The sequence below is a fragment of the Natrix helvetica genome (genome assembly GCF_964273705.1).
Source record: "Natrix helvetica genome assembly, chromosome: 2".
NCBI classification, from domain to species: Eukaryota; Metazoa; Chordata; class Lepidosauria; order Squamata; family Natricidae; genus Natrix; species Natrix helvetica.
In genome coordinates this window covers 60,511,940-60,656,118 of record NC_138552.1, presented here as the reverse complement: position 1 = coordinate 60,656,118, position 144,179 = coordinate 60,511,940, and the positions used below count along the sequence as shown (strand labels likewise).

The 144,179-nt window shown below is 39.5% G+C and overlaps 1 protein-coding gene and 1 long non-coding RNA gene across 2 annotated transcripts; one reads left to right on the top strand and one right to left on the bottom strand.

Moving 5' to 3' along the window:
* The first annotated feature begins 29,414 nt into the window (after positions 1-29,414).
* LOC309387091 lies at positions 29,415-70,521 on the top strand. The gene is made up of 4 exons (XR_014174541.1): positions 29,415-29,521; positions 64,019-64,203; positions 66,784-66,840; positions 69,240-70,521. It is a non-coding gene; the product is annotated as an uncharacterized lncRNA (long non-coding RNA).
* CHSY3 (chondroitin sulfate synthase 3) lies at positions 59,421-142,239 on the bottom strand (the record flags this gene model as incomplete). The annotated part of the gene is made up of 3 exons (XM_081943267.1): positions 59,421-64,379; positions 136,970-137,253; positions 141,450-142,239. 3 exons carry the CDS (start codon positions 142,237-142,239, stop codon positions 62,817-62,819), a joined length of 2,637 nt encoding a protein of 878 aa, XP_081799393.1. The 3' UTR covers positions 59,421-62,816.
* Positions 142,240-144,179: the final 1,940 nt, after the last annotated feature.

Genomic DNA, 144,179 nt, shown 5'->3' with positions numbered 1-144,179 from the left:
CTCGGATTCGTCAAGGTGTCGTGGAAACTGCTGTGCCACCACATTCTCACCAACCTTCGCTAGAAACGGAAGGTTGGAGACTGGACGATAGTTAGCTAGCTCCATTGGGTCGAGTGAAGGCCTCTTAAGTAAGGGCCTCACCACCGCCTCCTTCAAGGCAGTTGGTAAGGATCCCTCACCCAATGAGGCATTCACCAGGCCCAGAAGCCAGCCTCGGGTCACCTCCCAAGATGCCAGTACCAACCAGGAGGGACACGGGTCCATTAAACATGTGGTGGGTCGCAGCCGTCCACGCAACCTATCCAAATCCTCGGGGGCAACAGAATCAAACTCCTCCCAGGATGGTCTCACAAGACTCGCTGTTGGCGGCCCGTCCGGTCCACTGAGGGGGGCCCATCCGCTCCGGATCTGAGCGACTTTATCCTGCAGATATTCCCCAAACTCCTCTGCTCTGCCCTGCAAGGGTGCCCCCTGCGACCTCTGTGACAAGAGGGAGCGGGTCACCCTAAACAGGGCGGCAGGGCGGTTATCCGCGGACGCAATAAGAGCAGCACAATATCTACGTTTGGCCGCCCTTAATGCCACAAGGTAGGTCCGTAAGTAGGCTCTTACCTGTGTTCGATCAGATTCGGAGCGTGAGGACCTCCACCTGCTCTCTAGACATCTCCTATGGCGCTTCATCACCCTCAGCTCCTCGGTATACCAAGGAGCCCGGGTGGGTCGCTGCCACAGGAGAGGTCGCAAAGGCGCAACCCGGTCCAAGGCCCCAGCCGCCGCCCTATTCCAGGCGGCCGCTAGGTCCTCTGACCGAGCGCAGGTCAGGGCTACAGGTAATGGCCCAAGCTCCGTCTGGAACCTATCCGGCTCCATCAGGTGCTTGGGGCGGTACCAGCTTGGACCATCTGGTCCCGCCTCCTCGCGGTGGGGGGTAGCGCCAGGGAAGTCCAGCCGGAGACATGAGTGATCTGACCATGACAGGGGTGTAACAACAAAGTCCCCTATACCCAGATCACTCGTCCACTGCTCAGATACAAAAACAAGGTCCAATGTGTGGCCACCTTCGTGTGTGGGGCCCTGAATTAACTGGGTCAGGCCCATGGCTGTCATGGAAGCCATGAACTCCTGAGCCACCTCAGACGCTGCTCCCGTCGACGGCAGGTTGAAATCCCCCATAACCACAAGCCTGGGGATCTCAACCGCCGTCTCCGAGATCAGCTCGAGGAGCTCGGGCAGGGCCGCTGATGTATAGCGAGGAGCCAAGTATACAATCAGCAAACCCAACTGCCTCCCTGGGCCCCATTTCACACCAAGGGACTCACACCCGGATATCTGAGGAACAGTGAACTCCCTCGGCTCTAGACCTTCCCGTATGACTACCGCCACCCCACCACCCTTACCCAGGGCCCGAGGCTGATGGAATGCGCGGAAACCCGGTGGGCACATTTCCACGAGGGGTAAACCACCCTCGTGGCCCAACCAGGTCTCCGTTATCCCTGCAAGGTCCAGCTCCCCCTCAGAGATCAACTCATTAATGAGGGGGGCCTTGTTGGTTACGGAACTTGCATTGCAAAGCATCAGCCGTAGGCCCGGGCTCTGTAGTTCCTGGCCACCTAGGTTGCAGGGGTTGGTACAAACGACCGGGCGTAGCCAACAGCCACGGTCTCCCAACCGACCATGACAGGCTGATTAACACTGAGCCAAGGGTAGGCCTACCATTAAGCAAAGCATAGCAGTGAGACGGGGAAAACACAGAGTAACAGAGTTGGAAGGGACGTTGGATGGTCTAGTTCAACCGACACTCACGCAGGAAATCCCATACCATTTCAGACTAATAGTTATCCAATCTCCTCCTCCTCCTCCTCCTCCTCCTCCTCCTCCTCCTCCTCCTCCTCCTCCTCCTCCTCCTCCTCCTCCTCCTCCTCCTCCTCCTCCTCTTCTTCTTCTTCTTCTTCTTCTTCTTCTTCTTCTTCTTCTTCTTCTTCTTCTTCTTCTTCTTCTTCTTCTTCTTAACTTCCAGTGTTGGAACATTCACAACTTCTGGAGGCAAGTTGTTCCACTGACTAATCATTCTGTCAAGAAAGTTCTCCTTAGTTCTAGGTTGCTTCTCTTCTTGATTAGTTTTCATCCATTGCTTCTTGTCCTACCTTCAGGTGCTTTGGAGAATAGCTTGACTGCCTCTTCTTTGTGGCAACCCGTGAGATATTGGAATACTGCCTACTATTATGTCACCCCTAGTCAGTGGTGGGTTTCAAATTTTTTTAGAACCTCTTCTGTAGGTGTGGCCTGCTTTGTGGGAGTGGCTTTCTGGCCATGAGACCAGGTGGGAGTGGCTTGCCAGCAGTGGTGGGTTTCAAATTTTTTTAGAACCTCTTCTGTAGGTGTGGCCTGCTTTGTGGGAGTGGCTTTCTGGCCATGAGACCAGGTGGGAGTGGCTTGCTAGCCATGTGATTGGGTGGGAGTGGCTTGCCAGCCATGTGACCGAGTGGGAGTGGCTTGGCAGTCATGCGACTGGGTGGGGTGGCCAACTTGTAAAATGTGGTGAAACTCACTTAACAACGCTCTTGCTTAGCAACCAAAATGTTGGCTCAGAAACTCTGACATTGAAGCATGCAAGTCTTAAAGCTGTCAAGTTACAAGAACCTTGCACCCCTAATCCTTTAGAAAAAAAACCCAGGGGTGTTCAAACTTGGCAACTCTAAGACTTGTGGACTTCAACTCCCAGAATTCCTCCTCCAGTCATGTTGGCTCAGGAACTCTGCCATTGAAGCACACAAGTCTTAAAGCTGTCAAGTTACAAGACCCTTGCATCCCTAACCCTTTAGAAAAAAAAAACCAGGGGTGTTCAAATGTGACAGTTTTAAGACTTGTGGACTTCAACTCCCAGAATTCCTCCTCTCGCTCTTCATCTTGATGATGTGCAAACAGGCAAGGGGAGGGAGCTGGAACCGGTTCTAAACAGAACTGTAGATTTTTAGAACTGTCAGTTAGAACCCACCCCTGCCGCTAGTCCTGCTATTCATTAAACTAGATATACCAAATTCCAGCAATCGTTCTTTATATGTTTTAGCCTCCAATCCCCTAATCATCTTTGTTGCTCTTCTCTGCACTTTTTCTAGAGTCTCAACATATTTTTAACACCGTGGCGATCAAAACTGGATGTTGTATTCCAAATGTGGTCTTACCAAGGCATTATAAAGTGGTATTATGTAGACTATTGTATGCAATCTGATCTACCTTTAATATATCCTGCTGCCTTCAGAAGTAGATGGATAATGTCTTGCCTCTGGTTTCATGCCATTCATGCTGAAATCCAGTTTCAACTGCTAGTCCACCTGGTGTATCTGCACAATGCTGGCAATGGAGAGGTTATGTGGCTTTTACACTTCATTTCAAACAGCAAAGTGCTTCTGAATTTCCCAGAATGAAACTGTTGCTCAAAAGGAATTTTAATTTAAAATTGAGTAGTTACATTGACAATGACTGACACTACTAACTCTCTAGGTTTCAAGCAAAACTCTTTCCCTGCTCAATCTGGAGATCTGGATATTAACATTTTTTTAAAAAAACCTGATGGGCAGAAATTGATCTGTATACTCAGCAGCCTCCAGTCAATTGCTGAAGTAGTTTAGTTTATTAAATTTATAAACCGCCCCCTCTCCCCGAAGGGACTCGCTGAAGTAGAAACAGTCACACCAATTAAATATATATAAAGAGAGAATTTTGTAATTAAGTCTTTATGTATAGGATTGCAACAGTAACGGTTCTATCTAAAATACAGGTAGTTGTAGATTTACAACCTCCTTCATGGATTACTGTCTTGTCATGGCGAAGGGGCTTGCATAGCTCAATGAAGCTGTGAGCTTTGCCGTGCAGGGCCACCCAAGACGGACAGATCATAGCAGAGAGCTCTGAAAAAACGTGATCCACTGGAGAAGGAAATGGCAATCCACTCCAGTAACTTTGCCATGAAAACCCCATGGTCCATGGGGCTGCGATGGGTCGGACACGACTTTGTGACTAACAACCCAATATTTACAACAGTTCATTTAGTGGCCGTTCAAAGTTACAATGGCACTGAAACAAGTAACATGACTGTTTTTCACACTTATGATCTTTGTAGCAGCCCATGATCATGTTATCAAAATTCAGATGCTTGGCAACTGGTTCATACTTATGACTGTTGCTGTGTCCCAAGGTCATGGGATCAATTTGTGCAAACCTTTGACAATCAAAATCAATGGGGAAGCCAGATTCACTTAATAACTATGTTACTAACTTATCCAGTCCAGTGATTCACTTAACAATGTGGTAAGAAAGGGTGTAAAATGGGGCAAAAGTCACTTGGCAAATGTTTCACTCAACAGCAGAAAATTTGGGCTGAATTGTGGACGTAAGTCGAGGACTACCTATAATACCAGTTGTTTGCAGGTGTGGCCTTAACACCTGAGAGTTATGGAATGGACATCAAGAACCATTTCCAATGAGAACACATTCCACCTCTTTTGTCCTTCGACTTTCCAAAGGTATCTAAATCCATTGTAAGGGACTAAGTTGAAGCCAGAGAAGCAAAGGGACCTAAATGGAAGTAAACATAAAGTCTTTATATTGGATAAAGAGACTGCATGAGGAAAATAATTGATGTAGAGCTGGGAGGGATGAGAAAATAGCTTAGAGAAGAAAAATGCCAGATAACAATAACTAGTGACTTAAACTAGTAGACAAAGCAAGAAACCAGATTGAGACTAGGTAGCAGAACTATATTGCTATTGTGAAATGCTCTGATGTGCCAAAATTGTTCCATATATGTTCCATGATATGTTTACAGTGATTGTAAGTTTGAAATGTCACCACAGCATGAAAAGGCACTGAATCGTTATACTGAAATAGGCAAACGGCATGAAAATGAACGAAGAGATAGAACAGCAGGTAATATTTTGTGCCAAAAATAACATTCTTTTGTGGCCTCATTTTCACTCTGAAACACGTGTAGCTTCTAACTGGGTAATAAATTTAAATGTGGCTTTCATAATATTCAGTTGTTCTATCAGATTCTAATGCTTTTGACTAGGGGCACATCATATACATCTGGGGAACCAAATACTTGGTGAGAGGCCACCAAAAATTAAAAAAAACCAAACTGGTATTGGTTGCCCCAACCACCAAATCTCCATCAGCTGTTTAGTTTTGGTAGAAACCAGACCATGTCAATCAAATATTTCCAAATATGGAATGTGGGACACTACAAGGTGAAATGTTATTTCTGGCAAATAAAAATAGCTTCTGGGTGATGTAAAAAAAATATATGAGAATTCTTGAGTTGAATGAATTGCTTTTGTGCATTATTGGCATCTTTATAGGACAATATTTACATAGATTTATGGGGAAATCTCATAATGTTAAAATAAATGTTATATTGAATTATATTTCCCCTCCCCTGCCATATGTGGGATTTTGATATTTGGCTATAGGGAGGATGAGTAATTGTTGAGATAATTAGTTGGAAAAGTTGGAAAAAAAGAATTACTATTCAATATATTAAGGACTGGATTAAGGAGATGTGTAATTTATATAGTTTATAAAGGCAATGATTTCTACCAATCAAAAAATAATACAGTATGTTTCTCTTGATTTAAATTTCCTTATATGTTATGACAATGCAATCTCATCCTTTTTTAAATTAGATGTTTTAAATATAATGTTTAACGTTTGTCTTAAAGACATTTCCAGGTAGTGAGTGTGATTTTTAGTTAATGCTGCTTTTCTCATACAAAGATTTGAAAATAACTTCTCAAGTCACCATGTCCTGTGCTAGAATTGAATGGGGGCTTCTGGTTAGGACCTTTGTGGTTCCCAGTGTTTTCTTTTCTGTGGGAAATGGGTCCAGATCAGTGGTGGGTTTCTGCCGGTCCGCACCGGTTCAGGTGAACCGGTTCATGAAATTCAGCAAGCCAGTGAGGACTGGTGGACCCAGAAGTAACTTCTGGGAACGCCGGCACCAACCCTGTCGCTCGATCGCCCTTGCCGTCCCATCGCAGCTCACTCACTCCCCTGCCCGTCCGCACTAAACTAGGCTAGCCCAGCCCGCCGCTCACTGATTGGCTGGAGTCCAGCCAATCAGTGAGCGGGCTGGAGGCGACCCGCTTAAAAGCGTGGCGCCAACGGCCAACATTCCTCTTTTGAAAAGAGTCTTTCTCTTTTGGAGACTTCTCTTTTCAAAAGAGTCTTTCGTTCCCCAGCAGTCACGCATTGCGCTTGCTGACCGGGTCCTCCTTTTCAAAACTCCCTTCCCTTAGCCTTCCAGGAGCTTTCTGCTTCCCTCAGGTAAGCAACTAAGCATGAGGGGGGGCGGCGGGACTCGGGAGGCAAGCTTACGCCAGCTTACGAAAGCCACAGGCTGGCGTAGGCCATGTGGCCAAAGGCAGGGGGCGGCGGTGATGGCGGCGGTGGCGGTCTATGCCACGCGACCAAAGGTGGGTGGGCGGCGGTGGCAGCGGTGGTGGCAGCCTAGCTTTCGCAAAGGGAAGGCTTCAGGCCTTCCCTAGCGAAAGCTGCGGGCTGGCGTACACCACACGGCTGAGTGCTCGCAGGCGGCGGCCTATTCCACACAGCCGAAGATGGCCAGGCAGCGGCAGCAGCCTATGCCACGCAGCCAAAGGCAGACGGGCGGGTGGTGGCGGAGGCAGCGGCAGCGGCCTAGCTTTCGTGAGGGAAGGCCTTCAGGCCTTCCCTTGCGAAAGCCGTGGGCTCATGTATGCCACGCGGCCGAAGGCGGGTGGGTACGGCGGCGGTCTATGCCACATGGCCAAAGGCAGGTGGGCGAGTGGGCGGTGGTGGCGGCCTAGCTTTTGCGAAAGCCGCGGGCTCTCATATGCCACGTGGCCGAAGGTGGGTGGGTGGCAGTAGTGGCGGCCTAGCTTTCGCGAGGGAAGGCCTTCAGGCCTTCCCATGGGAAAGCCGCGCCAGCCTGTACGCCATGCGGCCAAAAGCCTCCTGCCCCCCCTCCAGCCTCGCTGGTCCAGATGGCTCTTTGAGTGTTTAAAGCTGCTGACCCCTGCTCTATGCCATTCATCTCACTGAGGTGACTCTAAGTGACTTACGGTGATTTTATAATATTAAACTTCTTATTACAGTATTTTATTCTGACGTATTTTAGTGTCTGTGTTCTCCATTATTTTTAGACATTATTATGCTTATTATTTTTCTGTAATAGATGTATGCATGTATATGGAGATGTGTGTCTGTGTGTATGTGTGTGTATAACACATCTTTTAGCCAATATCTTGTTTGTATCTGGCCTCAGGGCTGTATTTGAATTTGATATGCTTTCATTATTTATAACCTTTGTTTTTTATTGTTTGGTTTGTTATTTTTAGTTGCAGGTATATTTGGGATATTTTTATTACTATTTATTGCTATTTTTATTACGATTATTATTTATAAAGTAGCAGTTTAGAGAAGACCGGCTTAGTATGAAAAGCAGTTGAGCTTCTTGAAGGAAGAACTCAAAGTAGCTATAACGAAAGGTGGAATTTATAATGAAAGCTGGAATTCTTAGATATCTCAATGCTATGCTCCATCATTAATAGGAAGAAGAAGGATTTGTTTCTTATCCCATGAGACAAACAGGATAGTAGCTCCTAAACCCTTGTAAGAATTCAGTCTGATCCTTTCTATATTATACTGTTCTAAAAGAATTGCTTAATTCAACTTACAGTGGATGACCTAGTACTAAGAACAAGTTACTTATATTATTTTCCCCCTTCCAAGCTATATTAATTCATTTTGATGAAAGTGACGAAGGGCAGATTTTTTTTAGTAATTCTTTCAAAGGAGAAGATGATTTTGAGAACCTCTCATAGATAATGACTTTTTGCAATGATTTCATTAAGAAATTCCTAGGATTTTGTGTTAAAGTTCTGTTTTATCACATGCACTTCTTGTCTGCAGTGTTGCTCTTTTTTTCTTCTTTTCCTCTCTCTCTCTCTCTCTCTCTTTCTCTCTCTCTCAGATTTCTTGATTAAAACTGAGATATGATAGGAGCATTTCTTATTCCGTTGAAAAAAAAAAAAAGAGAAATCATCCAGTCACTTTTGTGTCTGCCAATTTAGTTCATGTACTGCTCGCTTACTGACTGCCTCATTAAGTGGCCATTCAAAGTTATAATGGTGTAAAAACGACCTTTGCAACCAACGGTTGCATTTTCAATCATCACAGCATCCCACAGATCACCAATCACATGCTTCTCAACTGGCTTGCAACAAGCAGAGTTAATAGAAAAGCAGAAGTAAAATCATTAGTCACTCCCCCATGATGTTTTGCTTAACAACTGAAGAGGAAGTGAGGTCGTAAGGCCACTGCAGCCATGTTATCCTTCCATTTAACAACCAACAGAATTGGAGGTCAATTGTGGTTGATTACAGGGGTGGGCTTCAAAATTTTTAGCAACGGGTTCTCTTCCCAGTTGCTGGGTGGGCATGGCCATGGCGGGAGGGGCCTAGTCATCCTCCTACACCATGGGGGGGTGCGTTTTCACCCTCCCCAGGCTCCAGAGGTTTTCTTCGAGCCTCCAGGAAGGCGAAAACGGCCTGTCCAGGGCTCCAGATGTTATTTGGAAGCCACAAACAGGCCCGGTTCCAGCCTTCTGGAGCCTCCAAGAGGCCCATTTTCCCCCCTCCCCAAGCCTCTGTGTGGGCCCTGCACTTACCTGGCATCCAAAATGGGCCGCATGGAGACTCCTGGGAAGGGCAGAGTTGCTTGGGTGGCGTGGGCAGGGCCAGCCAGGAGTGGGATTTGGGGCTTCACTCAACCACACAGAATCTTTGCTAGAGGATCACCTGAACCTGGGTGAACCCGTAGCTGCCCACCTGGTTGATAACAAAGGACTACCTGTACAGAAGTCTGAAGGACAATCTGCGCTCAGCTCCAGAATAAAGTCACATTTTGCTTCTTCTGCCTTAAAAGAAGTAGCGTAATGATGCCAGGTGTCTATATAGATATGGCTGTTTTTTATAGAGCAATAAGAAGCATTTCTCCTGCTATGCAAGCTGTTCTAGGGGCTACATTTTGAGAAAGCAGTCTTTTTGAATTGAAAAAAGCAGGTTTTTTTTTCTTTTGAGAAAGCGGTCTTCTCTGCTTATGTAAACAGATCTGCTACTATACAGTACTTTGTAACATGTTTGCTAGTGAATTTGTTTTTTTCCTCCATTAACCTGATGATAATAATGTTTTTGTTTTTAACATGTGTAATCATGATTGCTTTTTAACAGCAGTAGCTCTAATTGAACCAATTAGTAATGTCAGGTTTTTACCCCCTCTTTAAATGCGTCAAGCTGCGACTCTGGATGGGTATTAGAAGCAAAGGAAGATGAGAAGATGGAGGGCTTCCAATGAGTGGCAAGCAGTAGGAGGTGTCCCATATGTCACACATTAGAAGGTTCTAAACAAAGCCAAAGGAAAGGAAATCTTAGCAGGACTTCAGACATTTGGATCGGTAGTAGGTTCCTCTAAGTGGTGGACCACAGATCCAGACCTTGGAAATAAATCTGAGTCATGTGAACTAGGTTTCTCTGCTTTCTAGTGATGACATTCTCTTCATCTACAATGCCTAGACCATGGGTGTCCAACCTTGGCAACTTTATGACGTGTGGACTTCAATTCCTAGAATTTGCCAGCCAGCCATGCTGGCTGGGGAATTCTAAGAATTGAAGTCCACAAGTTTTAAAGTTGCCAAGGTTGGACATCCCTCGTCTGGATATTTTTTGTTTGTGACTTTTGTATATGTGGACAAGAAGCCTAAGCATGAAAGAGAGTTTACACAAAGGCAACCCAGCCTGAAGATGCAACCAAATTTAATTCAACATCATGCGAATGAATTTGTTTCCAAGAAAAATTCTATACGAAGCATCCTTTTCTCATTATTGTTCTTTGGTTTTCTCAAATATATAGATATTTTCAGAAAGTATATCTCATCTGCAAATTTTAGAGCAACACCAGCCTCAGATCAAAAACTCTACGGGCATAATTGTGATTATTTAGGCCAAAAAATATATGCTCAGCTAAGATAAATATTTGCAAGACAGGTTTGCTTAAGCTCTTTCTGTTGTGAAATAAGACTAACTGCTATCTACCAGCTCCCCATTTATCTCAAAGTGGTCACGTTTACTTTTCTCCATTATCTTTGATACATTGCATGAGATGCTGCAGGTAGGCTGCTGGGGGTTCACAGCGGTTCGGGAGAATCTCTAGCTAAGATTCTGTGCAGTTCAGAGATTCTCAAAATCCCACTCCTGGCCCACGCCTCCCCTCCCCTCCCAGGAGTCCCCATGCAGCCCGTTTTGGATGCAGGTAAGTGCAGGGCATGCATGGAGGCTTGGGGAGGGTGAAAAACAGATCTACCGGAAGTTCAGGAAGGCTGGAATTTCTGGTCTCCAGAGAGCCTCCAAATCCTGGGGCTCAGGGAAACCCTCTAAAGCCAGGGGAGGGCAAAAACACACTCCCTGCCGTGGTACAGGAGGGCAACTAGGCCATGGCCACCATGGCCACACCCAGCCAGCAACCAGGCAGATAACTACTTGCTAAAATTTTTGATTCCAGGTGATTCAGAAGTGAGTCAGGCCAAACACTGATAGAAATTTAGATTCACTTCTAAAACTGTTCCTCCCATAAGCGATAACTCAATCAAAACCAGAGCATGAGGGACCAGCTAGCACATTTTTCCAGTGAAGGTCCTCTTGGAGAACAGCTGCCTGATTTTAATCATGGAAATCCCAGGCCTTCCTCCTGCCCAAGGATTTGTTGTTGTTTTTTCTCCAGAAGTTGTACTTTTGCGATTGATAGGTCAGAGAACATCTTGCTTAACTACAGTCATTCTTTGGGCATCTGTTTCCATTTTTAATTCCCTGTGATTTCCAGATGGCACTTTGAGGTCGAGCTTTACCTCAAACAATACATGCAGACTCATTACCATCATCAGAAGGAGAAAGATAATTAAGTCAATGTATGTCAGAATTATGTCTCAAATGCTACTGTTCCAGAAATGAAACAGGCTGTTATCATCTTCCTGACTGCCTCATCAACAATTGGCAAAAACAAAATTTAGACTGCATTTTCACTAGATTCTTATATAAGTGAAACTTTCTTCTTCTTGCTGTTGTTATTGTGAGTGTGAAATTAATTTTATAGAATCTCAGTTCTTGTACCTCACATCTGTATTTATTCTCTTCTAAAATACGTAAAGAAGGTCCTAAAATAACATAACATTCAAAGTCTGACAATCAGAAATTGTAGATTATAGCATTGATTTTTTTACCCCATTACCTTTTGTGTATTTGGGGTTTTTTGGTTGTATTTTTATGAACTTGTGTAACAATTAGTGCTGCATAATAAACAAATTTAAAGAAAGTAGTTTGATGCAATCAAACTGGAGCAAAGAGAATGATTTTGCATTTCCTCAGGCCAAGTATTTTAAAGAATACTACAGCATGTCTCTAGGTCTGTCATGCTGATCTTTGTACAACTCTAAAAACTATAGGTGGAACACCTCACCAATGTGATCCATATAATAGATTAATAAATAATGGTTTGATTGACTCCATCTTTAGATCATCCAACAACTTCATTTTTGAGATAGCTTATCATCAGTAACAAATATTTTATTAACAATACAATATTAAAACTCAACAGAGAATTATAAAAATAGATTGGGGGGGAGTGGAAGGAGCAGGAAAAGAAATGAGTTCTTGAAACCCGAAAGAGTTGTCTGAACAAAAATCTCAATATTTTTGGAAAAGCGAACAGAACCAAAAACATAAAGTTTGTATTTGATCTACAGTATATCTGAATATGTTTCACTTTTCCCTTCTTCTACATATTTATATACTTTTCTTATTTCCAAAATACACTTCTGTTCAGCTGCTTTGCTTGGTCATTTGTTAAGTTGGGAGGAGGGAGGAGGGAAGAGGGAAGGAAAGAGGAGATGGGAGGAGAGGAGAGGAGGAAAGAGAAAAGAAGGAGTGGTGCTTCTAATGAGACCAGGTCATGGACACAGGAAAGCAAATGTTCTGGAATCTTCTATTATTTCTCCATTCATTCTGATATAAACATGGAATCTGCAGAGAAAATTAGTGCCTAGGCCAGGGGTGTCCAAACTTGGCAACTTTAAGACTTGTGAACTTCAACTCCCAGAATTGGCTGGGGAATTCTGGGAGTTGAAGTCCACAAGTCTTAAAGTTGCCAAGTTTGGACACCCCTGGCCTAGGCAGTATATTTTCTTGGTTCATATGCTAACTTCTCCTCACAGAATTAATTATGTACAATTGGATACATTTCTGCAGCTCTATAGGAATTTACAGCTATTGTCACTTGATATTCCAGACCCTAAAAGCTAACATTTATAATAATTTAAACTTGGATATGCAGATAAAATTCTAGTTCCCACATTACATATGGTTATATCAAACTAGTCTCGAGTGGGCAACTTTGGAGCCATCTCCATATTTGGAATTTTGAGAAATGGGAGTTTTTCCAACATGACCACCGAAGCAGACTTATTTATTCACAAAAAGTCTGCCATGGTGAGGCACGGCCAGCCACAAATTATTGAGCAAAAACATACCTTCTAGTATGTTTTGTACCATCCCAGTTGATTTTGAGAGAACCAAAATTATTCCTGTTAAACGAAAGAGATTTAAAAAGGGAGGTTAAACGTTGGTTTTCACTTAGCAATAGGCTAGCTTTCTATGTATTCCTTTAATTTAAACATTTATGTTGGATAGGGAGGTCAGGAGGCATTAAGGCAGTTTCACATTGCCTAGAGCAGTGTTTCTCAACCTTGGCGACTAAGGCTGGGGAATCTGGGAGTTGAAGTTGCCAAAGTTAAACACTGCCCTAGACTAATACTAATCAAATGTATAAAGTCATTTTTGGGCCTATAATACTTGCATTTTGGATGCAAACGAATCTAACTTTTCTATAAACTTAATTACAACTTTCCCAAAGGTGCATTTCTCAGTTAATTTAAGTATAATCCAAGGTTCACTTTGTCCTGTTCAACTTAAGTAAGAAATAAATGTTCTGGAACCCCTGCATAGTCCTTTCACAATGGGGAATGCTTTGTTTCCAGGACTGCTGTAACTCCAGGTTCTTGGAACTTTCTGGAAATGTTAGACAGGTGTCAGATGTTCACCTGCAACAGTGAAGGCTGCATTCTTTCTTTGCACAACATGAGCTGCACAGGCAAACCATCTAATATGACTTATTACAAACCCCTTATTTCATAAGACAATATAATAAGGGAAGTAAATGACATCTGGAATGATCAAGAGTTAGGTGGGTCACTATCTCAAAACACCCTATAAGCTGCCTTGAATTCTGTGAAAACAAAGCAAATCTATAAAAATATAATAAAAATATCAGAACTGAGATTTTTTTAAAAAAATTTGTAGAATGAGAAATAAGAAAAAGGTTTTGGACTTCAATTACTTTTAGGTTACAAATTACCATGCACATACTTTTTGATTAAGGAATAAAAGATCCTTGATGCATTTAAATCTTACCCTGTACTTGAGTATAAGCAATAGCACTAGACATTCAGATTTGGAATAAGGAACAAAACAAGCTATGGAAAATTCATTCAGAATTATTTTATGAAAAAGTATAAAATTAGTTTTGATATGACTCAAATTATCAAATAGTTTCCTTAAAAATGTTTGTTTATGATGAGAATAGAATAGAATAGAATAGAATAGAAATGGGTGATAGGAACAATGAGAAGACTAATAGTACTAGTAGTGCCACCTTAGTGAATAGTTTGACCATGGTGAGGGAATTATTTATTTAGCAGAGTGATAGCGTTCGGGGAAAAACTATTTTTATGTCTAGTTGTCTTGGTGTGCAGTGCTCTATAGCGTTGTTTTGAGGGTAGGAGTTGAAATAATTTATGTCCAGGATGTGAAGGTAAGTAACTTTTACTTATTTCCATTCCCATTTACGTAATAAAAGCAGCATTAAAAAAATTATATAAAGCACTATGTACTCAGCTTAATTCCAGGCTCAGAATTAATTCCTGGCCTTAAGTCTTCTATAATTATGTGTTCTATTTTGGTTCCTGGACTTCAGGTGGTGAATCTCAGCATTTGGTTAAAATTTGGTCTCAGTGGAAATAGAGAAATGTTTTGTTTTTATCTTGTCCTGTAGCATTTCTAAAGATGTCAGTTCAGGTTTAATCCTCTGTGAGACAAATCATCCAGAATTATGTGGCAGAGAAAAGAAGAGGCCCTTCACCTTTGTCAAAAACAAAGTATTTTTGTTGCTCTGAAAAATGCCACAGTACAATAACCTAAACAATATTGTATGTTGACGCATAAGTCTTTAAAAAAAGAATAATAACCTATTTTGATAATATCTATGGTCAAGATGTGGCTTCATTCAAAAAAAACTAAAATTATTTTCTACATTCATCTTCAATTATCCAATGGAAAATATTTTGCAATCCAATTTTCCAAGCAGATTAATACAAATTTAATTGTGCTAAACTTAGAATGAGAAATGCTATGGGAAACAGAGAAATCTACCAAATTTCCCAGCTGTTTTTTATTCAAACAAAATCCCATACCCCAAAACAAAACAAAAAAGGAATTTGCATTCAAATAACAGCAAAAAGAGAAGAGAATTTCAGAGAATAATCTCTGAAAATGGTGTAGAGTTTCCTGCTTGAGCAGGTGGTTGGACTAGAAGGCCTCCAAGTTCCTTCCATTTCTGTCATTTGGTTATTTGGTTATTATCATTGTCATCTTGTGTGAGTTAAGACCCACTCATATCTATCATCAACTTGCCTCTTCCAAGTCTTATAGATTTTGAAGACTAAGATGACAGGATGGTCTGATGTTTGCTTGCTCTTTTCGTTTGTCCATTGGAAACATAGGAAAATTTTTATACAATTCATGTTTTAAAAGCAGAACTTAGAAGGGGAAAAAAAGCCACACACCATGCACAAGATAATGAATACAGACTGCAATGATAATTATGTGACTGGAGGATGCTATGAAAGTCATAAATGAAATTAATTTTTATAACACTGACGTAACTTTAAACAGTCGCTGAATGAGACATGAGGTAAGCAAGGACTACCTGTACATGTTTTACTATTTAAGAGTCCTGCTAATTTATCAAACTATTGTTTTGTGTTTATAAGACTCCTCTAAGAATATTTAAATGAGGTTGGGTATCTTTTTGCTACTATTATTGTAAGAAATTTGAGGTTCATTAATTCACACGATTTTGTCTTGTTTCTTTTTGTTTAAATTACACAGTCCTGTGGAAAATTATAGTTAGTAAAGATAAAAATGTGGCTGAATTACTCTCCTAAAATATGGGATTTGATATTTTATTAAGAGATTTGACTTTATTGAGATCATAGCTCAGCAGAAAGAGTACTTTTATATAAATGTTAAAAAGTTGTTTTCCCGATGTTAAGTGTCTGTACATAGTCAATTTTTGAAATGGTTTTATGTTCTAGAAGTGAGAAGATGGAACAATGTTTCTATACTATCTAGTTTTAATGATGAGTAAGCACTGAATAAATCTCATGTTGAATGCTATGTGGTTCTTACTTTTAATTTTTTTAAAATTTTCAGTTCTTTTATGTTTAATTTATTTTAATCACTGTAATTATGTAGCTTTTTAAAAAATTAGCAGCGGCTGCTGTATCTTTGCTGTTGTTTCTTATATTTTGCCAATATTTTGTGTTTTTTTAAAAAAATTAGCGCTACATTGCAAGCAGGTATGTTTCTCGCCATCTTAGGAACTATACCAGTGGTGGGTTCCGGATTCCGTTCCAACTGGTACGGTTAAAATGGCCCCGGAGTTACCCACATGCATGCACGCAGCACGTGTGCATGTGTTCTAGCGTCAAATGACGCTTCCGCAAGCCTCCGCAATGCTCCAGATGCTCTGCGGAGTGTCGTGCAGGCGCCGCATGTGCCATGTATGTGCACAGACGCGCCAACAGCATAAAGCACCAGTAAAGAGCATGGGTGGGCCAATGGGCCCTACGGATCACCGTACCGGAATGGTATCCAATGCTCCGGCAGGATCCGAGACGCCCGTCCCGGGGCGTACCGCCTGCAACCCACCACTTAACCATACCTACTGTTACTGAACTTCACTTTGAACATGGTTTCATAAATGGTGCGAGGGGGTGTGTGAGGCGGTGGATGGATGGACCTAAACCTATGGCAAAGCAATGCCAACTTTCCTCCTGAGAATTACTTTCCACCAAAGGGTTAGTTATTGTGTGGTTTTTTAAAAGTTCCATATTCTTTATTCTTTATACGCCATCTGAAATTGTAACATATTTGCAAAACGGCACTTGACAAGCAAACGGCAAACAATGTACATTGCTATATGATTAGAAATATACCTGATTCGACAATGTGAGCAGTCACAATTGCCCATTGCTCTTGAAAGCATTTTTAGATCTCAGTCCCCTCAGGGATCCTATTATTATCATGCCCTGCTGCTTTTAGTTCAAGCATTGCTCTCAGCATTCAATTCTGAAAGGCAAGCCTTTGACAGCTTGCATTCAACAAGGCCAAGCTCTGGCTAATATGCTTGCGGATGATTATCCATCTGCAAAATCTATTTTTCCCTACCCTCTGACGTTCAAATTATTCAGAAGACATGTTTCCGTACAAAAGCATATGATGAATGGATGGCATCTCTGCCATCGAACCCAAATGAATGGGCTAGATTAGAGTGTGCTGAGCAAATTATGTCATTTAATCTTGCCTGTAGTTAAAATGGATTTTTCTCTCTTTTTTTTGTAAGGCCTTTCTATAGCAGAATTCGAGAGTGCTACCTAGCCTTCTGGGTACAAAAAGCCTTCTGTGCAATGTTTGTGCTTCTTAACCAATGCTATTTATATCACTCCAGTTTTAAGCAAAAAAGGCACTGGTATAGAAGTGAAGATTAGCTTGGAGTGAATAAGGATAACATGTCATTCATTTTGGAGACTCTGTAGTTAATTCTTCTGAGTCCTTCTTGCCATCAAGTAGTTAATGACTGCTAGGCTGTTTGGCAGCAAGCTTTAAAATTACTGCACAAAATGCCTACATAATACCTGACTTGTTTAATGTTGTACTTATAATTTTAAAAGATTTTTACATATAAAAGTTGGCTCAGGGTTATTTTAGGAGATGGTTGTGTGAAGTTACAGTGCAAAACATATGCCTTAAGTGTGAAAAGAGGCTTAAGATGACTTTTGACCAGTAACAAGACTGACCCCTCCGAGATCAGACAGTAACACTTGTCTGTATAAAGGTGCTTCATTTGTAATTAAAAGTTAATGCTGCATTTCAGATGGTCTATTTTTAAAGCTCAATGTGCTTTACGGTGTGAATATGCAGTCAGAAGTAAGCAGCAGGGAATTCAATGAAGCTTAGGGCCAGACAAATAAATATACATAGTGATTGTAGATATATAACTAGAGAGATTTTATTAGTCTGTGCTTGTGCTTTGTTTATGGAAGTTTCTTTGAGTATAAAATAGAGAAAACAATACTGAAATTTTGATGTTGATGATATGATAGAAAAACAGGATATAAATCAAGGGTGAAATGCTACCGGTTCGGACCGGTTCGTCAGAAAAAATGCCACATGATGACAATATGATGATGTCAATTTGACACCACTAGATTAGACTATATTTTAGTAAATAATACTGCCTCTAAATGCCTGCTTCCTGTTAAATTCATATTCTTGCCCAAAGAATATATTTATATCAGGGGTGAAATGCTCTGAAGTCTGCTATCAGTTTGATTGTCACACAGCTGATCGTCGGAACTACTGGTTTGCCCGAACTGGTAGCATTTTTTTACTACCGGTTCGGGCGAACAGCACACATGTGCGCGCGAAGCAAACTGGTAGCAGACTTCAGAGCATTTCACCCCTGATATAAATATATTTTGGGGGCAGGAATATGAATCTAACAGGAAGCAGGGATATGAAGGAAGTATTATCTACTAAACTATAGTCTAATCCAGTGGTGTTAAATTCAAATCATCACGTTGTCGTGGTGTGATATATCGCAACTTTTCCTCCTTCACTAAAATGGGGATGGGGGTGGCCAGGGCATGACACATCCGGCCCATGGGCTGCACGTTTGACACCCCTGGTTTAATCAGAAGGCATTTAGATCTGGGCAAACAAACTTGGTTACTGGGGCTGCACTTCCTCAGCCTTCTACTCTCTAGAAGTATTAATTACAACTTGCATAATTTCTACTTGCGGTCTCATCCTGTATGGATTTGTTAATAGGAAAATCCTGGTCTAAATGATATGAAAAGTAATTAAAAGCGCCATCGGGCTGAGTAGTAAAATAAATTCATTTTAAAATAGCAATGCAATTTTTTTTGTCTTCTACTTAATAGAGATAGCATGTCAAGAAGAAGAAAAAGATGACTTTGTAACACTTGCAGCAGATAGCCCTTTATCATATGATTCCATATCCCACAAGAGCCTGAAAGAGTTAGAATTGATGATGCTAAGAAAGGAACAATATCCAAAGGATGAACAAGAAAATTGAACAAGCCATTGAAGATGGTTTAATGTGGAAAGTTTTTCAATTTATCCAAAATGAATAGCTTTCCTTTTTTTTTTTTTACCAAAATAACTAAACTCTATATTAGTTCAAAAACTAGCTAAGATTCTGTGCAGTTCAGAGAACCTTCAAATTCCACTCCTGGCTGGCCCTGCCCACACTACGTCACCCCTCCCAGGAGTCCACACGCAGCCTGTTTTGGATGCAGATAAATGCAGAGTGTATGTGGAGGCTCGGGGAGGGTGAAAAACAGGCCTACCAGAAGTAAAAGGGGTCAGAGGGTCTGAGGCTCCAGAGGGCCTCAGGAGCCTGGGGAGGCCATTTTCTCCCTCCTGAAGGCTTAAGGAAAGCCTCCAGAGCCCGGGGAGGGCAAAAACTCCCCCCCCTCCAACATGGTGCAGGAGGCTGACTAGGCCACGCCCACTGTGGCCACGCCCACCCAGCAACTGGGCAGAAAACCCCTTGCTAAAATTTTTGAAGCCCAACCCTGGCAAAAATTAACAAAAGCCTTTATTCCTAACACATACACACAGCAGACACACAAATTCCTCCATCATCATGTATTGACTGGCTGCCAGATTCTAGTCCATGTTTTAAGCTAAGAATTGCAAAATCTTTAGCTATCCTCATACCAAAAGGGGAGAGTCTGTGAAAGTATTAATACTAAGAGGCCTTTCATCTCACCACAGGAGTCCTTTTGCATTTTCCTGTCCTGTGTGATACAGTAAAGATCAATGGCATGAGAAAAAAAATGGTTCAGATCTATATCAAGCGTATTCAAAAAGCAGCAACGTGAAACAGTTAGTGGTAATGAGCCTAAGAAATCCATTCTGAAAGTAGTTTTTTAAAATGTAAAACCTGAGTCATAAAGGATATTAACAACCACGAAGGAAAATAGGCAGGAGTATTATGTATGTTCACCACCTTGAGTAACTTACAAAGTAATTAAGGAGGGAATTTTTTAAAATCTAAAAATAAGTAAATGATAATAGTAGAAGAAATTGACCCATTTGATTTTAATAATGAAACTGTCATTTGCACATTTCAAAGCCCTAATAAAAGAGGCATGGAAGCTTTGGAAAAGAAATGCAAGTTCTATGTGTTAATGAGAGCTTCAATCCCTACTCCCATGTTTACTATTGATTAAAAGAGAAGATTGTATTCAACAACACAGGAAAAAAAAACATGTTGGCATCGAAATGTATTGGCTATGTATCCCATACCCAGTAATGAATAAAATTTGTTTTTTTTTTAAACTCACATTATCCAGATGCTTAGAGTAGCAGACGTGGGAGACAAATGTATTTCACAATTATAAGAAATGATTTGGTTGCTTTTGGGAGAGAAGCTGGGTAATTATTTTTATTACATATTGTTTAGCCCATTTATTTCACTATACATTATTCACAGAGGAGACAAAAAGGAGGATATATCAATACTGATATTATCAAAAATAATGAGAATAGGCAATTTTTGTAGTGACAGTTAGCTGTCTAAAATGCTCTCTCTCTCTCTGCATGTTTACATAATTAAAAACATCTTTATCTAGAAAGAAATCTTCCCTCTATGAATACTGTGAACAGTAACATTAATTTATAGACTTCCAGATTAACATTTTAATTTTGCTTTGTAATTTAAAATGTAATAATTTAATATCTTTTCCTATGTTTACATATGAAAAATATAAAAATATATTACATGACTAAATAAATTAATAATATATTTCTCTAAGAAAATTATATTAGAAGGCTAGAGACAATTATGTGCCAAAGGAAAGTGGGCATCTTAAAGTAGCTTCAGGTTGTGTGGAAGAAAGAGAAAAGAAATGATGGCACTTTATTTTAAAGACTACATTTATATTTGGAAATTGATATGAATGCCATCATTACAGCATGTGCATTCAATTTTAATTCAGCAGGATTGAACAACAATTATATAAGAGCAGCATGGTGGCCTAGAGGTGAAGATGCTTGCCTCCCACTCAGAAGGTTGAGAGTTCAATCCCAGGCAGCAGCAAATGTTTCTCTTATCAGAGCACAAAGAGAAAATATCTGCTGTGAACTCCATGTAGGAGTCAGGAAGGGCATATGGACAGTAAACGCTCAGCTCCATTCAGTCACCCTGAAGAAAAAGCCATAAAAACAAAACAAAACACTAATGTTAAAATAATGTAACTTTTTTTTAATTAAATATCATAAAGTTGGTGTCAACACTTAGCAACCAAAGATATATTTTTTCCATGATAATCTGTCCCCAATCTGGTTTTCTAGGTTTTCCAGCAATCATCCTATCACCACTGTAACTCAGTCCATCCACCTTTTTGCTAGTTGTCCTCCTCTTCTTCTTCTTCTCTTTCCTTCTATCCTTCCTAGCATTAGACACTTCTCTAGAGAGCTCAAACAAAATGTATGTGAACTAGGATAATAATTTGAGCCTGATCATATATGTCTTGAGTGAAAACTCAGTGTTTATTTATTCAGTTATCCATTTGTATTATTTCTTGGCTATCCATACTATTTCCTTCCCCGGCAACAACATTCAAAAGTATTCATACTGTTCTTATCTTGTTCCTTCAAAGTTTAACTTTTGCTTCTATAGAATATCATAGGGAATAGCATTGCTTGCACTATTTCAGTCTTTGTAGGTTTAGACAAATCATAGCATCAGAATATATTTGCCAAAGACTTCACGGCTGCTTTATCAAATTCTGCAACATATTTCTTGACTGGTTATTCCTTTAGTATTGATGGTACAAGACATAAACTACTTTGATACCTTCATTATCCAGTGCAAGAACAGTTGTTGTCTCTGCTGTCATTAGCTTGACTTCAGGATATTAGCATTCCAACAGATTCTACTTTCTACTAGACCCATGGTGGCGAACCTGTGGCACATGTGCCAGAGGTGGCACGCAGAGCCTTCTCTGTGGGCATGCGAGCCATTGCCCCAGCTCAGCTTTGCTGCGCTTGTGCGCGCCTCCCACCATCCAGCTGATTTTCTGGTTTCTGCCATGGATGCATGGTGGGTGGGGTGAATGGGGGGTGGAACACATGCATGGGGGCTGCATGTACATTGCATTTTGGGGATGCATGCCCAAAAGTGCATGCACACTTTGGGCACTCAGTCCAGAAAAGGTTAGACAGCACTGTGCTAGACTGTTTCCTTCTATGCTCACACATCTCAATTAGACAAGCAAGAAAATAATAAATAAATAAATAAATAAATAAATAAATAAATAAATAAATAAATAAATAAATAAATAAATAAATAAATAAATAAATAAATAAATAAATAAATAAATAAATAAATAAATGAGTTATAGCTACCTGTTACTATTGCTTTCTTGGGCATCCCAGCTCCTGCTGAAATAGCTCAAAATGTTACTGGCTGTCAACTCATGTTAGCCAGTATTTACTTGGCGTACTATACTTTCAAACAACCTAGACTTAAGAATTCTCCTAAGGATAATACGACCAGGTTCCAACTTCATGGAAATTTTTGGCATGTAAAGTGGATTAAATTTAATTGAGAGAATGCCAGACATGATGTCCTTAATAGGTGTTGTTTTAGGTACTGTCAAAAGTTTATATCTTTACTTACAAAGTTTTGTCAGAGCTGTGATTTACGACAGTGCTGGTAATCTTCTGCTATCTATTCTTCTAGCCCCATCCCTACAACACCTTGCCCCTTAAAGCAACCCCCAAGAATTATTGTACTGCTGAAGCAGCAAAATATATATTCTCTTTATTAAGACCATGAAAAAACTGAATTTGATGGATCAAAGTTGGTTGGTGGACGATGAGATTGAAAGTGGTGAACTTTGGTAGATAACAACTGCTGCAAAGAATCACAGAAACTATAGCCTGAAATTGTTGAGAAATTCCAAAGCCATTTTTATTTTTTAAAATCACTTTTTAAAACAAAACTGCAAGACCACTTGTCCTTTTAAAAAATGAATTAGTTTATAATAGGGCAGGATATCAGGCTGTCCTTTTTAAAATGAATTACTTTTATAAAGGGCAGGATATCAGATTATTTACTTTTTTGATGTATAATTCTCACCTTCAATGTAAACTTCCCTGGCTGTTAGCACTTTTGCTTACCACCAAAATCTATAAAATGTGAAACATAAATGTGCATCAATTTTTACTTATGTCCTTTGCCTTTCCTAGACATGGAACTGGTAAGATACTGCTTCCTCCATTGTGTTCATCTTTGGTTTGAAAGACAAGGAACAACTGCTTGGTAGTAAGATCTGTGTTTTGTCCACAGGATTTCTGAAGTTCAGTTCTTATCTCCAATGAACAGGGTCATATCAAATTATCAGAGGCAGTACATTCTCAATTCTAGTTGTTGAGGAATTAAATGTGAGATACTACTCACAAGTGACTTTTCAAAAGCCTGTAGTTCAGAGTCTCAAACCCACAGCATCACATATTGTGATGTTTCCTCTTCGTGGAGCTGTGTTGAGTGTGACGGTTTGGGGTGGGCAGAATGACCCCTGTAAAGTCATTTTCAGAAGAAAATAGTATATCTTCTTGGGACTTTCAAATACAAAAAAGAGAAAGACATGGTGACTTTTAAGAGATGGAAAAGATGACCACGTTCTTCCATCACATGAAATATATCCTACTGTACAACATGTCTGAGAATGGGCAAAATTTGGTGGCTCCTCAGTGCCAACCTCAGATCAGCGCGAGCCGCGGTCCCCTTCATGTTGGCTCAGGAAGGAGGGGAATGGGACCACGGGTGCAGGAGGCTCTTCAGCGCTAGCCTCAGATCAGCGCGAGCCATGGTCCCCTTCCCCTGCACACGCGGTCCCATTCACCTCCTTCCTGAGCCAACATAAAGGGGACCGCGGCTCGTGCTGATCTGAGGCTGGCGCTGAGGAGCCTCCTGCACACGTGGTCCCATTCCCCTCCTTCCTGAGCCAACAGGAAGGGGACCACGGCTCACGCTGATCTGAGGCTAGCGCTGAGGAGCACAGCATGGCTCTTCGCAGCGCAGCAGAAGGAGTTGCTGTCCCCGTCACCGTGATCCTGGGGTATTTTGCTTGCACGCGCAAGAAAGAGATGAAAGAGAAAAGGGGATAATTTTTTTCTTTTCATGATGAGAGCGGTGAGGCTCTGCCTCTCCTGACTGCACATCACTGAACATTTTACACTAACATTGGGTGTTAATTTGTAAAATATTGTTTCCTAAAAGCCAGATTGTTTCCCTGATTATACTACTAACATACACCAATCTATTTTGAGTAGCTGACTTGTGATTATTACTGTGATTACCAAATTATGCAGTTCAGTATAGATTTTTTCCTCAGTAATTTTCTAACTCAACTCATCTGCTTTAAGTTAGCAACAGCTCTGGTAATGTTGGAGCATATAATATGCATGCCTAATCGCTTTGTTTTATTTTTTTCATTCTGATTCCAGTTGTTCTTGCTAACATCAAGACATGATAGCAGTGTTCCAATATCTCAGGGGTTGCCACAAAGAAGAGGGAGTCAAACTATTCTCCAAGGCACCTGAGGTTAGAACAAGAAGCAATGGGTGGAAACTAATCAAGGAGAGAAGCAACTTAGAACTGAGGAGAAATTTCCTGACAGTTAGAACAATTAATCAGTGGAACAGCTTGCCTCCAGAAGTTGTGAATGCCCCAACACTGGAAGTCTTTAAGAAGATGTTGGATAGCCATTTGTCTGAAATGGTATAGGTTTCCTGCCTAGGCAGGGGGTTGGACTAGAAGATCTCCAAGGTCCCTTCCAACTTTACTATTGTATTGTATTGTATCAATTTTTTTCTTATTTACACTATCTGCCATTATTTATGCTATCCTAGTTTCTGGCTTGAAAGCCAAAATGTTTCCAAAAATTGTCCTGACACAGGTGCTGCTGATGAAAAAGACAATCACACCATTTCAGCAGAGTTTTCAAAAACAAAGCAAAACTAAGTGTGACTTCAAGATATTATAACATGGCATTTGAAGAAGTGAAGTCACCTTGTTAAGATATCTGTAGGTTAAGAAACATAATTGTCATTGTCAACATTATCTGCTCCGATTTATGGTTAATTAATAGAAACAATTGTGAAATATGACAGGTGTTTTATTAAGCTGTTGAAGGTTATCAAGGCTAAACAAGTAGACTGGGAAAAAGTTAGTGTTATTAAGTGAAATTGATGATGACAAAAGTTAAGAGAGCTTCTTCAAGGACAATGATTTTATGGTAATGGTTTAAAAAGAATTGCATTGCTATGAAAATAAATTATGTCCAGGAATACTTGCTTCAATTAAAGCAATCACTACAACATAATAGTTCCTTTTGTCAGTTTGTGTTCATTCATGCAAAGAAACTCATTTGGCTTTTATTCAAGTACAGTTCCTGTCAAATAAAGGTTTTTGTAAAATGCAGGTGCCTTCTAACTTTCTAGTTGGACTTTTGTGGAAAATCCACCTTTAAGAAAATGTCAGAAGTGATTCTGTATGAGCTCTTGAGTCACCTACTTGCAATAGCTCCTTCATTTGCTAATTTTGTTTCTCATTCAGGGGTCCATCTATTTAAATGAAAAGTAGTCATTTCTGTAATTGATTATTATGTTCATCATATTGTACTTTATAATTTAGATGTCATGTTCTCTTTTTTTAAATAAAAAGATCCCCAGGTACCAGTTAGAGCAAAATAAGAGACTCATTTGACATTCTGTTGAAGGGAAACTTCCAAACCTCCTCCTAGAAGAATTTGTAGTAAACTTATGTTGCCTTCCTACAGCAAAACAGGTATCTCATTAAGCAGGATATTTCAGAAGCAAAGTTCTGTATGCTTTCTTTAACTAGAAACCACCTGAATGAAACAAGGGGAATGCCAAGAAAGTAACATCTGAGTGTATAGGCAGTTCTGTTTGGGACATGAATATCATTAAAATACTGCTTCAACACATGAGGCCCCCTGAAGGAAGGCAAAATTCTGTGGAAAACTCTAAAAATAGAACCTTCCTCCCTTAAGATTAACAAGCCTCATTCAATTCTGCAAAACAATCCTCACTCAGAAAAATAAGTTTTTAATGACGCTGAAATGTAGATGTCTACTTACCTTTAAATTTTTCATCCAGTGCACAGCTGGCAAATTGAGAAGACTCATTTGAGTGCTTGGGAAAAAGGAATTTTACTTTCAGTTTTCAACTTAATCTGGGTTCCTGGATCATTTGAACAAAATAATGCTTTTCTATTTTACCAGGATTGACCATCACTACTGTTATTTCAATGGATTAGCAACCTTTAATATTATAATGATCTACTATCTAAATGTTTTTTCATACTTTTATCTTAAGTTATCTAAACCTGGAAGTTCTCAGGTTATGTCTTTGGGGTCAATATTACCTTTTGGGCAGCAACCCAAAAGACCTCGTTACTGAGTCATTCAAGATGAAATTAATTCACAAATACCTTTTCTATATGATGAAATGGGATAGGTAGAACAATTGCTTAGCTGTGGCACTGTCTTGATTTTTTTCTCTACCTTTTCCTCCCACCTGCAGTTCCATGTAAATCAAGGGTATGTAGGTTTCCAACCCATTTTTTCCCTGTCATGATGTCAACGTGGTGGCTAGATGGGCAGCAAACAAATTAAATAAATAAATAAACTTCAATATCCTTCCCTGCATCAGTAGAGTCACATTTTGGGACTGTGCCAAAACATATACAATCCTATTCTAGAAAATAGGCAAAATTGAGTACACCAATATATCTTTGTTAATATGCTCCTGGATATTTGCTTCCAATATCCTAACATACAATGTTAACAATGTTCAGTGCATTATACAGTAAAATACAATTTATAGCTTTCATTAGTTTCTTGGCTCATTTTGTTTTAATAATAGGAACTTTCATTAAATTCCAACAGATGCTACATTATTAGAGGCAATCTCAGCAGCTTCTCAAAACTACCATTCTTTCCTTTTTATTTTCTGAAAATGTCATCAGTGATAATGTCCTCATTAGGGGGGAAAAGCTTCACATTTTTTCATATTATGTCAGTTTGTTTCCAGAAAGAAAATATATTTCAACTACTCAGTTAATACAGATTTTACAATAGACTTTTACAGATACAGAATGAAATATCTACATTATAGAAAAAATATAGTTATGTTCCAAACAGTAGTAAGACATGAAGATAGCATTACAAAAATATAGAAACTGCTTCTATATTAAATTTGGAAGCCAGTGCAGTTCTCATGTTTTTTTAAAAAAAACACAGTAATGACTATGCTATTTTCCTGCCATTTTGATTTTCATCATAGAACTATACAGGAGAGGAGGCATGATGGCTCAGTGCTTAAAGCTCCACAAAATGGTGTGAGGTCGCATTCCTACCCACTGAGCAGTTTGAAAGCATGCAGATGTGGTAATAGGTACCACTTTGGTGGAAAAGTAACTATATTCTATGCATATTCTTTGGCATATAGCCATACTGGCTACATGGTCACAGAAAATGTCTTTGGACACTGCTGGCTCCTTTGGCCAAGAAATAGAGATGAGTACCGTGCCCTAGAGTCAGACATAACTGGACAGGGAAACCTTTACCTTTACCAATACATGACAAATAGCAATCAGCTGATTTTCCAAACTAATAATAAATACTCAAAAACGTACAATAGAATCCTTACCCCAAATAAAACAGCAATAGTAGAATAATCATAAACTCAGCCATTACAGGTTTGAGGAAAGAAAATGAGATTTAATTGGTACAAAGCAAGAGTCCCTTTAAAAAAGTTTTGTTCAAAGAGCCAAAATTTGATTTTCCTTTGATACAAAAATCTTTTAAAACTGGTGAAAACTGAGCAGATTAGCAAAGTCCAATTAAAATTCTAGGACTGCATCCAACATTGATGTAATGGCAATTTTGCTCAGTTTAATCCCCTTGAATATCTTCCATGTGCACTCCAAATATGGCATGGAAAGTTCTTCTAATACACCTTTGAGATGCATACAATATGGATTGGGAAGGATAAGAACTTTGTCACCTGCAGATTCCATCTGTCAGAAACTAGATTCCCTCTAGCCATTATTTTATGTGATCTATTAGCATTAAATTATATAAAAGGAAAAATACAGTTGAGCATCACAGTATAAATTTCTAGTGGTTTCACACAGGTGTAAAATAGGAGGACTTAACAAGTTCAGGAACTTGCTACATTGCAAATACATTTTCAGAATGCAGTACTTTCACCCAGACAGGAAGCTTAGAAGAATACCACCATTAAACATACTGAAATGTAATGAGATTTCAAATAAAATGAAAATAATTACACTATCTGATTCCTAACCCAGATGGAAAGCTTAGAAGAATATTGTGGTTGAGCATACTGAAATGAAATGAGATTTCAACCAAAATGAAAATAGCCACACTACCCCAAAATTTATCCTGGTGTAAACCATCTTTCAGGGTAATTAAGACAATTTCAATATGAGACCAGAGGCAGAAGCCAGAAGGCAGATAATGTATTATTAAAGGTAGTCTGGAGTATCTCCTTCATGTCACTGAAAAAGGCAATATTTGGTTATTGCTTGAGTCCTGGGAAGCTGTATTTCATTTTGTTTTATTTGTTTTCCAGCTATCTCCAAAGCACCTAGGAGCATTACCTCCTTCGGTGAATCATATATCACTTCCAGGATCTAACTTTTCATCCTGCCAGAAAAGGTGAAGTGTTGAGCAAATATATGTTAGTATATAACTCTCCAAACATTTATAATATCTTCATGCTGAAGCTCTGAAAATCTTCCATGCAATGACACAAATATTTACTTTTTGATGGAGCGGAAAAGATTCATGGGTTACAAAGCACATTGTAACTGCCCTGTGTAGTAAGTAGTATTAAGGCTGCAACTGATACATGTAATCTTATCCACGCCCCAAGAGTTTAGCAGATCCAGTAGAATAGAAAGTGCATACAATAGGAAGTGCTTATTAGGATTATCCTTGTAACTAGCAAAAACTTCATCTTATAACACTTTAAAAAAATATTAAAGATTATATTATACAAGTAAAATTTATACCACTACAAAAATAGAAAAATATATTTTAAGAAATAGTTTTTTAAAAGTGCAGGAAAAAGAAGGGGAAAAAGAAAAATATAAAAAGAAACCAGCTTGTTTATTCCCAACAAGTATAATCAATATTAACAATTTATCACTTTCCCTTAAAATACAGCCAAACATCTCTTTATTCCATACTTCACTTCACTTTCTAATTCATCTCTAGAACTTTATCCCACCCTTTTAAACAGAAAAAAAATCAGTAAAGGTTATTAGAAATATAAATATTGCAAAATATATCTATTACACCCAGTTTAAATCCTTCCTTTCTATTTAAACATTCCCAAAATTACCATCATTATCCACCTCTAATCAGAAAAGCCACTAAATGTCTTAAAACAGCAACCCATTATTTTAACCCTGATCAAATAAATCAATACTGAATTCTTTCTTCTTTCTGCAAACAATCTTAATTCATTAAGGAAAAGTCTAGCAGCTGCCTTCTCCAATTCTTTGTCTCTTCTCTTAAAATTCTTACCATCTTTGTCAGGCTTCCTGTGAACTGCCAGCATGGCAACTCTAATAAATCCCTCTTGTAATTCAATCTAAAGAAATAATCTAGATCATTCACCTGCTTTGTAATTTGTATATATTTTTCCATTTTGAAGTCATCATTTTTCATTTGTAAAACCATTTCTATCTGTTCTTTGTAAACCACTATTTTTCATTCAACACGTAAGTCACTTTTATTTGGTGGGATGTGTTCTTCTTCAATAACACCTTGTGATTCTGATGTATAGAGTTAAAAGTTCAAAAACTTCCTGCATCCACAGATCAAATGTTTCCCTAAGGAAGAGTTTAGGAAAGTGTTTCAGAATGGACCCTCCCTAGTCTTTTGGTGAGTAAAAGCAAATGAAGGTAGACTTGCTAGATTATGTTCATGTGAGATTACAATAAAGATAGAATCAGTATTCCTGGTTGTTCTTCTGGTCTGAATTAGGGCTAACAGAAACAAGCAAAGCAAGTTGTATAGCTACTCTTTAAACAAATAATGACCCTAGTTTAACATTTTTCAGTTTTCAACTACATATGCAGCTTTATCTTTTTCAACTTTCTCAGCTGCATTTATGAATTGCTTTTCTTCCTCCCCCCACTCTCAGTCCTGAACATTTATAGCATTTGCTTCAGTTCCAGTCTTCAGATATCAGTATCATTCTTATACAGATCACACACCAGCATCTACTCATTTGCTTTGTCCCAAGTCATTTCGCTTTTATTTTTAATACCATTCAATCTGCTAGAGGCGCTTTACTTACTGCTCATCATTACTTCCAAAATAATTATTTTTAATTCCTTCAAAATCACTTTGCGTTTTCTCTGTCTTTTATTTTATTTTAACCACTTCTTTTTAACTAAATTCTCTGCAGGTATCTTTTTCTGTATAGAAATTGTACAGGATGTTTCTCTTTCTTTTATTTTTCACAGGGATTATTCTCCTACATGCATTTTTTTCACATTTACAGCCTCTTTCATTTCAACATTGCACCAAACATTTTTTTCATACATTCATACTCTTTGTACTTCCGTAGCACTCTGTAATTGTATTTTTTTTCCTAATCATTCTAGTAGAATCTTTTTCCCCCTCCTAGATCACATTGATTGAGAATATTGCACATTTGCCCCTAAGCTTATCACTAGTTCTTATGTTGCACTCATTATCTTTTCCCCCAGTAAAATAGAGAAAATATAGACTATGTTAAGAATCTTTGTCATATCCATTCACATGTAATGTTACCACCTATCAGTAAGGAGAATATCAGTTACATCTGACATATATTCATCACTATAATGCAAGCACAACTAAAGTTTAGTTATGTCTCAAGTATGCTCACACTATTCTGTGTAACCTAGGATGTCTAATCTCTGTAAGCTAACATACTGTTCTTCATATTCCATGAAATAGGAGGTCAAGGCCTGTTTTCAATTATTATTCAGAAACTACAGCAGATGAGAATATGAGAATGTAGAAAGCTGCCTTTCTACATTCTCATATTAGATATGCTATTCTTGATCCAGAATAGATGGATCAAATCATTTGATCCATCTATTCTGGTACTGCCTCTGTTGACTAGCATTGGTAATAGTTCTTCAGCTACAGTATATCTGGAAATTCTGGAATGAAATCTAGCATCTCAGCATATAGAAAGCATGAAGACAACCTTGAGTGTGGGGATATGCAGCAAGCATCACTTCTCCTTCAGCAATCAAAGGAACTTGAAGTCTTCATGAAAGTGTAATACCAGATGTTCCATTATAGGTTTCCATTGAGTGTCTCATTAGTTGTTTCCATTGCTCTCTTCAATCATTTTTGTAACCACCTTTTCACTGAAAGATTGCTTTATTGTTTGGCCTATCTAAAGGATTGTTAAACATTTATTAATGTTCTTCAGTCCTTTATTGATTTTACTGAGCTCGGGCAGAAAAGGAGAGTATTAGACCAAGTTATTGGGACATAGATTTGTTTCAAACTGAGCATTCCTCATCATTCATACATTTTACACAACAGTTGATTTTTGGGGGGCGGGGAGGTTCTAAATTATGCACATCCTAAAATAAGCAGGAACTGCAAAAGAAGATAAAAATGCATGAAGGAATTTGAGCACCTTACAAAAGAGCTGCCTTTCTCTCAATACAATTTGCTGTGATAAACACCTATGGACTATCACCATTCAGTGGGATTATGCTTTGGAGGAATATGACATGCTTACATTTTATGGTTTCTGGAGTTACCGATGCATGTAACTCCATTAGTATTAATGGGAAGTGCATATAATCTTCTCCACAAAGGAACAGTCATAGCCCGCAAGGTAAGATTATGCTACAAAATACTTGCAGCCAGATATGAAGGCCAGCAAAGAACAGATGGTAAAGACCATGGTATGGTGTGAAAGCAGAACAATACTGAATTATGAGTAGCTCATCAAGAAAGTGACTGAAGCTTTCACAGTTGTGTTTATCCGGCAATCAAAGCCCATGCCAGCATCGTCTGAAGCAGGCAGAAGTAGCTATTTGACAGCTCAGACTCTCTTGTCTTCTAATATTTGATTTAGGCAACAGCACTGTGAGGCAGTGTGAGTGGGATACATACATATCGTAAGCAGTGGTGGGATTCAAAAATTTTTACTACCAGTTCTGTGGACATGGCTTGGCTGGTGTAGCATGGCTTGGTGTCAGGCCTGCAGCCATCTTTTATTTTGGGTCTTTGGCCTGCCATACTTTCTATTATTCTGTTATGCATTTTCTATTGTGGGAAAATGGGAGGGGGGATTGTAAGGAGTCTACATACTATATAGTCACAACAAAATTCTTTCTAAAAAGCCAAGGTCATCCTTTGTTTCTGCACCTCTGCACTTGACTGGAATTGGATGGGTGGAACTGGCAGCATGGCAGCGGGAGAATGGGCCATGTGATGGACTCGTGGGTGTGGGGGCAAGATCTTGAATTTTCAACTGGGTGGGGGAAACCAGGAAGCTTTCAGATTCGGGTTTTCCCAGATGTGCCAACATGGCTCTCTTAATAAATTGGAACTTTGAGCAATACTTTTCTTTGGACTCTGATTTACTTTTGGATGCTATTTGGAACCCTGACACTTGGTGGGCATGGCAGGGGAAGGATTCTGCAAAATCTCCAATCCTACCCCTCTCCAGGTGAAGGATACTACAAAATCCTCATTTCCTCCCGATCAGCTGGGACTCTGGAGGCATAGACAGGGGTGGAGCCAGTCAGAGGTGGTATTTGCCAGTTCTCTGAACTATTCAAAATTTCTGCCACAACTGGTCAGAACCTGCTGAACACACAGAGTACATGTAGATAAGTATTTAGAGAAATCTTAGCTCTCCATTCTTCTTCTATGCACATGTGAAGGTTATTAAAAATATAGAAGAGTGAAAACATGCAGACAAACCCCACTCTTTTTATTTTTATGCTTATTATCAATTTCTGACCTATCTAAGATTTATTTATTTATTTATTATTAGCGTTTATATACCGCCCCCTCTCCCGAAAGGGACTCGATAGGAACACATCAGTCTGAATAAAGCTGAGTGAGATGGGTGATTATTCTACTTTCTTTCTTTTTTATTTTTCCACTGTTATTCGTATTTTTTTTTAAAAAGGGTTTTACTTTTGCACAAGTTTCTTCAACAGCTAGAAGTGATTGAAGTTGGAAGTGTGTACACTTAAAACATTATTATTATTATTATTATTATTATTATTATTATTATTATTATTATTATTATTGATTATTGATTATTGATTATTGATTATTGATTATTATTATTATTATTATTATTATTATTATTTATTCACATTTCTAAACCGCCCCCTCTCCCAAAAAGGGACTCGGGGCGGTGTACAGTCCACAATAAATCACAGATAAAATACAAATATAAATAGGGCTATAAATATATGTATGTATGTATGTGGAGGAGGTTAAAATTAAGAGTCCTGTACAGAAGAATAAATAAATATGAGGCTAAAAGCCCTAAAAACAATTAAAACTAAAACATTACCCTTAAAATAACCAGATGAGAATATACTACCAGGAGTTCATAGATGTAACATTTATAATCATGCCAGGCCAGCTAGTCGGAACAGGTGAGTCTTCAATTTTTGATGGAAGGAGAGGAAGTCCGAGGTGGTTCTAATGTCGGGGGGGAGGTCATTCCAGAGGGTTGGGCCCATCACAGAGAAGGCTCTACTCCTTGGCGCCGCCCGCTGGCATTGCCTAGTGGACGGCACCTGGAGAAGGCCCTCTCTGTGAGAGCGGATTGGCCGCAGGGATGTATGTGGGAGGATGCGATCCCGCAAGTAACTAGGTCCTGAGCCATGGAGCGCTTTAAAGATAGTAATCAGGACCTTGAAACGCACCTGAAAAACCACAGGTAGCCAGTGCAGCTCGCGCAGGAGCGGTGTTACGTGGGAGTATCTAGACCTTCCCATGATAACCCGCGTGGCCGCGTTCTGGACTAGCTGCAGTCTCCGGGCGCGTCCCAAGGGAAGCCCCATGTAGAGAGCATTACAGTAATCTAGGCGAGACGTCACCAGTGCATGAGTGACTGTGCGTAGGGCATCTCGGTCCAGTAGGGGACGCAATTGGCGCACCAGGCGAACCTGGTGGAACGCCCCCTTGCCACGGCTGCCACATGGTCATCCATTGACAGCCGGGCATCTAGGAGGACGCCCAAATTGCGCGCCCGTTCCACAGGGGGCAGTAGCTCGTCCCCTATGGCCAGCGATGGAGTCAGCTGGCTGAACCGAGGTGCCGGAAGCCACAGCCACTCAGTCTTGGAGGGGTTGAGTTTGAGTCTGTTGTCCCCCATCCAGACCCCGACGGCTTCCAGACACCGGGACATCACTGCATACATACATGCATACATAAAACTATGATCTTCAAAACAACAACTTAAACATGACTTTTCCATCAAGTATAATAAATCACAGGTACAAATAAAGTAATAATAAGTAAAACAAATAATAAAAATAAAGGTTTTATGCAAGATCGCCTAGAATCTACACTTGTGGTTAAACTCCTAATGATGGTTCTAGAAAGCATCTCAGACCTTCACTGGTTTTCTGGGATGTAAAGGTAGGAAAAGGGGAAAGTGCTTTCAGAGTTGCAAGATTCTGCTATTGTAAGATTGCAATAATAATTGTAATAATCACAATAATATTAGTATGTTTGGTTCTAGTTTGGTAGTTCATACTTCTCTGAACTATCTGGAAGGGTTGACAAGATCAAAATAAGGTGGGAAATGAGTGAAAATCAATAGGGAACAAAAGACACTGCAAGACCTTTCAGTTTAATTTATGGGAAGATGTAGACATTTGTCTTAGATTCAAGGTTTATTTTATTCTATCTTTGTAGTATGCAAATATAAAAGAATCACTATTCAGTCTGAAAATAAATGTCAGAAATGGGCAGTCTGATGTGTCCATGTATTAATAAATAGTCACGTTTTGAGACAGGATGTGAAATATAGTTGTTATGAAAACTGCTATAATTCCCTGGCTCTGATGAATGATGAAATTCTACATAAGATAAATAAATAACAGAAACATCAGATGTAAAATGTGTTCAAGTTTCACTATATCAAACACATATTTGAACATAAAATATATTCATTTTAGAATCTCATTTATGGGTTTAAGTAGTAAGACTGAACTGATATTATGCTTTATCATGTATCTGTGGCTCACCTCACTGTTTTTCTGAATTCTTGGATGTTTTCCCCATTGGCTAGAATGAGAAGAGCAAGAAATATCTGTAAGACTATTTTATTTATTTTATCTTATTTAGAGAAAAAATACGAAGTAATTTATCATGTCTATGTCCTATCTTTCTTTGGCAACTCCAATTATTTTGTCTTAAAACCAGAGGGATACATCTGACTGATTGATCCTAACTCAGCCAATTTGTGCTCTTAATACCATTATTATTTTTTAGACGGCAATTAAATTATCTGAAGTTTTCCAATGCATGCTTCTTCCAAATAAGGCTTCCCTATGTCCATTTTGGCTTAGGCCTCTTCCAAAGTGTAGATTTCAGTCGCTTAATTCCTACGTGTAGATTGGTTGGAAATGAAATTGGCTTAAGAAATCTCTTTCTAGATTTCAGCCTTCCTCGATGTCAGTCAGTCATAGTGGTGTTTTGTTCTTCTACCTAGACCACATGTACTATGGCCCTGCTTCTCACATTTCCTGGGACAGTAAGAACCAATTTCCTTCTTTTCCATATGTGGCCTTTGAAGAGTTTTATTTTTTTTATACTTATTTTATAAGAGCTTCTTCATTGACTCTATTTCATATTTGACACTTTCACACCTGATAGTTTCATGATGTTCACTGTGGACCAGCAAAAACACAATGTTACAATTTTTTTCTGTCACTTGAGCTAGAATGGGAAATGATCAAGAAGAGGAGAGGAATTGTTTTATGTTTCTGTCATGGACTCTAAGGAGTAATGGTAGAACTCTTGTTAATTTAATAGAGGGAGAGAGGGAGGGAGGCAGGGAGGGAAGGAAGATGCCTTGCTTGTCCACAGATATGGCAGTCCAATAGCCAGGTGTACTGGAGGTGTTTACCTACAATGAAATGAAGCATTGCAGATTAATCAGAAAATGCTGCTTGAGCGGATATAAATTGGAAACTACTGATATTGACATGTACATAGCAGAAAAGAACAGATAAAAATTACTTCTCAGTGGGTTGGAGGATAACAATGTACATTTTTATCTTTTAAAAAAAGGTTACTTGCTTTGCTCATGCTGAGGGAATCTAGTCATGCAGATCAAACCTTGTACACAATGCTTCCTTTCTTACATCACCATTTCTCCATTTATCTTTTGTGCTTAGAATTCAGACTACTTGCATATCTGCCCGCTGTGACAGACAATGCTAGTCAAAAAAGATGGACTTCCAGTGGCTCCCTGAGTTTTCTTCTCATCAGGAAGCAGTTCTCTTCTTGAATGTATTTTGGAGGAGAGAGGCAGAGACAGTGTCATGATGGTCTTCCTGTGCTTCTTGCTGCCAATTCCGACTAAACAGAAGCGAAGAAAACTAGCTGGTGAGCAGATAAAATTACTAAGACATCTCAGTTAACCTACTCACCTGATGATGCTATTGTTCTAAATGCTTTATCAGGACAGAATTACTCTTTAGCATATCCTACAGTAAAAATAAAACCCAAGGGAGTGGCAGAAAGTAGGACAAAAGACATCTGGAGCAGCCAAGAAGCAGTGTGTGCCTACAAAGCACACACGAAACATCAGTGGGAGGCTGTTAGCACAAAAAGAGCCAGCAAAAATGAGACACAGAGAGTAGGTGGGTCTACTACAGCTGCCACTGTTGTCTGTCCAGCTCAATTATGGGCAGAAATGGAAAAATTCACATAAAAGGCTTCTTTTGTTCTATGTCCCTCCCAGACATATTCCAATTGGAAATAAAAGAAGACCACTGATGTAAAGTAATTCCCTTTTGAAGTCAATTGTAAAAACCTGAAAAGAAATTTCCCCTTTCCCCTTTAATGCCTGGTGCTTACCATTTGTGGTAGACTTTCAGAAATGTATATAAAATATTTAAATTTATACAAAAAAAGTCAAACACCTTGCCAAAGAGCCAAGATTGAGCTAATCTCTTACAAGTAATTTATTTCAGACCTCAAGTTATCTTACATTCTATGAAGCATCTCAGGCTTGTATCTTATCTGGGGTAACCATACAACTTTGGGAAACATGATCCACCTTTCAGAGAATCGTTGAAGTATATGCCTGCCACAGACTTTAGGCACAACTGAAGGCCGGCCACATGACTATGGAGATGTCTTTGGGCAATGCTAGTTCTTCAGCTTTGAAACAGAGATGAGCACTGCCCCCTAGAGTCAAGAACGACTAGCATGGCGACTTCCGGTTCCAGCGGCTATGGCGACGGGCAAGTCCCTTGCCCGCTCCCGCTCCCCGGTGGGCTTCCCCGCTTCTGGGGGGCACAGGACGCCCCAGAGAGGCGTCCTGCCGAAGGAGCGGCTCGCAGAGGACCCTGGCATCGGCGGCGGCTGGTGGGGGTTTCTCCGCTTTGCTCCAGGCATCGAGGAGCAGTCTCGGAGGGCACGTGGGCGTCTCGCTTCAGGCTGATCGGACGATGCAAAATTGAAGGAAGCAGCGGCGGTGTGGTGAGGCGCTTCCTCTCTTCATTCCCTTTCTCTTGACTTGATGGACTTTTCAGCAATTTAAAAAGTTAAACTCTCGGATTTTTTTGGAGGTGCGGCTGGAGGGAGGGGGATTCCCCCCCCCCTTGGACAAGCAGCTTGAGAAAATCTTGCTTTCGCCCCCAGGGGAAGGAGGAGGGGGGAGAGCCTACCAATGATGCCTCACCCCTGTAAAAGTGATTTTCACTGGATTTAGCTCCAGAATTTATTGATGACCTGAGAACTTTGTGAACTTTTAAAACTTTACTATGCCTCTGAGCCCAAAGCTGGCAGGGCAAGATGGCACACTTCCGTTGTCTTCATGAACTGTGAAACCTGACTCCACCTTTAAAATTCAGGCTTCCGGTCTTTGTCTCCGTGTCACCCAGAAGAATCTCTTGTGGATTGTTTTTTTTTTTTTTGAACTCTCTGGGGGGGAAATTTCTCTCTATTACCAGACTGACTAAAGAAACTCCCATCTGCTTGGATCTTCTGCCTCCTGGACTCATCTGTCTGCTCTACTTCTCCAGCTGTCCATTCTCTATACTGACTGATCTCTCTACTTCATAAACTATGTCTCCAAAAAGACCACCCCCTGGAAAACCTGGCTTTGCTACTTCTGCACCAACATCTGCAACATCCAGTCCTGCCACACAGTCAAAGATTACAGAACTGATGCAACCTAAGAGTACAGAGATGGATTTGCAACAAATGCTTCAGCAACTTATGCAGGGCCAGGAAGAAATTAAGAAACAATTAAAAGAAATGAAGGAAGAAATTAAAGAGAATCAAGTCCAAAGCTATAAGAACTCACAGAGACTGGACCTTGTGGAGGGTGGGGTGGCGGAGGTGAGGGGGGGGTAGAAGCAATGCAGAAGGGAAACAAAGAACTTGATATCCAACAAATGAAAACAGAGTTTGAGAGAATGTCCTTTTATCTTAGATTTCAAAATGTTATAGAAGCAGTTGGGGAAAATATAAGGGACATTATGACTGATATTCTAGCCGAATACATACATAAAGAAAAACAACAGATGGAATGGGAGATAGATCTGGTTTATAGAGTGAATTCAGCTTATGCCAGAACACACAATGTACCCAGGGAGGTCCATATTAAATTCCTTAGAAAAAGCACAAGAGACGAGATTCTGGGTGTACAAAGGGGGCAAGCATTGACATATCACGACAGGGAAATAACCATCCTGAAGCAGATCCCCAAAAAAATTAGGGAAAAAAGGAAAAATTATTCGCAATTGGCGAATAAATTATACCAGAAGGGGGTGTGGTTTAGATGGTTGATGCCTGAAGGTATGCTGATATTCTGGGAGGAGACAAGAATTAGAATCAATACACCCATAGAGGCACAGGCCTTTATGGAAAAAAACAAAGCAAACCTAGAAAAAACAGAAGACTCTACAACGGTTATCCAGGACACGGGAGGGGCCGGAGCTCTGCCAGCGGGGGGAGAAGGGGCAACACCAAGAAAGCTCAGATCACAAAAATGAATAAGAAAACCACATTGTTATAAACAGACCGAAAGTAGTAATGAAATTATATGTAGAATATATATTACAATATATAAACTGATGGAAAATATATATTTTAGAATTAATATGCTGATTTTATATGATTATGTACTAATGTTTTATATTCAGATGTATTTTATGAGTTTGGAGGGAGGGGGCGCCTGCTACACTTGCAACTGCCAAAATTTGTATACCCTTCCATTTACCCTTTTCCCTATAAATGTTTAAAAAACCAATAAAATTCTTTGGAAAAAAAGAAAAAAGAACGACTAGCATATATGTGCGGGGGGAACCTTTGTCTTTACTTTACCTAGCCCCTATATTGTGCTGAAGAAGTCAAGGGAAAAAACTTGGCTATATAAATTGTTTGCAAGTATAAGGAATATATAAAGATTCTTCAAAAATAGTTTTTAACTATGCAGCCTCCATTCTTTTCACATATTCTCCCCAAAGAATTTTCTTCTCATTTACAAAGGCTCAATAACATATGAAGGCTTTCATATACAACAGTTTCTTTCCTGTTATGTATATATTTGTGTTCAATGTATAATGGATTACATGATCCCTTGAATGAGGTTCTTATAAGAATGGGTTCACAGTTAATGTGGTAGTTGAGAATACACACAGAATTCAGTTAGAGACAAACTCTAGATCAGCGATGGCGAACCTTTTTTGGCTCGCGTGCCATAAGTGGGGGGAGCGCAGGGGGGGTCATGTGTGGGCGTGCCGCACCCATAATGCAATGCACGACCCCCTCCCCCAGTGCACATGCACACACTGTAGGCACAACCCCCCATTTTTTGCATGCTTTTCTCACCCTCCCCAGGCTCCAGAGGCTTTATAGGAGCCTGGGGAGGGCAAAAACAGCCTCCCCCGCCCCTCCAGAAGCCCTACGGAGGCTTCGGGGATCTTCAGGAGGCTTCCCTGAAGCCTCCGGAGCAGTCAAAACAAACTTCCCAAACTTCCGGTTTGCCCATAGGACCAGTTTTTTGCGCTCCAAAGGCTTCAGGGAAGCTCATGAAGCCTCCTGAGGGCCTCCGGGGGAGGCTGTTTTTGCCCTCCCCAGGCTCCTATAAGGCGCCTGGGGAGCCTGGGGAGGGAGAAAAATGGCTTTAAAAAAGGGTGCCCTCCCCAGGCTCCTATAAGGCGCCTGGGGAGCCTGGGGAGGGAGAAAAATGGCTTTAAAAAAGGGTGAATTCAGCTGGCCAGCGCGTGCATGCGCGCTCGCCAGCTAACAGGGCAGCGCCTCATGTGCCCTGACAAATGGCGCCACATGCCACCTGTGGCACGCGTGCCATAGGTTCGCCATCACTGCTCTAGATTGTAATTTCTGGAGGTAGGTTATTTTTCTAGCGCTGTTGGTTTAGTCAGGTAACCCCATATTAAATTTTCCACAGTAGTCAACCAGATGCCTGGTACGACTCATTTATTTAATAAAATCACAAATATTTTAAACTTATTTGACCCCGATTCTCCCACAAACTCAAGAAAAATGGTGAACAGCCTATTCTTCTGAGAAATAGTGGCCCTTAGATCTTTATTCCCTACCTCTTAGTTCTAGAATTAGCATAAACACCCAATCCTTTCAGACTAAGTTAGAGGGGAGGGAAGTGGAAGCAGTTGTTGCATCCTTCAGCATTTTGTTTTTCATTTTTAATGAAAAGTTAAACTTTGCCTCTTAGGATATTGTGCTCTGTAAGTAAAACATATCTCATAAACTGAAACTATGCAACCAGAAGGAAACATAATGGAAAGGAAATTAATTTTCTTGTGGCTAGAGAGAGGATTCCAGACATATTGATCCTATTATCATGTACATCACTTCCTTATGAGTGTGCATGCTTGGGAGAGAGAAAACACTATTATTATCTAATATTGCACTAAATCCTCAAAACACGGTGTCTGCTTTCTGTATTCTACTTGGCATAAAAAGCTCAGTCGTCAAAGAGAGATGAGGTAATGATGCCTCAAGTTGATCAATCCCCACCCTCTTCAGCTTTTCCTGAGATTGTTGCCTCCTAAAATTTGAACATTGCACCGTTGTTGCCTTTATTCAGGAAGAAAAGTTGTCATAATGAGACAGATTAGCTACTTGACCTAGCTACTTGCGGGATCGCATCCTGCCCCATACATCCCTATGACCAATTCGCTCTCACAGAGAGGGACTTCTCCGGGTGCCGTCCACTAAACAGTGCCAGAGGGCGGCGCCCAGGAACAGGGCCTTCTCTGTGATGGGCCCAGCCCTCTGGAATGACCTTCCCCCCCGACATTAGGATTACTACCGACCTCCGCTCCTTCCGTTCAAAACTCAAGACCCACCTTTTTCAACTAGCCGGCCTGGCTCAATTATAATTCCATCTTTATCCTCCTGGCAATCTTTTAAATTTGTAATTTTATATTGGGGTATTTTAATTTTTAATTCTATTATGACTATTCCTATGTATTGTACTATGCGATTTTGACACCTCCTCCGTGAAATGTTTTAATTGTATAATATGTGTTTTTATTTATTGTACGCCGCCCCGAGTCCCTTCGTGGAGAGGGAGCGGCTAACAAATCTAATAAATTCAATTCAATTCAATTCAGATATTGGAGGAACCAAAGCTTGTAAATAGGCAATGATTATGAAGAATCCTGAATTCTTATTCCCCATCTTCCACACTTAACCTCTTGCAACTGTGAACTTGTTTGATTATTTCCCCTAATTATAGGGATAAAACTTCCATTGTGGTGAGACCGAACATGCATGTAGAAACTCTGCTGAAAGGCTGATTGGGTTTCAAAAATCTTATAAATGCTGTTTAATTTCAAGGCAAGAGGAAAGGGGATATTTTAAAAGCAAATATATTTAAGACAAGGAGAACCGAGGAATCGTTTGTGAATTTGCCCTGGATGACTCAATAACCTTTTGTAGAGACTTTGGGAGCCGAACGTTTTGACCAACCAGAGTGAAGAAATGAAATTTATTTTGTCTGCTTTTCTTTCCCACTGAAGTCAACTTCCTCTGATCTATCCTCCTCCTTGTAAAAATACTGCGTATCCTAGGGAATCTCTAGAATCATCTAGAGCAGTGATGGCGAACCTATGGCACGCATGGCATAGGTGGCACGTGGAGCCATTTGTCAGGGCACGCGAGGCACTGCCCTGTCAGCGGCCAGCGCGCATGCGTGTGCTGGCCAGCTGAGTTCACCTTTTTAAAAGTCATTTTTCGCCCTCCCCAGGCTCCAGAGGCTTTATAGGAGCCTGGGGAGAGCGAAAAGAGCCTCCCCTGCCCTCCTAGAGGGCCTCCGGAGGCTTCAGGGACCGTCTGGAGGCTTCCCTGACGCCTTCGGTGCGCTTAAAACGACCCTCCGAGCAAACCGGAAGTCACTTCTGGTTTGCTCGGATGGTGGTTTTAAGCATTCCGAAGGCTTCAGGGACCGTCCGGAGGCTTCCCTGATGCCTTCGGAGCGCTTAAAACCACCCTCCGAGCAAACCGGAAGTCACTTCCGGTTTGCTCGGAGGGTCATTTTAAGCGTTCCGAAGGCTTCAGGGAAGCCTCCGGACGGTCCCTGAAGCCTCCGGAGGCCCTCTGGGAGGGCGGGGGAGGCTCTTTTCGCCCTCCCCAGGCTCCTATAAAGCCTCTGGAGCCTGAGGAGGGCGAAAAATGGCTTTTAAGAAGGCTCATTTTTGCCTTCCCCAGCCCCCAGGAGCACTTTGCAAGCCTCCCAAACCCCCTGCTTGTCCATTTTTGCAAAGGGGGCTGTGTTTCAGTAGGCCAAAATGCTATATTCATTGTATAAGACATACCCAGATTTTCACCCTCTTTTTTGGGGGGGGGGAAGGTGCATCTTATACTCTGAAAATACAGTATATTGAATTTCTCTTTTTAAAAAACTGCAATACCCCAGCATTAGCCCTTATTCTCTCAATTATTGTTTAAATGCTATTTCCCCACTAATTACTATTTCCCCCTGTATGACTGTTCATTTTCCCACTGAGTAGTTTGTGAATGCTTCTACTGCTATTCCTTCAACAAAACATATTTTGTATTTACCCATTGAATGCTACTATATTTCTCCTACTTTATTATTCATTGCCATTTACCACCATAAATGGCATTTCATTTTGTTGTATTTCAGTCAAATCCAAGCCCATGTTTTCTCTCTGCATGGGAATCTTTTGGGGATCCACATGCATTCTGGGATGTTGATAGATAATTTATTTTGGCCAGGGACTAGCTAAATCAAAATATAACAAAACCCAGCCACCGAGGTATAATATGCTTAAGTATAAATTAACTAACACAGCACTGTACTACTTTATTAACTTCAAGAGTTAAAATCAGTTAAGACAAGAACAAAATTCTCACACAATTAATTATAAATAAAGTCTAAAACCAGATACTGAATCCATAGTGAAATAGATTAACAATATATTGTACAGTAGATATAAATTGGACTGTAATGTTTAATAATCTAAAATGTTAAATTACAATTAGTAACTAATTAATACTTGACAAAAGATTGATGGAATAAATACACACATGTAGACCAGAAATCACACATTGCCTTTGCTACATTATGCATAATAAGGCTTTTAAAAATCTGATACGAGGAAATCCACAAAGGATTCCTCAGACCTGCCTGTAGCATGTAACAGCAATAGTAAAATTTGTCTTTTTGGATATCATTATGAAAAGACCAGTGTATGCCTGATGGATTCAATTGCGCCCTTAGTTATGCAAAATAAGCAATGCTTAGGGCATCAAGGGAAGTGTTGCACCAGAGACTTTTCCCCACTAACAGTCATGCTCTTAACTCTTTCACTGCCACATTTGATTTTAGTAATTTCTTTTTTGAATTGTCCTTAGCTGCTATGTTCAACTTTAATCTGCATTTTTTTAAAAAAATTGAGGGCTCCTTGGCACTATCTGAGCTTGGTTGCCTTCCAATGTTCCCTCTAATTTTTTTTCAGTGTGTGCGGAAAAGTATAGTGTTTGAGCGGCATATTTTCATGCCTGAGCACCTGATTTTTTTTAGTCATAATTGCCATCAGAGCAGATGTTGGGGAGGGGGGCAAGGAGGTAAAGGGTCCCCTCCCTCTCCCTCAGACCCCCAGGAAGGAAGGAAGGGAAGGGAGGGGGAGGGAAGGGAAAGGAAATGGGAAAGAAGAAAAAGAAAGGAAAAGAGAAGAAAGGAAAAAGGAAATGAAATGGAAAAGAAGGAAAGGAAAGGAAAAGAGAAAGGAAAGGAAAAAAGAAAGGAAAGGAAAAAAGAAAGGAAAGGAAAAAAGAAAGGAAAGGAAAAAGTGAAATTAGTGAATTAATTAATTACATAGTGAAATTAACACCAACTGTAGCATCTCTGTCTAGTTGTATTTATCTTTAACAAACAAACAAAAATCAAGCAGGGTGATAGATTGCAGAACAGCTTTCAGAAGTGAGTGTCTTATCTGAGCAATATGAAGACCTTTTCTTGAGCTTTACTTCAGGAAATCAGAAGAAAGAATAATCACTATGTAGTGAGCAGACTAACCCGATTAGTTCACTTCCAAAAACTACAGGAAAAACATGATACTATAGAAAAACACAAAAAAGTTCTGGTTTCTTGGCAGCCATCTGCTGTGCAAGTCACTCAGTAGTGCTTCATTAGCACTTCCTCAGTTATCCTGCATTAAAAAAAAAGCTAGCAGAAAGCCCTAACATTAGCTGACTTAGGCTAGCAACAGCAAAAGGGCTCTGAAAAAAAAATCCAAAGAGATTAGGATTCTGCTTCCATCATTAAAGAGAGCTGTCAATTTACAATTATCAAAAACAAGATACCATTTATTTGGCCTCTGCACCAATCCATCCTCAAACTTTTGCCCCATATTCATGAGAAGTAGAAATCACAGGATGAAAGGTATGGGACTTGAGTTTATTTATTAGATTTTTATCCCACCTTTATTACTTCATAGGTAACTCAAGAAAGTGAACATACATAAATACTTGGGTATGGAGAAAGGAAGGGAAGTGGAAAAGAAAGAAAGGAAAAAGGAAAGGAAAGGAGAAAGAAAAGCAAAAGAGAAAGAAAAGGAGAAGATAAAGGAAAGGAAAAGGAAAAGCAAAGGAAGATAGAAGAAGGACAGAAAGGGAAAAGGAAAGAGTGGAATGGTACTGCTCAAAAACCAAATCTCAAGATCCTGTGAACCCCTTTGGCTCAGGCAGTCCAATTCCCCGCTGCTTCCCTCTCTCTGCAAAGCGAAGGGATCTCAGAACGGCTGTCTAGCTGAGAACGGGGCTTCAGACGCAATGCCTGAGAAACCCCGGATGTGCAGGGAAATGCAGGCTATAACCAGCGAATTGCGTTTTCCCAGAAACCAACGAAGCCCCAGAGGACTAATGAGAATTCTCCCTTCTGTAACGTCATCGGTCTCCAGGTAGAGTCTTCATTGAGTTGACCAATCACCAGATGGAGGAGAGAGTTCAGTGCAGAGAGAGGAGGGGGGGGGATATTTTCAGTAATATTTTAAGACGTTAAAAAACACTGCACACAGTTTGAAACTTCTGCGCTGTGTTTTCTTGTTATGTGCGCGGCCGCGCAGGCGCGCAGCTTAGAGGGAACAATGTTGCCTTCATGCAGACATTTCATTAGTGCTCATTTCAACCCAGAAATATGTTTGTCAAGGGAATGATTATAGTTGAATAATTTGATTTGAAGAAGTCAGCTATCACACTGTTTCTGTCTCATGGTGTGAGAACTTTGCTTCCATTGAGGAGCACCATGGTCAGGCATAGAGTATTAGTTGGCCTTAATCCAGCTGTGATTCAACTGAACCATCACTACAAGGAGAGGCTTGATAAGCTGTGGAAACTTTATTAAAACTACATATAAAAGTGCTGAAGTTGTTCCATCTGGCTCGGAAAAAAAAACATTTGTTGAAATGGGAAGATCAGTGAATTAATGTAATTAGTTTGTTTCCACCTAGGGTGATTAAACTCTCTTTGGATAGATTCTGGAATAAGGCCTCTCTCATTACTTCATGCAATATCTAAAAGCCATTCTCTGATACTTTTGTTAACTTGAGTAAATTCGATGAGATGTAGGAAATCAAGGGAGAAGGCCATATGGTGAAAGTTTTCTAAAAATTGGAACCAGAAGGATTAGAAGTTGTCAGATAGAAGAAATGGGCTCAGATTGACTGAGAAACAATGGGGTCTAAACCAATAATTGAACATGAATAAGCAGCTCTTACCTCAATCCTCAACTGGCCAGTCTCTAGCCTCAGAATTATATTGAATACACATTTGAGGCTTGAGGCGCTGCTGTTATGAACTCAGTTTGTGTTATTTCCATCAGCTAAAATGTGGGTAAAGGCCTAACTGGGATCCATCAAGCAATCAAGCCCAGAATTTTACTGTAAGCAGTTTTAGATCTATAGAGATACATTCCTTATCTTTCGCATGGAAATAAACCTGATTAGAATAGTCGGAGTACTTACTTGGGCCTATGAGACTACATCATCATTGTATGCATTCCATGAACCTCAGTCTTGAAGGACCAGAGACAGATATTTAAAAGTCCCCACTTACTCATTCTCCTGGCCTTTTATCCCTAATTGAAGCTTCCTGAATGTTTTAATGAAGATCATTACTTTAGTCTTCTGGAAGTTTATTACAGGGGAATTTTCTCTGCAATAAGAGAATAGCTTCACTAAGCTATTCAGTGCATGTCTGAGGCCAGTTGGGAGTCCTTGAAATGTGGACTGCCTAAAGCAAGAGTGGGCATTCATGTTTGCTATTCTGGTGTGTGTGCATTTGTGTTCTTAGGTTTGGATTCCAGTGTTTCTTTGACAGTGAAATTATATGTCAAAAGAGGAGTAGGATGTCCTACTCCATTATGAACAGAAATGGGGATTGATGATAGGCTTTGTGACTCACATTTTATCTAGAATGGAGAGATGGTATTCAGCAGGTTCTGACCAGTTTTGGAGAACCAGTAGCAGAAATTTTGAGTAGTTTGGAGAACTGATAAATACCACCTGTGACTGGCCCTGCTCCCATTTATTCTCTGCCTCCCAAATCCCAGCTGATCGGGAAGTAATGGGGATTTTGCAGTATCCTTCCCCTGGATACTGCGATACCTGGAGGGAATGGAGATTTTATAGTATCCTTCCTCTGCCGCCCCCACCAAGCCATGCCACCAAGCTATGCCCACAGAACTGGTAGTAAAAACATTTGAATCCCACCACTGCTAGAATGTTTTGGCAGCTTCTGGATTAGGAACAGTAACCATAGATCAGAACTAACTCCTTGTGTATTTTTCCATACAAGAGGTCTCAAAATTCAATCAAACCTGGATTTGACATCAGCAAAGGCTACATGAAGTATTAGATCTTCCAATGCATTTCTTGATTAAATCGGAATATAGTCTAGTGTAGAATGAACAGGTCTAAACCCCACCAGCTCACAACCAAAAGTAGCTTCATTTGCAAGCCATTTTTGTAATTTTCAGTCCAAATGGCATGCATAAAACTTGTGGATAAGAGGTTTATAGCTTGATAGTTGGCAGGATCATCCTATCGCTTTTCTTGAAAATTAAGGCCACTCCCTAATCTGAAGACGTATTTCGATATTTGTTGATGTGGAAAGCACAGGCAAAACCGGAGTCCACAGATTAATGTAAGATTTCCAATGTTATTTTTTTGAACTAATTTTTATTGAAAAATTTAATAACAACAGCAAAAGTCAAACTAAACTCAGGAAGAAACCAAAGAAAAAAATGAATACAGAAAAAAAGAGAAAATAAGAAAACAGAAAAAAAGAAATATAAAGAGGTAGATTCTGGTCTTCACCACAAGTACAAACTTAATAATTTATCAACCCCTCCAAACATTACATATAAGTATCTTTTTCTCCCATAAGCCATCCTTTATCCATATGGAAAAGTGTTAATCATTAATATTGATATTTCCAATTTTAGTATGTGTGCTGTTAAAAATATCCCATGAATTGAATATCCTGCTATGTGATGCTAATAAGATCAATCTCAGGTCTTCTGTTCAAGCAGGAGACTTCATACCATTTCAGAAAAGTGGCTGTCTAGTTCTTCTTAAAAACCTCCAGTGATGAAGCACATACAACTTCTGACATCACAATTGTCAGGCAATTGTCTTCACTAATTAGGAAGTTAATTGCCCTCACTGTTAGGAAGTTTCTCCTTAGTTCAGGGGTGTCCAAACTTGGCAACTTTAAGACTTGTGGACTTCAACTCCCAGAATTCCCCAGCCAGCTCTGCTGGCTGGGGAATTCTGGGAGTTGAAGTCCACAAGTCTTAAAGTTGCCAAGTTTGGACACCCCTGCCTTAGTTCATTGTTTCTCTCCTCCATTATTTCTTGACCCCCTTCTCTTTGTGGCAACCTCTCAAATACTAGAATAGTGCCATCATGGCACCCCTGTCCTTCTTTTCTCTAGATTAGCCAACCCAAATCCCAATTGTTCTTCATATTTTTTAGTCTCCAGGCCTTTAATCTTCTTAGGTACTCTTGTTTTTCCAAAGTCTTAACATCTTTTTTGTAATGTGGTGAGCAAAACTGGATGCAGTAGTCCAGGTTTGGCCTTGCTAAGGTTTTATAAAGTATTAATACTACATGTAATTTTGATTCTATGCCTCTGTTTAAGGACAGTATTAGCTTTTTTTTGGCTGCTACTGCACATTTCTGTCTCATTTTTAAGTGATCGTCCACTAGGACTCCAAGGTCCCTCTCACAGTTACTGTTTTTGAGCCAGGTTTCATGTTGTTATACTTACTTACTATACTGGAAAATTGGGGGCCCATTTGGACCAATCTTTTTTATCCTCATTACACAAAGTAGCTGGAAGATCAGAATCTTGTAATATTCCTTTTAGATTTGAAACCTTCTGTCTGATGTGAATAATCCACACATGAAGAATTAATTAGTTACATTATTGCCCATGCCTATTTCACAGGAATCTCCCCACACTAACAATTCTCAGATGGGCCAGACTAGATAAGGTTCAATAGCATTGGGAGGGAGGAGTGGACCTTTCCCTTTTATATTACATACAGATTCCTGACTAAATCCCCACTTGATTTCTTCCTCTAGCTCATCCAGTCTCTCTCCAACACCTTCCATCACTCGTTCAGTAACTAAATTTTATATTCTTGCAAGGGAAATAAGGCAAAAGCTGATGTATGTATAATTTTTATTGAATTTTTCCCTAGTTCCATATTTCATAGTTATACTTTTACAATCCTACATTTTTTGTTTTAAAAATTATCTTGTAATGGTTTTAATTTCATTCTGTTTTAGCTTTATAGATTATAATCTGGTTTAGAGATAGACTGTAATCTCGTAATATGATTTTATGCTACTTGAGATGTCTTTGGGCTGGGAATCTTGTTTTGTATTTTACATTTGACTATTTCTCTGTTTCTTTTAATCTGGTTCTTGTCTGCCTTCTCAAGAAAAGGATGAGATTTCAGCATTTAAAGGGAGATACAATCATTGCCAGGTCTGGTTTAAGGCCACTGATAAGCTTTTTCATTTCAGACATCAACTTATTGGCCAGTCTGACAAAGTTTCATTATTATGGTCTGATACCACGAGTTCCTGAAATTTATATACAATTTTAAAATGAGCTTCCCAACCCTGCATGGGAATCTGATTAAATGTAGTATATGAAAAGATTGTCATTAACCCATTCTGCTATCATATACCAAAATAGATTTTTATCTTGAATTGCAATAAACACCTGCCATTGTTTCTCTTTTCTTAATGTTCAAATGTGGTTTATATTGGGTTTTTAAAATTTAGATGTTGGTGTTTGTGCAGGCTTGTAGGCATATTTTGAAGATATTTTGGTAGCCTCAAATTCCTGATCAAACTGCACTTTCATCTATACTTGTAACTCAACTTTTGTTTTGCCATCTCTTTGATAACATATTTATGTAAATTCTGCTTAAAATGCAATTTCAGCTGCAGGGACTTGTCCAGGTACTCACTAGGAGACAATACTGGCTTGAAGGCACCAACATAAATAAAATTCAAGTAAATGGGAATTGTTTCTTATATTTGCTATCTTTGCATGATTCTTCCTCATCTAAAAAGATGAAGATTTTGGAAAAGAAAATATGCCATTTTTCATACTACTTAACACATGAGTTTGTGTTTCTATAGGTGGAATATACTTCTCTATAAATTGTTCTAGATTACAAGGCATGTCAACCCTTACAAGCAGGGGGAAAAGATTGCTGTCTCTGCATAGTTCAACCTGCATAGAATTTACATTGATAATTAGAAGAGATCAGACAATTATATGCTGTTGCCATACAAAACCTTGTCCATTATGTTAATTCAATGGGGAAATGTCCTCCTACAGCCTCATTTAACTCAATATACTGAAACAATTGGTGAACCCTGCAAGAGAAAATCATGAAAAGTTGCAAATCCCATCTTAGCTACATAAAAAGGGAGGAGAAAATGTCCCTCTTCTTCTTAAGAAGGAAGCTATGATAATAAGAAAAGGGGATTACTGCATCTGCTCCCATTCTGGATTTACATCACCTCCAAGTATGATGGAAACTATAGATTTAGACATTATACAATTTTCAAATAATTGTTGAGTTCTTTCTACATTTGTTTGCTCTGTGTTTATAGGAAGACATAGGAAATACTATATTGAACAAAAATATCAAAATGTTAAATATGCAAGCACAAGGCTGTTACCAAATATGCACATTTACTTTACAGTAAAGGCCCACTTCCTAGGTCCCATCAGCCAAAACTCTTTAACTGTTGGCTCCCAGAGCATGTCCCTTCCACTGGACCTTGAGGTTACAGTTAGGAAGAACTGGGGAGATATTTTGGTTATATTGCTGGGTCTCCTTTTGACCCTAACACCCTTTACTGTACTGTTCTTATAAGGTGCAAGTCTGTTTTAAAATATGTCACCCAGAGATATAAATGGATTAAAAAAGTCGCTCTTACCTTCAAATACCACCCCACCATATTTATTTATTTATTTATTTATTTATTTATTTATTTATTTATTTATTTATTTATTTATTTATTTTATTTTATTTTATTTTATTTTATTATTTATTTTATTTTATTTTGTTTGTCACTCGTGTACAAGATAACAGAAATAGGAATAAATAAGAACACAGGAAATGGGGACAGATAAATGGGGACAGTAGGACAGGGACATTTGGCATGCTGGTGTGCTTATGCACACTCCTACAATTCCATGATAATAGTGAGAACAGACTTGAATCTGCTATTTGCCAATTAATTTGATTAGGGCACATTATTACATAGCAAAAACACCCAGAATTGAATAAGAGTTGATGGCAGTTTTAACGCATAGTGTCCTCATCCTTTTGCTCATCCTTCTGTCATAAGGGTGCCACTGCAAATATTACTGGGGAAAGTCTGAATAGCATTGCCCCATACGTTCTCTGCTTTATTATATTTTTTTGTTTTGCTTTACTGAGTACATTCTGTGTCAACTGATATCAATAAGGATGGTACGGGAGTCTGCTGGGCTAGACTTGTATCTCTGGGTGACGTGTTTAAATCAACAAGAACAGATTTGGTGACAGATTCAGGTCTTATAACCTGGGGGTGGGGGTGGGGGTTGTAGAAGGGCTAAAGTATTTCCATTTTTGCAACTATCTATGGGGGTTAGGGAAATCAAATTGATTAGCAGGACAGCTGTTTCATGCCTCGCAGATAAAGTTTGCTTGAGATGGTTCAGTCTCTTCAATAAATCCTCCTGCTTGCAACTTGGCAGGGTTTCAAAGAGATGAATTACTTCTCCCACCAGAGGCTCAGCTGCGCTCTTTCCTCCTATCCTTACTATCAGCTGTTCATCGGAGGAGGAAGCTCTCAAGAGTGCTGCTGGTTGATGCCATTGTGCTATCTGCAACTGCCACTTTTAGTTTCACACTTAAAGCACTGATGGCATCTTGGTGGCATAATTCCAAAAGTGAAGGAATCTGTGCCTCAGGAAATATCCAGTTTGGTGCCGTCCACTAAGCAATGCCAACGGGCGGCGCCTAGGAGTAGAGCCTTCTCTGTGATGGGCCCAACCCCCTGGAATGACCTCCCCCCCGATATCAGAACCACCACCGACTTCCGCTCCTTCCGACAAAAGCTGAAGACTCACCTGTTCCGTTTAGCCGGCTTGGCCCATTCATAGTCTTATTCTACCTCCTGGCAGATATTTTTAATTGGGTATTTTTAGGGGTTGTTTTAAATATTGTTTTTAACTGCTTTGCTTTATGTACAGTTTCTTATAGCCTCCTCCTTTAGGTACTGAGTATGTAATTATGTTTGTACTTTCTATTTATTTATGCGTTTTATCTGACTGTACACCGCCCCGAGTCCCTTTGGGGAGAGGGGGCGGTATAAAAGTCCAAATAAAGTAAAGTAAGTAAGTAAAGGAAGTATGGAGAGTGATCAGGAAGCGTACTTTCTTTCAAATAACATTATTTATTTACATTGTGGGGTGCTTAAATGTCAGTAAAATTCACTTGCTGCTCTTTTCGCTAAGACATCACTTTACCCCCCAAGAAATCAATTGTGTATTATTGCAGCAATACAGCATAGACACTGGCTTAAGGAAAAAGCAGTTGCTTTCTTTGAATCCCACCAATCACTATTGAGTTAAGAGTGATGCAAAGAAATTCAGTTAATTTGCAAGGTTTGGTTGTTTTTTACTTACATTATCATTCCTCTTATTTAATCTTGTAAGAACTGGGAGAGGGATTGTCACTTAGATGGTTTAAGCAATGTCAGTGCATCAAAATTCCCACTGTCATTTCTTAGTTTCTGCATGAGCTTTTCTTATATGACAGATGGAAATAAAAGTTGCTAAGCCAGTACTGGGTAAGGCTGGTGGGAAACAGTGAAATGGTAGAAACTGATAAAATAAAACAAAGTAACCAAAATAAAAAGAAATAGAAAAGTACTTAACTGTAGTGCTTCCCCACCAGTCTCTATGCAACAATCCCTCTATTTGCTTGCAAGATTAGAGCTTTCAACCATTTCCACCCCCCCCCCAAAAAAATGTCAAACAAGCTGAAATTGTGATAAGAACTGGTATGAAGGTATGAGGTATAAAGTTATTTCATTTGTTTTCTCTACTTCCTTAGTATAAAATATCTTCTTGAAGGCATTAGACTTGCAGAAAGCTCTAGTAGGATGTATTTGGACTGAAAAGACCCAGGTTGCAGAAAATTTATTAAGGTGATCCGGTCATTTTGCTTCTACTTTAATCGAACCTTGGAAACCTTTCTCCACTTTTTTATACCTAAGAGAATCCTTCTCACTTCTTCCATTTTTTCAAAGCTAAGCCGATGTTTATATAACTGCCCTTGCAATCCTTCTTCAAAGATTCCCCTCTACAGTGTGTAAGTGTTATGGGGAACAGGATCATGGGATGCTCCCATCTATGGTACCTTGAGCTTCCAGAAAAACAGCAATTCAAGTGCAATAAATATTCATGAGAATGGGCTAGAAAAAGATGCCCTTCTATTTGCAGTGCTAATCAAGGATTCAGAAATGCGGGATTCTACGCAGGGAAACTGAGTACTGGGGGTCTATGGAATGCAAGGCTTTTTCCAGTGTCACGGCTGCAATCCCATTCCTCTCACACCATGTTCTCCATGGCCCTAATTCTAATATTGTGCTTTCCTTCTTCTGTATTGCTCCCTTTGCTACTATTGACAAAGTTAATGATATGTTCTACTAACAACAGAAGTGTTGTAAATACACTGAGGTTTGTTCCCTTTGCAAGTTTACCCCAAATTCAAGACCAAGGGGCTTACAATGACTCCTGCAGAAGGACTTATTTTCTATGCCATCAGCAATAGTGATCTACGCTGTTCAAATTTCCACTGTAGCAATTTTGAAAGTACCTGAACCTTGATTAACCCTCCAACATTTTAAATTGTTGGTCTTTTTCATGTGTTCTAAAAGATAGTACATAAAAACTACATACCATGTCAGTAAGAATGTGCAAACTTCTAAAGCATAAAATGTTAATTTAGGAAAACATTACTCTCCTAGATTGTGAAGAAGTTTTAGATGTCTCTTCAAAACTGTGGCATAAAAAAAAATCCAATCTATGCACAGAATTGAGTAAAACCCTTCTCAATTCATCTTTATTTGTAGTTTATATTACTTATATCCGTTTCTTTCCTCAATGTATATGCTTTATTTTTTCTTCTAAGGAGTTTTATGCTCAAGAGGGAAAAAACAAAATTTACATCTGCTAGTTTAATGACATCGGTTAGTGGCAGTAAAATTATGTTACCATGAGAATGGAATAAAGCCCAAGCTTTTCTTTAATCTAAAGTCTTATCTAATAAATGCTCTGTTCTATGAAATCCACATTAAATCTCAGATATTAAGAAATCATTATGGTTTAGAAGCTAATAATATTACTGCAATAATCAAGCTATTCATTAGAATGACCGACCATTTTTCTCTCTCTCCACAGTTAAATTCAGCCTTTCAGAAGAAATGAACACACTTTTCAAATTATTTATTGACTTCTTGGACTTCCTCTGAAATAAGTGGAAATATCTTGAAATGTGTGGATTTTCCCTCTCATGTAGCCTACCTTTCACTTGACAAATTAAATTTTTAATAAGTTCTGATAATTGGGCAAAAATTCCTTTCACATTATAAACACTAAGTTTCATTATCAAGGTCTATATTCTGTATCTATTTATATACTACTAAAATTTACATGTCTGTTTATAACCTTCAGTTGTGTGAAATTGGGAGGTATATGGCAACTATTATTGAACCAAGGAAAAACAAATGAGCTAACTTGCAGAGTACTGGAACTCATGGTTACTGGGGAAATGAAATTTGCAGATGTTGTCACCATTCAAGGCCCCCGAGCCTTCCAACTGTACTTTCCAGAAACCTGTAGGTTTAGTTGCAAAAGGGAAGGTGGTATTCCTGCACTATTTCCTACCTCCATGGGTGAATTCAGCATGTTCTGACAGGTACTGAAGAACCAGTAGCGGAAATGTTGAGTAGTTTGAGGAACAAGCAAATGCCACCTCTGCCTGGCCTTAGGAGTGAGGTGGGAATGGAAATTTTGCAGTATCCTTCTCCTGCCATGCCCACCAAGCCACACTCACAGAACCGGTAATTTTTTAAAAATGAATTTCATCACTGCTCACCTCCCTCTATTCTTGCACCTAATCAGATGGTGGGAAGGCTTGATAGGTGAATGAATGTTGCCTGTTTTGGAACCAAGGCTAAAATGTGAAAACTCTTTAATAGTGGTAGGTAGGCATAGATACAGAGTTGGAAGTGATGAGGGAAGGATGAGAGACTGATACATATGCCTGTTGGTGAAGTAAGGCTTCTTTCATCCCTGGAGCAGGTCCTCAGTGACATGCCAGAATGGGAACAAGCATGGAGTTTTCTTTGCTGTTCTCAGTTCCATTTGTTCCCAAGGGTGGGATTGTACCGGTTCGGGCAAACCGGTAGCTCCGACTATCAGCTGGGAGCGAACTGGTTCGCTCTGACTTTCAGCTGGGCCCACCCGCCCGCCCCTGCGCTATACTCACCTATATTCCCTTTTCTGAAGCCCAGCTGATAGGCGTGGCAGAGTGGATTGCCGCGCTTCAGCTGTTTTCCTCCCCAGCAGTAACTCTATAGCAGTAACAGTCTATTCATAGCTATTCAATTTCCCTATTTAGATAAAGAAATATCTCTGAAAGGATGATCCCATGGATTATGGGTTGTCTAGTATTTATATAAAATCGGATACATCCTTGATCCAAATACCTTCATAAGGACATAAACATCAGCAAAGCATCCCATCATCTTTAAGTATCATGTTTATAATTTGTCAATTAATCAAATTTTTCTATCATTATTAGCCTTTCACATTATAGCTCTGATCTTCAGGGTAGGAAAACATGAGCATTATTGAACATTCTGATGTGTGTAGTAATGATTTTGTTGTGCATGTCAATTTGGACTGTAGATACTCTTTGGATGGCAGCTCTTCCAACTGTGATTTGAGTGGGGTGAATTTAAATCAGTGTGGGCTTGATGACTGTTTGGACCCTGCAGTTTTCTTGACAAAGTGTTTGGAGGAAAGTTTACCATTGCAAGCATTTCTTGGGAAGGTATGCAAAATTGAAGAGGGCTTTATGAAAGCAGAGCCATTGACTAGGGGAAATACCAAGTAACTGGTGATCTTAAGAGTCCTTCAAAATGACAAAATTGAAATATTGGGTAGAGTTTACCTTCAGTCGTGAATGAAAGAAAATTTTAATCATAAGCTTAAGAGTGTAAAGAATCTTGACTAAACAGCAAGGAGCTTTTTCATCTTAGAATATCATAAATGGAGTAAGGGTCCAGATAAAACTGAAGTATTGAAATATTTACATTTAAGATTTTTGAATTAATTATAAAGAACAAACAGCTTTTTATGGGAAATAGTTCTTGCTTTGATTTTTACAAGGCAAGATAAAGATGAGCAATTTCAAAAGCTGGTCACAAAAGAGAACTAAAGTTTTTAGAAAAGTTTTACAAGTCTATAAATTGCTGTTAAAGTTTATAAAATAAAAATACCGAAGGAGACTTTTGAAGAATAATACCCACAATATCAATAATGTTAGCAATGATTACTCCTATGGATAAACTATCCAAACGATGTTATTGAAGAAATGGCAGTTGTAGAACAAATTTAGACCAAGATAATAGCTTAGAAAGGGATGGTTCCCAGGATCTAAAAAAAGAAACTGGCTAAAATTTTAAAATGTAAAAGGGAAATGCAAACTAAATGAAAGTAAATCAAATATTGCAACATCTGAATGAACTAAAGAGTAAGACTGCTTGAAACGAAAGGAAGTAATATAAAGTTGATTATTTCTGGCTATCCTTTATGGACTTTCTGTTGACTGAAACTGAAAAGATTATGTTTTATGGATTTGTTTATGGATAAGAGATAAGATATGAAGACATGTTTGTAAGCTTAAAGGGGTTAAAGAGTCTCTTAAATTTGTTCAAACTTGTGTGATAGATTGGAATTCACTTTTTGTTTATTTTTTCCCCTTTATTTTATTATTTTATTTTTTCTTGAACATTCTACTTCTTTCTATTCTTTTTTAATATACATATATTAGCTTTTACTATTATAATCAAAATTCTTAATAAAATTGTTTGTGTGTGCATATAAATTTGCAATTGTCTTATTCCTAAGGGTGACAGACATTACTGACCCAAGGATCATCCAGCTGGCTTTGGGTCTAAATCAGGACTAGAACTTGTGATTCCAGACCAATGCTTTAATTACTACACTGGACCTTTTAAAATGCATTTTTAAAATAGTTTATTGAAAAATAAGTTCATAATTTGGCAATTTTGATTAAATTGATTAAAATATTAATATTTGTGTTAGAGATGAACATTTGAACACATAGAAAAAAACCCTACAGATTTTAATATAGAAATGGTGTGGTCTTTAAAATAACACAGAACTAATGCATTCCAACCCAGCAAAGTTGGATGTACATTCATTAAACCAGTAGTCATGTTATTAAAAATTCCACACTACTGAAAATAACCTAATCGTGCTGTTTTTCTGTGCTGGAACTAAGCCTTATCTGACAGCATTTATTTCTGAAACCGAGCACGGATTGGTTTTGGAATTCCCTGATTTAAAGGGATTTCTGACTGAGCCAGGGAAGGAAGCAATAAAGTAATAATCTTCATGAGACTGCTCAACTATTGTGGTAGGCAACTGGAAACTATCAGCAACAAAACTAGAAACTGTTCTAGAAAATCCTTAAGCCAAGACCAGAAATATCTGTATTTTTTTTAAAAAAATGTGGTAAAGAGGAAGGGATATAAGCCAGAAAGTAAGAAAAAACCTGGGATGCCATAGTGGAAGAATGAATCATGGAATTTTGTTAACGAGAGGATTATGGAAAAGGAAGACTTAGCAAAATGGGGGGAAAAAACTCCTTATTTAATTTGGGCATTTGCTTTTATGTAAAATGAGAAGTGCTGCCCTGATTAAAAGTAGGTTATGTTATTTTATGTTACCCTGAGGGATCATGATGGCTCAGTAGTTAAGATGCTGAGCTTCTGAGCTGGAAAGATGGTAGCTTGGTCCTGAGACCTGAATATTGCATGATGAGATGAGCTCCAGGGATGGGCTGCTATGGGTTCGCCTGGGTTCGGAAGAACCCGTAGCTAACGTTATGGTTGGTTCAGAGAACCTCCAAATCCCTGGCTGGCCCCCAAACCCCAACCCTCCCAGGAGTCTCCACGCGACCCATATTGGAAGCGGGGTAAGTGCAGGACCCATGCGAAGGCTCAGGCAGTGGGGGGCGGGAAATGCATCTCCTGGAAGTTCCGGAAGGCTGGAAATGGACCTGTTTGCAGCCTCTGGAGGGCGTCCGGGGGAGGCAGTTTTTCCCCTCCCAGAGGCTCGAGGAAAGCCTCTGGAGCCTGGGGAAGACAAAAATTGACACCCCCCCACAGTGGTGCAGGGCGACTAGGCAACACCCACCATGGCCATCCCCGCCCAACAACTGGCAGAGAACCTGTTGCTGAAATTTATGAATTTACTTGGCCCAACTTTTGCAAACACAGCATTTGAAAACATGCAAACGCAACTGGATAAATAGGTACCGCTTTGGTAGGAAAGTGACTGTGTCCTATATTTTCATGCTGGCCATATGATGAACGAAAACTCTTTCAAGACAACACAGGCTCCCTTGCAATGAGTCCCGCCCACTTGAGTCAGTCATGACTGGACAGGGAAACCTTTAAGTTATTTTATCATTGACCTTTTCTATGATAGTGTGATTAACCAATACTAAAGCACAGAAACAAAATGTCCAATCCCTTTCAGCCTTCTGAAAGTGACAGTACTGGTTTACTTCAAATTAAAGAACTTATGTATATGTAAAGCTTACCATCTGAACTATTTCAGCACCATTTGGGCAGTAATGGGGTTAGTTTGATAGGATTCCTTGGCCAAATGGTCCTCCCCCCTTATGCTCATCTTGTCACTCCTAAAATGGCCATTACATTTTATCTGGGCATACCTATCTTATCCTGCTCCAAAATCCCCCTACCATAAAAAATATTAATTCCTTTTCAGGAAGGGGGTGTTTTTGCTTTGTTTAAATAAGGAGTTTGGCTAAGCCGTGAGTGTGTATGGCTTCTTGATTGGTTTGATGGCACAGTCATGTTTGAAGAAGAAAAAGGAACGAATTTCATTTTCTCCTCAAATCTGTTTGAAAAGGGAGATGGAGAAAGATACATTATTCGATCTGTTTTGTAAAATGTTTTAACAGTGAGTATAATTCATTGGGAGTGTACTTGCAAGGCACTTTGATAATCCGGAATAAACACCAGTGAGTTCCTTTGCACAGTTCCTGCTCACTCGAACACAAAATTGCATCCATTATGATTATGTCATCATTAAAATGGCATTCCTGCCACAAATCAACTAACACAATTTATCTGAGAACAGTTATTCCAAAGACAACACAATATTTTATAACAAACATTTATAATCCAGTTTACAACAAAGTAATCCATCATGTAAACAAATGAATTGGTCATACACTAAATAAATATCTCTAAAGAATAAGAATTGACATTTCATTTTTTTTTCAGTTCAGGACCCGATCCGGCAAGTCCTTTATACACAGAATTCCCTGTACAGTCATCAAGTTCAGTTCATGCTATATGTTGAAATTTTGTCTGAGCAAACCATGTTAATTTAAGGCTATGGACAAATATTCAACATTTTTATCAAGGAGTTAAGGTAAACTCTCATGATTTTTTGCATTTTAAATTACCAGGGAGAGCTTAACTTCTTCAAATACAGTTAATTGACATTTTAATAACTTCAAGTTAACAAGAAATATCTGTGTTCCAAACAACAGATAAAGAAAAAAATATATAGAAAAGGAAATTACAATATGACAATGTAGTAAGAATACACATTTTGGGGAACAAGGTTTTGGTTTTCACAAGTGCATGTCACTCTATAACTAACAAAACAAATTCAGACATAATTTTTCAAATTTTCATTAGTCTTTCTAAGTCCCAAAGTAATAAGTATTCCTTAACCTGATAGGTCTAGGCAGTATTCTGGATTTGAAGGGGAAAAGATGTTTTGGAGTATGCTGAGGTACAAGCATAGCAACTGCTTGCAACTTTTTAAAACAGCCATTTTTGTTGAGAATATGGTTGTAGAAGATGATCAGGCTGAGCCTGAGGTAGGGGGTTAAAGGCATTATCAGTTATGAGTCTCTTCATGCCCACAAGAGAACTAAACCCAGCCTATCTTGAATTCCTCTGAATTCCTTGACAGCTTGGCTGTCTTGCAGCATAAGCTTGAAATAAATCTTTATACTCATTTGAACTGCTTGGATATTCTGATTTCCCCAGTGCTTGACAGAGAAGTTCTGGAGGTACATTTTAAGGAGTTGCCATAGGTAATATCAACACTCCAAATTATTTGTTTACCTTAAAATCTGTTTACCTGTATTCTATCTTATAAGATAAACTAGTACCTTGTTTGTGAAGATAAAATAGGTTGTTGGGTTTTTTTGCACATCTCATGTAAAATACTAATATGGCTGACACTTATGAGTCAGGTTTGACTCATGGCAACCACATTATTTTCTTGGCAATATTTTTGGAAATAGTTTGCCACTGCCTTATTCCTAAGGTTGAGAGAGAAAACTGACCCAAAGTCATCCAGCTGACTTTGTACGTATGGCAAGACAAAAACTCAGTTTCCTGGCTTCTAATCTTGCACCTTTAACCATTACACCAAACTGACTCTCTAAATTCCTATTATAGTTTTGATATTCCATATGCTAATTATGAATATGAGAATGTATGCAAACTTCATCTTACATATACATTAAATGTTAGGTAAAGGGCCAACTAAAAATAGTAGCTTATTTGCTACAGCAGATATACAATGAAGCTAGAAAGAGAACAACTGAGGTTGGTACTGTAGAATACCCAATCATAAAAATAAAATATGCTAATTGCAATTGATCTGGGAAAAAATTGCAGTATGTAATTTTGAATCAGGGCTAATTATACAGCAGTGGGATTTTTACATGCATACATAGGTGTGAAATGAAATTATACCTGTGCATAAATGTGGCACACAGAATTGGAACATTGCTGGGAGTCATATCTAAATGAGAGAAATTACCACTGTCATGAGAAAATACTAGCGTAACATGCTGTGAAAAAAAGGAACATACAAAAGAAAAATAACATCTAGGAAGAATCTTTGGTGTAATGGTCAAGAGACTATGTTGCTTTGTGCTGAATTTCTAAACTTATCGAGTTCATCACTAAATATATATTTCTTACTGTACTTAAATCTAGGTTAATAAAATCTTAATTCTGAAACATAGTTGCCATGGTTATTCTTGTTATTTGTAAAAGAAAATTGAATAAGATTCAAGTATATCTTATTCAGAATACCTATCTCTTGCTCTTTCCCAATTTAGTTTAGTATATATACTGCCAAAGTGAGCATGCTGCCAATTAAACTGTGAGAATTGCGGATTCCATTAGATGTTTCAGACAATATGTTCAGATTCTATCATGGCCATTATAACATATACCTTTTAAGCACCTTTTCTTAAAAATACCAGATATTATTTATTTAGAGATGCTTGCTTTGTTCTTTAAAGTTGATCACATTATATTGGTCATCAGGATTAACATATATTTCTTGGGAATGTTTCAGGTTTTCAAAAAAATGTTACAGTTACATGTCATAAATTTGATCAAATCACTAAATGAATGATAATACGGTCATGGTTTGTGTTCATTTTAACAGAACATAACCATCTAATATTTTTTTACTATCCGTAATATATTTTCTGGAATTTTTGGATTTTACAGAAAAGGAAACCTTAACACATTCCACTTTCTATATATCTTCACTATTATAAATATATTTGCAAGAACTTTGACCAGCAATAGTACTTTCATAGTTAAATAATTACATCTTCTTTAAAGTTTATCAACAATTGATTCAGAATATGAATATTAACACAGAATTATAAAAAGACAATATTAAGTACCGTTTGATTTCCCTTTGTAACAAGTGCAGTCTTATGAAAGGAATTAGAAAACTATGTATATATTAGACGTTCAATCTAAACAGAAACAAAGCAAAATATTCTTGTCTTAGAAAACACAAGATCACATGCCTATTCTTTATTATAAATACTCATATTGTGTCATGATTTCTTCTTGCCAGCAAATGAAAGTGATTGATTTGTAACCTTCTCAACATATGCAAATATCTGATTAAGCTATGTTTTCTCAAGAAAATACAGTCCATTTGCAGAGTACTGAAGAGGTCAATTTGATATGCTGTTTAAGGGTCTTGGTAGCCAGTACCATTGCACCTGGAAAATGTATTTGTCCCTTATTTTAAAAAATAGATGAGTCCATTTATTACTTAAAAATTATAAAGAATAGTTTTTATTTCAGTCCTCATATAAATTATAAAACTCAAGTTTGCCAGAGTCTCTTTCCCAGAGGAAGCATAAAGCACTTTTGTGATACCTTCACTGAAAAATATTTGTATCACATTAAGTTTGACAGACACAATCAAGATCAATATTGCATCCTGGAGTCCAAAGAGACTATTCTTCTGATGTGGTCCTAGTGATGGATGTTATCTATGCAACTGTTCTGTTGCAATGATTTCACTCAGTTTGTGGATCATGAACAGAAAGAGACATCAGTTCAGCAGGAGTCTCCATTATTCCTAATAGAAGTTTGTTAAAGGTCAGAGACAAATCCTTTGGAAGACAAAGAGAAGTTTAAGAATGCAATGATGAAATGGAAAAACAATGAGGTAAACTTCTCCTAGGAAGCCAGTCCCAGTTAAAATATCAGGAGAAAGTATGGTTATACCTAAAACCTAAATGCTTTTCTAGCCATATTTCAGCTAGCTGCATTGAAGAGCCAAATGTACTTGCTTTAGACCCCAAGCACATCTTGTATTGTTTAGACTCTAGACTGGGATCACAATGAACTGGATGGAACACATGCACAACTCCCACTTCTTGGCTTCTAAATGCCTTCAAGCCAGAAGTTACCACTTTAGTAAAAAGGTCTACATCCTCGAGTCCCCAACCTTGAATTGAGGTATCAAATCCACCTACATTTATAAGATCACTTTTATAAATGCAAGTGATACCAAACCCATAATCTCTCCAAAACCCTGTTTTCTTAGTGAAAACAAAATAACTGTCCACAGGAGGGTGGCCTCCATAGGTTACTTTGGGGTCATACTGGCTGAAAATAATAGGGTAGTAAACTTGTTCTCCTTGGATGGTATTAGCTCGACATCGCTGAAGAAAGTCAGGAGTAAATATTAGGTCAACATCACAGAATAGTAGCAACGTATCATTATCAAACTGAGAGGAAGCTGTTTCAAGACCCAAACCTCTTGAAAAAGCTCCTGCCATAGGAATAACAGTGATGTCCGCCATTGGATACTTATTGCGATATGCATTGATCAATTCTGTATGTTTACTAGACTCCTGACTAGAATCTGGGCTAAAGAGAATAACCGCCAGCCGCACGTTCTGCTTTGTAACAAGGCAAGTTTTTTCAAAATTCTCCATAAATCTCAAGAAAATATTGTATCTTCCTGTGAGAGGGACAAGGATGTGTATCTTCTTGTTATTGCTTTCCCTTAATTCTTTGGCGTCTTTAAATGGCGAGAACATCTTCAGAGAATTAGAAAGGAAAGAGAGGGATTGTGTATCACTCTGCTCATTTTCCATCATACTTCTCACATCCAGTTCTTCTTCCTCTCTGAAAAAAGGCTTACTAAATAATTGTTGAAGGTAAGCATGTCTACGAACTGGAACAGTGACCTTTCTTCCTTTGTGCCTTTTATATAAAAGCAGCAAATCCAGAATATACTCTACACCATGCAGAGGGTCAACCCTGCGATATCCATACTGTATTTCATTGAAGTCAATAAGCCTTCCTCTAGATTTAGAGTTCTCATTGATTATTTCCATTACCTGCATTACAGTGTCATCTAATGCTGCTCGCTGGATGTTATTAATGTTTTGTCTAGGTGGCTGATTTTCAGCTATTGAATAAAGGAGCTTTCCAGTCAGAAAATCCCATTCAATGACTTCATTCCTGTCACGGGGCTGGAAACGACTGAACGACGGTGTCATTCCCAGAAGCTGATCTTCTTTGCTTATTTCATCATTACCGAGCTTGCTCATGAGAGCACTTTCTCTATGGAGCTGGATGGTGCGGTAACGCAATTCTGAAATTTTACGGGTCAATATGTAGTTATGAAGTCTATACTGATAGGCTGGCCTTTTATTTGGATGAAGCGTAATTGCGGTGTGAATTTTGCTGTTGTGAAGATCCTGTATGTAACCTTTCCGGTTGCGTTCATAGTTTTCATGGAACAATTGCTGCATCTAGGAAAAAAATAGAATAGCATTAGGTATCAGGGAGATATTAACTAAACCACGTCAATTTAACTTTCAAGTATAAATACATTCATTATGGAGTTTGTAGCATAGGAGATGAGCTGAATATACAACATAATTAATCATTCCTACATTTTTTAAAGGAAATCACATGCTTCATGGGGACAGAAGAGACAGAGGTCACCTGGTGATATAGTGGACTTGATTCATTAAGTTCTAGATCAGAGCTGTCAAACTCCTGGCCCGTGGACCGGATGCATCACACACTGGCCATGCTCATGCCTGGTTTAGCAAAGGGGAAAAAAGTCCCAATACATCATGTGGCACCGCCATGACGATGTTGAGTTTAACACCCCTGGTCTAGATCATATGTAAATCTTGATAAAAATGCTTGCATTTCAGAGAGTAGACAACCAAAATAATATTACATTTGTAGATAGGTTGGTTCAAAAAGAGTAGGAACATATTTTGTACATTCCTATGAGGAGTGTGAGTATATGGTAACACTATAAATGTACTTACAAAGAAATTAAATATATATCAGAAGTTTAAAAAGAGAATAAATTTTTAAATATGGTCATTTGGTAGAAATTGTCCATCTGCTCTAAGGCGAATATTCAATCAATTGAATACTTTGAAAACAAAATAATTTGTAACTTCAATCTGTTTTTAAAAATTGTAAGTGTTTACAGTCAAGATATTCAGAAGAATGCCTCATATTTTGTTTCTGATAAGATATCTTCCTAAAATTACATGGAGAACTAAAATTAAAACATACCAGAAAAAAAAATTCTGACAGGAAATTGTTTATAATATAGTCCATGATAGTAGTAATATAAATATAATAGGCAGTGAACAGAAAAGTAAAACTATACAGCTCACTGAAAAGCTGCCTACATTTTCAGTCAATATTAAAGTAAAAGTCATGAATAAGAGTATTTAACCTAGAAAAGTTTTTAATTATTTTTCATATTTATCAACTGAGATGCCATTTTATTCCAATGTGCAGAGTTAAACCCAGCAATAGTTGCCCATAACACCCCATAGAAAAGCCACCACCACTCTTCATATTTTTTCCCTTGTGTATCTCAGAGACAGAAAATTTAGGACTAGTGAAATCTTTGTACTACAGAAAACACATATAACATAGTTGATGAAAGCAGTAAATTGACTCTCCCTAAATGCATCACTATTATATTCCATTGGTCTGAGGATAGGCAACTTACAGGTTGATAACTGTGGCAGAGATATCTGCTGTACTATACTGGATTAATTCAGAGCTAATTCAGACAAACTAGTGTCATGCTAATTAGCGCACTATTTGGAAGAACTCGTGCCCACTTTAAATAATATCTGTAGTAGAAGGAATAGCAGAAGCTGGAGATGGGAGTGAAAAGGGGGATCAGCCTAGACTTCCTACATAGCTGGAAGCAAACTAAACCAACTTCCCCTTGAGTGCCGTTGACCCTTATCTAACACTAATCAAGTGCTGACCATTACTTAAGAAGATTCCTGTGCATAGGCTTTTAGAAATGAATTAGCTTAATTGAATCTTTGGGTATGGACCTATTTTTTTGCCCCTGGCAATATCTCAGTGTTCCTTGCTATTTTACTAAACTATTTTTATTGTTAGATATAATAAAATAAAGCCTTAGTCTTTAATGCATAATTTTAGCTAATTTTAGCTAATTTTATTAACATTAAAATTTTATAATAACTTATGAACTTCCCTAGAGCTAAACATCCAATTAAAATAACATAAGCATGGCAAGATGTCTATTACAGTGTTCCTGTTAAAAGAAAATTTAATTATATTGCAATAATACTTTTTTACAGCCATAGCTTTTTGTTAGGAGATGAGATGAAAATACTCCATAATTAACATAAATGCATTACTGAAAACTTTTAAAACTGAAATCAGACAGGGAATTGCATGCTTTATAGAGATTGAAAAAAAAACATTTATTTGATACTGATAACTAGTGGGAAAAGAGGGAGGGAAGCTGCATAACAGACAGAATGCACTAGCTTAAAAACAGCTTCTATATGCCTGAGGCACTTTTTAATATCTTAGTAATATAATGAAACATAACAAATAGTAATATTTTCTCCTCTCATTAGCTTCCCTCATTGTATCCTCTCCTACTTTCTCAGTCCATTTATAAAACTGTACCTTGAGGTCCTGTTAATCCACTCTCTAAATATTTTTTGATTATTGACTGTAGGCCCTAATCTTTCTGTTTATGTACACACTCTAAGAAGCCTAGAACAATTTTTAAAAACACACATTATAATTTACACAATTAAAATCATGGACAAGCAAGCAAATCTTCTGTTCCAAACAGAATTTCATGCCCTATGCCGCTAATCCAAGACTTTCTCTCTCCCCCAGTCTGGAACCAGGACAAGAATCAGAAGTAGATGTCATTGTTGATGGAGAAGGGAAAAGGTAAGGTGAGGGGAAGCTTCATAGTCCTGGGGACTGCACAGGAGTGGATTTGGGCTGTTACGTGAGCACAAAGGCAATGGCTTGACAAAAATATAACATATCCATGTTTAGCCAGTTTTATCCCCTCAAAATTGTTTGTGTTTCTTATTGCGATTGCCACCCACAGTTTGAAAACTCTTGCTATATGAAGTGAAACAAATTGTAACCAGGGTGAATAAAAATCAATGATTTTTTTAAAAAAATAAAAAAATCAGATATTAAAAAAAACTAATCAGATTTTTTAAAATGTTAAATCAGATTTTTAAAATTTATATCACATTTATTTTAATAAAATGCTTTTGGAGTAAAAATCTATCTAAAGATAGGTTTTTTTTATTTAAGATACATTAATAATTTAGTTTATTCAGCATGGAATGGAGCTTAGTTCTATAGCATGAGGCTGTATATTCTGCAATATTTACAGTTTTGGTAAACTCATTCAAGGAATCCGAGCTCTGCAAGTTAAATAGGAAACCTGCATCTTGTTTGCAAATAATAATATTAAAGATTCAAATTACCAGCAAGTATGAGTCCTTACATTTAAAGAGCAGCTGTCATTTCAGCTCTATCATAGCAGTGCCTGTTAGCGGGCATCCACTCACTTGCTGCCCTTCACTTTGTTGGCTCACTGCAGCATCACCAGCCATCCCATTAAAATGAATGGGACTCTCGGTGAGTCAACAGTGGATTAGGAGAGGGATGACAGTTGCTCTTTAAAAATTACGATATAAATTGAGTTGATTTAAATCAAGCCTTTTTACTAGTGATTTAAATCATGATTTAAATGAAATCCACCCGAATTGCAACAGTAAGCTACACTGTATCTTTTGTATTAAAAAACAACAACATACCCTGTCATGGTATGTGGGAAAGACTTTGGGAGACTGGATGAAGTACTGCTAACTAGGGAATAGTCAGATAAGAGAGGGCATACCCTGCAGAGGAAGAGATTCAGAAGGGATCCTCCCTTTTTTCTTGGAGTAGAAAAGAAAATAGCAGGAGTTTTGTGCTTTCAGACTTATAAGATTCTTTTAATATAGGCTTAAAATAATGTAGAATTAACTCATCTGGTTGTGTTTCCCATCTGATTTACCTGGAATTTTTTACTTGAAAAAAATTGGCTGCAGGATAACTCATTAAGCTGCACATTAGAAGTTTATAGGAAATTTTAATAAACATATACTTTATTTTTTAATTGTAATACATTTTCCATTCTACTATTCATGATAAATTAGTTTCCACTTTCACTAATTTTAGTGTGCTATTACCACTGTTCTTCATGGCTAAATGCAAATATTCTATTACTTACAATATGCAGAAACAGCAATAGCAATGCTAATTGGAATAATCAATTTGATAAAGTAAAAGGTGATCCAGAATTAATATTGGGAATATTATGTATAAAAACCCTCACTGCTGCAAACATAATTGTCTGTTTAAGCACACATACAGAATCATTTGCAGTTGCAACTATCTTCAAATTAATATGTGGCAAATTAATATACATAAAATATATATTAAAACCAAAGAAAAATTATAGAAAGAAATGACTTCCATCTTCATCAAGACAAGTACAAACACTTTCTCTAGTATTTCAACTTCATCTCATCTCTTCATCCTATCTTTTATCTATTAGCAAATAATAAAGCCTAATCATTCAATCTTATTCAGCAAAACTCCATTAAGAACTACTAGAAATAACAGTATTTATTTATCCAATTTAAAAACTGCCTATCTTCCTCAGATACACACACACACTCACACACACACACTTTAAACAAGTAAAACAATTTGTTGTTACCAGAAACCAGCTACCAGAAACAACATATTGAAAATTATGATCTTTTAATCCCTTCAAATGATGTCCCACAAATTAATTTCTTATCATCTCTTTATCTTCTCTCAATTTTAATACCATAGCTTCTCACTTTCTCTACAAATGAAACACAAACACTCTTCTTCTCACATGCTGTACATAAACAAATACTAAAAGCCTCGTTATTCAGTCCTAGTCAAGAAAAACCCATTAAAAGCTACTTTAAAAAAATATCACACACATTTTAGCGTTGGTTGAATAAGTCAATTTTGTAAACCTTTGTTTTACTTTAAAGGTCTTGATATTTATGTTAATTATCATAATCACTGTCCATATTGAAAGGATAATTTATACCAAATTTGCTAATGTAATATTTTTATGAAAACCGAACCATTAAAAATTAGGGATGGCAAATGGAAAGGGAGATTCATGACCTCTCTCGTTATGGGAAGGATCATTCAAGGGATTAAATTAGGCTTCATCTTGTATGCCAAAATTATCTCTGACTCTGCTAGTGCTAATGCATGTTTTTGGAACTTTTCAGAGATGGCAGAATTGAAGAAAAAGAACTGGAAAAAACCCACAAAATACAAAGAATTGCAAATTGAAGTAGGATGACTGTGACAAAAGAAAGTAGTGTCAATAGATGCCTGGGGTCCAATCGAAAAGTATCTGGAGCACCAATTGAACACTCTTGACAAAATCACTACCAGTCAACTACAAATGGAAGCTTTACTTGGAAATGCTTACATCCTGTGGCAATATCTTTAAACATTATCAAACAACATCTCCCTCTGCCCAGTCCTTGGGAAGGACTCGGTAAGCGGATAAAAATGCCAAATCCAATGAAAACATCTGGCTGACTGTGCTATTTATCTGTAACAGTAATATATGATAGGAATAGTTGGCAGACCCAAATGGAACTTTGGAAAACAAACTAATGACAATATACAATGCTGTACATCCAGAAACCAATATTAATCAGACACATTTACCAAGAGCCAAAGGAGGCAGATGATTCCTGCAGGTGAAACAAACTGTGAAAAAAAGGTGCCTTGAATGACTATACTAAAACAAACTAAGAAGCCATATTGAAAGAAGTCAATCAAAGAAAGCCTTGGAAACAACAAAGAAGGCTGAGTATAGAAAAGAAACAATAAAAAGTATTAATTGGAAAACCAGTCAATACATGGTCAGGTTCACTCATTATATATATATACACACACACACAGACACACACACACAAACACAGACACACACACACATTACATACATCTGCCAATGTTGGTGGGAGTGTAGTTTTCTCCTTGGTGGTTTTTTGATTAGGTATCGTTTTCTGCTTCTTGGTCTAGTGATAATCCCTGCTCATCTTGGCTCTACAGTAGGCTAATGGAGATGGTGTATCCTGGTCTTTGGTTTCCTTCTTAGCTTTTTTATTTTCTCTCTTGAATTATGTGTAAATGGGATTTATCTCTGTGTCTATTGATGGCTTTTTTTTTTTTTTACCATACACGCTTTTCATCAAACCACTCTCATAGCATTCCAGTTACTTTTATGTTTAGCCTGATACACCGAGCTCTAAATTCCATATAACAAAGTGGGTAGAAACACATTCATTCACAGCCATTTTCATTTATTTTTCACAACAAAGTATATACTTACTGTTATTACATTAGTGTCTTAATATTTATCCATCCATTTCCTTAGTTAATAAACATTTTGTTTATTTTTATCTTTTCAACCAAAACTCTGCTAAACTTGTACACAGGCAAGCTTAGATAACTAAACCTCTTGCATTCACACTTTCCTTTGTGTAAGGGATTGATAATATTTATTTATTTAGGAATACAAATTTCAGAATCAAATACAAAACTTTTCTTAAATAACTATGAAGTGTTGTGGCAAAAGATACAGAAAGATCTTGAAGCGTGGAAAAAGTTACAATTGTCTTTGCTTGGAAGGATCTCAGCAATTAAAATGAACATTCTACCTAGATTTATCTTTCTATTCCAGATGATTCCGGTGCTTAAATCAGATAAAACCTTGTTAAATTGGCAAATAACATTAAATAAATTTGTTTGGAAGGAGAAAAAACCGAGAGTAAAGATGAAGATTATGCAAGATACACGTGAAAGAGGCGGCCTCAGACTCCCAAACCTTCGATTGTATTATGAAGCTGCGGTACTAACGCATGTAGCAGATTGGTTTGGGAAAACAAAAATAGAATTGCTGAATATAGAAGGCCATGATCTTGTTCTGGGATGGCATGCATATCTTTTTTATGAAGACAGGGTGGATAAAGTGTTTAACAACCATGTTCTCCGAAGTGCCTTGATGAGAATATGGAAGAAGCACGGCCCAATTGGGATTATAAAATACCGCTTTGGTTGGATCTTGCAGACACCATGGGGATTATGAATATTAAGTCACTCGGGGGTTGTTTATATAAAGATGTGCTTATCGCTGATGGGGACGAATGGAAGTTAAAAACTTTGGAACAGCTGTTGGAAGAAGGAATTACTTTAAATTGGTTACATTACATACAGCTACAGAAGAGATGGGAAGAAGATCGCAGGGTCGGTTTTATGGATAAAGAAGTGGAACTGATTAAGCAGATAAAAGAGACTGACCCAAAACAAGTTAAAAGAATATATAATGTTCTGTTAGAAAGAGACTCAGAAAGTGAATTGGTTAAGGATTGTATGATTAAATGGGCTCAGAATTTTGGTGAAGTGGTTATGTTGGAAACGTGGGAAAAAATATGGGTTCAGAATGTTAAATTTACACAGTCACAGAATTTAAGGGAGAACTTTTATAAAATGTTTTACAGATGGTATTTAGATCCTAAAAAATTATCATGCATGTACCCAAATGTTCAACCAAAATGTTGGAGATGCGGGTGTCTAGATGCTACCTTTTTTCATGTATGGTGGACTTGTAACAAGGTTAAAGCTTTTTGGATAAAAATATGGTGGGTTATGCAGAATGTATTTAAGAAAAGAATACAATTCACTCCGCAAATGTTTTTATTGGGTATAGCTAAGGATTTCACCAAAGGGGAAACAAAATTGGCCTTGTATATGGTCACAGCAGCTAGGTTGTTGATTGCGCAACATTGGAAAAAAGATTTTTTACCGACAATTGATCAATGGATTCAGAAGGTGGCGGGGTTCGCCGAAATGGCAAAAATTTCAGCTTTCTTAAAAGTTCAGAAACAGGAGGAATATACACAGGAGTGGGCAAAATGGATTGATTATATACAGAATAAATGCCAGACTAGGAGTTATTATGTAGCCTTTAGGTAAGAATGTTTAGATTGATAGATGATCAGAGTAAATAATATATGGGATGTTTGGAATTGTTAGAGTGGTATACAGCGGAAGTCAGGGGGGTGGGTTTGTGTGGGAGGTGGGGGAGGGTTAGGGTGGAGGGTGGGGCAATATATATGTATGAATAAATTAGAAGATGGGATTAACGAAACATTGTTATTCTAGAAGAAATTTATATTAAGAGTTATAGATGTTAAATTAGCTTAGAAAATGGGATCAATGTGTTATTATTAATCTAAGAGAAATTTATATTGTGTTTGTTGGGAGGAGAGGGGTTACGAGTAATTTACTTTAAGATGGGGGGAGGAGAGGGGGCAAAGTATTTGGTATAATATTTGAATGTGAATTTTTGCGGGGGGGTTGGGGGGGTATAGCATTTGTATGAGATTTACATTGTATGGCGGGGGGGTGAAAAGGGGGAAAATCTGTTTGTACAAAACTCTTTTAATAAAAAAAAAAGATAATATATTAAACAAGATGTACATCACTCTATAACCAGGCTTTATGTTTTACAATAACTGAATTTGTATGGTGTACACTTGTGTTAACTTTTTTCAACATTCTCACAGAATTTATTACTTCCTTTCATTATCCCATCCCCATCCTATGGATGCTAAGATTCACAATCTTCATTTTCAATTGCCTTCTTTGCCTGCACATTTTGAGACTTTGATCTGAACCTGTTTAAAAAAATCAGTTGCAGTATTCCTCATGCATAACTGCTGTTGTGTGTGTTTTTTCAGTTCTTTTTGAAATATTTAAAAGCCATATTTAAATTTCTGATATATTAAATTAAAGAATTGTATCATGGATTTTACCCCACATTACTAGATGAGTGATTTTCTTTAAGTGCATTCACAGTGTTAGAGGCTTGTTTATCCCTTTTTACCCTCTTCCACTTTGAGTTTTTGTTTCCATAAAAAAATATTGCAATTTCTTGTCCTCCTTTATTCTGCAGCATTTTTTTGCTCTTTGATTCATTGTGTGTAACTATCTTTTTCCTCCCTGTATGCACTACAAATCTTCCCATTGTCTTCATTTTTTGCATCTAGTTAATTTCTTTTTCTTAAGTCAGAAAGGAAATGTTCCATGAAAAGTTAGAAAAAAATGGAAAATGCTTTATTAATACTTATGGTAAGAAAACAAAACCATAAACACACTTTGTAGATTTCATTCGTATGGTGCATGAAGAAAGTAGAAAACTTGCAATAATGAATTGGTTAATATCTCTTTCATTTGCATTCATTAAAAATGGCTTAAATGTGCAATATTTTATCATAGAAAAGCATGTCAGCTACCATAAAGTACAATTAATTTCACTTAAGAAGATTTGATTTACAATTATTTTAATTAAGATTGGCTTAAGAGAAGAATCCATTGCGGAAAGAAGAACAACTCCTAAGTTAAGTCACTAATGAACAATTCAAGATTTGATGAAAGCCATCATTATATGAACAAAAATCCATTTAGATTATTAGGAAATTAGAACTACAAAACAATAATGTGAACAATAATGCAAACTCAAACAGATAAACCAGGAGACAAATAATCTAGTTCTTCACACATCTAAAACAGAGTTAACATTGCCAGTTTAGTAACTGATAGATACCTGCTTTTTTCTCTGTCTTTTTCATATAATTAAAAAATAACGTTCACATATACAGTATACACTGTGTTTATTGTCTGAACTTTGAGTGTATAAATGGCAAATGTTTGGGGACATTTTTTAAAAGTATTCCATGAAGTTATTTACTAACATAGCAGCTATGTTTTGTGATATAATGCCATGCTTCTAGAAATATATAGGGATAGCACAATTTCCTGCTGACTGTACACATCAGTCCCACTTAATAAACATGAAAGATGTAACAAAACTAAGTTGAGATAATCCTGGCTGGATTCTTCCAGTATAGTAACTGTGGTCCACATTTAGCAATGTGTACAGATTCAGAGCTTGAGGTTAACAAACTAAGACTTAAGGACATTCCAGCAGAGGGCTTCGCTATACCAACGGTCGTAGGGAGGGGTGGGTGCGAGGACAGACAAAGAACCTGTAGTCGGTTGGGAGACCGTGGTCGTTGGACACGCCCGGTCACTTGTACCAACCCCCGCATCCTAGGTGGCCAGGACCTACAGAGCCAGGGCCTGAGGCTGATGTTATGTAACGCGAGGTCCGTTGTCAACAAGGCCCCCCTCATCAATGACCTGATCTCGGAGGGGGAGCCGGACCTTGCAGGAATAACGGAGACCTGGTTGGGCCACGAGGGAGGTTTACCCCTCGTGGAAATGTGCCCACCAGGCTACCGAGCATTCCACCAGCCACGGGCCCAGGGTAGGGGCGGTGGTGTAGCGGTGATTATACGGGAGGATCTGGAACCGAGAGAGTTCACTGTGCCACAGATATCCGGGTGCGAGTCTCTTGGCGTGAGATGGGGCCCAGGGAGACAGCTGGGCCTGCTGATTGTATACTTGGCTCCTCGCTATACATCAGCGGCCCTGCCTGAACTCCTCGAGCTGATCGCAGAGATAGCGGTTGAGACCCCCAAACTTTTGGTTATGGGGGATTTCAACCTGCCATCAATGGGAGAAGCATCCGAGGTGGTTCGGGAGTTCATGGCTTCCATGACAGCCATGGATCTGACTCAATTAATTCAGGGCCCCACGCACGAGAGAGGCCACACGCTGGATCTTGTTTTTGTCTCTGGCCAGTGGACGAGTGATCTGGGAATAGGGGACTTAGTTATTACGCCCCTGTCATGGTCAGATCACTCACTTCTCCGGCTTGACTTCCCTGGCGCTACCCCCCACCATGGGGAGGCGGAACCAGAACATCCTAGATGGTTCCGCCCCAGGCGCCTGATGGAACCGGATAGGTTCCAGGCGGAGCTTGGGCCACTTCCTGTAGACCTGACCTGCTCCCGGATGGAGGACCTGGTAGCCGCATGGAATAGTGCGGCCGCCGGGGCCTTAGACTGGGTTGCGCCTTTGCGGCCTCTCCTGCGGCAATGAACCACCCTGGCCCCTTGGTTTACCGAGGAGCTAAGGGTGATGAAACGCCACAAGAGACGCCTAGAGAGCAGATGGAGATCCTCCCGTTCCGAATTTGACCGAACACAGGTAAGAACCTATTTAAGGACATACCTTGTGGCATTAAGAGTGGCCAAACATCAACATTGTGCCGCTCTTATTGCGTCCGCAGACAACCGCCCTGCCGCCCTGTTTCGGGTGTCCCGCTCCCTTCTGTCACAGAGGCCGCAGGAAGCCCCCTTGCAGGGCAGGGCAGAGGAATTTGGGGAGTATCTGCAGGATAAAATCGCTCAAATCCGGAGGGAATGGGTCCCCCTCAGTGGGCTAGGGGAGACGTCCGAGGCGAGTCTTGAGAGACCATTCTGGGAGGAGTTTGAGTCTGTTGCCACCGATGATTTGGACAGGCTGCGTGGGCGACTGCGAGCCACCACATGTTTATTGGACCCGTGTCCCTCCTGGCTTGTACTGGCATCCTGGGAGGTCACACGAGGCTGGCTCTTGGGACTAGTGAACGCTTCATTGAGTGAGGGGTCCTTACCAGCCGCCTTGAAAGAGGCGGTTGTGAGGCCCTTACTCAAGAAGCCTTCTCTGGACCCAACTGAGCTAGCTAATTATCGTCCCGTCTCCAACCTTCCCTTCTTAGCGAAGGTTGTAGAGTGTGGTGGCCCAACAGTTCCCACGTCACCTGGAGGAAACTGATTATCTAGACCCGCGCCAGTCCGGCTTCCGACCCGAGCTGGGTGAGATCATTCGTGGTTTTGGGGTGGGATACCATCTGTACGCTGACGATACGCAGCTGTACATCTCCACCCCGAACCACCCCAACGAGGCCGTCGAAATGATGTCCCGGTGCTTGGAAACCGTACGGGTCTGGATGGGAGGCAACAGACTTAAACTCAACCCCTCCAAGACGGAGTGGCTGTGGCTACCGGCCCCCCGGTTCAACCAGTGGATTCCATCGCTGGCCATTGGGGGCGAGCAACTGGCCCCCGTGGAGCGGGCGCGCAATTTGGGCATCCTCCTAGATGCCCGGCTGTCTATGGACAACCATGTGGCAGCCGTGGCAAGGGGGGCGTTCTACCAGGTTCGCCTGGTGCGCCAATTGCGCCCCCTATTGGACCGGGACACCCTTCGCACAGTCACTCATGCGCTGGTGATGTCCCATCTGGACTACTGCAACACTCTCTACATGGGGCTCCCCTTGAGATGCACCCGAGGACTATAGCTGGTCCAGAATGCGGCCGCGCAGGCAATTATGGGGAGTACGAGATACTCCCATCTAACGCCTCTCCTGCGCGAGCTGCACTGGCTCCCTGTGGTCTACCGGGTGCGTTTCAAGGTGTTGATCACCATCTTTAAAGCGCTCCATGGCACAGGACCTAGTTACTTGCGGGATCGCATCCTGCCCCATACATCCCTGCGACCAATTCGCTCTCACAGAGAGGGACTCCTCCGGGTGCCGTCCACTAAGCAGTGCCAGAGGGTGGCGCCCAGGAGCAGGGCCTTCTCTGTGATGGGCCCAGCCCTCTGGAATGACCTCCCCCCCGACATTAGGACTACTACTGATCTCCGCTCCTTCCGCAAGAAACTCAAGACCCACCTGTTCCAACTAGCCGGCCTGGCTCAACTATAACTCTATCCTCTAATCCCCCTGGCAATTTTAAATTTTAGGGTATTTTAATGTTTTTTAACTCTATTATTATTGTGTTATTTTATGAATTGTAATAATTGATTTTTTTGTATATACCTCCTCCGTGCAACATGCTATGCATTTATTGTACGCTGCCCCGAGTCCCTTCGAGGAGAGGGAGCGGCTTATAAGTCTAATAAATAAAAATAAAAATAAATAAAAAGGATAAGCAAAAGTTTATTAGAAAGCTTGAATATCTTCATTTTCTAGTCTCATTATGAGAAAATAAAGGCATAAGAGAAAGCCTAAGAGTCTTTCAATCAGAAAATACATAAAAGAGACAAAGAGGAAATTCTTTGCTTGTATTTCTACTCTCAAAAACTCAAATGGTCTTCAAAATACAAAGAATGGATATTTTCATAGCCGCATCTCCAACATAGACTTTTGTTTTTCTTAATAAATCAAGAGATGTGAATAATTTGAGACTTCCTAAGTGAACCTTTTAGTGCCAATTATCTTGCTGAAGATGGGGCCTCTATTGGGTTGTTTTGAATTGATATTTCTGACATTGGATAGTATCATCCCCTTATTTTGTTATTTTGATTTACTTTAATTAACATTTTTTATATATTTTTTGTGATAAAGACTACTTAAAAAGTGAAAAATAATTGTATTACCAGTCCATTTACTACAGAAAACACCAATGCTTTCCATATTATTAGAAAGAAAAATAACTGGGTACATCTATGAAGAAACTAGGACCCAATCTCATGTTTATTTTTTAAATACAAATAACTGAACTCAGAAAGCCACATTAATGAAAAATGTAAAGAGTAGATACAGTACATTGTTGTTTCATAAATTCTACATAATTGCTTATTTAGAGTATGTCTTTCAGAGTCCAACTTTTGAAATTTTTAGGGCTGAAATAGTGGTAATTTTAGAACATCTCTTCTTTGCCAGAATTCTATACAACTAATCTAATCCAAATGTATTGTATGTAATGTTTGAATGTATACACACAATGTGTTTATCAATCAACCATACATTTTGGGACACATCATCTGCTGTAGAAAACTGGCAAAGCACTCTAATACAAAATGAAACACTGCAAATAGTTTTTGACATTTTCAGGAAGTCTAGCAACTCTAAACCACAAAATCTATTTCATGAGCACAACTGCCAGAGCTGCAGCTTGTAAAAATAAATAAAACATTTGCCATCAGCCTCTAAAGTCAAAATTATCCAGTTTTATACAATTATGCATCTTTTATTTAGGATGCTTTCTATAGCCGATTAATATTTATTTATTTATCTCACTGTGAATATGGAGCACCAAATATGGAGCAGTAGTGTAGTGAGGGTAGGAGGCGGAGCCTGAGAGGACCACAGATAGGTGTCCTCTCATGTGCCAGCTCTGCCTATTGACTCCTGCACTGAGGAAAAGAGACAGAAGAGGCGGGCAAAAACAAATACAGGTCTGTGATGCAGTATTTACTCCATAAGACACACAGACATTTTCACCCACTTTGGGGGAGGGGGTGTGCATCTTATGGAACAAAAAATCCGGTAATTTATTAAATTTTTATGCCACCCATCTCACTGATACTATTCCACTATTTTAAGAGTAGAATATTATTTCGTTCTAAAACAAATAAATAATACCAATGCTACATAAACTTGTTTAATAATTGTGAAGTTTGAAGAAAATCCTATAACCTTATGAGTGTTAGAGTGATTTCATGTGGTACACAACATTGTTCATTTATCACTATTTTATTGCTATTCTATACTTCAGATAATTTTTTTTGTATTATCCATAAATACAACGGATATTTGACAAGGGCTTTTTTATTTCTAACATTGCTGATTCCTCAGTGTTACTTTTACTTACCTACCTACCCTACCCTACCCTACCCTACCCTACCCTACCCTACCCTACCCTACCCTACCCTACCCTACCCTACCCTACCCTACCCTACCTATCTATCTATCTATCTATCTATCTATCTATCTATCTATCTATCTAACTAACTAACTAACTAACTATCTATCTATCATCTATCCATCCATCCATCCATCCACCTACCCACCCACCCACCAACTCATCCCTGTCTAGCAAATCTCTTTCTCCCTCTCATTTATATAGCCACCACAAACAAGTGATTATTGGCAGCGTACAACGTTAATATCTAAAATTATTAAATATTAAAACATTAACAATTATAAAAACAGATAAAAAACAACAATAATAAATGAAGGAGTGTTAATAGTAATGGAGCTCCCTCACTAGTTTACCAGTCTCCTGAGGTTCCTAGTTTTGTTGGCATAACCACATCTTGAAGGAGAAGGGGGGAAAGATTGCACAGTTACAGAAGAAAGAGCCCATTGCCTACGGCCTGCCAAATGTAACCTTTTAGATCATGGAACCCAATATTAACTTATTTATGAAGCTATCTATTAATTCATTATTAATAATTTCTTGAGGTTATTTTTTCAAAGGAGTATCAGAATAGGTGATATAGTTACAGAAGTTGACAAGAACCAACTAAATGTTAACAGTGTTTTTTTAAAATTCTTTCTCCAAATGCAATAACTGACCTATCCCCATGGACATATGTGTACTGTTTTTGAGTATTACCAGTTGAGCAAGAAAGATCATAGATCTGATTATGTCATATAATAGAGGATGAAAAGACAAAATTAGACAAATACAGTAAGGTCAATGACAACTTTGAGCTCATTCTCGAATATTTTCCACCATACAAATGTAAGAGCAATTTTCTTTTTCAGGCCACATGTTGAAATGAAATATACATTCGTGTATATAATATGATTCATAACTGTAGAGAAAATGAAAATAGCAGACTATAAGCATGCCTAAGAGCAATAATACTGCTTAATTAATAGACTAGTACTGAACTCAGCATATTACTGAAGGATGAACTGAAGCAAATAGGTATCTAAACCAAGTACTTACATATAGAAAACAAAACAAAACCTTTATAAAATAACAGAAGCCATTTTTTCATAGTCATTCATTGGGCAAATACAGAAACAACGGGATAGAATGATATGATTACCTGGATTACCTTATTATCCTGGGGAAAGAGATGAAGTTTCTGATATTTTCTCCAGAGCTGCTGGGTGTGCAGATAATAGAGTCCCATGAAATTATTGCATCATTCAAAGTACTACTAGACTGTTACAGACTACTTACTCTTAAAGGGTATTCACAGGTATCATGAACAAGGTAAGATTCAATGTAGGATGAGACTGTAACCTGCATATGTTAAGACATGCTATAAGCATCTATCCGTTGTTGTTTTTTTAAATGGATTTTTTTTGGCAGCATATTAAAAATCCATTCAGCTTCACATAATTGGCCAATGGAGCCATGGTGATAATGAAAGAGGGAAATTCAAAAATTAATTTTAAGGCAGTACTTTCACAAGGTTAATAATATAGCATATAATCTTTTGAATTATAAGAACAAAGTGATTGCCAGGCAGAGAAAAAGTAGGGGAAGACAAATAGCTATGTTGATGCAGCTGCTTTCATGTTTTGAGAATGGGTGCTTTGTTTATACTGTGCTTTGAAAAGTACCGCCTGGATGTTGTTGTGCCGCCCCATAACACAGTACCAATACTAAGGGCAGAGGTATTTTTTCAACACAGCCAGAGTATATTTAAGAAAACCAAAGGCTATTAGGGATTCATTCCATCTAGAATTGACATTCATTTGTATCAATATTTATCCATAGTGGTGCAATGGTTAGAATGCAGTACTGCAGGCTAATTCTGTTGACTGCCAGCAGTTCAATTCTCACTGTCTCAAGGTTGACTCAGCCTAAATCTGCGAAACATGTTTCAAAAGATCTATAGATTAACAGATTTAAAGTATTTCTGGACACAAAAACATCTATTCAGGGCCTACATATGACCAGTGTTTTCATCAATACACTGCACTTCACACTGAGAAGCAACTCTGTGGGGAAAAAATCTAAATGCACCAAAGAAAAGAACTGAACAAAATTTGTAGAGTTCATTTTTGCTGTCTTTACTTACGTGAAGTATTGCAGGTAGTCCTTGATTTACAACCACAAATGAGCCCAAAATTTCCATAGTTAAGTGAGACAGTGAAGTGAGTTTTATTCCATTTTATAATCTTTCTTGTCACAGTTGTTAAGTGAATCTGAATTTTCCATTCTTTCCTTATCAAAAGATTATAAAAGTTGGTCACATGACCACAGGACATGGCAACTATCATAAATGTAAGTTAGTTGCCAAATGTTCAAAGTCTGATCACATGGCCATGGGGAATGCTGCAATGGTCGTAACTGTGAAAATGGTCATAAGTCACTTTTTTCAGTGCCATTCTAACTTTGAAGGTTACTGGTTGTGGGTCGAGAACTACCAGTATTCAAACTATTTAAGTGACAAGCAATATAAATAAACCTTAAGAGATAAAGAATAATGTAATCTTTACAAACCTATATTTTTTAATTGCCTAGGAAAATAAATAATGTAAAAAAGTTATGTGCTGAACAATTGATTTCAAATGATTTGTGCTAACATCTATATCTAAGAATCATGAATGGCATATCAAATATGATTATTGACTACACTATTGAAATTCTTCCCCAGCTCTGCCTATTTAAACACATCAGGTAACCTACTCTATAAATGGGACTCATAAAATCTGTTTACATCAATCAATCAGAATAGAGCTGGAAGGGACCTTGGAGGTTTTCTAGTCTACCCCCCTGCTCGAGCAAGAGACCCTATACCAGAGATGGCGAACCTTTTTTGGCTCACGTGCCATAAGTGGGGGGAGTGCAGGGGGGTCGTGCGTGGGCATGCCACACCCATAATGCAATGTGCGACCCCCCCCCAGTGTGCATGCACGAACTACAGGTGCTCCCCCCATTTTTTGCATGCTCTTTTTACCCTCCCCAGGCTCCAGAGGCTTTATAGGAGCCTGGAGAGGGCGAAAACCGCCTCTCTCGCTCCCCACCCCCGGAGGCCCTCCGGAGGCTTCAACAATCTTCAGGAGGCTTCCCTGAAGCCTCCGGAGCACTTAAAACGATGCTCCGGCCAAACCGGAAGTGACTTCCAGTTTGCTCGGAGCGTTGTTTTGAGCGCTCCAGAGGTTTCAGGAACCCTCCTGAAGGTCGCTGAAGCCTCCGGAGCGCTTAAAACGACGCTCCGAGCAAACCGGAAGTGGCTTCAGGGAAGCCTCCTGAAGGTCACTGAAGCCTCTGGAACGCTCAAAATGACGCTCCGAGCAAACCAGAAGCCACTTCCGGTTCGGTCGGAGTGTCGTTTTGAGTGCTCCAGAGGCTTCAAGGAAGCGCCTGAAGCCTCCAGAGGAGGGCTCTTTTCGCCTTCCCCAGGCTCCTATAAAGCCTTTGGAGCCTGGGGAGGTGAAAAATGGCTTTAAAAAATGGCGAATTCAGCTGGCCAGTGTGCGCATGCGCGCTGGCCAGCTGACAGGGCAACGCCTTGCATGTCCTGACAAATGGCTCTGCGTGCCACCTGTGGCACATGTGCCATAGGTTCGCCATCCCGGCCCTATACCATTTCAGACACATAAATCAGTATTTTCTTAAAAACCTCCAATGATTAAGTACCTACAACTTCAAAAGGCAAGCTGTTCCACTGATTAATTGTCCCCACTGTTAGGAAGTTTAATTCCAGGTTGCTTTTCTCCTTGAAAGTTTCCATCCATTGCTTCTTCTCTTATCTTCTGATGCTTTGGAAAATAAATTGGCTCCATTCTTTATGGTAACCCCTCAAATACTAGAATACTGCTATCATGTCATCCTTAATCCTTCTTTTCTCTAGACTGGTATACCCAATTTCTACAACCATTCCTCACATGTTTTTGTCTACAGCCGTGATGGCGAACCTGTGGCACTCAGAGCCATTTCTTAGGGTATGTGAGGTGTTGCCCTGTCAGCTCCAGCACACCTGATTTTGGCCTTCATTTTCTCCCATTTTTCACCCTCAGGGAAGCCTCTGGAGGAAGAAAAAGAACCCAACGCGCAAATTGGAAGTTTGGGAACTGACTTCCAGTTTGTGCGTTGGGCTGTTTTTCTCCCTCTGGAGGCTTCAGGAGGCTTCTCTGAAGCCTCTGGAGGTCAAAAAACGGCCCCACGGACAACCCGAAAGTCCATTTCCGGTCTCTGAAGGGCCTGCGGGGAGGCAGGGAAGGCCGTTTTCACCCTCCCCGGGCTCCTAGAAAGCTTCTGGAGTCTGCAGAGGGCAAAAAATGGGTCCACCATGCCATTGGGCAGTAAAGGGGGGGGGGCTTGTGTGTGCATTAGCGGGGGGGTCACACTTCCGTATAAACCTCCCCCCGCATTTCCCCTGCTTTTGGCACCTGATGGCAAAAAGGTTAGCCATCACTGGTCTACAGGCTCTTAATTATCTTAGTTGCTCTTTGCATTTTTATCCAAAGTCTCAACAACTTTTTTTGTAATGTGATGATTAAAACTGAATGCAGTATTTCAGAGTCTTAACTAAGGATTTATAAAGTGGTAATAATACTTCATGTGATTCTGATTTTATACATCAATTAATGACCTAAATAATTAACAATACTGTTATAAGGACTATACTTGTTATAAGGATGCTGATGAAAATAGCATTTCCATGGTATAGTATTTCCATCTTCGAATATCTTAGATCCTAAAATGACCATACAGTAGATTCAAAAATATCTCACCTTAAGCCATAAATATTAGCATCCTAAGTTTATATAAAATAATGAATCCACTGAATTAGCTAAAATTTACCAGCTGTCATTCTATACTTAGTCATGAGCACCTAGCTATTTCTGATTTATTATCTCATTAATTTTGGCATCTTGTCTATATGTTTATGCAACAATTGCTTCATGGCCTAAGTCTTTTCAATGCTATTCTTATGAAGATCAACACTAATGCTGTTACATTATTAAGTTAAAAGTTATTCAAGTTGTCATTTTAAAAATATAAGATATTCATATGTTTGAGCATGTATGAGTGCATACAGAAGAAGTACTTTAACCCTTAACTAAGGGTTAAAGACTGTAGCATAATTTGCTGAAAGGTTTTTCAATGAAGTAAGAAAACGTATTAAGGCAAACATTTGTTCTGAGCTACTTACATACTGTATGTTGCTTCAGCAGTAGCAAAAAATTGCAAAAATTGGACATTTGCCAAATTAATGAGTTACAGAACAAATAGTGTTCCCACCATCTGTAACAAATAAGTAAGAACTTTAAAAATGAACAGGGAAAACTAGTTTTTGATTTCTACCATGTGAAAGAGAAAAAATATTCTACATTATTAAAATGGAAAACAGTCATGGGAATTTCTGCTTAAATACAATTCAAGATAATTTCTTTTTGATGTATAGTTGATAAATTGTGCCCCTTGCTCACTGAAGAAGAAAAAGAAATGAATTCAGGATAAGCAAATTAACAGACAGATCTATATAACAATATTTGGTTTCTAAACCTCTGCTTTTTTGTCTTCTACGTGTATCATTTCCTGTCTGGTCTAAATCTTCTAAAGAGTTCTTAGACAAGGTTAAAACACTTATTCACAATCTAAATGTATGCTTATATTTTTGGGATTTTTGTTTTTTAAAAAATCTTGTTCTAGGAATTTGTTTCTAACTTTAATTGTGTATACAGATTCACAGAAGTAAGCTTTACTAAATTCTATTTCAGATCAAACATATTCAAAAATAATCTAGGTAAAGCAGAGCCAAAAAGTTTAAGACAATTAAGTTTTTACATAAGATATTACCATATGCAAAATTGAATTATAAAGCCAGTTTTATTGTGCTGGCTTAATTATATTATCTGATTAGTTCCTTTCTCTCTTCGAATGTTAGAAGAGATATTTATGTAACCAACCAAAGTAAAATAATTGACAATATTTCATTGTCTCCGTATCTAATATTTGGACACTGAAATATTCACTATCTGAATTCACTAGAATTGTCTTTATTTAACTATAAATTAAAGTATGAACTTTATCTCATTTCTAGTGATGTCTATCTCCAGGATTACTTGTACCAATTAACATAATTCTTAAACTATATTTCTGCATCTTAAGCTACTAAAGTGAATAGAGAGAGTACAGCTAAATGACGCATGCTGTCATCATCTCATATTCTCTGGCATGAGAAGTGTTTCTTCAAATGATTGATTGGCAATCTGCCATTTGAGCTGTTCACATAACAGTCGTCACATCAAGAAACTAAAGGCGTGAAACTCAGGAAGAGAGAGAAAACATATTCTCCTGTGCGCTGCTTGGAGAGTCCAAGCATGGGTTAACACAGCCTAACTGCCCTAGGACTGACTGAGTTTTTTCCTTGACCACGCCCCCTTTGCCTCTGGCAGGTCAGTTTTAAAAACTCAGTCCGCCCGATAGGACTGTTGCAGGGGAGTTCCCCAGTTTAGGCCTTTTGCTTGGACTCCCCACATCAGCATTTAAAGAAATTCCTGACCATTTATTTTGACAATCAGCTAAGGCATTTTCTTGACAGCTCAGGAGGTCTGATATTCATTGTCTGCTGCTTGTAGGCTAAGCGAGGTAGGATTGAGGCTTGTCCGGCTCCAGCTGGCGAGCGGAATCGCTACAAGGGACTACCAGCTGTTTGGCGCTGGGGATCTCTTCCTTAAAGCCGCGGAAGCCTTTTCGGAACCTTAAGTGTCCTAACGGCTTCAAAATTCTGCCTGGCAACAGCGGCGGCCATTTTAAACCTTTCGCGCCCTTTTCTCCACTTCGGAGAGGGTTGCCTTGGTTACTGAGGCTGCGCGCGCAGCGGCGGCCATTTTACAGCACCAAATTGCCTCAGGATTCAAACGGCTGAGCTTAAGACCTCGCAGTCGGAGCTCGCCAGTAGCAGCAGCAGCAGCGACGTTTAGTGACTGAGGGCCTTGTCCGGGGCTCCGGCAAGGCCGAACATCTTGAATACAGCCGCTTTCGCACTCTAAGGCAGGGATTTCGCCGGCTGGCTTCCCTTGCCTATTTCAGCAACCGCGGACGTTTCGTGGCCGTCTGGCTCGTCCCAGCGGTGCCCTCCAGACCCATCCAGCCTTCCTGTGACTCCAGATCAACAATGGCAGACGAAGGTTTGGAGGTGCAGGCTGGGCCTTCTTCCAAGAGGCCCAGAGTGGAGCCCCCCCCCAAAGGAAACAAGGGAGGGAGAGGCAATCCCAATAGATCCCCTTCCCGAGCCTCAGGGGACTTACCCACCAGTAAGGAGGGAACCCGTAGAGGCCATACCTCACAGGCCCAGAAAGCCAGCAGGTCCCCAGATCAAGAGGAGGCATGGGCAAGGCCTCATTCTCCCCAAGGGAAGGTTCAGGATCAGGATTCTCCCCACCAGGATGGCTCACCTCCATCAACTGGGGGGATTTCAAGGGACTCCTCCCCAGATGCCTCCTGGGGCTATCCAGACTCTCCCAGTTCTTCTGTTAGGGAGGAATTGGAACCATATCAGGATATATTTCAGAGGGAGGAAAGGAGAACCTCCAAGGGCTCCAAGGGACGCCCAAAAGAGGACAAGGGTCCCGCATTATCAGCTGAAATGAAGGAGATCATAGCTAAGGCCATCTCCCAAGGAATAGCTGATGGTCTCAAACAGAAAGAGACTGGTTCTGCTAGCACTCCTAAAGCCAGGGCTATCCCTGCCCCTGTAGGAGACCAAGCCCCTGCTTCGCCTGGCACTTCTGTTGCCACGGAGGACACAGGATTAGAGGAGGGGGAAATAGAGGATTTTGAATTATCGGAGGATGAGGACCTTCCTCCTGATAAACCGGCCTTTACAGGGTTATTTAAACCATCTCTGTTTAAATCCATCCTTCACAAGGCCATAGCAGCCACTGAACTTGGGCCCACTCCCAAGAGTGCCTCAGCCACCCCCCCTCCCACTAAGGACCACAAGGAAGGTTTATTCCAGGAACCTTCACCAACCAAGGAAATGATTCCCGTTCCGGACTTATTCCTGGACGTTGTCCAAAGGCAGTGGGTCCAACCTGGTACCCTGACCAATCCCAGCGGGGGGGACAAATCCCTTTACGCTGTAGAAGACAAAATGGATGAGGTGCTGAAGTTGCCTGAGGTGGATGCCCCGGTGGTCTCTCTAACTTCTACTTCTAATCTTCCAGCAGATTTACTCGAGGGGCTCAAGGCCGAGGACAAACGCTCGGAAAAGGCGTGCCACAAGACGCACCAGGCGGCTGCCTGGGCCATTAGAGCATCCACCTCGGCATCATTCTTCACCAGGGCTTCTCTCCTCTGGCTAAGACAACTCAGGTCCAAACCTCCCTCAGCAGGTTCTAGATGGCGGCATGATATCAATAAAATAATAACCGCCGTAGAGTATTCAGCAGATGCCTCCCTTAATGCGGCCAAATTCGCATCTAGGGCCTTGGCGTCCAATGTGACGTCACGTCGCCTGCTGTGGCTCCGCCACTGGCAGGCTGATATGAAGGCCAAATGGAAGCTTGCTTCCGCCCCATTTAAAGGAGGGCAACTCTTCGGAGAGGCCTTGGAGAAGTTTGTCATAGAAACAAAGGACAAACGCAAAATTCTCCCGGCCACCTTGAAGAAAGCCGAACGTAAAGGTTCAGGTTCATTTAGAAGACAGCCCTTTAGAGCGCAGGATAACTCTCAAGCTTCCGGCTCTAATTCTTCTTATCAGAGGCCATTTCCCCAGACAGGTGACAGGGGACAGGACAGGACAAATTACGGGTCCAGGGGAAGGCAGCAACAACAGCATTCCTTTCGGAAGCCATTTCGTGGGGGATCCAATTCCCGACAGTTTCGTAGGGGGAAGTGACCATCACAGGAATCCTCCCATAGGGGGTCGGCTCCAAATATATGCCGACAGGTGGGAGGAGATAACTTCGGACACTTGGGTCCTCAACACGATCAGGAGGGGCCTAGTGCTGGAATTCTTATCCTTCCCTCAACAAAAATTTATTCGTTGCCCCATCCCCAAGAATCCCCAAAAGAAAGATCTCATGCAGAAGGAGATCCTCCATCTGCTCGAAATCAGGGCCATAGAGCCGGTTCCCAAAGAACAGGAGAAACGAGGATATTATTCCATCCTCTTTCTAGTCCCAAAGAACTCAGGAGGGTGGAGGGCCATCTTGGATCTAAAGTGCCTAAATCAGCATCTGGCATACAAAAGGTTCAAGATGCAGTCCCTCCACTCCATCCTGGCTTGCACTCGACAGGGGGATCTCCTCACATCGATAGATTTGAAGGAAGCTTACCTCCATGTCCCCATTCACCCTGCCCACAGAAGGTTCCTGAGGTTCCACTACGACGGGAGGCACTATCAATACAGGGCCCTGCCATTCGGCCTCTCGTCTGCCCCCAGGACCTTCACCAAAATCTTGGCAGTGGTGGCGGCCCACCTCCGGAATCGACCAATTCGGCTAGAGTGTTATCTAGACGACATAATAATTCATTCTTCCAATCAGAAACAGGCCCGAAGGGACGTTCAGGTGACCATACGGACTCTACAACACCACGGGTTTTCAGTGAACCTGCAGAAGAGTCACCTAGAACCGACCACCCGAATCCAACATCTTGGCGCCATAATCGACTCCGTCTCCTGCCAGGTATTTCTGTCTCCAGACAGGATGGCGAATCTTCAGAACAAACTTCGTCTATGCAAAGCTCCCAGGTCAGTGCCGATTTTGCAACTATCCCAGCTCCTGGGCATCATGATCTCCTGCCTAAAGGTGGTTCCCTGGGCACGGCTTCACGCAAGGGAGCTGCAATGGTTCCTTCTGCCAATGCAGAGATCAAGGGACAGCAACTCGTTAAGACGCGTGAAACTACCGCCAAAAGTACTTCGCTCCCTGCATTGGTGGAGCACAGCGGCGGTCAGGAAAGGGTGCCTCTTCAAGGAGCCCGAAAGGCTGGTGGTAACAACAGATGCCAGCCTACTGGGATGGGGAGCGCACTGCCAGGGACATCTTGCGCAAGGAAAATGGACACAGAGGGAGGCGGCCCACAGCATAAACTGGCTAGAACTGAGGGCCGCTCGCCTCGCTCTACGTCAATTTGCTTCTCAGATTGTGGGTCATCATGTACTGTTGTTAACAGACAATGTTGCCACAAAGGCCCACATCAACAGGCAGGGAGGCACGCACTCCAAAAATCTCATGCAGGAAGCGGAACTATTGTGCAGATGGGCGGAGCGACATCTGGCGTCCATAACAGCGGACCACATATCGGGGACGAGCAACCAAGAAGCGGATTGGCTGAGTCGGCAGACGATAGACCACTCAGAATGGCGGCTGCATCCAGACATCTTCTCTCAAATCGTGGAGAAGTTCGGCAAACCGCAAGTAGACCTGTTTGCAACAAGCACCAACACACATCTGCCACGCTTCTTCACTCGATACCACTCGCCCTTAGCGGAGGGGACGGATGCGCTGAGGAGCACTTGGCCCTCAGGACTCCTGTACGCGTTCCCACCGCTCCCTCTCATACCCCAAGTAGTGACCAAATTACTGTCTGAAAAGGCCGATCTAATCCTAGTGGCCCCTCACTGGCCCAGGAGGTCCTGGTACGCAGACCTTGTCAGCCTCTCCATCCAAAGTCCGTGGAGGATTCCTCAGGAGCAGATCTCCCTCAGCCAAGGTCACATCAAGCATCCAGATCCCCAGTGGCTGCAACTAGCCGTTTGGCGCTTGAGGGGGACCTCCTGAGGAAGCAGAGATTTTCAGACAAGGTCATCAGAACTATTCAAGCGTCCAGGAGACCTTCCACTACTAGGATATACGAATATACGTGGAACGCTTTTTCATCTTGGTGTCAGGGCAAGGGTGTGCAGGACATTTCGGCTTCAGTGCCAAATTTGCTAGAGTTTCTCCAAGAGGGTCTGGACAAAGGTCTCGCGCCCAATACGCTCAAGAGGCAGGTGGCGGCATTATCCACCATTCTTACATGCAAATCTGCTAGATCTCTTAGTCAGCACCCACAAGTAAAGAGCTTCCTCAAGGGGGCGATGAACATCTCTCCTCAAGTGGTTCATCGATTTCCCTCCTGGGATTTGCCATATGTCCTGAAGGCCTTAACGGGGGCTCCCTTCGAACCTCTCAGGAAGGCAAGCCTCCATCATCTGACTATTAAGACGGCCTTCCTCATAGCTATAACATCGGCTCGCAGAATTTCTGAATTGGCTGCGCTGTCTGTGAGGGAGGACCTTTGCATTATTCATACTGACAGAATCATTCTGAGACTTGATCCATCTTTCATCCCAAAGATGAATACTCAATTTCATAGAGCCCAGGAAGTGATCCTTCCTAATTTTTGTCCAAATCCAGTACATCAGAAGGAAAAAATCTGGCATAAATTAGATGTAAGAAGGGCAGTCAAAATTTACATCAAACGATCAAAGGAATTTCGGCGTTCCGAATCCCTATTTGTCTCCTTCCACCCTGGGTCCCTTGGTCGCAAGGTTTCATCCCATACAATTGGACGTTGGCTGAGGGCTTGCATCAAGCTAGCCTATGAGACACAAGGCAAGACTGCACCACGAAGAGTAACCGCGCACTCAACGAGGAGCGCTGCAACTTCAGCTGCTTGGGCGACCCAGGCGTCTATCATAGACATTTGCAGAGCGGCCACGTGGGCCTCGCCCACGGCGTTCATCAAGAACTATAAGATCGATATCTTTGCCTCGGCAGAAGCCTCCTTTGGAAGACGTATATTACAAAGGGTTGTGGAGGCTACAAAGGACAGTGACTCTGCCCGCCCTGGGACACGATAGCTTGGGTATGTCCCATGCTTGGACTCTCCAAGCAGCGCACAGGAGAAAGACCGTTGGCTTACCTGAACGGTCGTTCTCTGGGCGCTGCGGGAGAGTCCAAACCCACCCAGGGTTCGAGGATCCAGATCCAAAACTCTGCAGAGACTGGTTGAAGGCGTCCTATTGCACATTTCGTTTTTAAAACTGACCTGCCAGAGGCAAAGGGGGCGTGGTCAAGGAAAAAACTCAGTCAGTCCTAGGGCAGTTAGGCTGTGTTAACCCATGCTTGGACTCTCCCGCAGCGCCCAGAGAACGACCGTTCAGGTAAGCCAACGGTCTTTCAAAGGAAGGATGGCAATTGATCAAAAGTAGACAAGAAATATAGAATGCACCATGGAAAGTGGTCACAACTCTGCATTCTGCAAGATATGATATCCTTTTCATTATCATATCTTCATGGATTCAATAAATTCATCCCTACTTTGAATTTTATATCTTCTCATGCAATTTATTTTTCCTTTCAAATAACTGACTTTGAAAATATCTGGTGCAGATAAAGAACCAAGAGCTATGTATTTCCTTAGATATAAAAATATTTTTTACACAGACACTTTAGCTGCATTTATAACTAGTATAAGTTTGATCCTAAATATTTACAGGAGCCAGTATTCTCTAAAAACAATTATATGCATTCTTTCATGGACATGCAGCCTTGTACACAAGCAGCCAGAAAGCAGCCTTGTACAGAAACAGCCATAAATAGGACATCAGCTTACCATCTTTCTTTAAATTGACAAATGCAACAAGGGATTAAATGGCAGTGCCACTGCCATAGTTCTTCCTTGCTATGTCAGAGATTTAGCTCTAGATCAGGGGTCTTCAACCCCCAGTCTGTGAGCCAGCACTGGTCTGCAGCATGCCAGCAAGTGGGCCTTGCAAACAAGTGAAGGCCCCACTCGTGGGATACAGGCAGCATACAAAACCATGCACCCTCCAGTCCACAAAAAAACCTTTCTCCACAGAACTAGCCCTTGGTGCCCAAAAGGTTGGGGGCCACTGCTCTAGACCTGGGTGTGGTAGATGGAGAAGTAATATCAGTATCACTCCCATTTCTGTATTCAGCTCCTGGGACCTATCGGTTTTCTGCCAAGTGTGGGCACATTGCTTCATTTCTCTAAGCACTTTTTGATATGAGAGCCATCCTAGACAAACTCCATAGCGAGCAGCAATTCCAACCAACCCCCTGCCTCTAAGACCTAAAGCTGACCTAAAAATCAAAGAGAAATAACAAAAAAGCAGGTCTGTTTCACAGTAAAGGATTTCTGTTTAATTAAATTGTTTTTAGCGGCTTACCATCATACTTTCCTTTTTTTTCTGTGCACACCAGACTAATATGCACAGCATGTGGCCCCCAAGCAACCTTGTATGGCCCCCTTGTGTTTTTTGAAAAATGACCAATCTACTACCAGCAAATATCACCGCCACCATGAAGGAGCTGCAAGCAGCCTCATCTGTTGTAAAAAAATGTGCTCCTTGGCGCCTTCAAAGCCTCATCAACATTGCTGGCTTCATCTCTGCCCCATGACATTAGCTACCAAACAGCTGATCGGCACACCCTTTGTGGCAATTATTATTACGAATATCAGTGTGGTGCCTTGCCCGCTTTGAGTTGTGCCAGTGTGCGCTAAGTTTTCATATCAATGAATTAAAAGGCTTCAGTATTACTTCCCTCAGGCTCATGAACTAGTTCTCACACAGCCCTCGTGATTACTGGAGCTTGAGATACCTGCTCTATATCTTAAAGCCTCTTGGGATGAAAACTATAACCTAAGCTGCATGCATTTCTTCCTGAATTACGCACTGTTCTTATGAGCATAGCTGTAACAGTCAACTGCCCTGAGCCACAGTTGTCCTTTGTATTAGATTTGTAGTGCAACAGAAGGCACATCAATACAAGAAATCTTTAATCCAGCCAGCCATGGCATTTTGTAAAAAAAAACACATGAAGAAACAAGCAATGGAGTCTGCCATCAGAGATAATAAATATAACCACACACATAATCATATAAAGACTAGAGGTTGCATAAATTCAAGAGGATTCATATGGGTTGCCAGAATGTTCCATGAAACTGCCCAATTCTGCCCAAAGAACTGTATCCCTATGAGGTTCAAGGAACAGGATAAAAACAGAAGTAAATTACGCGCTTAGATCTATGTCAGATTCTACCGAACAGCTGAGAGAATCATGTTTTATTTTCAGAAAAAATAAAACATGATTCCCTCCTCCCCCTCAAAAAAAGCCACACTGCAAAAGAAGTGTTAGGGACACTTTATTAAACTAGGTTCACTTTTACTCTTTTTGAAATTTGAAGAACATTCTATCCCGACTCAGCAGCGTTTAAAATAGGCTCATGGAAGTGAACCAGATATAATTAACTTTAATACAACTATCTTAAACTATAAAACTATTGGTGTGTCTGATAAGAGTATTTACTCTGAATTTGACTGCAAATATGTAGCATGAATTAAGATATGCATAATTTATAGAAATATTTATTAAAATTAAGAACAATGAATTAACAGAATGTTTCTGTCACTTAAGATAGGTGTGGATTTTTCATATTAAGTTAAAGATAATAAGCACACATGTCAAAGCATATGTACAAGGTATACCTTTCAAAATTTATTTTAAAAATGATTGTGCTTATTAAGTAGAATATCTTATAAGTGCTATCCTATATTTCATTCATAAACATTTACCTATTGGGAAAAATAATTCTAGCTTAGGTAGAAAAATATAATGAAACGATTCTGGGAAAAGATTCTGGATTTCGCTTTGTTATGATTTTTGCATAATGATAAGATTTGTATCCTAGTTCAATGTTGTTTCTTTCAAATCGTGAAATTGTGAGTATTACTGGAAGATATAAGTAAAAGATATTACAAGTGTATGCCAAGAGTATATACACCCAGCAAGGTTACCCAAAAGTGTGAGCATCACACCAGCTGTCAGGCTAAAGCTGGAAGCAGCAACAGTATAGAAAGATACTATTGGAGGTAAATTACAGGTAAGTCACAGGACAAAGGCAGCATTTCATACTGTGGGAAAGAAGGCAGTGGTAATAGTTCACTGTTCCTGCATTTTACTAAGAAAACCACATGGACAGATAATACAAAGTGAACGATAAAATTCTGGAGGATGGACATTCAGGTCAGGAGGTACTCAGCATCCTACTGAGGAAGAGCTGAAGACTAAAGAAGACTAAATCGGAATACTAATAGTGTTTATGATGAAACTGGATTAAAGCCTTTGAGATAATTGCTGTTGCCATAGAGAAAAAGAAAATGCAAATACTAATGCAATCTATGTAGTGGGAACATAGAATATAAGAAGTATAAATAAGGGAAAGTACGACATGAAATGAACTGAGTCTTAAGCAGCCGCAAATTGGATTGGAATTAGACACATTCAGTTATAAATTCACACAATTTACTAGTAGAAAATGAAAAACAAGGAAGAAAAGCCATTGTTTTCGTAGTGATAAACACATAACCAACATTCAAATAATATCAATTAGACTTCACAGGAAATCCTTTAATATGACAATTATCCAGGTTTAAGTTCCAACTACTGATGGGCTTTATTATCAAGTTTACTTTGAAATCAAGTTTACTTTGAAATTAACACAAGATGTAAACAAGATGTGTTGCTTGCAGTTGAAGACTTGAAATAACAAACTTGGAAATATTAGACAGGAAAACATAACTGGACCATGTGGCCTAGGAACTGAAATGAAGTAGCACTAAAGAGGAAAATATCTACAAAATTTCAGATATTCACCTTGCTGATCAAGCAAAAAATAATAATCTGAAAGATATCGATGCCAATTAATCCAAAAGTACTGCTACTGAATATTTCTAGATAAATATATGACATAATTGGTATTCAATAGAATAACAAAATATGAGATGGGAATTACACTAAAATGTCACTTTAAATATTACATGGAAAAGAACAGAATGACTTGAATGACACACTTAAAGCATATCCTAAGTGTGGTGACTCAGAAACACTGCCCATATCGTATTCTGAAAACAAAACAACTTAAATCTTGGAATTAAGCACATACATAAATTTGCAATGAAATAGCCTGCAATTTATTTTTACATCTGATCAGGACAAGCTTCAGTTATGGTATCTGTATAGTTGATTAAAATGACTTATTCCAATATATACTTTAAACCAATTGCTCTTTCCAATTTACACATAGTGTACTAGAGGTGGTATTCAGCAGGTTCTGACCAGTTCTGGAGAACCAGTAGTGGAAATTTTGAGTAGTTCGGAAAACTGGTAAATACCACCTCTGACTGGCCCCGCCCCCATTTATTATCTGCCTCCCAAGTCCCAGGTAATCGGGAGGGAATGGGGATTTTGCAATAATCTTCCCCTGGAGTGGGGAGAGAATGGAGATTTTATAGTATCCTTCCCCTGGAGTGGGGTGGGAAAGGAGATTTTACACCAAGCCATGCCCACAGAAGCGGTAGTAAAAAAAATTGAATCCCATCACTGTACTATACCATAGTAACAAACTGTTAGTTAGGCTAGTAAGTAAGCCTCATAATTTCTTCTCTGGCATGCACCACTATGTCAAGGCAAAGGAGGAAGTGACATGCTCAAATTTGATAATAAACTGACTCATTCTCATAATGAATACATAAATTGTGATTTAATATTAGCATTTTTATTTTAAGGAGAAAGAAGGTACAGAAAATGATTCATGAAAATGTTTAAAACATGAATTTATGATGCTCTGCGCTTAGAAATATAAAATACAGCAAACTTAAATAAAACTATACTATTAAAAATAAATCAGCTCTAATCAGCTTGAAACATATTGTAATCCTAAAGGAGGAGGTAAAATGAATTAACATTTTAAGAGCTTTCTTGTAATGAACGTACCGTTATTCTAAGAGCTGTGAGTCTATTGTTTATAAATTGTTGTGAAATCTTAAAGTAATGTGCACATACACTTTATTAATTTAGAGACTAATGTAATTTTAAACTCATTACAAATTGTATGTGAAAGGTAGAAGAATTATAAACATCCTAAGCATATTCTTTAAAAGATCAGAGTATTTAGATCTCTAAGAAAATCATGCTGTCCTTCCATTTTAATTCTTGATGAGACAAACATTAATCCAGGAAAACCTGCTTACTTTAAATACACAGTTGATGGGATGGGATTACTTTCTTGTCAGTAGACTACATGCACAATGGATATATGTATAGAGTATGTGCAGAAAAGAATTCACAATGGCAGGTTTAAAAGGCCAGGAACACTACTCCAAAACTAAAAAGACAAGAACTTGTTAAATAAAATAAAAAGTTAAGATGTTTAAACACAACAAGAAACAGTATGCGCAGTAGATTTACCATTTGACCTACTATATACCTCTAACATTTTATGTCAGAAGACAAATGAAATCAATAAATCTGCTTTTAAATTATGCAGGTGAAATCTAATCAAACTGTTTGCACTGATTAAAAAGTATTACAGGTACTCCTTGACTTACAACATTCAAAGTTACAACGGCAGTAAAAAAGGGACTTATGATTGTTTTTCACACTCATGTCTGTGGCACCATCATCGTGGTCACATGATCAAAATTCAGATGCTTGGCATATTGATTCATATTATGCTGGTTGCAGTATCCTGGGGTCACGTGGTCTCCTTTTGCGACCTTCTGAGAAGCAAAGTCAATGGGAAAGCCAGATTCATTTAACAACCTTGTTACTAACTTAATTGCAGTGATTCACTTAACAACTGTGGCAAGAAAAGTTGCAAAATGGGGCCAAACTCGCTCAACAACTGTCTCACTTAGCAACAAAAATATTGGGCTCAATTGTGGTCATAAATCAAGGACTGTCTCTATTTACAAATCTGATATTCTCCTACTTACTGGGTTCTAGTTGGATTATTAACGGCCAATGCAAGAAATTAATATTAGTGATGTAATAGTAATGATGGAAGGTACAGGAGAATAATTGCAGAGGTATGTTTTGTGCAAGAATGAGGTGATGATAAAGTGCTTATGCTTCACCATAATTTGACAGATTAGAAAATAAAAATGTATAGAACAAGAAATGTGAGTAGAAACTTTTTACTTATTATGATGAGGTTGGCTGAGATCCCAGAACTGAAAGTTAAAATATTTACTTGGTTTATGGCAGGGAATCTTAGGTTAAATTGTCAGAACCATGATGCCTTTTAGTCCAAGAGTGCATATTGGAATGGTCAGCATTAAACACATTTTCAAGAGCTCAGGGAACTGAAGTTAACTTTCAGGTACTGTGATAAGACCAGTTTAGATTTGCCAAGAGGAAGTTAAGACTTGTTGCTGCCCATATGAAGAGCTGAGAAAGTGAATTGAACACTAAATAATCTTAACCTTACTCTCACAGAAGACCTCTGAGAGGCAAACTTTTTAATGAGCTAGTAAAATTAGGTAGTATATACAACAGAAAAGGACTCCAAAGCTAAACTCTCTGCTGAACTATTTGTCAAAGTTTTTCCAGATCAGAACTAGTGATCCTTCCTTTAAAGGTGCATCCAGCCTTAAAAAGGCTGTGTTTCCCCTCCTCAAGAGGCTATCTTTGGAAAACTGCTCTGTAAGCTTCCACTGCTTATCAGTTTGCTTCCAGGTGAGATTCGGGTGCTGGTTGCGGACTATGAAGCACCACACAACATATGGCTCAGTTATTTGAAGGACTGCCTATGTTTTACAATTCATGCCATACGATACTGGCAGGCTTCAATTAAATACCATCTATCAGGGCCCAAGAAATATGCAGGGGTGGGATTCAGCCAGTTCGGGCGAACCAGATGTAAATTTTGTATCCGGTTCACTGAACCGGTTGTTGCAAGGACCAGCTGGCCCGACCCACCCTTTAGGGAAAGCCTCTGGAGCCTGGGGAGGGCAAAAAACAGGCTTACCGGAAGTTCCGAAAGTCCAGAAACGGGCCCTTTACCAGCTTCCAGAGGGCCTCCAGAGCCAGGGGAAGGCTTCTTTCGCCCTCCTGGAGGCTCAGGGAAAGGCTCCAGAGCCTGGGGAGCGTGAAAATACCCCCTCCCACCGTGGGGAGGCCAAGGAGGCCATGCCCCCCCCATGGCCCTACCCACCCAGCAACCAGGCAGAGAACTGGTTGCTAACATTTTTCAATCCCACCCCTGGGAGAATGTCTTCTTGCTTGCACCTCTCCTATGAAACAAAATCCTATAAGAGATTTCAACTCTGGCTCTCCAGAGTAAAGTGGAATTGAACATTGTCTAATTTGAATGAGTCAAACTGCCCCTATCCTTCCACGTCAAACAAGCCTTGAAAATCTGGCTAATTTCCCAAACCTTGAGCTAGAGGGGTTATTGCGCCCTTTGGGGCTGGGTGTGTATGAGGAAGAAGTTGCTTTTACACTGTTTTTACATTATGTGGCGTATTATAAAAGCTGCCCAGAGACATTTGGAGCTGGGCAAATTGAATAAATAAATAAACTTTTCGCAATTAGGAGCCTTGTGTTAGAAATCATTTATACAATGAAGTTATTGATGTGCAACTGAGATAACAGTCCTTTTGATTAAATAAACATATTCTCCTCCCATACTTTTGGACAAATTACTATGGTTAATATAATTCGTGTCTTATTTGACCAATTTTATGGTCAAATAAATCTTATTTGAAGTTATGTTTATACTGCTACAATTCATATTTTCAATCTTTGGGGGGTTATTTTTTATCCTAAATATCTTAATTCATTAATCCATCTGATACTCCTGATACTTATTCTAGCTTCTCTTAGCATATCTCACCTCTATTCTTTATATTTATGTACAGTATATTTATTCTTCCTTACAATACTTCTATCTTTGCAACACTCAATCTGCAGCTAGTCTTTCTCCATAGTCTTCTCTGGATCCAACTTGAGTAGTGTTGTGGCATTTAAATTTTTGATTGCTGTTGTGTAGGAGCTTTAAGATTCTGGCAATTCCAGGGTCGACTTCCGGTCCCTGAGGGCGACGGATGTTTTGTCTGCCGCTTGTCTTCTCGGTGGGCTCCGTTAGGAGCACAGGAGACCTTGGAGGGGACTCCTGCCGTAGGGGCGGCTTGTTGGAACACCCCAGACTCGGCGGCAGCCAGTGGGGGGTTTTCCAGCTTTGCCCTAGGAGCTGGGGAGCAGAAGGGTAGGCATGCTTGCCTCTTCGCCTAATGGATCCCGGAGGAAACAAGTTACTCAAAGGAAGCGTGGCTGAAATGTTGGCTGTGGAGTATCCTTCCTAATCTCTTCAATTACTGATAACGTATAAGCAGCAGGCTATTGTAAGTTTTTGTTCAATCTATTCTAAATCGAAGATTGGAGGGGGGAGTTTTTCTTTTCTAACCCCCCCCCCCTTGGACAAAGCGGCATTCAAACTCTCTCTCTCCACTCTGACATGGAGAGAGAACAAAGGTTGGCTTGTCACCTGAATTAACTATGTGAGAAAGACTGAAATCACAGTTGCAAGAGCGTCTGCTGAGCTGTTTTTGAAAGATTAAAACCTTTGCTCTTCTCCCTGCGGAAAGGAGGAGTCAAAATGGCTCCCCTCCGTTCTCGTTTCTGCACTTATAAATGAAGTCTGCCTTTTGAAACCACCCTGGGGGGGGGAAAGATTTCTGGCATTTTTTAACACCTCCCTTGAGAGTGCTGCGGATCTTCTCTGCTTCGTGGACTTTCTGGATTTGATTATTTGGTTTTTCCTTTCCTGGTGTACCCCTGTGTCTTGGAACAGTGAAGGAGAACTGACTTTCTACTTTCGGATTTGCCTGTTGCCCTGGACCAGCCCGGCTGCGCGCCCCGGCGACGCCATTTTCTTTGCATAAGATTTACCATCTCTGAACTTAGACAATGGGACCTAAGAAACCCCCAACGGGCTGGTCACTTTCGGCCCCGGTTTCCGCGGCTTCCAGTCCAAGTACCCAGCAGCCGAAGATTACTTCATTGCTGCAAACAGAAGCTGCTGGAGAGAGTTCAAAAGAACTATCTGTTAACCAAATGTTTCAGGAAATTATGAGAGGTCAAAACGAACTGAGGAAGGAAGTGGCAGACCTCAAAAATGAACTCAGAGGGGTACAACATAACACAGCAGAGAATAAACAGAGAATTGTAGTACTTGAGGAAGGTGCAGCTGGGATGGAGGAAAGGGTTAAGGAGGTCCAAAAGGGAAATTTAGAACTGGAAACTTTATGGCCAAAATAGAATTGGAAAGAATGTATTTTTTTCTCAGGTTCCAGAATCTACCAGAGACAGAAAATGAAGATCTTAAAGATATTATGAGCACAATTTTAGCAGAATACCTTAAGAGAAATAAAGAGCAGATGTGCTGGGATATGGACCTGGTCTATAGAATCAATTCAGCATATGCCAGAATTCATAATGTTCCAAGAGAGGTACACGTTAAATTTCTCAGGAGGACCACGAGAGACGAGGTACTAGGGGCCCAAAGGGAGGGACCTTTAAAATACCAAGACAAAGAAATTGCCATTCTAAAGCAAATTCCCAAAAAGATTAGAGAAAAAAGGAGGAAGTACACTTCCTTATCAAATAAACTATATAATAGAGGAATTTGGTTCAGATGGTTATTGCCAGAAGGAATGTTGATTTTCTGGGAGGGAAGCCGAGTTAGAATTAAGACAGTGGATGAGGCAGAGGCCTTTATTAAAAGACATCTTTCCATCCCAGAGGACGAAGATAGCAGAGGTGGGGGAAAAAGCAGCAATGTACAAGATACGGAGAGGGGGGGCACGGCTCCACCCAGGGGCAGGGAGGAAGGAGCAATATCAAAAAGGCTCAGGTCACAAAAATAAAAATATCTGAAATATTATTGTAATTGTTGATATACTAGAAAGTGACAAAGAAAGAGATGATTGAACATGTTGTTGACATAAAGTAAGAATTCTGTTTATGCTATCCTTTACATGTTATTTTTAAAATTGTAGAAGTGTGAGATTTGGGGGGATTTCTATTGCCAACATGGGAGCTACTAAAATTTTCTATGTACCCTATTACCTTTTCCCTATAAATGTTTTTAAAACCAATAAAACTTTTTACAAAAAAAAAAAAGATTCTGGTAATTCCCTTTCCTTGGAATTCTACTTGGCACCTAGGTTCCTCTGTGCTTTCTGCTTGTTCCCCGGGCCTTCAATCACCCTTGCCAATGTCTTAGGCCCAATTTGGACCCCACTCAAACATACTGCCATTCAATTCTCTAGTACTGCTGCCATTGCAGCTCTGCTACTTTCACTCTGTTCTCCACTTTTTGATCTACTCCCGCCATCACCAAGTTATTCTGACCCTAAAAACAGCCCTTCCTTCCTTCCACCCATGCATCCATCCTCCCGACTGTGTTTCTTTTTTGGAACATCCAAAACAGCTACCTTGGAAGATATGTTGTTGATTTTCACATCCTATAATTCCTACCCATTTTCCATGTAAATCATGGTTTGTGCAATCTGTAGTTTACCAAGTTCAGATAGTAAAACAAAATATGTTGTGCTAAAAAAAAGCAACAAAAGAGATGGAGAAATCACACCACACAAAAAAGAGGATAATGCAAGCAAGATTGAGATTCTGTCATTATAATTAGATAATAAACACATTTGGATTGCACAACAAATGATAAGCATCTGTTACCTCCTACAAGTGAAGTAACTAGGCATGAAAGTCTTCAGCCAAGGGAGCTTTAGCTCTCTGGATTAGCTATAATTCCCAGATTCCCTACTTTCATTAAAAAGGCCCTACTTTTTAATCTTCCTACAAAATGAGGTAAAAAGAGAAATCAGTCATCATTACTTGCCCATTTTATTAGAATGTGTGGTCCTGTTTTTTGATGTTTTTAGCTTGGAAAATTCTTGTTCAGCCCTAGTAATAATTTATATGGATTCTGGCTAAAAAATAAAGACATGATTGATCAACAGAGGATCTATTCAAAAACAAAAGGTAGGAAGAAGGATCATAATCTGCAATAAATTGAATCAGAATTTTAAAACAGTAATTTTCTTAAAAAATTCTAAAAATTGGTTTATCAAGGCAGGTAGATGAAAAGGAAGACAGCTGTGAGTTATACCAATGCTACAAGGTATTCCAGTATTGCTGTACTCATTCTTGGAATTGGGAGCAGAGTAGTAAGGGAATACTTTAAGACAAGTTTACTAATTCATGCTGTTGTTTTTTTCTAAGTAATCTAGCCTTTGATGGATCAGTAACATCTGCCTTAACACTAATGAGTGCCAATTTATTTTTTCCATAAACAAGTCAATGATTGCTATTAGACAATGAACGTTTTCCCTGAATTTCAATCCTTCTGTGTTTTTAAACCTAGGAAGAAATTGTTATGGACGGATATCACATCTATTTAGATATACCATACTGTTCTGACCCCCCCTCTTCATACACCAAAACATGCCGAGACAAAGATACTGCACGATGATTTATTAACACACAGACTAGACCTTGGCAGCAATCCAGCACAGCCCAGACCTTGGCAGCAATCCAGCACTGACTAGACTTTGGCAGCAATCCAGCCTGCCAAGAGGACAAGACCCGATAGCTTCTCCAGCTCTGGTAAATATGTTGATTCCTGCAAAAAGCCTGCAGAAAGTCCCTCCTTAAATACAATCTTGAGAGGAGGATTACAACCACCTGAGTTCAATTATCTCCTGTAACTGCGTAGCTGTTCTTTATGTCTATTAGCCCTTCGTTGCCGGGCATCCAGAACCACCTCCCTTGTCTCCTCCCCACTGCTCCAATGCATGACATCAGGAGCACACCCCCTTGTCTCCTCCCCACTGCTCCAAGGCATGACTTCAGGAGCACACTCCCTTTGGCTTTCACCACTGCTCCATGCCTTAGGCGCCTCCTGGTGGCCAACCAGCCTCTCTCATCCCTGCTCGGAGTCGGAACCCTGTCCAGGGTCCTCCACATCTTCCAGAGCCGACTCATAAGGCCACTCACTGTCGGAGTCTGGTTGCAGCTCCAATGGCTCCTGCTGGCACACAACACCATACCATACCTATTTTTCAAAGTCAATCTAAATACTGGTCAGGCTGCTCACTCATTGAAACTTTCAGAAATTGTAGACTTATTCCCTCAAACAGTCAGGTATTTTCTAATTAACTGAACAATTAAATATAGAATCGGCAGTTCTAGGACAAAATTACAATTTCAAGAGCATGGGCACCATATGATAATCAAGAAGCACAAAAACCAAATGTTAACTGATTAAAATAGAGGCTGATCGACAATATAAAAGTTAACATGAACTCAAAATCCTAGTTATTTCTCTCTAATTTACACTGCCATTGCTCCTCCGCAAATTGCTTACCAGTATTTCCAAGATAAAGAGAACAATAGACTGTAGCTCAGAGGTGCAGACTCTATTTTACATATAGAATAATCTAGATTTAATCCCTAACTTTACCTCACAGGGGAAAGCTGCAGCCTTGAATTCTGGAGACATAAAACCAGCCCGCATGAACACTGAACTAGATGGACAGTATAATAATTTCATTTTTCTGTTCTACATGAGGTCTATCTCCTGGCAAATTATGTGAAAATGCCTAATGAAAAGGACTAGCTGCAAAATATATAAATTAATACACATCTGAGAAAATGGATAGCGTGGAGTGGAATGGAGTGGACTAGGACTAGACTAGAATAACAGGGTTGGGGGGACCTTGGAAGTCTTCAAATCTAACCCACTGCATAGGCAGGAAACTCTATACCATTTCCGACAAATGATTGTCCAATCTCTTTTTAAAACTTCCAGTGTTAGAACATTCACAACGTCTGGGGGCAAGTTGTCCCACTGATTAATTGTTCTAACTGTCGGGAAATTTCTTCTTAGTTCTAGGTTGCTTCTATCCTTGATTAGTTTCCATCCAGGTGCTTTGGAGAATAGCTTGATTTCTCCTTCTTTGTGGCAATGTATAGTAATGTGTTTTACGCTTATAAATTACATTTTTGCAGTTTTGTTCCTCTTACATTTGTAAATGACCATGCAGCTAGAAAACTGCCATTCATTTTTTAAATATAAGCCATTCTGTCAAATGCAGGATACTTCCAGCTACAGCTAATCAAAGTAAAACCTTGTGTTCATTTATATGGATGGTTAGTTGTATCTGGAAGAATTCTGCCGGCAATACTGCAACTTTACGACAAACCATAGATCAGTGATGGCGAACCTATGGCACACATGCCACAGGTGGCATGCGGAGCCATTTGTCAGGGCACGCGAGGCGCTACCCTGTCAGCTGGCCAGCACGCATCTGCGCCCTGGCCAGCTGAGTTCACCCTTTTTTAAAGCCATTTTTTGCCCTCCCTAGGCTCCAGAGGCTTTATAGGAGCCTGGGGAGGGCGAAAACAGCCTCCCCCGCCCCTCAGGACGCCCTCTGGAGGCGTCAGGGAAGTCTCCGGACGGTCCCTGAAGCCTTTGGAACGCTTAAAACGACCCTCCGAGCAAACCGGAAGTCACTTCCTGTTTGCTCGGAGGGTTGTTTTGAGCACTCCGAAGGCGTCAGGGAAGCCTCCGGATGGTCCCTGAAGCCTTCGGAGCACTCAAAATGACCTCCGAGCAAACAGGAAGTCACTTCCGGTTTGCTCGGAGGATCATTTTGAGCACTCCGAAGGCTTCAGGGACCGTCCGGAGACTTCCCTGATGCCTCCGGAGGGCGTCCGGGGGGGCCGGGGGAGGCTGTTTTCACCCTCCCTAGGCTCCTATAAAGCCTCTGGAGCCTGGGGAGGACGAAAAAAGCATGTAAAAATGGGGGGGTAGCCTGTAGTGCACGCATGCGCACTTGGGGTCGCACATTGCATTATGGGTGCGGCACGCCCGCACACGATCCCCCTGCGCTCCCCCCACTTATGGCACGTGAGCCAAAAAAGATTCGCCATCGCTGCCATAGATGGTAGTGAAAAAAAGAAGGAAGAAAAGAATGGGCAGGTACAAACATGTATATCTGCATATATGGCATTTTTACAGTTTATCTGAATAGAGATATAAAGTTCCTATTGGTTGCTCCGATGCTCTCTGATTAACTCTCCATATTCACTCTATCAAAAACATTATTTGTACATCTGTCATAGTCACTACAGTGAGATGATGGCTCTAGAAACTATTTAAACTGGAATGACTGCCATGGTAAGGGTGGGCAAATAGTAAATTAAGCACTTACAGGAAATGAACTTCTAGCTTTCCACAGTATTCCACAGCACTTTGGTGAGTGGGGGTGAGTGGATGTAAACTTTGAATTTGAATTGGACAGTGGATTCACTTAAAGACTGCAGTGATTCACATAACAACTGATACAAAAATGGTTGAGGAGGCAGATGGCACATGGTGATCTCCTTAATGCCTGGGCTCAACTACAGTAGTAAGTCAAGGAGTATCTGCATTAAAATCAAACTTGTGGCTTCTATCTAATCCACCTCTATTCCATCCTCATAAGAAAACTATATACTGTAATGTATAAAGGTCCACAAAGTTTATTTCTAGGCACATGTGTGATCTATAGTACATCAATGCACACCTGACATAAAGCCTGAAAATTATGGCATATAAAATTTAAGAATGGCAGCAGGTATCTAAGTCACTTTGAGATTATATGTATTTAGTCCATTTCAGCAGCACGTGTTCTTTCTAAAAAGAAAAAAAAAATACAGAATGACATAAAGCCTTTGTTAAATTACATTTTAACTATTTTCTTAGTTCTTTAACAGTCTCAGTAACTCGCAATGTTTTAAAAGCCTTTGTTTTCTAAGTTTTGTTTGCATTTATCCTCAAAACATTTTGCAGTTAAACTTATTTCTGAATTGTTTATGTTTACAGAAAGAAATGAATATTAATAATTGGATATTAAAATGACATTGTATAAAAATAAAGATTCTCTTAGTATATAAAATTTGTTTAGCCAAAGAAGAAGCTAAATCTAGCTTGGAGCATTTATTCTAACTGAAATTAAATTATATCAGGGATTCTGATTTCACACTTAACCAACTGAGACTTATCATAGAAAGGATTACTCAGAAGAAAGCATGAACTGTTAGCTTTAAAATTTGAGGAAAAAAAGGTTTAGATGTATAAAAATAATAGTGGCATAAATAAAATTACGTCAAATCAACTAAGGTTTTGAAAACTATATTCCATAGAACCCTAGGGCTCCATGAGTCCTTGATGGAGCTACATGAAAAACAAAGGACAATAAGTAATAAATACTCATTCAAATACAGCCAGGGGTTCCTATGGTAGACTAAGTAACACTTTGTGTGTGTGTGTGTGTGTGTGTGTGTGTGTGTGTGTGTGTGTAAAATTGAGATTGTCTTGGCAACGTTTTGGCGAGGTCTCACTCGCCATCTTCAGGCTGCGTTTTGGGCTTAAAGCGTGGTCAGAGCTGCCGTCTTTCTATAAATCTTGGTGCGGGGTGTGTGGAGTGCTGGCTTTGTTTCAGTAAGTGGAATGATTGGTTGTGTGGTTGTATCATGATTGGTAGATTCACAACAACACAAGAATGCAGTAAGAAAAAAAGAAAAAACTTCCTACCTTAAAGCACCTTAAAGCTACAGGACATGAAATTAATTTTGAAGGGACTAAGTTAATCTCCAAAACTGAACACTTCAACAAGAGAATAATAATGGAAGCCATCGAAATAGAGAAACACCCCCGCAACATGAATAAACGTGATGATACCTCGCCCCTCCCAGACATCTGGAAACCAGCCCTAGTCAACAAACGAGCCCCACCCACCACCCAGGCCGTTACAACATGAAAAACAACGGACACACATCCAGCACCAATCAGCACCAATCAACCAATCATGATACAACCACACAATCAATTATTCCACTTACTGAAACAAAGCCAGCACTCTACACACACACACCAAGATTTATAGAAAGATGGCAGCTCTAACCACGCTTTAAGCCCAAAACCCAGCCTGAAGATGGCGAGTAAGACCTCGCCGAAACGTTGCCAAGACAATCTCAATTTTACATGGGAAAAGACCTGAATACAACAAGACCAGCGCACGCACGCACACACACACACACACACACACACTATATTTCCCTTTTATTTCTATCTTTTATTATTATTATTATTATTATTATTATTATTATTATTATTATTATTATTATTATTATTATTATTATTATTATTATTATTATTAAATTAACAAGTTTCATGCTACGAAAAGGTTGTAAAATTCCTAATATGGATTTTGTCCTCCATTTATTGTACAAATTACACGCTTATCAGCAGATATGAAACAGATTCAATTTCTATATTCAGTTTAATAATGTAAAGATAATGCACATAATGAAAACAAGTCAGATTTATTGAAAAAGCAAAATGGGAACATTATTAAATTGTAGGTAGCAATATAAGTGGCAAAGTAGATTTCCTTATAGTTGTAACCACTACACAGCAAATGAGAACTATTCATTTTGACCATTCTCCTTACAAATTTGACACTCATATTTTAATCTCTATATTTGTGTAAGATAGTAAATCTGTGAGTGACCTGAACTCTATATTGCTGGAAAGGCATCCAGTGGGTCATTGTTTTCCATGTTCCATAGTAAAATCATAGTCTTGGCAGAATAGACAATACTGGCAACTCAAAAAACTCCCAGAGCATTAAAAAAAAAGTCTAACATTCAATAAACTCTGAAGAGTAGATAAACTTCACTGGATCTCAATCTACCACAATAATAATTCCCCCCTTTCTCTGCCACCAAGAGATTTGATGATACATATTCAATATGTAGATGAAGATTATCTCAAATCTCATGCCTTATCATTCCCAGATAATTCAACACTAGATAACCCATGACACAACTGGTCATCCTTTCAGAGATATTTCTTTACCTAAACAGGGAAACAAAATGACCATGAGCAGGCAAAAAAAAGCAGCAGGAGCAGGACCAACTTCCAACCAGCTTCTCCATTGACTTTGTTTGTAGGAATCTGGCAAGGAGCATCAGAAATCACTCCCCTCCTCTTCTTTGGCTGACCTGCAGAATTTTGCTGGGGTAAGAGAGAACAAAGGGGAGCCATGGACTGGGAGGGAAACTCACCCCCGATTCTCAACCTGGCATGTGCCCAAGAAATCCCTCTCTCCATGGAGGAAGAGAGATCATCCATTGACTGTCAGTGCCCCCTAGATAGCTGTACCTTGCCAGCAGGCATCTGAATTATTTGCTTGACCTTCCCTTATTGCCCACCACCATTAAGAAATTTCAAATCTTGATGTCAAAGCAGCCAATTTGCCTCTAGCCCATAAGGCCTTTTTGCCATCTGGGCACAGAGGCAAGAGTGTGTTGGGAAAGTGGGTAGGATACACCCTTCCCATCTTCCTTTGTGCCATGCAAACTATGGGCTTCCAAAAAGTGTAATCAGAAGACACTGGACAAATGGTACTTAAGTCTGGTTCCTGAAGTTATGACCATTGTAGTGCTGCCTCAATCACATGATCAAAGTTCAGCTGCTTCGTAGTGTGAGCTTCAACTCATCCATTTGCCTATCTCCTCCTCATCTCTGCCCTTCTGGCCACCCTGCATTCCACCACTCCACTGCCTATTCTCTGTGGTCTACACCATCCTGCACTCTGCCATCCTTATAACCCTGCTGCCTTGATGTCCCAGATGAACTTCACCACCTTCTTCCCTCCTGACAAGGTGCAGAAGACTTGGCCTCTGAAGTCATTCCATTATCTCAGGAAGCCCCTGAGCAGCTATCTTATAAAGGGCTAGTCTGTGGTGTGTATGTGCGGAGGAAGAAGACAATGAACATCATTTGAGATGGTGGATGGGTGTGGAGGGGACTTGTGCATCTCTCACCCCCATCAGCAGCCACTCCCAATTTGGCTGCACTTGTGCTGGACCATGTCAACCACTAACCTATCCACTAGCCTGTTTGTGTACTGCCTGGAACTTACAACTTCCTGCCAACTTCCCAAGTAACTTTGGTTGTTGGAAATCAGGAGGAGGTCTTTGCTTAATGACTCACAATCCTCACTTAACAATAGCAACAGGGACTCTCAGAATCACTGTCATACTTTGCAACTTCATCACTTAGCAATGGACATTCCAGTTCCAATTACTATTATTAACTATCTGGTAGCCCCTTTAAAGCATGAATACTCTGCTGTTTACATTGGGTTACAGTTCCTGTAATTCTTTACTAACTGGAATGGATGGAGATCCAGCAAAAAATGGTTGGTTCTGGTCTGCTAATCATTTTTTTTCCAAAATGAAATGTTCCATAACAATTAGACAAAAAGGCTACTTCTCTACCAGCCCAGAACTTGCCTTCAGAGTAGAGTCTAAATTGTAACAGATCAAAGTTGCAGATTTGTTACCAGCAAAATGTTTAACAACTTCATCACAACACTTTGTTCCTCCTAATTCTTAACACCTTCATGCATGGATTCAAAGCTCTAGTGGTCCACACAGGGGTGGCAGAGGTAACATTATTTCCATCACCATGAGATTTTTGTTTCTTTTCAGTCATATTTGTTTCAAATATTCCTCCACTGACATTCAAACTAAAGTACAACTTTGGTGTAAGTTTTTTTCTCAAAACCAAGAAACTTAGTTCTATATCAGTAATGGTGAACCTTTTCGGCACTGAGTGCCCAAACTGGAATGTGCATGTGTGTGTGCCGAAGTGCCAGAAACCCAAAGATCAGCTGGCTGGTGCATGCATGCTTGTTTTTTGGCCGTTTTCAAGCCGTTTTGGGGCTGTTTTCAGACAGTTTTTCGGCCATTTTGGGGCAGCTTTCCTGGCCGTTCTCTTAGAGCAGGGTTGTCCAAACTTGGGAACTTTAAGACTTGTGGACTTCAACTCCCAGAATTCCCCAGCCAGCATGGCTGGCTGGGGAATTCTGGGAGTTGAAGTCCACAAGTCTTAAAGTTCCCAAAGTTTGGACACCCTTGTCTTAAAGGAACCATCTATTTCTTAAAGAAAGTTAACATAATCAAGTTCATAATTAAAACTGAGCAATCATAAATTAACAGTTTATATAGTACACCATTCTGTTCTGACAATGTTCAGCCATAGGTTTATAGGAAATCTGCAAACTACAGGTTGTATTCTCCTACTCACGTGTGCCACCAGTGTTTTTTAAGAAATAGTCTGCCTCTGGAATTTTACTAGTTACTATTTAGCTATTATGACTAGTTACTACTGACAGGTTTATCATGGGAGTCATTTATAATCAACATATTTTTGTCTTAAACTGCAGTATCACCGTGGAATATATCTGACAAGAAAACAAATTAGAAAATCTCATCCATGGTACTTAACAGCTGATCAGCAATATATTTGGCACTCCATTCTCCCACTCCCTCCTTCTAGTCTACACACACACACACACAAACACACACACACACACACACACACACACACACCATCACCAAATCCATGTTACGTAGTGTGGTAACAAGCAAACAACCAGGCTAAGAGAGCACCAAGGACTCCACATATACATTTTCACATTTTTAGAGAAGCATATCTGACTTTTCCTCAGGAGCCTGTATCTATACTCAGTTCATTCTGTAGTAATCACTGGTCTTTGAAAATGGTTTTAGGCAAGCCTACAGGCTGATGTGATTGCAGGATTTTAAAGCATTTTTATTTAAACATACGCACATAGAAACACACACGGAGTGAACTACATGTGCTCAAAATTCTTCTCTGTTTCAAAAGTGGTTTGCAACATAAGGAACTGCTCTTCCAGGAATTGTTAATCTAAAACACAGAACCAGCTGGGAAGTTATTTAAATCAGCAAAGCACAACTGAAGGCCAAGAATTGCATTCTGCTTCTCAAAGCCCTTGGAGGAATTTTGAAGACAGGACTTTCAGAAATATTTACAAAACTGCATTTTAAGTAGGAAGAGGAGGATAAAGTTAAATATATAATTGTAGTTGAGATAAAATGGAATTTAGTCTTTTGTTTTACCCCATCTCAAAAATTTCTGTAATGTGAACATTTAAAAGACAAATATAGTTCTCAACGCCATAAGGACTGACCAATCAATTTTGGCCTCAGTGATACTTAAAGCCATATTCATGAGTTAGTTAAGCTAGTATACCATATGATTGCTTCAATTAAGCCTCGAGTGACACTTAAGTGATCTTTCTTGAAGCATATGTGCATTGAGCATGAATACTCTACAGGAGCAAAGATTTAGCTCATATGCAGGTCAATACAGTTTTTCTCCTACAGACATTTGTGTTTATTATATGTATGTCTGCAGGAAAACTGATGTCATCAGAGTGACAGATTCATAACGCCTGGATTAATTTAAGATATGCAGAAACTGCTTTTTAGATGAATGTATTGATTCCAAAGAGTTGCTTGTTATTTCCATTTTAGTCAGTTGATTCCAGACAAAAATTACACAAACTTTTGATTGTTTAAATAAAAGGGAGTCAAATTAGTTTTGACTAAAGCTGAATGAAACTATAAACCAAGGAGACTTTCCTGGCATTTAAGTATTACTGTGTTTTAGTCGATTGACTGATTGATTGATTGATTGATTGGTTGGTTGCTGTCCTATCTCTATGGCTCTGAGAGACTTAATAATAATAATAATAATAATAATAATAATAATAATAATAATAATAATAATAATAATAATAATAATAATAATAATAATAATAATAATAAAAATTTATTTCTTAGCCGCACCCTCTCCCGAAGGACTCGGGGCGGCGTACAACAAAACATAGGAAATAAATATATAGACAGACATACATATAACAAAAACATATACCAAGACATATACAAGGAGGAGGTGAACTGATAGATAAAAACAAGTAAAAACACAATGTTTAAAAACCCCTAAGTAAATTGAATGCAATTAAAATACCCCAAATAAAAAACCCGTCAGGAGCGATATAGTTGGATCAAGGTTGAGCCAGGCCAGCAACTTGAAATAGGTGGGTCTTGAGCTTTACACGAAAGGAGCGGAGGTCAGAGGTATTCCTAATATCCGGGGGGAGGTCATTCCACAGGGCTGGGCCCGCCACAGAGAAGGCTCTACTCCTAGGCGCCGCCCCCCGGCACTGCCTGGTGGACGGCACCTGGAGGAGACCCTCTCTGTGCGAGCGGATTGGTCGCAGGGATGTATGGGGCAGAATACGATCCCGCAGGTAACTAGGTCCTGAGCCATGGAGCGCTTTGAAGATCGTTATCAAAACCTTGAAACGCACCCGATAGACCACAGGAAGCCAGTGCAGCTCGCGCAGGAACGGTGTCACATGGGAGTACCTAGTACTCCCCATAATTACCCGCGCGGCTGCGTTCTGGACCAACTGTAGCCTCCGGGTTAGATGATTCATGGTTTAAAAAAAGCAATCAAACATAGAATATATAATCCAAAAAGAGATCTGGAGAAAAATTACAATTAAACAACCAAAATATTCCATTTTAGCGCATAGATTTTTCACTGAATCCTAAAAATACTGAAATTGTGCCAATATATAAATGTCAAAAGCTGTTGTTACATACTTTATATTTAGAATTCTTTATACCCCAAAAAATTCTCCCAACTGAAAATTACAAAACAAAAAGGTAGATAAATTATGCATTCAGGAGGAAAATAAGTTCTGACCTAACTAGTGATTTGAGGGTACAACAAGCTAAGTTTTATACTGGCTGTATTATAAGGTATGAATTAATAAAACATACTGGTAGTTATGGGGGCACGATAATTCAGTGGTTAAAGCTGCTGAGCTTGTAAGCCAGGCAGCCTGGCTGGGACCTAAGCGCCATGCAATGTGGTGAGCTCCCATTCCTTGCCCCAGTTCCTGCCAACTTAGCAGTTCAAAAACATGTAAATAGATAAACAGGTATTACTCCAATGGGAAGGTAACAGCATTCTACACACCTCAGTGCATAGTCATGCTGCCCTCGTGACCAAGGAAGTATCATGTAACCAATCCTTGCATTTACAATCTTTGCATGTCTGTAAAGCAAGTTGCCAGTTCCAATTGTGCTTGCTTAAAAAAACTATCTATGCCACACAACTTTCTAAAACGATTTTTATTTTGTCTGAAAAAAAATCAGAGATGTTCAAAATTCTGGGTGGCTTTTAGTTTTATATTTCACTGGAGCTGCATAAGGCTAGAGTAGTTGCTAAAAAATAGTACTGAACACCGACCTTCTAAAAGTTAGGAGTATAAGTGCCATCCACTTTAGGACAGGCCAGTGTGGACAAAATAGATTTATTAATAGTCAGCTTTGTACTGAATCTCACACATATAAATCAAAGGACTTTAGTGTGGATTAAAGCTTTACCCCTGGGCCTCCTGGACAGGAAAGTAGTAATATCTCATTGATCCATGTGCTTGCCTGAGACTGCAAAAAGTAAAATTAGTAGATAATCTACGATTTGAAGTTCACTGTACAGACAATACAGACTAATTTAAGTAGCTCATTTTATAAATAAAAGAAGGGGCAGAAATTAATGCACTGGATATACATACATGGCATAGGGATCTGTAAACCATCTCATACAAAATGTCTCCCAATTTCAGCTTAATACAAATTAGTTTAGATCCTCTACTGATCCCCCCCCCCTAAGTGTTTTCATTGTATCATAGTGAAAACAGAGAGATCTATCTATTGTATAATTCTTATTCTTGGATTGCCCCCCATTTTTAAAAACAACCCAAAATATGAAATAATGATGAATTCATCATTATTAGAACACAGTTTGATACTAGGCTTATATGCTACACAGTGCATGGCAATGAAGCAAAGATGTATAAACTTGTGCCTACTCCTCAACGTCTACAGTTAAAACTTACATATGTTTTGAAATGCTTTTTGAAAAATAAATGTTATACATCAGCCACTCCCAGGGAATCCCGGCTGTTTCAGCCACCATTCCATTATTTTCACTGGAAAACAATTCCTTAAAGCTAAAGATCTCCTTTCTCCTACACCTTTGCACAACAATTTAAGAATAGGAAGAAAAATGTTTCTTTTATTTAGCTTTTCCAGTTGATATAAATTAAGATAAACCAGTCTTTTTCATTTCTGCACATATCGACCAGGTTGAATCAAAGAATAATGAAAACTGTACCAAAAATGCATCAAAGCCTTCGTTATAAGCCAAGGTGCAAATGTTTGCTCAGACTATATATGTTACGGTGAAAGACCGAAATCTGGTGAATGTCGACATTCACCGGTGAAAGACCGAATATTTCATTACATTGTTTTACATTCGGACCTTCACCGGTGAATGTCGACATTCACATAGTCGCTTGGTGTATGTCCGAAAATACCCTTATCCTCTCGACACCCTTACCCTAATCCCCTTACCCTAATACCTCGGCTCCTCGCTTCCTTTTAAGCGTCTTCTTAAGGATCGCAGGTTTTTAAAAAAAAACTCCGCGAATAGAAGACGCTTAAAAGGAAGCGAGGAGCCGAGGTATTAGGGTAAGGGGATTAGGGTAAGGGTGTCGAGAGGATAAGGGTAATCCTCTCGACACCCTTACCCTAATCCCCTTACCCTAATACCTCGGCTCCTCGCTTCCTTTTAAGCGTCTTCTTAAGGATCGCAGGTTTAAAAAAAAAACAACTCCGCGAATAGAAGACGCTTAAAAGGAAGCAAGGAGCCGAGGTATTAGGGTAAGGGGATTAGGGTAAGGGTGTCGAGAGGATAAGGGTATTTTCGGACATACACCAAGCGACTATGTGAATGTCGACATTCACCGGTGAAGGTCCGAATGTAAAACAATGTAATGAAATATTCGGTCTTTCACCGGTGAATGTCGACATTCACCAGATTTCGGTCTTTCACCGTAACATATATATTTCAGAATCAGGCGATATTAAAAATTGTTTTCAGTCTTTTATAATCTCATATGTATTATGCTATGCCAAAACCAACTTCTTACCAAAGGTAAATCACTTTCTAGCCCAAGTGCGCAATTCAAACTATAAAGTGAATGCAGTCTGCAAATAATTATTTTTCCTTTTCCCCTTTTTCTTTTTGTAGCCCTTAAGAGCCCCTACCTCCATGCTTCCTCTGAAAACTGCTAAAAATTACAAAAACTATTGTGTATTTAGACAGGAGTATTTGTTTATTTACATACATATACACTCAAGGCAGTTTACAGTAACATTAAGCAAAACCATAGAAGTATCCCATGGACACTGCAAATACGCTCCAGGGATCTTGGAACCTGATCTGAAAGATAAGATAAAACGGTCAAAATAATGTTTCCCTGAAAAAGTTTTTCTAACACTCAATTCCTAAAATAGTCTTAACTTTTTTATAGTTAAGAAAAAAAACTAATTACCCACAATATCTGAGCAAAAGAAATAGAAAAACCTGCCCCCACCTATGTATGTCACATTGTTCTGCTTACTTAATACCATCTTAACCTTACCTTAAGTCAGTGCTTCTCAATTATTTTCTGTCATGCCCCCCCTAGGAAGAAGAAAACATTTCGCGCCCCCCCCCGCGCGACTGTAAATAGTATAATTTGTCTATAAAATTGTTATAAGTACACCTCTGCATAACATAGCACACCGGTCTTTCCTCGTCTCCCACCGTAGTCACATGCTTTCTTTCCTCTTTCCCTCTTACTTGTCTATCCTTCCTTCCACCCTCCCTTCCTCCTTCCCTTCCTTCCTGCCTCCCTTCCAGTTCCCTCCTTCCTCTTTCCCCCTGCCTGCCTGCCTTCTTTCCTCTTTCCCTATCCTCCTATCCTTCCTTTCTCCCTCCCTCCTTCCCTGCCTCCCTTCCAGTTCCATTCTTCCCTCCTTCCTTCTGCCTCCTTCCTGCCTGCTTGCCTTCTTTCCTCTTTCCCTCTTGCTTGTCTATCCTTACTCCCTCCTCCCTTTCTTCCCTCCCTCCCTGCCAGCAGCTCCTCCAGCATCCCAGCTGGAAGCAGCAGCACAACAGTCGCCGTTACCAGGGGCGAAGGGGTGGCGGTGGCAAGATCGGGCGACCGCCGCCCCTTTGTCCCTTCCCCAACAGCGGCTGTTGCGCTTCCGCTTCCAGACGGAATGCTGGCGGTGGAGCTGCTGGCGTGGAGGCGAGCTATCTGCATAAAGACGCCGCCGAGGGCATGGCAGAATATATCCCGGCTTGAAGTGGCAGCGCTGGGGACTGCTCAGAGACTCATCAGAGCCGCGGGCTGGAGCTGTGCAAAAAGTCTGCTTGGGCTGGGGGGGGGGAAGGAAGGGAAGCCTGGGACAGCCATGCTTCCCTCCCCCCCACCCCCGCCCGAGCAGGCTTCTTGCACAGCTCCAGCCCGCGGCTCCAATGAAAATCCACAGTCCGAAGTGCTGCCACTTCCAGGCGGGATATATTATGCCTCGCCCACGCCGCCGCCGTTGCACCCAGATGGAAAGGGAGCCTTCGCGCCCCCCTTTACGGAGCCTCGTGCCCCCCCAGGGGGGCACGCCCCACTATTTGAGAACCGCTGCCTTAAGTGCAATTTGCAACACCCAAACTGTTGCAATGCTGGCTTTATCTATATCTACTCAGACTAAACGTTGGAATCAGTATCTAAAAGTTGTCTCTGTACAAATAAATATTTCCAAGTAGCAAATTAAATCTTGGTGGGAGGGGGGATTCTAATCTAGTTTTTCCTCTAATTTTTTGCAGAAAGAATATTTAACTATATGAGCAACATAATATAGCCTAGAAACAGGGTTTGCATTTTACCAAGAAGACTTTATAAGATTAATTTATTAATACAGATCTATCAATTATCAAATCAATTTTGCTTACCATACAGATTTGAGTACTAAATTAACAAATCTATTAATTTATGAGACAGCTGCTTATTACACAAGACACCCAGGTTGGAAGTTTTATATTTATTTATTTATTTATTATTAGCGTTTATATACCGCCCCCTCTCCCGAAAGGGACTCGGGGCGGTGTATATAAAGAAGTCAGTCATCAAACTAATTATGAAATCCATTTATGCTCTGAAAATCTCCTTGTAAGGCTAAATAAAAACAGCTTAGTACTATCAAATACTGAATGTGATTTTTAAAAAAATGCAAACAGCTTTTTGGAAAAGGAGAAGTTTACTTATCTTATTTTTCTTCCTTTTGCCTAACCTTGAATTTGCCTGATTTCTCATTGCTATTGTCTCCAGGAAGAGCTCATTTACATTTCAGCCAGCAGTGAGTGATGTAGTCATTCAACTATGAGACTGAGAGCAGGAATTAGTTGGACATGGAAGCCAGTTGGGTGATCTTTGTCCAGTCACTCTAAGCCCTAATCAGTGTGAGGCTGAAAAACAAAATTGGACCTCAAGCATATACACAGATTAGGTTTAAATTTCTTCCTATGTATTGTATACTTGTCAAGGCTTGTTGAGTATACCAGTATGTAACTCGGTATACATACTGTAAATCACTGGGTCTAACATTGTCCTTAATTGCTGATTGCTCAATCTCTCAACTATAGAAACTCAACAAGATGTTTTTTTTGCCATTGTTTCTATAATTACTTCTCCTTGGTTTGCATTGCTCAGCTGATTTTAATTATTACATGCCATCAAGTCATCATGGACTCTTAGGAATCATCTGGATTTTTCCATGATGGTATGTCCCTAATTTGATGTCTCAGATCTTCCAACAGAGTATCCCTTGCCACTGTTAATGAATCCATCCTCCTTCCTGCTGGTCCTCCTCTTCTTATCTGTCCTTCAACCCTTTCCAAGCACTAGTCTTTTCCAGAGAACTAGATCTTCACATATGACATTGTGTTGGATATTGCCTTTAACTTACCGTATTTATCGGCGTATAACACGCACTTTCCCCCCCGAAAAATAGGGGGCAAATGATGTATGCGTGTTATACGCCGATATAATGTTAAGAAGCCATGTTTTTACAGTTTAATACAGCCCTTTAACAGCCCTCCCTGCTCTATGTAAATGCGGCCCGCCCACGGCAAGCAGAAGACCTTTCAAATTTCTCTCCCCCCACCTCCTTTTCGCGCTTTTCCTTTCCCTTTTCCTCCTTCAAGCTCCGTGCTCACTGGAGGAAAAGGGGAGGGGGGGATTTCCGAGTTCCAAAAGCAGAAGACCTTTCAAATTTCTCTCCCCCCACCTCCTTTTCACGCTTTTCCTTTCCCTTTTCCTCCTTCAAGCTCCGTGCTCGCTGGAGGAAAAGGGGAGTGGGGGGGGGGATTTCCGAGTTCCAAAAGCAGAAGACCTTTCAAATTTCTCTCCCCCCACCTCCTTTTCACGCTTTTCCTTTCCCTTTTCCTCCTTCAAGCTCCGTGCTCACTGGAGGAAAAGGGGAGGGGGGGGATTTCCGAGTTCCAAAAGCAGAAGACCTTTCAAATTTCTCTCCCCCCACCTCCTTTTCACGCTTTTCCTTTCCCTTTTCTTCCTTCAAGCTCCGTGCTCGCTGGAGGAAAAGGGGAGGGGGGGATTTCCGAGTTCCAAAAGCAGAAGACCTTTTAAATTTCTCTCCCCCCACCTCCTTTTCACGCTTTTCCTTTCCCTTTTCCTCCTTCAAGCTCCATGCTCGCTGGAGGAAAAGGGGAGTGGGGGGGTATTTCTGAGTTCCAAAAGCAGAAGACCTTTCAAATTTCTCTCCCACCACACACAGGAAAAGCAGACAAGCAGGAGAGAGAAGAAAGAAGGCAGGAAGGCAGAAGGAAGGGAAGGATGGAACTGGAAGGGAGGCAGGAAGGAAGGGAAGGAGGGGAGGAGGGAGTAAGGATAGACAAACAAGAGGGAAAGAGGAAAGAAAGCAGGAGGGCAGAAGGGAGGTGGAAGGAAGGAAAGAAAAGCAGACACGCTGGAGGGAAAGAGGAAAGAAGGCAAGCAGGCAGGAAGGAGGCAGAAGGAAGGAGGGAAGGATGGGACTGGAAGGGAGGCAGGGAAGGAGGGAGGGAGAAAGGAAGGATAGGAGGATAGGGAAAGAGGAAAGAAGGCAGGCAGGCAGAAGGGAGGGAGGTGCAAGGAAGGAAGGAAGCATAGATAAGCAGGAGGGAAAGAAGGCAGGCAGGCAGGAGGAAAGAGGAAGGAGGGAACTGTAAGGGAGGCAGGAAGGAAGGGAAGGAGGAAGGGAGGGTGGAAGGAAGGATATACAAGTAAGAGGGAAAGAGGAAAGAAAGCATCTGAATGTACTAAACACGAGTCTTCAGGGAAAAGATGCTTCAAAGTTCTTTATTTGAAATTTAAATTTTTTTCCTGAAATTTCCCTCTTAAAATGAAGGTGCGTGTTATACGCCTGTGCGTGTTATACGCCAATAAATACGGTATCTGTATTCAAGAAATACATTTAAAACTGACATCAAACTATTATAAAGGAGGGGCAAGGGTATAACATGGTTAGAGAGACGTGCCTAGGTTGTGCTTCTTTGAATTCTGGACTTTAAAATGAAAAGCCTTTTTGGTCCGTCTGCATTTGCCATTAATTTGCTTTAGTCCCGCATTATTGTAGTAAGCAGACTTACGGATACATATAACTTATCATTATATAATATCTTTTGATTTTAAGAAGAAATGAAACTCTAATTTTTCCTTTCAGAGTTTTGTGAGAAACTTATTTCCTACATCTTTGCAATGTTTTATTATGGCAGTCTTTTCTTTTTTGGTCTATGGCTGTAATAAAGTTTTATCTATCATCCATCAAACCATCCATTTATTTCCTACCCTCACAGTGGTTTCATTGTTTTATAAAATGACTTGCAATATTGATCAACTTTATCTTCCACTGTGCTTAAAAGTTTTCTGCAGACACTATAAAATATTTGATGTTACTGAGTTTCGATGTTCCAACAAATATTCATACTTATCTTTAATTGTTCATTGATATTATCCTGCTTGTAACATTCACATTGATCATATGATCACATATATCTCGAAAAGGCGCCTTGTGAGAATACCCATTTATTTTGATCTCTATGATACTCCTGATTCAATTTATATATTTTATTAAAATATATTACTGCAAGGTTTAACTACAGTTAATTAATGGAGCAGGCAAACCTAATATCAAATGATATTTCTTTATGAGTACTGCGGAGTCCATTCAGTCTTAGAACAAGCATTCAATGTCAACTCTATTATCACTTATATGCTATAAGAACTTCATAAATTTGATGGTGTTAGCCTATGTTGACTGCTAGCTTTATGAAATTGGATATTTGATCAGGCAAATATTTTTCGCATACCTGTGATGTGAATATATGCAAGCTGTGAAAGAACTTTATCCAAATATTAATAAATATTTTAGTATTGAACTCCTGAACATAACAGTAAAAATATAGCAGCCATTACATGTAGCATCAATTTCAAATTGTGGTAGTTAGAAAGATGGGAGAGGAAGCGAGCTAAAGTGTTAGCAGAAAGTTTATTGTACTGTATACCTATTTTAATCTTTGAGTTCCGGGTTAACCAATTGTGTTCTTTTGTTATAGACTTATATTTGCTTGCTAGCCCATAATAGATAATTATGGCTTCTTTTGCTTGGACAATATGGAATATGTGCTTGACCTGGCTTTGCAAATCCATAATAATCTTTGGAAACTGAATTACTCTATGTTCAAGATTGAGTAGAGAAACCAAGCCTCATCTTGTCTTGAAGATAAGGGCAAAGGGAGAAGAATGTGGAAGCCTAAAAAGAGATAAAGATAAATTCTTAAGTTCCCTCTTATAGATTTTTATCCAACAACGTCAAGTTCCCTTCTTCACTAAAGAAGGCCCAACTTTTGCTTTTTAAAATAGCTTAGAAAGCTTCATCACTGAATTTCAGTTATGTAATTTATGAGCGAACTCCTGAGACTGATTAAATTGTTTTCTGCTTGTGAAATGTAGCACATCTCAGACGAAAGACAAAAACTGGCATTAAGAAGAATACTAAAGATGGGATGGCTTCTGCAGTATTTATTCATAAAGTAACCAATTAATGAGTTATAAAATGACCAACTACTCATTCTTACTTCCGAGTGAAATATTACCTTATACATACAACACTCTAATCATTTTCCTAAACCCCTTTTCTCTCCTTTTGTATAAATATGTAACAGAATGAATCCTGACTTTTCCTTCAAAGACATGTTTTAAATTTCTATAATGATATAACAATGTAATCTTACTATTTGCAAATCAAGTTCTTGATTTCACATATTTACAACTATACAAATTTAACATGAAATGGTAATTATGTGATACTATGGTAATGAAGCATAATCAAATATAGAAAATTAATACATTTCCTCCTATCTTACAGTTCTTATAATATTTATATTAACTCTTTGTTTCAACATAACTTAATAGCAGACACAATATAATGTTAAAAATTGAACTATGCATAAGAAAAATAAAGCAAAGCTACCTGCTACTTTATAGTTATAGTTATAGTTACCTGCTATTCAATAGGGGTGGGTTCCTACTGGTTTAACAACCGGTTGAGAAAACTTATCTTCCGCGTTACTGCTGCGTAGGAAAACAGCTGAGGTGTGGTAATGCACTCTGCCACACGACTCAGCTGAGAAGATAAAGGTCAGTAAAGCGCAGGGTGGGCGAGCCCACTTGATCATCGGAGTGAACTGGTTTACTCCCAGCTGATTGTTAGAGCTGCCGGTTCACCCAAACCAGTAGAATCTCACCCCTGCTATTCAAGAGTAATTTATCAGAAGTCTAGATGCAAGAAGCAAATAACAACACATTAATTTAAATTAGTTTGGATGTATTCAAGAAAATTCTGTGTGAAAGTATTATTTTAGTGTTGTTTTATTTATACCAGAGGTGTCCAAACTTGGCAACTTTAAGACTTGTGGACTTCAACTCCCAGAATTCCCCAGCCAGCCATGCTGGCTGGGGAATTCTGGGAGTTGAAGTCCACAAGTCTTAAAGTTGCCAAGTTTGGACACCCCTGATTTATACAGTTGTTATTGTCTCCTTGAAAAAGACTTAAAATGCAATTGTCTGGATTTATATATTATTTTCCTCTAGTTTATCGTTGCAAAATTATATAGATATGAGAAACTGCCACAAGAGATTTATTCCCCAATTCCTTTATTCCATAATTGCATGTTTCCCATTTCAGTCAAAAACATATCTTTATAGCTGACTGAGATCAGTGAATACCTAAACAGACCTGTGAAAATTTCCATAACATGACTTCCCAAACCCTCATGTTCTACAGTAGTTATTTATAAGGACTTATTTTGATTTAAAAATCCAAATGCCACAAGAGTTTCCCATATTTTGTCTATTCATGATATTCAACTCAAAACACGAGTTAGACGCTACATTCTTTTATTACATGAGTAAGAATATTTCCATAAAAGAAACATTACTATATAATTTAACTGGCATCAAAGTCAACTGAAATATTTTAATCTATTTTACCGATTTTGTAAAAAAAAATTAAATTAATTTGATTGGATAGCCTCTAGTTCCCTTTTCTTCCTTTACCCCAGTATAGGCAATCTTATTTCCTTCTTCATAATTTATCATAATATTTGTTATGGGCTGATGTTAATTTGGAGTCATCAGATTACATTTGAATCAAATGTTTATACATTGTACTCAGACCATGATGGTCCACTGGATTAATATACTTTGCACATCTCTGACTTATCATCTTTTACAAGTATAGGACTATAACTCTAATCAATCCTAACTAACTGTTTATATTATCTAAGTAGTGGTGGGATCCTCGTGTTTTAACAACTGGTTCGGTGATCGCGCACAAAAAAACATGGTTTTTTTGCTAAATTCGTTGAGCTCCTATCTTGGTTGTGTTGATTGTGTCCTGTATTACTCACTGTTTTCTATTATGTTTCTTAACTTGTTTTAATTCCCTTTTAACAGTTCAGAGTCATATATTGGAGATGGGTGTCCATATAAATTAACAATACATAAATATACCCTATGCACAATGAAAAAGACATACACATTACATTTACGTTATGCCTTTAAGAATCTCAAGATGGTATTTAAAATGCCTTAGACTTGTGTACAAGCTTTGCCCATTACTGAGATCTCATTATAGGTTATATAATTTTGAAACTGTAATAATAGTTATGAAAATACCTTTCCCTAGCCTTAAAGAACAGAGTGGAAAGAAGCCTTATCAAATGCATATACTTTGCACATGCTAACATCACTGTATCTGCCACATTATGTGATTCTCCAATAGAAGTTTTATATCCCTGCTACTTCGCTTAGGAAGACTTTAGAACAAGCTTCTAAAAAGGAACTAATAAATTAAGCAATCATATGATGAAGGCTTCCTACTGCGTTTTTTTTTCTAGTTTCAGAAACAGCACTTCATGTGGTTGAATAACATAAATAATGTAGATTGTCTATAATAAAAAAAACAGTACACCAAGGAATCTGAAGTCATTTAAATAATATTGCTATATCATTTTTAATGATAATATTCTGCAGTCAAAAGTAGAAATATGATTAGACTACTGAAATTTGACAGGATTAAACGGTTCTGTGGCTATGTGCTAAACTATACTGTTGTAAGCAGCAAGTTTAAACCTTTGTGGTATTATATCCAATTATTAAGTTGTTAATAGTAACAAAAAGTTGTTTTGCAGTGGAAAAAAATAATTTTGTATTCTGTGTTCCAATTAACTGATTTTCAGAGCTGATTTTCATTTTTACAGTCAAAACACACTTTCCATTATACATCCAAACAGTAATTTCCAAATTAAATGGAAAATGGAAGCACAACTTTATTCCCACATTAGATTTTCTCATAAAAAGAAATGAAAAATAAAACGACAGTGTAAGGTAGACAAATTTAAAATTTTGGAATCCAAAACCATATGATTGATGTAACAGCAAACTGTAGTGCAAACGGACATGTATCTGTGGTATACCAATTCACCACAGAGTTGTTTGCCTGGCAAGGGAAGGGAGAAATATTGTCAGCATGCTGAAATTGGTATGTATGGTTCAGAATAATTTTTCATCCTCACAGTAGTAGTCCTTTTCTGCAACCTCAAGCGTGAGGTTGCACTGGAATTACCCCAAAGTAAAATGGATGGAGCCAGAAATTCAAAATATACTATGTCCTATTTTTCCCCTAAAATAAGATTATTCAGTAATCCACTGGGGATATATTCATGAGGAAAATAACATCATTATTTTTTTGCAAAATTTAATGAATCAGTCACATTTACAAAATAGAAAAATCTATTATTTTAGCTTGTATTATTATTTTTTAAAGTAAGAAATGCTGAATCAATGCAATTAAATCATAATAACAAAATATATTTATTTGTTTGTTTGTTTGTTTGTCAGTTTGTTTGTTTAAATGTATCTGCTGTCCATCTTACTGTCCAACTATCTTTCTCCTTAGCATTGTCCCTAACGATGTGTCGCTTGTAAAGCAGAAACAATATAAATGAAGTTTACGGAAGCATGAAACAAAAATGGAGGACATAATTTCCATCTTGCTTTTCCATACAACAAAATTAATATTGTTCAAAATCTGAATGGAAATTGAATCAAAATCCTGTTAGATTTGCATATTAGCAACCATTATACATTAATCAAAGAACACTGACTAAATATTAATTAACATACCAAAATTCAAAAAATTAAAATAGAAAAGTATGGGTCTCTGGTAAGTAACTGTTTCTGTACCCCTGTTAAAATATATCCATTTCCCCAATCTTTCACTTTATGAGAAATGCTTTCATAATTTGTGAGACAATTTGTGTGGTTATCTAGGGCTAGACTCAACAGTTACAAAACAAAATGTCCAATTTGCACATCTCTTTTTTTCTTCTGACAAAATAACAACTTACCTCCCAAATACAATAAATACGGCTTTTGAAGTTTCATCTAGGCTTCTCTATTTATTTCTGAAGAAATTGAGAAATAGTTATACGACTTAATTTGAAGTATTTTTAGAAGCCATTACCCAGGTTGTTTTCTCGCTTCCTATTTTCATTTACACTGCCTCATTTAAACACAAGATGCCAATCGCAATCTTAAATACACCTTTTTTGGCAATCAGCTTGTCTTATTTCAAGATAAAATTGAAACAATATTGCATGTATGAAATTGAACAGTGACACCTTATTCACATCTCGTACGACAACATGGAATAAAGCTTGTGAAGAAACCAAACCCTTCTTTAAAAATAAGCAAAAAAGAAACCATTTAATAATACACTTCTGAATAGGAATTATGCAAACCTTAATTCTAGAAAAAAGGCTGCCAAAGAACTCCATGTACATTATTCTGGTCTTCTTAGGAAAATGGTACAATATAAAGTAAGCAAAATAAATAAATCATAATTTTCCCAGATATAAAAACATTTGCTTTATTACACTTGCTAATAAGGCACAGTTAGTTTGCCTCTCCCCAATTATTTGAAGAAATGCAGGAAGTTAAAACCAAGACTTCTTGTGCTTCCTGTTTTTCAAAAATTCACTTTAAACAGATATAAACTATTTCCCACCCTCTTGACCAGACATTAATAATTTCCTTAATACTCTACTATAACTACTACTACATAAGTTTAATTGTTTCACCTCTAATTTGATGTAGTTGATACACCGCAAGAACAGAATGCAAAGACATATGACTGCTGTTTAATTGCTAGACTGCACTGCCAGAAACAAAGAAACAGACCCATGAAATCAGCGGGAATAAATTTAGTGAAGACTAACTTAATTTTCATTCATTTCTATTGGTCTGTTCTAGGCATGATTAACCCAGGATCCAGCTCAAAATAATTATACCCCGAATAGTAGGATTCTGTTTATTTGTAATCCGATGTATGTATGCATGTATGCATGTATGCATGTATTATGTATGTATGCATGTATGTACAAACACCTCTTTCCTCTAGACATCATACAAACAATGTTAGGTATTGTGGAGCTTCTATCTCATGGCAATGACTTAAGTTTTAAAATATCTGAACAAGGTTATTAACAAACTGATACAGTTTGATGCTGGACAGAATCTTTGGAAATGCACTATCATTTTATTTATGGAAAAAATCAATATAAAATATATTCTGCTTCTCTTTTTATCTTTAGTTCCCAGTATCGATTGACATTTAATCAATATAATTTAATTTAGGATAACATAATTTATCATACATAGATACATGCAAATAAAAGTAGTAAGAATATTCTTTAGCAATGCTAATACAGTACTCTTAACCAATACTGGCTTTATATTAATATTCTTATATTTCCAGCTAATATTGGTAAGGCTCGTATCATGTTATTTCCATGTAAAGAAAATGCATTTTTAGCATCAAAGGATTTCTGGTTACCAGAGCAGAAAGCAGTAGCGTTTCATGTCACTCACTATTTACTACAAAGTGCTCTCTGGAGCAACAATGCTAAATGAATTAAAAAGGGGACTTAGAAGTAAAATCACTGCCCTCCTGTGGAGAACACAATATGAACAGATTTCAGCAATCACAACTGGAACTCCAGTTGAGATAGGCTGTCTGATGAACTCCCAATCATCTGATCAAAAAATGGAGTAATGTCTGAATTACCTCAAAAGGGATAAAATCTGAAAATAAATGTAGGTAGGTAAAACTAATGTTTGTATGCTCAATTCCTATCCATATTATACTATAAAAGAAAATAAGCACTCATGCTCAAAGTCCTGTATGTATGTGGGAAGAATCATTAGCTATGACTTATGATTTTAACACTGCCTGGTTTGTAGAACACACTGAATCACAAATTTATCTAATGTGTTGGGCAAATTCACTGAGTAATCTAGTGTGTGAAGTAAACGCCTCAATTAAAGCTGCATCTGGACAATGCAATAAAAGTAGAAGCAGTTAACTTCTCATCTCCTGCTGTGCAAGCAAAAATAGTACAGATTTTCTTCCATTTCTAACACTTTTGTGTCAGCTGAAATGAACAAATTTGTTCATTTTAATTATAATTTATTTCAAATCCATTTCTTGCCCATGTGACCAAGAAACTGTGCATGTTAATAAGATTTAAAATTATTAGCTTCGATTTAACATTCAAAGGGAGCACAGTGGATAACTAAGAATAAACTTGCAGATTCTTGCAGTACTAGAGGAGAGCACATGAGCAGACACAAGATTGGAATAAGTCATATTAAATAAACACCACAATTTAATCCAATAGTCCAAGATATCCACTCTGTTCATTCCCCAGAACAGAACACTGCCAAATTCTTTTAATTTAAGATATTATGAATAAAGGCACTATTAGTATGCATAAGGGATAAGCATAGGCAACATTTAGCTCTGTATTTGTTAGTTTATTGCTGTTTAAGTGGTTAATATGCATAAAAATGTGTTCTTCTTCATTAGCAATTACACTAGCTCATTGACTGAACAGATTCAGCAAATGAATATTGTTTGCCTATTAGTATATAATATTAAGCTATTACATTCTGTAAAAAAATTATCATAATCTAAATGTTTCTCGAAAAAATCAATATATTTATAGTCAATATTTAATAATAATTGAACATACATAGCTAAAATCAATCACACAAAACTTTATCAGAAGAATAATTATGTACATTTTCTTTTTATTTTATTTTCTTTTTTATGCATTTTTCCCAGTATTACTCCATTGGGCTATTCAGTAATGTCAAAATCATGCTTTGTGTTGTGAGTTCCTTTATGGTTTGTGAAACAGGAGCTGATTCCTAGTAACTATGTGGGTAAAGATCCTCCAAGCTGCATCTCTCACCAGAGGTGGGTTGTTCCCGGTTCAGACTGGTTCGGCCGAACCAGTAGTAGAATTCAGGCCTGGGTCACAGAACCAGCAGTGACCCAGGCCTGCCACACCCCTGAACCAGTTCCCTAGCCACCACTGGGCCGCTGCCATTTTGTTTTTTAGTGACTGCACGTGCAGTTCACTGTAAATTGTTCTGAGCATGCGTGAAGAACAATTTACATTGAAGAGTGTATACACATGCATGCGCATTGCGCGCCGGTTGCAAACCAGTAGTGAAACTGGCAGCAACCCACCCCTGTCTCTCACCATGTAATGTAATTCTTGCTGGTGCCTTCCTGTAACTTCTGTTTTAGCTATATTAACCACAGAGTCCACTTGACTTGGGCCACGAATAAATGTAAATCAACAAATAAAAAAATACTGTCTTAGGGAACAGAGGTGGTGAAAGAGCAAAAGGAAAACATGATTTATTTTTTTAGTACTCTGCTAGTTTTGCATTATAACCAGAAGAGCTGTCAATCAGAAGGATTGCCTACATGGAAATAACTAAATATCCTAAAGTCACAAGGTATGTACAGTAAATCTGCAAATATTTCAGATCAGGATACACAACACAATTAGTCAGTCAATATTTATTTTTATTAGCTATCCAATTCCAGTCAGTGATTCTAATAAAGATTATTGTCACTGCCACCCACCTTTACTGCAAGTATTGTCTCTCAAAATCTAAATCTCTGCAGTTAGAATGAGATGTACATCTATATTGATGGATTGAATTGGTTTTGGATGCTATAAGAATAAATTGAGGGAACTCAGTAGACTTAGTCTGAAGTAAACTATCGGTTGTAGAGGGCGTATCAGGATTCTTCCTTTGTTGAGTTTGAACTCAGATGAAACTACCCAGACATGCAACACGGCACACCAAACAGAAGCCACTAAAACAGATGACTTTCCTCCACCAAAATAAGAAAGCAGTCCCTTTTAATAACCACTGGTACCAGTGGTGGGATTCAAAAATTTTACAACCGGATCTGTGGGCATGGCTTTGTGGGCATGGTGTGGCTTTGTAAGAGTAGCTTTGTGGGCATGGCAGGGGAAGGATACTACAAAATCCCCATTCCCACCCCACTAACCTGCTTTCCAGCTCTGTTCTCCTGTTAAGGGCAACAAAAGAAGATCAGCTGGGAGGCAGCAGGGGCGGGGCCAGCCTATTTGCCAGTTCTCCAAACTACTCCAAACTACTCAAAAAAACCGCTACCGATTCTCCAGAACCTGTCAGAACTGGCTGAATACCACCTCTGACTGGTACCTATTTCTTCCATCTTTTCCACTGCTATGTTTCACAGTTATTCAGTATCCGAGCTCCCAAAGTATTTACCCACTTAGATAAATGGGACAATGCCACAGCTATTTAGGAATGTGGATAGGCAGAAAAGCAACTATATATAGTCACTGTAGCCACCATATCTAGTCATATAGTGATATAATTTTATTGACTAATTTTTTACAAGGTTAAAAAGGTAAACACTAAACAAAGGTTAGAATAGAAGATTTTTTTTAAAAAAAGTGTCAAACCAAGGAAGAGTGAAAAAGAAAAAAACCAAAGAGTTAGAAAAAGAATCTTCCAATCTTCACTGCCATTATAGACTTTGTTTGTTTGTCAAACGTGTTGGCCTCTTACCTAGAGATTTGTTAGTAGAATCCTGACAGCCATTAAATGTGCCTCACTAACCCAAATTGGTCCTGGGCCCCCAGCTCCCCTTCCCCCCCCCCCAGTCACTGTTTGCAGATTCTCCTTCAGCAAGACTTTATGAGCATCGGGGACTCAAAAGGAGGGAGAAAAACACTTAGCAGAAGCCTCTCATATCTAAGCTTTGAAAATATTCATATATTCTTCCAACAGAATTCCAAACAAGTCAGTTGGGAAAACTGCTTTTATGCCTAATGCATGATGTATGATGGAGAGATTGGTGTAGCCTGTCTTGTTTTCAGCAGTTCTGCCTAAATGTCCCACTTGCCAAAGATGTGCCCCAAATTATTTGTGTCTTTTTTCCCTTCCATTTCACCCCGCTCCTGAATTCGTTCAGGGACTGTTGAGATTCAAGGGAGCTTCCTCTTTTGCTATTGTTTTTCTCCCTCATGGAGAGAATTGTTTTTCTTGCAAGGTTGTAAACATTCTTGGAAGTGTGAAAACATCTTATTCTCGTGGCCCTTTTGTAGAAGAGGGCTACTTTACAGTTGGTGTGGTGAGAAAGGTGAAAGCTCTAGCAGTTTGTCTTCTACCTTCTGTAACTGCTGAGGAAAGCACTAGAAGGGAGATATTGAAAGAAATCAATAGAGCAGATACCATGCAGAAAGAAGCAGGGAAAGGATTACTGGAAGAGAAACCAGAATCACGGTGAATAAAAGTTGTGAATTACTCCAGAACTATTCTGACCGGCTCAAGGTTGACTCAGCCTTCCATCCTTCTGAGGTAAGTAAAATGAGGACCCAAATTGTGGAGGGCAATATGCTGACTTTGTAAATCACTTAGAGAGGGCTGTAAAGCACTGTGAAACACTACATATGTCTAAGTGCTATTGCTATTGTGCAAACACAACTGTGAAAAATTAAAGCATGAAAATGATATTAAAAGGTAAAGGTTCCCCTTGCATATATGTGCTAGTTGTTCCTGACTCTAAGGGGTGGTGCTCATCTCCATTTCAAAGTCAAAGAGGCAGCGTTGTCCGAAGATGTCTCCGTGGTCATGTGGCTGGCATGACTAAATGCCGAAGGTGCACGAAACGCTGTTACCTTTCCACCAAAGGTGGTTCCTATTTTTCTACTTGCATTTTTATATGCTTTCAAACTGCTAGGTTGGTAGAAGCTGGGAAAAGTAACGGGAGCTCACTCCGTTATGCGGCACTAGGGATTCGAACCGCCAAACTGCTGGCCTTTCTGATTGACAAGCTCAGTGTCTTAGCCACTGAGCCACCGTTTCCCTTATATATATATTATATACATTATATATTATATATTATATGTATATAAAATTGTACACATGAATATAAATTCACATATTCATCTTACCAATTTACTTTCTTCCCCTCCCACCTTACCATTAGAATTGAAAAATACACAACCAAAGAACCAAAAGCTTTACTCCCTTTTCCCTAGATTGGTGGGAGTTACCGTATCTGCTTCTGATTTCTTTCTGCAATCTGTGTTTTGCTACCTTTCCCTGACCCTCAGGGTTCATCTGTTTCATTCTTACAGTTTTCTTATAGTAAAAGCCTTCTGAAGTAAAAATAAAAGTGTTAATTTAAGGCAAAAAGTGTACCAGCTAGGAAGTTGCTCTTACCTTAGAAAGCTTAGAGTTAAGTCACCTTGTCCAAAAGAATGAATCCAGAATTTACAGAAATAAAATTCATTTGCTGCCTCATTATGGCCAGAAAATGGGGAGGGGAGTACAGGTAGAGAGTGTATTCCCACTCTACTCTGCTCTTGGTCAGATATTTAAAATATTGCAGTTCCGCAGTTTGAAAAAGACATTGGTAAACTGGAGCAAGTCCAGAGGTAAAAGAACTGGAAACTAAGTCCTATAAGGGATAATTACAATGGGAATATGAATGGAAGGGACGGGAAGGGAAGGGAGAAGAGGAGAGGAGAGCATACATTAAAATGAAATTTTGTTGCATCCCTCAAAGGATAGCCATTATGCATATACCCACAAACATACATATGACACAGAGAAACATCACAATCTAGTTTGAATGTATACATATACATGGCAAAAAAAAAAAGAATCCTGCAAATTTACAAGGCAGATGGCCCAAGAAACAAAGCTGTTATAGTATCTCATAGTCCTATGATAAATATGGAACATAAGCAGGAATGTGTGAAAACTCAACGCAGGAAAAGATGGAATAAATAACCTACATGTTGCCCTTGACATGGATCCATAATTGGGATCAGAATTTCTGTTGCTAAGCGAGGTAGTTGTTAAGTGAGTTGCACCCAATTTTATGACCTTGTCTGTCTCAGTTGTTAAGCAAATCATTACAGTTATTAAGTTAATCACATGGCCATTAGGCAAAATCTGGATTCTCCCACTGATTTTGCTTCTCAGAAGCCTGCTTAGAAGGTTGCAAGAGGTGATCACATGATCTTGAAATGCTGTAGCCTTTGTAAATATATGCTTTTTGCCAAGTGACTGAGTTTTGATCACATGACCATGGAGATGCTGCAACATCTCCATGGTCATAAGTGCAAGGACAAATTGTAAATCACTTTTCTAGTGCTGTTGTAACTTTGAACTGTCAGTAGAGTAGGGATACACTCTATAAACAAATGTTTGTAAGTAAAGTACTACCTGTACACTTAATGTCAATGAATTGAAATGGGGGATACTGAAATTCCATATAATAGGGATCTACATGAAGCTAAGATACCTTAAAGATATTATCTACTTATAATAATTTCTAGTACTATAAGGTGGAATTATGTCAGAACTAAGTCATTACAAAATTGGAAAGGCTACAGGAACTGATAAACTATCTGCAGGAATATGACATGCAACAAAAAAAAAGAATCAATTCTAATCAAATTTTACCAGCAAATATGAAAAAAAATACAATTCCAATTTGGCCAACGGATTGGAAGAGGTCGGTCTACATGTCAGCAGCAAAGAAGAGAGACTTAACATGAGGATATTGTGCTATTTATCACACAATATCCTAATTTCACATGCTGACAAAATAATCCTTACAATCATCCAAAACAGATTAGAGCCCTACATGGAAATCTCAAGCTGGTTTTAGAAAAGCTAAAACAGAAACAAGGGAGATTATTGCAGATGCACCATAGATAATCAAGAAAGCCACAGAGATCAGTGTGTGCTTCATTGACTAAAGAAAGGCCTTTTGTTATGTTAACCACGTTAAGCATGGAATGTCCATGGGAAAAGGGGAATCTGAAACATCTCACTGCTGTAATGTGAAACCTATATCCAGAAAGCAACAGTCTGAAAGAAATAGGTCAAACAGACTGGCTCCTAGTCAAGAAGGAGTGAGACAAGACTGTATACTGTCTCCTTATTTACTCAACTGATATATTAATTGAGTCTGGACTGTATGAAGATGAGTATAGTTTTAAAACTGGAAAAAAAATAAGCATCAATAACCTGCACTGTCCTGATGACATTACTCTGATAATTCAATGAAACTTTACTGGAGATTCTAATAATAAAAATAATTCCTTAATGCTGGGAAAGATTGAGGGCAAAAAAAGAAAGGGTCGACAGAGAATGAGGAGTCACCGAAGCAATAGGTATGAGCTTAAATGGACTCCAGAGGATGGTAGAGAACAGGAAGGCCTGGAGGAACATTGTCCAGGATGGGTCGGGCACAACTTCGCAACTAACAAAACCATAATGAAAATGAAGGGACATGATGAAAAAAAAATGGGATTATAATTATATATAAGGAGGAGCAAATTAATGCCAACAGACCAGTGGTGAGATTCAAAAAAAAATTACTACTGGTTCTGTGGGCGTGGCTTGGTGGGAGTGGAGTGGCTTGGTGGATGCAGCAGGGGAAGGATATTGTAAAATCCTCATTCCCACCCTACTCCAAGGGTGGGTTACTGCAAAATCCCCGTTCTCTCCCGATCAGCTGGGACTCAGGAGGCAGAGAATAGATGGGGGCGGGGCTGCCAGAGGTGGTATTTACCGGTTCTCTGAACTACTCAAAATTTCCACTATTGGTTCTCCAGAACTTATTAGAACCTGCTGAATACCACCTCTGCAACAGGCACAGTAGCAATCTTCAGCAACGAATAAAGAACTGGCAGAAAGCTTGTGTCTTTTATGATAAATTATCAACAGTAAAGAAACCACGAGTTAATCAATATGGCTCAGACTACCATTTGAACATGTAACAATGAAAGCCAAGGGAAAGATATCCAAATGCCTTGATGTCTCTATATCTATTAAAATAATCAGAATTGTAGAGACAATGGTTTTCTTTGGGACATTCTAGGGAAACAAAAATTGGACTCTGAAGAAGTAGGATAGAAAGAATATTGATGCTTCTGAACTTTGGTCCTGGAGAAGACTCTTGAGAATATAATGAATAGCAAGAAAATAAATAGTTCATTGAACAGCCCACAGTTGTTAAGACACTCAAATTATCTTGAACATAATGTGTCAAGAAACACATCCCCTGAGAAATCCATTGTGCTTGGAAAGGTAGAAGGAAAGGGAAGATAGCAACAGAGTAAGATTTTATTACCATAATTACCATGACCATGAGTGCAATATGGGAGACCTGAAGGGTAAAGTTGGTTATAGATCATCCTGGAGAAGAGCTATCTAGGATGTCTAAGGGTTGACACTTAATTAATCAACAGGTATGACATATGTAAAAAACGAATAAAACTTGCTTTTCCTCTGAATCAGATGAGAGATAATGTTGCACCAACAGACTTTTGCCCAGGCCCCTGAATTTTTGCTCCTCCTCACCCAATACACACATGTTCATCTTTAAATAAGCTGCTGACACTGGAAGGGGAAATTTGCTGCAACTTTCCAGAAGTTTAATGGCTTTACAGGATTACAGAGGTCATATATTTGTTCCTCATTATATTTTAACATTCTGTATTTAACAACATGAAAGGAATTTAGATGATTGTAGCAGATACCGTATTTTTCAAAGTATAAGACACACCAATTTTGAAGAGCAAATTTTTTTAAAAAGTTTGCATTCTGCAGATCTTGCAAAAATGGCCCATTTTTTGTGAAAACAGGCCTGTTTTTTGTCAAAAAAGGGCATGCATAGCCTTTAGGAGGCTTATAGAGTGCTCTTGGGGACTGGGGGGGGGGCAAAATTGAGCAACCCCCCCCCCCCATTTTTCGCTCATTTCTGCCCTGCCCAGCCCCCAGCACTCTGAAAGCCACCTAAAGGCTATGCATGGCCATTTTGGTGAAGGGGATGGGGTTTTGGGAGGCCAAAAATGCTGTATTCAATGTATAAGATGCACCGATTTTCAGCCTTTTTTTGAGGGAAAAGAGTGCATCTTATACTCCGAAAGATATGGTATTTTATGTTGCAGACTTTACTTTAAAATGCTTTTCAAAAGAAAATGGAAGCATGCTATGTTATCAGCAAATCCAATTACTCTTCTCTGTCTTGTCTTTCATAGCATATAACCTCATTCACTGGCCTATTTAAATTGATTTTTTTTCCTGTTTAATGTGCTAGTGACACAAGGGCAAGGATATTTTAATGCTAAATTAGTAGCACAATAATTTAGAACATAAGTACAATAATAATTATACATCTTTATGCCTTCAATTTACAGAGTAAATCTAGGCAAATCACATAGTCTCAATGTTATCCGAACAACGTGGGGATCTCAAATATATTTCAATTAAATGTTGAGGTTTGGAAAAAGTATTTTAATAGAATTTTGACTAGGAAGAAGTTGTCACCACAAAAAATGGCCACATTGTGAGATGAATTTGGGACAATGCATGAAAACTGTTGCTCTCCTTACATAATGGACGAATGCAAGATAATCTTCAAATGGCATTCCCTAAAATCATGTCAATACCTAAATAATATTAAGATTGCAATAAGGTGAAGTCTTACAGGGAATGAACCACGTATCCTATTAATGCGAAACACATTAAAGTGAAAACATAAATTATTTGTCCCAACTAAAGTAATTCTATAATATATAATATGTAACACTATTTACCTACTCTGCATTTATAATCTTATTGTGGCCTGTTGATCGTTGACCCCTCCAGCAGCCAAAACAGAGAATGAGACGTGGGAGTCAGAGTTGGCATCAGGGCAACCCGAGAGCTCCGAGGGAGAAGAGAGAATGGAGCTGGCAAAGAGAGAGAGAGAGACAGAGGGCCATCCGTCAGAGCTCAGATGGAGAGTCAACAGCCCCCAGGTCTGGAGGTGGTGGAAGAAGAGAGGAACAGCTGGGTCCAGTGCCTGATGCGTGGCTGTGCAGAAGGCAGAGAAGTGGAGAGCAGTGGAAAGCCGTCGGTCGATCCTGGGGAAGGAAGAGCTACCGTTGCTAGCTAAGTCTCACCTTAGCTCTGGGGATAAAAGACAGGGAGCAGAGATGAATAGATGTGGCAGACAACTATTCATCTACCGGATGGATGGACTTGTTAGCCTGCGAGAGAAACTTTTTGTTGGGGATGCCGGCACTCCTAATAAAGGAATTTTTTGAGTTCACGTCGTCATGTTTGGGGAGCTGGGTCAGAACATCTATTTTAATAGCCTATTCATGTCATAGTTAAGAATTGCTTTAAGCACATCCAATAAAATGATTTCATTTTACATGAGGAACACCATACATACCCCATGTACTCCTTGACACTCTTTCCACTTCAAAAATGTTTTTCCATGAACGAAAATTAAAATCAATAGATGGGGGAAGGGGAATGTGTACCTCTGTAGAGTAGAAGAATAGGAAAGTCCACATATGGTAATATTCAGCAGTGAATGAAACAGTGTTATAACTTCCAGGAATCCATGACTACTTGGTTGAAAACATGTATGCATGTCCTTATTAGAAATGCAAGGTAAGACCTATTTTGATGTGTGTATTAGATAGAAAAGAACCTAGCGTGATTTCTGCTATATGTCAATGTCTTAATGTTAAACCAAAAATACTTGAGGTTAATATTATAGGTAAGTAGATATTATTTCACTCATAAGAAACTCATGAGTAACAATTTAAAATAAAGAATTACAAGCCACCAGAATCATACCACCATAAAAATCTAGGAGAGAATGTTTTTAATTTCTTTCTTAAAAACAGTGTTAGAGTTAACTCATAAAGAGATGTATGTCCAGACATAAGTAAAACATTGAGAACTTTGAAATATTCTTTGACCATATAAAAGTATTCTATGTTCCTAAACCATGAAAGTGTTATCTTAGTATTATAGCTACATTTTGTTGTCTCAAGGTCAAAATATTTAGTCTGGGAGAGATTAAGAAATCATTCGAAACCAAATCCAGCTCAAACACAACTGGCAACTCCGCGCCAAACTGGTTTGCAAGAAAACTACTTTTTATAGGACAGAAAGGCCCTAAATTTTGCTCTTTTCTGTTCCAATAGCAAACTACATTCTGAGAAATGATGCCAAAACTTTTTCCATTAAGTCAGGCAGCTGTATACTAAACCAGAAATAAATCCCTGACAGATAGTGCTACAATCTAAAAAAATATATGGATTATTATATTATTTATATATGCACTTTTAAATTAGTACCAAAACCATTAAATAACAATGTAGCAGAATGCACTCTGTCATGGTAGTGTTTAGAATTATTATGAATAAGCACTGAATTTCATTCATACAACCCATTCCTCCACTTAACTGAGTTCCAGCTGAATAGTACATACAGTAACTGAGGATGGTATGATATAACCCATTCCCCCAATTAACTGAGTTCTAGCCAAATAGTACATACAGTAATTGAGGATGGTATGATATTTTGTCATATATTGAACTCAGTGTAAGCTGATTTGTAGTATGTCATTAACAAAGTAAAATACGTTAGGTTGCTATCAGGCATGAATGCAAAATAGCATAGCCCATAGAGTAAATCATACAATATCTTAAAATATGTTGATTAGGTCTGCAATACTGCACATGCTGTGTATTTTTGTGGACAGAACAAATGGAGTCAGAGTGTGCAGTCGAAATGTTTACTCATATAATGTACAAATGCCATCAACACCATTCCTTACCTCATATGACCAGACACACTGAGTACCACCAAATCGCCGAACACATCTGCCCACTTCCACGTCCTCATGAGTCGTGTACATCTCCTGAAGACATTCACCTATATGTGGTACCATCCTTCTGAGAACCTCACGACTGAAGATCATCCCAGGTCCTCCCATGCAGAAGTTCTCTCCTGGTTCAAGACCCAATTTTCCAAGTTCTTCTGTATTTCCTAGTCCTGTCTGTCCCAAATAAAGGGGTTTGCTGCTATTCAGTGACCGAAGGAACTCCTCCAATTTTTCACCTAGAAGGGGAAAAAAATCAAACAATATTATTTACAGCACAAATCTTTTGCATAGAAAATAATATATTCACCTTTTAAAGTTCTCTTTGTATAATGGGCCTTACTCCCAGGCATTGGGAGTTAAATTGCATTTTATTGTGTAATGAAAATCAATTGTATTAGCAGTATCACAGTCAGGCCAACAGTACACAAACCCTTCTTTCATAAACTTGTTTCATAAACATGCGCCTTAAAAACACCTTCCATAATAATCTATTTACTCTTTGCTTGTATTTCTCTCTTTTTATGTAAACACATTTACATAAATTCATAATTTAGCACATATTTTTATTTTGATACATTCAGAAGCTGAGTGGTTTGATTTTATCCCCACTTAAGCAAGATTCAAAAAAAATCAATTTTTCACTGATTAGTATGGAAAACCCATATTTTGCTTTAGGCAGACACAGTACATGGTATTCTTGAGAGGAATCCTGCCTACTTACAGAGAAATATGTACAAGTGTTTTGAAGTTCAATTCCTTTAAATTCTTACTAAATTTAAAAATACAACTTTAAAATACAAAGACAAAGGAAAAATGCTTGAAATGTTTTGTCTTTGAAAAGAAAAAGATAACATAAGGTATATCAATCACTAAGCTCTACCCCCCTTCTCTCTTGTCATTTTTGGGAGAAATATATACAACATATACAACATAAAGTAGCAAATGGATTGTCTTTTTTAAATTAGTGGACCAGAGGAATGCCGTCGATATAGTATACTTGGACTTCAGTAAGGCATTTGATAAGGTAGACCATAACCTACTACTAGATAAAGTAGAATAATGTGGGTTGGACAGCATCACCACCAGATGGATTCGTAACTGGCTGACCAACCGCACTCAACGTGTAGTCCTCAATGGAACTGCATCTACATGGAGGGAGGTATGCAGTGGAATACCCCAAGGCTCTGTTTTGGGCCCAGTACTCTTCAACATCTTCATCAATGATTTGGATGAGGGAATAAATGGGGAACTCATCAAATTTGCAGATGACACCAAGCTGGCAGGAATAGCCAACACTCCAGAAGATCTTGACAAACTTGAACATTGGGCACTATCTAACAAAATGAAATTCAATGGTGAAAAGAGTAAGGTTCTACATTTAGGCAACAAAAATGGAATGCACAGGTACATAGGTGGTACCTTGCTCAACAGTAGTAATTGTGAAAGGGATCTTGGAGTTCTAGTGGACAACCATTTAAATATGAGCCAGCAGTGTGCAGCAGCTGCCAAAAAAGCCAACACAGTTCTAGGCTGCATCAATAGAGGGATAGAATCAAGATCACGTGAAGTGTTAATACCACTTTATAATGCTTTGGTAAGGCCACACTTGGAATGCTGCATTCAGTTTTGGTCACCACGATGTAGAAAAGATGTGGAGACTCTAGAAAGAGTGCAGAGAAGAGCAACAAAGATGATTAGGGGACTGGAGACTAAAACATATGAAGAACTGTTGCAGGAACTGGGTATGTCTAGTTTAATAGAAAGAAGGACGAGGGGAGACATGATAGCAGTGTTCCAATATCTCAGGGGTTACCACAAAGAAGAGGGAGTCAAACTATTTTCCAAGGCACCTGAGGGTAGAATAAGAAGCAATGGGTGGAAACTAATCAAGGAGAGAAGCAACTTAGAACTGAGGAGAAACTTCCTGACAGTTAGAACAATTAATCAGTGGAACAGCTTGCCTCCAGAAGTTGTGAATGCCCCAAAACTGGAAGTCTTTAAGAAGATGTTGGATAGCCATTTGTCTGAAATGGTATAGGGTTTCCTGCCTAGGCAGGGGTTGGACTAGAAGACCTCCAAGTTCCCTTCCAACTCTGCTATTGTATTGTATTATTGTATTTTGTAGTTCTGCAATACAAAGCCCACTAACCTACACAGAATTTAGGATCCTACTCAATTTTTTTATCATTCCGCAGGGATCCCTATTCATTTCAGTGATCTAGCTTTGCTCTGTTCAAAAAGTAAAGAGTGCACTTATTACTTTGCAAAAAAAATAATTTACTATTTTAGCGGATGTCAGGCAAGTATTCAGAAGAGCTGAGATGTATTTATACAATAGATGAAGTAAAGGCTGTTTGATTAATTACAAGAAAGAATGATTTAGTTGTCTAGCTACCAAGTTTGCATTCTTGTCCAAAGTATACTTTTCTAATAACTATAGAATGCTATATATTTACTCCAGGTAAGTAGATATAAAAGTGTACAAGCAATCTTTGATATAAGACCGTAATTGAGCCCAAAATTTCTGTTAAGTGAGACATTTGTTAAGTGAATTTTGCCCCATTTTATGACCTTTCTTGCCACAATTATTAAGTGAATCACTACAGTTGATAAGTTAGCCATCTGGTTAAGTAAATCTGGCTTCCCCATTGACTTTGCTTGTCAGAAGGTCGTAAAACTGGATCCCATGACCCTGGGACACTGCAACCATCATAAATATGAACCAGTTGCCAAGCATCTGAATTTTGATCACATGATTATGGGGTCATGCAAAGGTCATAACTATGAAAAAGTCATAAGTAATTTTTTTCAGTGCCATTGTAAGTTTGAAAGTCACTAAATGTAGGTCAAGGACTATCTGTATTACAAGGCACAGTTTGAACCAACCAATACTTGGTAAAAAAAAGCTAAGTTAGTTGAATTAGAATTTACAAAACCACCTTATGAACTGAGACCTTTGATAAATATTACTGATACAGCTTTAAAATTCTGGGGACCTGTCATTTTACCCGGCAATTTAAAGACTATGCCAGCTAAGAGCTGGTATTAATACCTTTGAAATAAAGAGAAAATAAAACTCACATCTGGAAATTTGCTATTTCAAAAACTATAAACCAGATTTCGACAACTTAATGCAGCTTTCTCCAGATGTGTACAACGCAATTCCCATCAATGGAAATGATGCAAACAGTAGCTGAAAACATTTAGGGACACCACCACATTGAAAAGAACTACAATTTTTTCCATTTATGTTTATTTATATTACATTCTATTTATGGACAGAGAGAGTTGGCTAATAGTTTATTACTCTATAATTTATTACTTTTATAAAGCAGTATAAAAGAATATTAAATGAAGTTGGAAAAAGACTTTATTTATTAGTTTGTACATTATATTAATACAGTGTTTACATGTGGCACATTACAGAAATACTAATCTAGTTTATTTTGTGCCACATCTCATTTCCCAAATCCAATTAAAGGATTATATCATTTACAATTATATATTTTATCCCATGCTTTATTGTCAGTTATCAATAGAGAGGTCCTATATTCAATGCTTCACCTTGTCTATTGCTTCTGTCACTCTATCCACCCCACAACTTTCTCTGGGCACTTCAGCTTAGTAACACCCGCCCCCCTTCTTTGTAAAGGTTTCTGAAAATATAATTTAAAAGCATTGCTAGACTTTGTTTCCATCTTTTCATTGATTTCAAGGTATACAGTGAAATTCTAGAGTATCAACAATGTGCAAAAAGTTTGCAGGTGGGAATAACTCCAAATCACTACTGGATACAACCAAGAACAGGCTGTGTCTAAATATAATCCTTCATATAGAATATACTATACTGTTATCAATGGTACATTATTGCCCTTAGACCCAGGTTTTGCAGTAACTTGAAATCTAATAATATATTTGCACAGCTATTGCCATTCTTCCATTAGATGATTCTGGACAAGGGGTGTATTCACGCAACCACCAAGAGTTGAACTCAAATCACAGAAGTCTTTTTGTAAAGGTGTACTTTTCGTAGCTTGTTTATGAGTCAGTTTTGACAAGCAGATAACAAGGGACCAGTAAGTCCAAAATAACAGGGTTTCTTTACTTGCTCAGCCTTAGCAAATGTTTAGCAGGTTCGTGCAGACATTCAGTAGGATTTGATCCCTCATAATTTGAAATATTTAATAAGTTTTGGGAGCATGGATATTACAGAATATGTGGATAGATGATGCACAGTTTTTGTATCTGCAAAAGGCAGGTTTTAAATCTTTCAAGAAGTCCTGCCCTTTATCTATACCAACCACAAGCCTCCTGGTGCTAGTGACACTTTTGGGATCCCACCACCGGTGCCCTCTGCACATGGCCCATCCTTCTCATCTCTCTTCCTCTTTTGCACAAGACAAAGTCACACTAACGGAAGTCAGGTCCTCACCTTTGATGTAGACATCGTCGTCCGCCCGCATGAACCACTCATAGGTGTCCAGGTAGTGGTCGTACATGTACTTGAGCATCATGAAGGATTTCTTTTGCGGCGGGTACGCGTCGTCCACGCCGGGCAAAGCCACGACCGGCAGGGGCTGCTCCCCTTTTAGGCCGGGAGGAGGGACCGATCCCTCGCTAGAGAAGAACTCCACCCGGCCGGAGATGGAGCGCGCCCAGGTCCGTTGCGCTGCGAGCGCTCGGCTGCCCAGGTACTTCTGGGCGGTCATCACCCCGACGTAAAGGAAGTGTCGGGTTTTGGCACAACCCGGGGTGCCCGCGTAGTCCCCGCTGCCGTTGTGGCTGCTGCCGTGGCGGCCGGCGCCGCCTTCTTCTTCTTCCTCCTCCTCCTGAGGGTCTCTTCCAGCAGCTGCAACGGGGAGACTCGGCACCGGTCCGTCTGCGGCGGGCGGTGCCGGGGGCGGCCGCGGCTCCCTCTCCTTCTCCCACCGCCTGTGTCTCCCGCCGGTGCCCCCCAAGCCGGCGGCCGTCACCGCCGGCTCCTCGGGTCGCAGCTGCCTCTTTCCTCCGGGCAGACCAGCCACGCGGCCATAGAAAGCACAGAGGTTATTGCTGCCGTCGCCGCCACCTCCTCCTCCACTCAGGGAGCCGCCGTGGCCGCCGCGCCTTTTCCTCTCGCTCAGCTCGACCACTTTGGGGGCGATGAGCCAGGAGGCGACAGTGAACCCCAAGATCAGCCCCAGGACGACACTCAGCCAGGGGCGCCGGGACCGCGCGGCCATGGTGGCAGCCACAGGATGGGGCGGCGGCGAGAGAGAGAGAGCGAGAGCGAGCGAGCGAGGGTTCCGTCCCGCGAGGAGACGCCCACCGAGCTGCGGGTCCCGCCGCCGCCGCCGCCGCCTTTCCCTCCGCCTCTTTCTCGTCACGCTTCCAGAGCCCGAGACCGCCTTTGCGAGTCCGCGAGGCGTGGTCGCTTCCCACCGCAGCACAGGCGCCGCCACCGGCGGCAGAAGCTTCGGGCTGTTGCTCCGAGTGGAAGTTCTCTGCGCGGGGTTAGTGAAACAGTCGCCGCCGCCGCCCCCCTCCCCTTCCCGGCGTCCGAGAAAGGCGCCCGCTCGCCAGCCCGCCCACCCTTGGGCTCCGGGGGCAGCACCTTCCCAGCGCCGCCGCTGCCGCGCTGGTTCCTTCGCGCCCCTCCCACCCTCTGCCTCCTCCAAGCAAGAGCGGCGGAGCGAACCAGCGGCCACGGCCGTCGTTGCTCTTAAACGAGGCTCCGCTCGCTGCTCATCCCGTTGCTTCAGGGCCGCCGAGCGCGGCTTCCTAGCGCCGCGCTCCGGAGAGAACTGCACTAACAGCAGCACCGTCGATGCAAGGATGGCAAGTAGCCGACGCCGGATAGGCCTCCGGAAAGAAGATTCATTCTCTCTCTCTCTCTCTCTCTCTCTCTCTCTCTCTCTCTCTCTCTCTCTCTCTCTCTCTCTCTCTCTCTCTCTCTCTCTCTCTCTCTCTCTCTCTCTCTCACACACACACACACACACACACACACACACACACACACACACACACACACACGTGTGTTCTCCGAGTTTCGTGGATGCTTGTCTCTTAAGACCTGTTCTCACACTTTTCCCTTCACTTAGTCTATGGAGATTCTCAGTCACCTAGGTGTTTTTTCAGGCGGCAACTGGACTTTCTTTTTTTTTTTCTTTGAAGATGTTTTACTTCTCATCCAAGAAGCTTCTTTCAGTTCTGACTGGATGGTGGCTGGATTTTCCACTCACACCATCCAATTAGAGCTGAAAAAGCTTCTTGGATGGGAAGCCAAATGTCTTCAAAGACAAAACAAGTAAGCCCAGTTGCCTCCTGAAAAAGCACCTAAAGATGTTGAAAGTTTTAGAAAGAGTGCAGAGAAGAGCAAGAAAGATGATTATGGGGCTGGACTGCAGGCTGAAGCATTCAGGGATCAGTTATGGCAGCTGGGTATGGCTGTCTCAGGAAGAGGACTAGGGGTGACGTGAGAGTACTCTTCCACCACTTGAGAGACTGTCGCAGAGAAGAGGAGGGGTAACCAATTCTCCAAAGTAACTGAGGGCAGGACAAGAAGTAAGGGGTGGAACATTGTTTTGAAGGATGCCCAACCTAGAATTTCCTGACAGTGAGAACAATTAATCAGCTTGCCTCCAGAAGTTGTGGGTGGTCCATCACTGGAGGCTTTCAAGAAGAGGTAGGGCAACTGTTTTTCTGGAATGATGCAGGGTTTCCTGCTCTAGCAGGGGGTTAGACCAGAAGACCTCAAAGGTCCTTTCCAGCCTGTTGTTCTATGTCTTGGTTCCCCAAAATCACACTTTAGAGTGTGGGAGAATCTTTAAGTCCCCTTCCAAACAGGTGCTACACAGTATGCAGAATTGTATTGTAACGGAATGTAGGCATGTGAGACAAGTCGGGTAGTAAGAAAAAAATACTTGCTTGAGTAGTAAGGTATTTTCCTCCTCAGCAACAAGAGAGGTAAAAGAGTGCAGGAAAGTTAAACCCCCTTCCCATTAGCTCTTTGAGGACGTGTTGGGCTCAGTGGCTAAGACACTGAGCTTGTCGATCAGAAAGGTTAGTAGTTCAGTGGTTTGAATCCCTAGTGCCGCGTAACGGAGTGAGCTCCCGTTACTTGTCCCAGCTTCTGCCAACCTAGGAGTTCAAAAGCATGTAAACAATGCAAGCAGAAAAATAG